The 144,179-nt window shown below is 43.5% G+C and overlaps 6 protein-coding genes and 1 long non-coding RNA gene across 20 annotated transcripts; 3 read left to right on the top strand and 4 right to left on the bottom strand.

Moving 5' to 3' along the window:
- Nucleotides 1-4,306: 4,306 nt before the first annotated feature.
- On the bottom strand, nucleotides 4,307-5,161 carry LOC116980112 (G-protein coupled receptor 35-like). The gene has a single exon (XM_033032222.1). The coding sequence runs from the start codon at nucleotides 5,159-5,161 to the stop codon at nucleotides 4,307-4,309; it is 855 nt and encodes a 284-aa protein (XP_032888113.1).
- A 32,398-nt stretch (nucleotides 5,162-37,559) lies between these two features.
- LOC116980111 (G-protein coupled receptor 55-like) lies at nucleotides 37,560-40,236 on the bottom strand. Its single transcript, XM_033032221.1, has 2 exons — nucleotides 40,209-40,236; nucleotides 37,560-38,476 (listed from the first exon to the last, which is right to left on the bottom strand). Exons 1-2 carry the CDS (start codon nucleotides 40,234-40,236, stop codon nucleotides 37,560-37,562), a joined length of 945 nt encoding a protein of 314 aa, XP_032888112.1.
- Nucleotides 40,237-61,071: 20,835 nt separating this feature from the next.
- LOC116980110 (ubiquitin carboxyl-terminal hydrolase 47-like) lies at nucleotides 61,072-68,927 on the top strand. Its single transcript, XM_033032220.1, has 6 exons — nucleotides 61,072-61,436; nucleotides 62,055-62,151; nucleotides 62,338-62,480; nucleotides 64,729-64,820; nucleotides 66,709-66,840; nucleotides 68,823-68,927. Exons 1-6 carry the CDS (start codon nucleotides 61,397-61,399, stop codon nucleotides 68,925-68,927), a joined length of 609 nt encoding a protein of 202 aa, XP_032888111.1. The 5' UTR covers nucleotides 61,072-61,396.
- A 3,380-nt stretch (nucleotides 68,928-72,307) lies between these two features.
- LOC116980155 lies at nucleotides 72,308-77,138 on the top strand. Its single transcript, XR_004413864.1, has 3 exons — nucleotides 72,308-72,439; nucleotides 76,145-76,186; nucleotides 77,101-77,138. It is a non-coding gene; the product is annotated as an uncharacterized LOC116980155 (long non-coding RNA).
- A 119-nt stretch (nucleotides 77,139-77,257) lies between these two features.
- Nucleotides 77,258-89,441, top strand: LOC116980109. Its single transcript, XM_033032218.1, has 6 exons — nucleotides 77,258-77,371; nucleotides 79,620-79,706; nucleotides 82,730-82,861; nucleotides 84,565-84,617; nucleotides 85,045-85,100; nucleotides 88,799-89,441. Exons 1-6 carry the CDS (start codon nucleotides 77,258-77,260, stop codon nucleotides 89,344-89,346), a joined length of 990 nt encoding a protein of 329 aa, XP_032888109.1. The 3' UTR covers nucleotides 89,347-89,441.
- Nucleotides 78,397-126,346, bottom strand: LOC116979533 (ABC transporter F family member 4-like). 14 transcript variants are annotated; one of them, XM_033031069.1, is made up of 25 exons: nucleotides 126,223-126,340; nucleotides 124,433-124,474; nucleotides 121,120-121,243; nucleotides 120,934-120,992; nucleotides 120,329-120,472; nucleotides 120,097-120,223; nucleotides 119,940-119,971; nucleotides 117,726-117,866; nucleotides 114,570-114,713; nucleotides 114,338-114,464; nucleotides 114,182-114,213; nucleotides 111,417-111,557; nucleotides 108,260-108,403; nucleotides 108,028-108,154; nucleotides 107,871-107,902; nucleotides 106,293-106,428; nucleotides 106,157-106,188; nucleotides 105,347-105,470; nucleotides 103,896-103,927; nucleotides 101,149-101,274; nucleotides 98,982-99,004; nucleotides 97,929-97,984; nucleotides 95,517-95,689; nucleotides 85,366-85,370; nucleotides 78,397-78,409 (listed from the first exon to the last, which is right to left on the bottom strand). In XM_033031069.1, the coding sequence occupies exons 1-23, from the start codon at nucleotides 126,286-126,288 to the stop codon at nucleotides 95,613-95,615; spliced, it is 2,088 nt and encodes a 695-aa protein (XP_032886960.1). In that variant the 5' UTR covers nucleotides 126,289-126,340; the 3' UTR covers nucleotides 78,397-78,409; nucleotides 85,366-85,370; nucleotides 95,517-95,612. The 14 variants fall into 14 exon arrangements, with proteins under 14 accessions (XP_032886960.1, XP_032886962.1, XP_032886961.1 ...); XM_033031071.1 differs by having other exon boundaries at nucleotides 108,260-108,400; XM_033031070.1 differs by having other exon boundaries at nucleotides 111,417-111,554.
- Nucleotides 126,347-127,668: 1,322 nt separating this feature from the next.
- On the bottom strand, nucleotides 127,669-141,200 carry LOC116980108 (ubiquitin carboxyl-terminal hydrolase 47-like). The gene is made up of 7 exons (XM_033032217.1): nucleotides 140,940-141,200; nucleotides 140,567-140,605; nucleotides 139,630-139,744; nucleotides 136,242-136,357; nucleotides 132,635-132,723; nucleotides 129,562-129,693; nucleotides 127,669-127,782 (listed from the first exon to the last, which is right to left on the bottom strand). The coding sequence occupies exons 1-7, from the start codon at nucleotides 141,052-141,054 to the stop codon at nucleotides 127,669-127,671; spliced, it is 720 nt and encodes a 239-aa protein (XP_032888108.1). The 5' UTR covers nucleotides 141,055-141,200.
- Nucleotides 141,201-144,179: the final 2,979 nt, after the last annotated feature.

Genomic DNA, 144,179 nt, shown 5'->3' with positions numbered 1-144,179 from the left:
AGAACCCAATTATTCACAATATAATAAGAATTTGGAAACAAATAAAAGCATCCTTGAAATTAAATAATTTATCAGTACTAACCCCACTATTGAACAACCCCGCATTCAAACCTTCTCTCATCGACAACACATATCAACAATGGGATAGACTGGGGATTAGGAAAATAGGGGATATGTATGAATTGGGTAAACTGTTATCATTTCAACAATTAAAATTTAAATTTAAATTGAAGGATAATCAATATTTTAAATATATACAGGTATGTGACTTTATGAAGAAATATACACATAGATTTCAAACTATATTTTTAGACCCTTTAGAAGAAGCAATGAATATTAAGGCTGATTCACAAAAATTAATATCATACTTTTATAATAATATATTATATAGAGAATCACCCTCAACAGAAGCACTAAGGGAAGATTGGGAACATGAGCTAATGATAAAGATTTCGAAGGATAGATGGGAAAAGTATTTGATGAATACACATAACTGTTCTATTAATATAAGACATAATTTAATTCAATTCAAATTATTACATAGACTATATTATTCAAAAATGAGGTTGAATAAATTTTATCCAAACGTCTCTCCCAGATGCGATAAATGTTTGTTTCAAAACGCTAATATAGCACATTCATTTGTAGGATGTACAAAGTTGAATACATTTTGGAGTGATATATTTGATATATTTACAAAGCTCTTCAAGTCAAGAATAGAACCCAAAATGGAATGGATTATATATGGAATAATAGGAGAAGATACCAATTTAAATAAAGACCAAAATGTTTTTTTTAATTATGGGTTAATAATTGGAAAGAAATTGATACTTAAATTTTGGAAAAATACAACCATACCAACTGTTAAAATGTGGATTAGGAATATGATGGACATAGCACGCCTTGAAGAAATGAGACTCCGACTAATAGATAAATATGACCAATTCTTAAGGAGTTGGTCTCCTTTCATCGACTTTTTGGAATCATGTGATGCAGCGGTACCATAAAGATTGCTGATTTCAGTTCATGACGTGGATAGATCTACATCTCCGAATAAAGATTTGAAAATTTCTCTTTTAAGGGGCCTTCTCTTCTATTTCTACTTTCCACCTTTTCTTTTTTCTTTTCTTTTTTATATACACACTTCACATTTTTCTACGCTCTACCATCTATTTTTCCACTCTTTCCCCTTTCTATTGTTTTCTTTTTCTTGTCTTGCTTACTTCCTTCTCATAACATAAAACTAGAGGTTGTACATGGAATGGATTACGGTATGACATAGTTGGCACCTAAAATTAGGTGCCACTGTATTGTTTTGTATTGTATTAACTTCTAATAAAATAAACAAATTAAAAAAAAAAAACTTACAGCGTGGAAACAGACCATTCGGCCCACCCACATCCATGCCGACCATCAATCAGCTGTTCACACTATAGACAATAGACAATAGGTGCAGGAGTAGGCCATTCGGCCCTTCGAGCCAGCACCACCATTCAATGTGATCATGGCTGATCATCCCCAATCAGTACCCCGTTCCTGCCTTCTCCCCATTTCCCCTGACTCCGCTATCTTTAAGAGCCCTATCTAGCTCTCTCTTGAAAGTATAGAGAGAACTGGCCTCCACCGCCCTCTGAGGCAGAGAATTCCACAGACTCACAACTCTCAGTGTGAAAAAGTGTTTCCTCGTCTTCGTTCTAAATGGCTTACCCCTTATGCTTAAACTGTGGCCCCTGGTTCTGGACTCCCCCAACATCGGGAACATGTTACCTGCCTCTAGCGTGTCCAAACCCTTAATCTATATTACTAAAACTCTGTTCTTGACCGGTTTTGGCTTTCTGTGCTGCGGTTTCCGAGAGAACGCCGCCACTTACGGCCGTCATTTTTGGCCACCTCGCTCAGAGCCCCCCTCCGCCGCATGTGTGCCGAGGATTTTTCCCGTCGATGAAAATTGACAGAGATATTAATGTTTTTACAACATTCCCCATTCTCTCTGCTGCCCCCGCTGGAGGGAGGGGGAGCGACTATAAAACCAGGAAGTGGCGTGCCTCAGTCAGTCTCTGCAAGTGGTGTGCCTCAATCAGAGCTTTGAATGACACTGACAAATGTCGACAGCACTGTGAGTACCCTTAATTTGGTTTGAAAATGAAAATATGGTTAGAGGTAAAAAAAGCACTGCCTGCAAATGGTTGTTTGGATTTGGGTTGAAGTAAAAAGGTACTCTCTCCCCCCCCCCCCCCCTCTCCTCTCCCCCCCCCCCCCCCCCTCTCCTCTCCTCTCCCCCCCCCCCCCCTCTCCTCTCCCACCCCCCCTCTCCTCCTCTCCTCCTCTCCTCCTCTCCTCCTCTCCCCCCCCTCTCCTCTCCCTCTTCTCCTCTCCCCACCCTCTTCTCCTCTCCCCCTCTCCCCCCTCTCCTCTCCCCTCCCTTTCCCCTCCCCACCCTCCTCTCCCCTCTCCTCTCCCCCCCCCCCTCCTCTCCCCCCCTCCTCTCCCCCCTCCCCCCCCCCCCCCTCCCCTCCCTCCCTCCTCCCCTCCCCCCCTCTCCCCCCCCTTCCCCCCCCCCCCCCCCCCCCCTCTCCCCCCCTCTCCCTCCCCCCCTCCCTCTCCCCTTCTCCCCCTCCCCCCCTCCTCTCCTCTCCCCCTCCTCTCCTCTCCCCCTCCTCTCCTCCCCCTCCTCTCCTCCCCCTCCTCCCCCTCCCTCTCCTCCTCTCCTCTCTCCCCCCTCCCCTCTCCCCCCTCCCCCTCTCTCTCTCCCCTCTTTTTCCTCACATCCATCCCCTCCTCCACCGTCCCTCCCTTAACCCCCCCCCCCTCCCCTCCACACACCCCTACCCCCTTCCCTCCACCCTCCCTCCCCCTCCCTGCTCCCCACCTCTCCCCTCCCCTCATCTCACCCCCTTCTCAGCACACCCTCTCTCTCCCCCTCTTCCCCTCTCTCTCTCTCTCTCTCTCTCCCCCCCCCCTCTTCCCCTCCATTAGCGTGAGTGCGGGAGGGGGGGGGGTAGTTAGTGTGTGACGCTGCATGCCGCCCCCCCCCCCCCCCCCCCAACCCCCCGTTGGGGGAACAGACCCAACGGGTCTGCACTTGGTCTAGTAATCTTATGTTTCAATAAGATCCCCTCTCACCATTTAGATAATAATCTGCCTTCCTGTTTTTGAGGCCAAAGTGGATAACCTCACATTTATCCACATTAATCTTCATCTGCCATGCATCTGCCCACTCACCCAACCTGTCCAAGTCACCCTGCATTCTCATAGCATCCTCCTCACAGTTCACACTGCCTTCCAGCTTTGTGTCATCTGCAAATTTGCTAATGTTACTTTGAATCCCTTCATCTAAATCATTGATGTATATTGTAAATAGCTGCGGTCCCAGCACCGAGCCTTGCGGTACCCCACTAGTCACTGCCTGCCATTCTGAAAGGGACCCGTTAATCCCTACTCTTTGTTTCCTGTCTGCCAACCAATTTAAAATCCATACCATGTGCCCTAATTTTGCCCACTAATCTCCTACGTGGGATCTTATCAAATGCTTTCTGAAAGTCCAGGTACACTACATCCACTGGCTCTCCCTTGTCCATTTTCCCAGTTACATCCTCAAAAAATTCTAGAAGATTAGTCAAGCATGATTTCCCCTTCGTAAATCCATGCTGACTCGGACCGATCCTGTTACTGCTATCCAAATGTGCCGCTATTTCATCTTTTATGATTGGCTCCAGCATCTTCCCCTCCACTGATGTCAGGCTAATTGATCTATAATTCCCTGTTTTCTCTCTCCTGCCTTTCTTAAAAAGTGGGATAACACTAGCTACCCTCCAATCCACAGGAACCGATCATGAATCTGTAAAACATTGGAAAATGATCACCAATGCGTTCTATGTTACCCCACTCCCTCCACTCTAGGGGTAACTTACAGAGGCCGATAAACCTACACAACCACACTTTTTTGGGGGGATGTGGAAGGAAACCCGAGTGCCCAGAGGAAACCGACGCGGTCACAGGGAGAACGTGCAAACTCCACACAGACAGCACCCGAGGTCAGGTTCGAACCCGGGTCTTTGGCGCCGTGAGTCAGCAGCGCTGAGCCACTGTGCTGCACCGGCACAGAATGCGAGCTATGATATGAAGAACTTAAACCCATTCCAGCGACTTGGACCAGAAATAGCGACCGTGACTTTTAAATGGCAATTAATAACTTTTAAAGAGTAATTAATGACAAAGACGTTTTAATAATCTTGTTAATTTAAACTAAAGCAGTAAAATCGGATATAGGAAAATGACAACACAGTCCTGGGGGGGAGAGGGGGGGTTAATGCGAAGAAGGGTCGCGCAACTCGTTGACGGTCGAGCCCATTGATGTGTCGGCAACTTCCATTGGGACGGCCGTGCCGGATACTCGCTCTGCCCGCCGCAGCTCCTTGATGGCATAGAAATAGTAGATGGAATCAAGGCAGCAGTTGACGTTGGCCAGGTACAGGGTGAAATGTAGAGCGTGGCGCAGACATTCATAATATTGTTCCGAGATGAAGCCGTTCACAGCGGAAGCGTACAGCAGCAGCGCGGCGTGATAGGGCGTGAAGCAGATGAGAAAGGTGAACAGATTTGAAAGGAGGACCTTGGTACATTTCTCGTTGCCCCTGTCCCGCGGATCACTGGCTCTGTCTCTCAGGCTGTGGACAATCCCAATGGAACATAAGACCATAATCAAGGCGCAGACCACAAACACAACGCCGAGAGGGGCAATGAATACAATATCCAAGACGCGAGGGGAGAGGTGGTAAAAGCAGGATTCCGACTGACTCGTAAAGTAGATGTGAAGGGTACACGAACACACGATAATCCAGATCGCAGCGCAGACCCCCGCGATCGTTCTTGGGGATGAGATGGTCCTGGCGTTGAAAGGATGCACGACGGCCACGTAGCGGTCCACACAGATCAGGGTGATCACCAGGATGCTGGTGTACGTGTTCACAAAACACAACGACTCAAGAACCCGGCAGAAATTCTTCCCCATCTTCCGAGACCAGTCATTGTTGACGAAGAAGGCGTAGACTTTGAAGGGCAAAGCGAAGAGCAGAAGGCTGTCTGAGACGACAAGGTTCATCACGTAGATGAAGGACTTGGTCGGTTTCTTGACCTCACAACAGATGGTGTACAACGCCATCCCATTCAACGCCGACCCAGCGAGACACGTCGGCACACTAAACAGAAGCAACACTACTTGATGAGCCAAGTCCGAGTGATTTCGCGAGCTATTTTCACAATTCATTGCTAGAAGAATCTAAAATTGGACAATAAACCATCAGAGAGAGTCAAGGCAGATAGGCAAACACCCCTCATCATATACCTGCTGCCCAAAGTCTCCCCCCCCGACCCCCCGACCCCCCGCCCGATTGTACACAGCCCTTCCTCATCTGCACTTTCCTGGGGCCGCATACATTCGCTTCCTTCCCCTTACTTTGTCACCCCCCCCCCCCCCCCCCCCGGACCCCTCCTCGCCTTCAACAATTCATCTTACAATACTCCCCCCCCACCTGAAGTCGGATCTGTCCTCGGTATTTTTTGTAGAAGACGCTATAAATGGCACGTTTTCTCCCAGAAATAAAAGCGCCCGAATTGGCCGAGTGGTTTCACGCAGCCTCGACGGCCCCGCTCTCAATACCTTCAATGTTGTCCAGTCTTCTCTCAATTTATAACGATGACTTCCGATCAGAGACGGCGCGCACACACCGTGGTCGGAGTTGTCACATTCAATGAGCTAGATACCTGATGCGAAATCAGATAACTGGAGCACAAACCGATGTTTGTGGTCAACCTGCTGGAAAGTGGAGACCATACAAGTTCTCTTCCTCTTGGCTAATTATAGGTCACAATGACAATACTAATTGTGTTGTGTTCTATAAAATTAGCAATTTTAATTGTCAATTTATAAACTCACGTCGTTTTTTTTTTAAATTTAAGGCAAGCAAACCCCCAGAAAATTGTTGTGAGAATATAGGATATTCTGGTAGAAGATAAAAGTTTGAGAGAGTTTGTGGCAAATCCATGTAAACAGTTTTAACTTTGCACCTTGCTAAAGGACAACAATAATGACAACTGAAAGGAAATATTAATGATGGGCAGCCAATTTGAATTTATTTTTCACCCACCTTAGAATTAATCCCAGAGTAGGGTAAATAGATTGGAGGAACAACACCTCATGTTCCACTTGGGTAGTTTACAACCCAACTGTATAACCATTGAAGATAGATACATAGAAACATAGAAATTAGGTGCAGGAGTAGGCCATTCGGCCCTTCGAGCCTGCACCGCCATTCAATATGATCATGGCTGATCATCCAACTCAGTATCCTGTACCTGCCTTCTCTCCATGCCCCCTGATCCCTTTAGCCACAAGGGCCACGTCTAACTCCCTCTTAAATATAGCCAATGAACTGGCCTCAACTACCTTCTGTGACAGAGAGTTCCAGATGTACAAAATACAGAGATACAAAATGCTGGAGTAACTCAGAGGATCAGGCAGCATCTCTGGAGAAAAGGAGTAGGTAACGTTTTGGGTCAGAACCCTCCTTCAGACTGCTGAACATTGAATTCTCCAATTTAAGGTAACTATAACAGCCCCTCCTCACCCCCATTCTCTCCCCTCCCTTCTGTTCCTCCTCCACTGCACCCCACCTCGACTCATTCCTATTGCTCCCCTTCCCTTCCACCTACATTCCTTCCTCTAGCTTCACAATTGGCAACTCTTTAGTCCTTTTGTCTTGCACCTCCGTCTTTGCATCTCTGGACTTTGTCCAACCATTTGCCTATCAATAGCCCTCTCATCTGTTTCCACCTATTTCCTGCCACACTTTACCTTGCCCCTCCTCTCTTCCAGCTTTCTCCCCTCCCCACTATCAGTCTGAAGAAGGGTTCTGACCTGAAACATCACCTATCCATGTTCTCCAGAGATGCTGTCTAACCTGCTGAGTTACTCCAGCACTTAGTGTCTTTTTATGTAAACCAGTATCTGCAGTTCCTTGTTTCCACCGGGCAATATTATCCTTTAGTGTGAAAGTGGAGTGGCTGGGCTTAAATGTTAATGCATTTCCAATCACACAGTTTCCATTAATAACTATGCGGGCCAGGAAGCAAGTAATAATAATAATAATAATAAATTTTATTTAATGGGCGCCTTTCAGACATCTCAAGGACACCTTACATAGTAATCGGAATAACATATAATCGGAATATAACAAGTAATAAAGACATCACAGAGACACAAATTAAAACAGAATTCAATCCAAAAACAGAAAATCAAAAACAGTGTGAAGAGAGAGCAGCGGCAGCCAAAGCGCGCCAGCGTCCACTCTCTCTTCACGGCAGCCATCTTGGACACAGACCTACAGGACTACAATTAGACAAAAAAATCATCCCCCACAGTGGGTAGCACTGTGGAGGAAGGCACAATGTCCAGTCCCCACCCCATGTTCACCCCAAAGTCAGGCCTATTGAGGCCACCGCAATTGCCTCTACGGAGGCCCGATGTCCCTGGCCGTTCTCACCGGGTGGTCTTGCCCCGGCGTCGGGATAGTCCTTTCGGCGGCTGGGCCACCTGGAACGGCCGCTTCCTGGTTGGAGCCCGCGGCTGCCGAAGCCGACAAGGCCGCGCCGGTTTGGAGCTCCCAGGCTCCCGATGAAAAAGTCGGCGCCGCCTCGCCGCACTGCCGCCTCTCCGCACGCCGCCTCTCTGCGCTCCGCAGCCCCGCAGCCCAGAGATGTTGCTCTCGGTGGTCCAGCTCGCCAGGTAGACATGGCCTGCAAAACAGCCGGGTCTCATCTGTCCAACAACATCTCCTGTGAGAAGTGATTCCATCCATCAATGATATCTTTGCAACACATGTGTTGATCAGTGAGAAACAAAGAAACAGGTTGATGCGTCAAACACCAACCATCGTTGTCATCATTGGCAATCATCGATATAAACTAGAAGTCAGGGGGTGCCACCTGGAACAAGTGTGCAACACAGGAACCAATATATCACCCAAAATAGATGAATCATGATCTGTTCCAGCGTCCCTTGCTTTCAACTGGACAATCAATTGAGTTGCAATGGCATAGAAGGCTACAGACTAGCTGTCTGGAAAATGGGATTGGTATAGTTGGGTACTTGAAGGTCGACATGGAAGTTGGTGGACCAATGGGCCTGCTTCTGTGCTGTTTAAGTTTATGTCATAGCAGAATTAGGCCATTTAGCCCTTCAAGTCTAATCGATCATTCAGTCATGGATGATGTACCTTCCCCTCTCAACCCCATTCTCCTGCCTTCTCCCCATAACATTTGACACCATTACCAGTGAAGACTCCGTCAATCTCCATCATAAATTTCACAGATTTACCACCCTCTGACTAAAGAAATTCCTCCTCATCTCCTTTCTAAAGATACATCCTTTTATTCTATTCTCTATGATTCCATGACTCTAAAACAATGAAAGCAGTTGTACAGTGATCCCACCGTAAGTTGATGGGGAGTGCTACATCCAACATAGTCGGGCTGTGATCTCCACTATACAGACAGGCAGTAAACTTTGTAAAGTAATTGGGCAGTAATGTGACTAGACAGGTGAACTGGACCCCATCAAATGGGCAGCAATCATCTGAATGATTTTGCCAGTGGTCCACTCGAAACAGATAAGCATAACCCACATCCAAAAAACCCAATCGACGATCATCCTGAAGAGATGGCAGTAATCCACTCAGAATGGCCAGTGCCCACTGGAAAAAAAAGCAGATATTGATCACCCAAAACAAAGGACATTACTATTAGTAGAAAAATAGTGATGGAGAAATTAATGGAACTGGAAGATGGTAAATCCCAAAGGCCTGATATTCTGCAACACTCATGTATAGTGTGGAATTTTGATCAGCGCACCAAGGAAATAATATATTTACCACTGAAAGAGTGAAATAAAGATTCACCAGACAAATCACTGTAATGGAGGAAGTGTCATTTGAAGAGAGGTTGGATCGACTAGGGTTTAGAAGGATGAGAAATCTTATTGAAATGCTCAGGAGTGAGAAATGTATTCGCTGAGAATGTGTAATTCTCTGCTGCTGAAACTGGCATCAAGTCGCTGAATTTATTTAAGGATACAAAAGGCATTAAGAAATACAGAGAATGAAACGTAGTATGGTATGCAGAAAGACGATCAGCCAATGTCGTAACAAATGGTGGAAAATACACCAAGAGCAAAATAGTGGAGCACACTCAAAGAGTTGGTCTTTTCTCAATGTTTCCAAATGGGACAATTTCCCATTAAAAATGGGCAGGCAATGATCTCCCCAAAGGTGTAGATAATGGTCCATTCAAAGAAGGTGGATGTTACCTCAACAAAATGTTGTGGCCCATTATAATGGGAGAGGCAGCAAGCTATGCAAGGCAAGAGCTTGAAGTCAATGTTCTACCTACAACTAATAGGTGTGCTGCATCCAATAGTTTGAGTTTAGTTTATTGTCACGTGTACCCACAAGAGACAAGAGACATTTATTGTCACATGCACCAATTGGTACAGTGAGATTTGGAGTCACCATACAGCCATACGAATAACATAGCACACAACACGATAGTCTTTAACATAAACATCCCCACACAGCAGAATCAAAGTTTCCCATTGTGATGGAAGGCACCAAAGTTCAGTCAACTTCCTCTTTGATGTTCGCCCATGGTCGGGGCATCCCGAGCCCCCCGCAGTCGCCGCAATGGCGTCCCGATGTTCAGGCTCCTTCGCCGGGATAATGGAACTCCGACGTCGGAACGATGGAACATCCTCAGCGGCTTGGAGTTCCGAATCGGCCACTTCTTATCGGAGACCGTGGCTCCCGAAGTCCACAGGCCAAGCTGGGCGGAGATTCACGCTGGCGGCTCTCGGCAAAGGGATCCCAGGACTCCGTGATGTTGAATTCAGCGCCGCCCGTGGCTGGGAGCTCCACAAACCGCAGCTTCACGATGTTGAAGCAGCAGGCCCAACACCCCGGATCTTCAAACAGCGATCCAGGTAAGGCATCGCCCGCTCCGCGGTGAATCTAGTGCTGCGCTGCCGCTGAAGCTCTGGTCCGGTCTCCGGCAGGAAAGGCCGCGCCAATCCAGTTGGTAGAGCGCGGGGGGGGGCGAGGGCGCGACTCGGAGAAATAGTCGCATCCTCGCCAGGAAGTGACTGGGAAACAGTTTCCCCCTTACCCTACCCGCCTCCCCCCACATAAAAATACTAGGAAACTCCAACACATACTTTTTAAACAGACTAAAACATTTTAAAAGATGGAAAAACAGAGGGACTGCAGGCAGAGGCTGCCATTATGTGGCGCCCCCTAGTGGCCAGTGTACAGTGAAAAGAGTTTGGCATTGATCCCTCCCAAACAGAGGGTTGTTGACCAGGCTTTAAAGGTACCACAACACCATGGGCAAAGAAAACAGGGAATTAAACTTAAATTAAAATTAAAATGAGGAGTTTCCCTCATTGCTGATCATAAAGTTGAACCAAAGCATTTGATGAATTTGGAGCTCCGGCCCCCAGTTCCTGAGTGATGTGGAAGGATGCTTACAATCAAATTTATAATCGAGTTCGGTATTCCGAAAAACGCAAGGAATCATGGGATTTGTCAAAGGTCATTCGTGATAAAGAAAAAGCAAATGAAGCGCTGGCTGTATAAACTGTGTATTAATTGGTAAATATTCTACCAATGAATTAATCTAGAATTCTGTCGACTCAATAGGGGAGTTGTGTAGCGGAACGTAATTGAGCATCGCGTCACAATCTTTGATTATGGCTCATTGTTGACCCCTTAAACCTGAATCTAAATGCACGTCAATTGTAAAAGGAGCACGTTGCCTCATAATGATTCAATTTAGTTACTATGCAAATAGAAATTAATATTTCAGTGGTTGACCCCTTTTCCATCAACTGTAGAAGGCTAAGAACAATTTCCATTGATCCCTACAATTAAGGAACGTGTTTGTTTTTTATCCAGATGTTACTAATTATCATTTATACAAATGATTTCCATGCAATCATAATTGGTTACACTTTTTTTATGAATTATGCAGCCAACAGCGAAATGATGGTATTTATTGCTGAATCTGAAGCAAGTCGCCCACAAGGTTCCAGCAACCCTCTGATATGAACATCCCTTTCATGACACCCCCACTAGTGGTATTGGTTTGTTATTGTCAAATTTACCAAGATAACAGTGAAAGCTTTTATTTGTGTGCTATCCGGTCACATACTATGAATAACTACAATCAAACCATACACAAGAACAACAAGCATTGCAAAGAGAAAAGTACCAGAATGTAGAATACAGTTTTACAGCAACGTGGCATTACAGCTACAGAGAAAACGTCCAATGTCCCCAATGAGGTAGGTTGGAAGATTGGGACCACACCGTAACTTATTGGAGGAACGTTCAGTCGGCTGATAGCAGAAGCTGTTCGTGAATGGTGGTACGTGCTCTCAAACTTTTGTATCTTCTGTCCAAATGGGAGTAGAGAGAAGAAGAACAAGGGTGTCCGCATGGTTATCTTGGGACTTTAGGTTGGTCCGGAATTCCCTCTTGACATCCTTGATGGTTTTACAAAGATCATAAATAGATTTCTTGTATGGCTCTGGATTATTTGACTTGAACCCTGCAGACTTGGACCACACCTCAGAGTGGACCTCACGGTTCATCCATAATTTATATTTGGACATCACTCATATTGTCTTTTTTGGAATGTCAGAAAGGCTGAAGTGAATTCTTGCAGCAGGTAGTAGGGACAGCATTACACCATAGAATATTCTAGATCTCCTGAACTCTCCAGGACTGACTATCTGAGCACCATCCAGAGTTGATTGAGAAGTAGACTTCTCCAATCCTAATCTTGCCTGTGCTCGCCTTATGGTGAATGGAGAAACCCTTAGGTTATATAATTGCAGGCCCATAGCTTTAGCCAGCATATTGTCAAAAGTCCAAGAAAGAATTCTGCTGGATAGAGTAAATGAGTTTGTTAACTCCACAGATAACTAGTTTGGTTTTAAAGCTAAACTTGTACATATATGCCCTCAATTAGATTGTAAACTAATATAGAGGTAAAAACTCGTCAATTCTTGTGCTTTTTTGATGCTTCCAAAGCCTTTGATCGTTTTAATCATAGAAAGCTGTTTGTTAAATTGAGTTAAAGAGGGGTGCCTAAATACATTGTGAGAATTCTGGCCCACCAGACTATGCAAATAAAATGGGGCAATAGGGCCTCAGCCCCATTTGGGGTTAGCAATGGTGTTAGACAAGGGGGAATTTTGTCCCCAGTCCTTTTTAATCTTTATATTGATGATCTGTCCAAGCAATTGAAAGCCTGTAATACTGGGTGCATGATTGGTAATATTTTAGTGAACCATATTATGTATGCAGATGATCTTGTGGTCTTTAGTCCATCTAGCGCTGGTCTCCAGCAGCTCCTTACTATATGTTCTGTGTATGGTGTGGAACATGATATTAAATATAATGCTTGTAAGAGTGCTGTTACGATCTGTAGAACCAAAGAGGATAAAAGTCTAACATTTCCTGATTTTAAATTGTCTGAATAATCTTAGCGTATAAGGTAAAATATCTTGGACATTTTATTACATAACAAATGACAGATGATGAGGATATTTATAGGCAACGACGCATGCTGTATGTACAGGTGAATACTCTCTTGCGTAAGTTTGGTGCGTGTGCAGATGTGGTGAAGATGTCGCTATTTAGAGCATACTGCACACCACTCTATACTGCGCACCTGTAGTCAAACTATGGAAAGACAAGTTTGCAGAGACTAAAGGCGGCCTATAATGATGCCATGAGAACACTGCTAAGGAAACCTAGATGGTGTAGTGCCAGTAATATGTTTGTGGCTGCAGGAGTCAGTACTTTAGAAGCTAGCCTAAGAAATGATATGTATGAATTCATTTGCAGGATAAATGACTCTAAAAATGTAATTATCATGGCGTTGTCAAACATAAGGTTTAGCACTACACGCTACGAATCCCAGTTGTGGAGACACTGGTATCATTGTCTCGTTGTAGGACACTGATCTTTCTATTTTATTCTGGATTTTAAATTATGTATTGTGTTTTTGTATATAATTTATGATGCTTTTATAAATAATATACTAGGCTTTTATATGTATTTTATGGACTTTTTATATGCAATGTATTTTATGAAATGTCATCTCTTGTCTGGACCTTGAGGCTGAAATAAAGATTAATAATAATAAATAATAATATGACAGGGTCAGGTGAAGCAGGGATGAGCTATGTCTCTGTAACAGAGAGCAAATAGCAGTTTCTCACTTCTCGGAGGTAGGTGAGCCTAGCTTTAAGTTCATCCAGCTTGTGTTCAAAGCTTGGATGTTTACCAGGATTATGGTGGGGATGAGGCATTAGAAATCATGTTGATTCAGTCTCCCCTCAGTCCAGCTCATCACCCATGTTTTCTATACAAGCGGCTAAACCTGATTGGGACCAGGAGTTGGTGCATGGAGTCAGACGTTCTGTGAGTCAAGTCAGGTCAAGTCACATTTATTTATATAGCACATTTAAAAAACAACTCTCCTTTACATTTACATTTGTTATGAGAATAGTATAAACAAACAAACTACATACATATAGACATATAGCCCTCGCTCAGTGGAAGTCAGGAAAGGCTTGGAAGTATAGATAAGTTTTAGTCTTGACTTAAAGGAGTCGATGGAGGGGGCAGTTCTGATGGGGAAGGGGGATGCTGTTCCACAGTCGAGGAGCTGCAACCGCAAAGGCGCGGTCGCCCCTAAGCTTAGGCCGAGACCGCGGGATATTCAGCAGCTGTAAGGTAGGTGAGTGCACGTGATGTAGTTCGGGAGTTAAGTTGTGATTTATGTGCTCTGGAAAGTTGTGTCCTCATACTGCCCGAGTCTCGAAATCTGTTCACAGTGTTGGGCGTCTATGAGATTGCCAATTGCCATTGTTGGTCCAAGCGGTCTGGTCACGGAAATAACTGTTTTGGGTTGATGTTGGTTCCATCAGGTTAGTTGATAGTTCGAAGGCTTCTCTGACTTCGGGGAACATTGACGTGGAACAACCAGAAATAAACCTAAAATAAAACAGAGAATGCTGGAGTTACTAAACAGGCCAAGCAGTATCTGTGGAGGGGGAAATAGGGTTACTGTTTCAGGCTGATCATGTTTGTGATGTAAAGAAATGGATGAAATGTAGGTTGATTAGTACATTTTCAAATAATACAAAAAATAGTGGAGTTATAGAGAGTGAGGAAGATACTTGTGTAGCCACTTTCAGGGAGCCATGGACTTGCACTCCAAGATCCCTCTGTATATAAATCCGATTAAAGGTGTTGCCATATTTTCCTCTTATATTTGGACTCCAAAAGTCCAACACTTCACACTTACCCGGATTAAACTCCACCTGCCATTTCTCTGCACATATTTCCAACTGGGTTCAGCAAGATGTAGACTGGGGATGATGTGGAGCTTTCCTGCTTCTCTTTCATTCTTTGTTCTTTCATCGTCGCCTATATCTCTCGTTTCTCTCATCCCTAACCAGTCTGAAGAATGGTCTCGACCCAAAACGTCACCCATTCCTTCTCTCCAGAGATGCTGCCTGTCCCACTGAGTTACTCTAGCTTTTTGTCTCTATCTTCGGTTTAAACCAGCATCTGCAGTTTCTTCCTACACATTAGCTATGTGAAATTTGGATTGCTTTCTTTGGAGTTTCAGAGGCTGAGGGGATGATCTAAAGCAGTAAGAAAAGATGATATTATTGTAGACAAAAATATGCCAGTACACATGGTTACACATGTACACATGTGCGACATGACAAAAATAAAACAATGAGGTTTAAGTTCGTGGAGATACACTCTACTGGCTCATATCATCTAAAAAAAAAACGCCGGATAAAAATATATAAAATTATGAGCGGCGTAGATGGAGTAGATAGTTAAACATAGAAACATAGAAAATAGGTGCAGGAGGAGGCCATTTGGCCCTTCGAGCCAGCACAGCCATTCATTGTGATCATGGCTGATCGTCCACTATCAATAACCCGTGCCTGCCTTCTCCCCATATCCCTTGACTCCACTTTGCAGTTTGGTTCATTATTAAAGGTTTAACTGCTACTTTACTGTTATGAAGTATAATTTTCTTTGTATTTTATATAGTTTAGATCTTAAGTTATCAATAGAAACAAAAATAAAGCAGCAGATGTTGGTTAATACACAATAAGACACAAAGTGCTGGAGTAACTCAGCAGGTCAGGCATCATCTCCGGAGAACATAGATACTATTGGGCCACATCATGCTCCTATGATCAGTATTCATCAAAATGTCTGCAGCCTTGTTTTAATGTTGCATTGGGAACTACTTTAAGGAGTGTTTTACACTTTGGGATTATTCAATGATGTATTTTTGCATACAACATAGGTGATGTTTGGGGTCCAGATAGTACACAGTCTGAACAAAGGTCTCGACCCAAAGACATCACCAATCCATGTTCTCCAGAGAAGCTGTCTGACCTGCTGAGCAGCTACAGCACTTTGTGTCCTTTTAAAATCTTAACAATTGATTGAAACGGCAAAGGTGGCCAAACAGCACCTCCTGTGGAGGATCAATGGCAACAACTTCTGGAGTTCTTCAATTCAGGTATACATGCATTACTCCAAATGTTGCTGTCATCATAAAATGAACATGATGTCAACATTGCACCAGGCACAGGGGGGCGCTGTCACCTTGAGGGAATGGTAATATATTAGCTAGAGAACTTATACCTCAGTGACCAATTAAGTCTGGAATTGTTAGCTCACATCCATAGTAGTGACTGTAAATGCCAGGTCGTTCAAAATGTCCGTGGGTTCAGTCATGTCCTTTAAGGAAAGAAACTTGCCGTCCTTATGGAACTAACCTTTATTTCACACCTATGTTGACTCTACCTATCAGCTCAGGCAGTTTGGGATGGGTAATAGCAAAGTCTGCCCCCCATGAATGCAAAGTGCAACCCATTTGCTCTCTAAACCTATACAAATGATCCCTCTTTTGACAGGTGTGTATGGAAGTCGGCACTGACTGTAATCAGTCCTTAGATGCATCTAAAACATGTTGTGGAATTGATATTAAGAAAATAGTAAACATAGAAACATAGAAAATAGGTGCAGGAGTAGGCCATTCGGCCCTTCGAGCCTGCGCCGCCATTCAATATGATCATGGCTGATCATCCAACTCAGTATCCTGTACCTGCCTTCTCTCCATACCCCCTGATACCTTTAGCCACAAGGGCCACATCTAACTCCCTCTTAAATATAGCCAATGAACTGGCCTCAACTATCTTCTGTGGCAGACAGTTCCAGATAATATTCCTATATAATAATGTAATAAAAGAACCTGCTTACTTTTGCAGGTGATGAATTGTTTATCGGGTGAGACTGTCCGCCACAAACCCTCTGTTCAAGGTGAGCTTTAAGGTGAGAGGGGCAACTATTTAAAGGAGATGTGCTGGGGCAAGTCTTGTACACAGACGGTGATGGGTGCCTCTCATCTTAAACCTATGCCATCTAGTTCTGGACTCCTCCACCCTGGAACAAAAGACTGTGGCCTTTCTTTCATTTTATCTACACCCCTCATGATTTTACATATCTTTATAAAGTTATCCCTCAGCTCCTACAGGCCAAGGAAATAAGTCACAGCCGATTCAGCCTCTCCTTACAACTTCAGCTCTCCTGCCCCAGTAACATCCTCGTGAATCATGTCTACGCCCTTTCCAGATCAATGGTATCCCTCCCAGTCTGAAGAAGGGTCACAACCAGAAACAGGGTCTCCTCCTCCTCCTCCTCCTCCACTAACTCTGCCTGACCTGCCGAGTTCCTCCAGCACTTTGTGCTTTGTTCAAGGTTCCAGCATCTGCTACTCCTTGTGTTTCTTTCCATTAGCTGGGTGACCAGAACTCCAAGTGTGGTCTTACTTTAGGAAGAAGAAACTTTGGCAGAGTGCGGTGCAGCAGCTTACTTCACTGATATTGCGTTGTGTGTATCCACATGGAGACATGGGGTCTCCCAGTATTAATGAGGAGTCTGGAATTAAGGAACGAGAGTTGGAAATGTAGTGCTCTGGGCCTGAGTAAAAGGATTGCAGATTGGGTGGGAGGTTGGGGAGCATGTTCCATGAAAGATAAAGTCTGGGTGCAAAGATAAATGGAGGAACTTGGCTTATATACGAGATCAGCCATGATCATATTGAATGGCGGTGCAGGCTCAAAGGGCCGAATGGCCTACTCCTGTACCTAATTTCTATGTTTCTATGTTTCTATACTTTCTGCATAGTGTCACTTAAATATTTCACGCTGCCTCGGGAAAGCAGCCAACATAATCAGATACGTCACAATGCTGAGGACTATATTCTGCACTCTGTATCTTCCCCTTTGCTCTATTTATTGTACTTGAGTTTGAATCGATTATGTGTGGTATTTCTGATCTGTTCGGATAGCATGCAAAATTAAGCTTATTGTAGTATCTCAGTACATGTGACATTAATAAACCTGAACTTAAATCTATACGTATATCCTGGAGTCTTTGATACTTTCACCCTTGGAATAAAGGTCGCGAATGTCTACTCTATTTATGCCTTTCATAATTGTATACACTTCAATCATGTCTTACTTCAACCTGATCATGAGAAGTATGCCAGTCACAATGAATGCTCTCTACAACAGCCAGAGCCACTGTACAGGTTACTGCCATGGAGAGTCTGGAATGTGTGGGTGAGGGACATGTGGTTTTCATCGTATCTAACCACCTCCCCGTCTCCCACCATAATGCAGTCACAGCTACATATCTCCTGCTGAGCTCTAAGTGGCCACACACTTTGATAAAGGGCCGGGTCATGAAACAAGGGGAGCTCAGAACAGTGGTTATTGAAGAGAAGAACGTCTGCAGGAAATGGCACCCGCAGAGTTCTGCAGTTGCACATGTACCTGCCTCAACTGCCCCATCTGGTAACTTGTTCCTCTACCCACTTCCCTCAGTGTGAACAAAGTTTCCCCTCAGGTTCTTATTCTTCTCCTCCTCCCCCTCCCCCACCTCCTCCTCCACCCCCCCTCCCCCCCCCTCTCCCCCCCTCCCCCTCCACCTCCCCCCTCCTCCTCCTCCCCCCTCCCCCTCCTCCTCCCCCTCCTCCTCCCCCTCCTCCTCCCCCTCCTCCTCCTCCCCCCTCCTCCCCCCCCCTCCTCCACCTCCTCCTCCTCCTCCTCCTCCTCCTCCTCCTCCTCCTCCTCCTCCTCCTCCTCCTCCTCCTCCTCCTCCTCCTCCTCCTCCTCCTCCTCCTCCTCCTCCTCCTCCTCCTCCCCCTCCTCCTCCTCCTCCTCCTCCTCCTCCTCCTCCTCCTCCCCCTCCTCCTCCCCCTCCTCCTCCCCCTCCTCCTCCTCCTCCTCCCCTCCCTCCCCCCCTCCTCCTCCTCCTCCTCCTCCTCCTCCTCCTCCTCCTCCTCCTCCTCCTCCTCCTCCTCCTCCTCCTCCTCCTCCTCCTCCTCCTCCTCCCTCCTCCTCTCTCCCCTCCCCCTCCCCCTCCCCCTCCCCCCTTCCCCCTTCCTCCTTCCCCCTTCCCCTCCCCCTTCCCCTCCCCCTTCCCCTCCCCCTCCCCTCCTCCTCCTCCTCCTCCTCCTCCTCCTCCTCCTCCTCCCCCTCCCCTCCTCCTCCTCCCCCTCCTCCTCCCCCTCCCCCTCCTCCTCCTCCCCCCCTCCTCCTCCTCCTCCTCCTCCTCATCATCTGCCGTGTACGACAGTGATCGTAACTTTTATTGAAGTGTGGATGGCTGTTGACTCGCTAGGAGCTCATCCGCCCTTTGATAGGTCTTGTTTTTGGTCCTGCTGGCAAACCAGGTGGTTTGGTCACCGACTATCCGATCATGGAGCAAGTAGCACAGGATTACATGGTGCGCGTGGCGGGGGAACTTCCCCCGACCGGCTGATATTTGTGTTGTGTCTTGGTTCTTTTTCTTGTTTGTATGACTGCAGAAACCAAATTTCGTTTGAACCTCAATGAGGTTCAAATGACAACAAATAATTGTATCATAAATCCCCAGGGCCTGATGGTCTGCATCCCAGGGTACTTAAGGAAGTGGCTCTAGAAATTGTGGACGCATTGGTGATAATTTTCCAATGTTCTATTGACTCGGGATCAGTTCCTGTGGATTGGAGGGTAGCGAAAGTTTTCCAACTTTTTTAAAAAAGGCGGGAGAGAGAAAACAGGGAATTATAGACCAGTTGGTGGGGAAGATGCTGGAGTCAATTGTAAAAGATGAAATAGCCGCACATTTGGATAGCAGTAACAGGATTGGTCCGAGTCAGCATGGATTTACAAAGGGGAAATCATGGGGAAATCATGTTTGACTAATCGAAAATGGACAAGGGAGAGCCAGTGGATGTAGTGTACCTGGACTTTCAGAAAGCATTTGATACGGTCCCACATAGGAGATTAGTGGGCAAAATTAGGGCACATGGTATTGGGGGTGGGGTACTGACATGGAAAGAGAACTGGTTGGCAGACAGGAAACAGAGAGCGGGGATTAATGGGTCCCTTTCAGAATGGCAGGCAGTGATTAGTGGGGTACCGCAAGGTTCGGTGCTGGGACCGCAGCTATTTACAATATACATCAATTATTTAAATGAAGGGATTCAAAGTAGCATTAGCTAATTTGCAGATGACACAAAGCTGGGTGGCAGTGTGAACTGGGAGGAGGATGATATGAGAATGCAGGGTGACTTGGACAGGTTGGGTGAGTGGGCAGATGCATGGCAGATGAAGTTTAATGTGGATAAATGTGAGGTTATTCACTTTGGTAGCAAAAACAGGAAGGCAGATTACTATCTAAATGGCGTCAAGTTGGGAAAAGGGGAAGTACAGCGGGATCTGGGGGTAGATCAGGCAGTGAAGAAAGCGAATGGCATGTTGGCCTTTATAACAAGAGGAATCGAGTACAGGAGCAAAGAGGTCCTTCTGCAGTTGTACAGAGCCCTAGTGAGACCACACCTGGAGTATTGTGTGCAGTTTTGGTCCCCTAATTTGAGGAAGGACATTCTTGCTATTGAGGGAGTGCAGCGTAGGTTTAAGTTAATTCCCGGGATGGCGGGACTGTCATATGTTGAGAGAATGAAGCAGCTGGTGAAAATCTTTCTGCCATGGATACAAATAATGTCATACACAAGAAAGGGCAGATGCTGGTTGACAAAAAGTGAACACACAGTGCTGGAGTAACACAAAGACGTAGCAGAATTTTGGAAACGTCATCCCGTCACCCATTCCTTCTCTCCAGAGACGCTGCCTGTCTCGCTGAGTTAAAGTGCCCACGGTAGACTCACGAGTCACTACGGTAAACTCACGGGCCACTACGTTCTTACAACGAGTTTAAAAGTTTTAAATTTTTACTTCAAGAGTAAATTTGACTCGTGGAAACCTTTCATCATGTTGAAAGATTTTCACGAGTTAACAAGTTTCCCGAGTACCTGCCGTTAGCGTTACGAGTTCTGACGTTCCCGCTACGTTAATTCTACGTGATTACCACGAGTTTGATTAGTTTTAAACTCGGTTGAAAACTTGAACAACTTGAACCGCCTGTTCAACCTGTTTTATAACTAATAATCTATAATCCAGGCAGAATTCTGGTAAATCCTTTCTGCAACCTCCCCTAAACCTTCAGATGTGGCCCTTGTGGCTAAAGGGATCAAGGGGTATGGAGAGAAGGCAGGTACAGGATACTGAGTTGGATGATCGGCCATGATCATATTGAATGGTGGTGCAGGTTCGAAGGGCCGAATGGCCTACTCCTGCACCTATTTTCCATGTCTATGTTTCTATGTTTCACATCCTTCCTGTAATGGGGTGACCAGAACTACAAGCAATACTCCACATGCAGCCTGACCAAATTCCTATAAAACTGCTGGTTGGCTTCCTGACTCTTATACTTGATGCCCCGACCAATGAAGGCAAGCATATCGCATACTTTCTTACCACTCTTTCTGCTTCATTTTTAGGGAGTTGTGGACTTGGACCCCAAGATCGCTCTGTATATCAATGTTGTTAAAGGTCTTACCATTAATTGTATACGTTCCTCTTAAATTCGATCTCCCAAAATGTAACACCTCAATGAATGTATACTACAGCAACTAAAGCAGGATTTTAACCCACAGATTTGAGATAGTAGAGAGTTCTAAACTTATACTGCAGTCCACACCGACCAGCGATCCTTGTATACTAGCACTATCCTACACACTAGGGACAATGTACAATTGTTACCAAAGTCAATTAACCTACGAACCTGTACGTCGGAGAAAACTAACGCGTTCATATAGAAAACGTACAAACTCCATGCAGACAGCACCCGTGGTCAGGATTGAACCTGGGTCTCTGGGGCTGTAATGCAGCAACTCTGCCACTGCACCAGTGTGGTGCTCTCAAACTGAATGTTGTGTGTTTACTTCTTGTTGCTGTGGGACACAGACAAGTGTGGAACTCTGGAAATCACACAGCAAGCGACAGGTTGCAGTATGAACTAGGTTTTGAAAGTAAGCTGTCAGGCACGGTGAGATATATGTTTAACTTGGCATGAAGAATTGCAACTTCAGTGGAGGGGCAACTAAAAATGCCCCCATAATTCCACCCTTCTGTGGCGTATATTTATGCCAATACATCTTGTGGGCATTGAAAGTATTACATAGAAACATAGAAACATAGAAAATAGGTGCAGGAGGAGGCCATTCGGCCCTTCGAGCTAGCACCGCCATTCATTGTGATCATGGCTGATCTTCCCCTATCAATAACCCGTGCCTGCCTTCTCCCCATATCCCTTGATTCCACTAGCTCCTAGAGCTCTATCTAACTCTCTCTTAAATCCATCCAGTGACTTGGCCTCCACTGCCCTCTGTGGCAGAGAATTCCATAAATTCACAACTCTCTGGGTGAAAACGTTTTTTCTCACCTCAGTCTTAAATGGCCTCCCCTTTATTCTAAGACTGTGGCCCCTGGTTCTGGACTCGCCCAACATTGGGAATATTTTTCCTGCATCTAACTTGTCCAGTCCTTTTATAATTTTATATGTTTCTATAAGATACCCCCTCATCCTTCTGAACCCTTGTCATCATGTGACACAAGCACTATATGTTTTATAGTCGCTGATGTTATTACCAGTGTTAGCGATAGGTACCACTCTAATTATACTTCAAGATTTATCCACAATACTTTACACTCATAGTAAGTTCAAGTGTTCTAAAGTAATATGCACTTTATTCCAGAGGCATATTCTGTTATAAATTGGCAGAAACAAACAAAATAAAATAAAGGATAAATTTTCCTTTCGTCCATTGAAATGCTTTTAGCTGCTTTCCAGTTTGTAACCTACTGTAATAGAGTCAGACTTTACAGGCACTCCCTGACTTACATAATAGGTGACTTACATAAACTCGCACTTACATAAGCAATTCTTTAAGGCTACTGATGCCCATGTGGTATCTGTGTTGGAACTCCCACATGGTCTCCATGTCAGAGTTCCTCATGGTCTCCACCTTGGAGCTTCCTGGTGGTCTCCACGATGGAGCTTTCACATGGTCTCTGCATCAGAGCTCCTACGTGGTCTCCACCTCGGAGCTCCCAGGCGGTCCATGCATCGGAGCTCCCTCCTGGTCTCCCTGTCAGAGCTTCCTGGTGGGCTCCATGACGGAGCTCCACCATGGTCTCCCCTTCGGAGCTCCACCATGGTCTCTAACACTAACAGTAAATTTGTAGCACTTCCATTTCCGACACGTAACATTCGACTTGCACAAGGATCTGCAGGACATCAACCATGAGTAAGTTGGGGAGTGACTCTGTATTCTATTTATAACCTCTTTCCCCATCTGAACTGTGCCAATTGTTTAGGCTTCTAAACCCCTCTCCTTGCGTGCACATTTCTGCTTCATAACTCTGGTTAACTTTCCTCACTTCCCCATCCAGCAGTGAGTGCTCCCCAAATGTAGCTGTGACCGCAAGCTCGATATCCATTTGCAGAAATTACTGTAAAATAACCTCTCAGGCCGCACTCAGTTTGTACAACTTTAAAATGTCCAATCGCAACCCTCCCCAGTCACCAGTGAAGTTCCCCAGGGCTCAGTCCCCGGGGCTCAGTCACCAGTGGAGTTCCCCAGGGCTCAGTCCCCAGGGCTCAGTCCCCAGGGCTCAGTCCCCAGGGCTCAGTCCCCAGGGCTCAGTCCCCAGGGCTCAGTCCCCAGGGCCCCTCCTTTTTATAATTTATTTACTTCCCCTTGGTTTTATTTGCAGGAAATACAACATTCAATTTCACTGCCATGTGGGTGACACCCACTACCAGCTCTACCTGTCCACCAAACCCACTCCCATGCTTCCTCCCTCATCCCTGTCGACTGTTTAGTGGAAATTAAAACCTGGTGGATTGCTCACAACTTCCTCAAACTCAACAGCGACAAAACTGAAATTCTCCTTGTTGGCTCCAAATCCACCCTATCGAAATGTCCCGATTTCTCACTCACCATTGACAATTCCATAGTCCCTCCTTCCCCTCAGGTCAAGAGTCTGGGGGTCATCCTTGATTGCACACTTTCTTTTGAACAACACATCAATAATCTCACTGGGTCTGCTTACTTCCACCTACGCACTATCCACCATCTTCGCCCATCACTCACCCCTAACAGCGCTGCTACTCTCACCCCCGCCCTCGTCACATCCCGTGTAGATTAGTGTAACTCTCTCCTCACAAGTCCATCCACAAAGTCCAATGGGTCCAGAACTCAGTTGCCCGCATTATCACCAGCACCCCATCCCCCGAACACATCACTCCCATCCTCAAACAACTGCACTGGCTCCCTGTCCAATACCGCATTGGTTTTAAGATTCTCCTCCTCACTTTCAAAGCCCTCCACAATCTCGCTCCTCCATACCTCTCTGAACCCCTCCAGCCTTATGCCCCTGTCCCACTTAGGAAACCTGAACGGAAACCTCTGGAGACTTTGCGCCCCACCCAAGGTTTCCGTGCAGTTCCTGGAGGTTGCAGGTGGTTGCAGGAGGTTGCAGGTAGTGGAAGCAGGTAGGGAGACTGACAAAAACCTCCGGGAACCACAGGGAAACCTTGGGTGGGGCGCAAAGTCTCCAGAGTTTCTGTTCAGGTTTCCTAAGCGGGACAGGGGCATTACACTCCATCCCGAACTCTCTGATCCTCTTCTACCTCCCTGCTCTCCACTCCATCTGCCCGCCTGTCCACGATGGGGTTCAGAGCCTCCAGCCGTTCTGGCCCTCACCTCTGGAACACTCTCCCACTATCCATCCGTACCATAGAGTCTCTCCCCACCTTTAAAACCTCCCTCAAAACTCACCTCTTCACACTGGCCTAACCCAATAACTCCACTTTCTATCAAATTCATGGATATGTTGCTTTTGTTTCAGTTTATTTATGTATTTGTAATTTGCTTGTTTTAACTGTAAGGTGTCCTTGAGTGTTCTGGAAGGCACCCATAGATAAAATGCATTATTATTATTGTTATTGTTGCTGGTCAGGGTTGCATTTCACACCTGCCCATGGCAGCTTTTGAGAAGTGATGTTGACTCACCTTCTTGAGACACTGGTCCTTCTAGTGAAGATCTTCCTCAGCTGCTCTTGGGAAAGAAGATCCAGAACTTAAATGAAAGGCCGAGACACAGAAGAAAGGGTGTTTCCAGGAATGGGAGAGTCTAGGACCAGAGGGCACAGCATCAAAATAAAAGGATGCACCTTTAGAATGGAAATGATGAGGAATTTCTGTAGCCAGGGGGTGGTGAATCTGTGGAATTTATTGTGGAGGCCAAGACATTGGGTATTTTTAAAGCGGAGATTGAAAGATTCTTGATTAGGAAGGGAATCAAAGTTTAAGAGGACATGACAGGAGAATGGTATTGAGAGGGAAAAGCAGATCAGCCACGATTGAACGACGGAGTAGACTCCATAGGCTGAATAATCTGATTCTGCTCCTAGGTCTTTTGGTCTTATGGTCTAAATCCAGTGATGATGAGGGAAAACTTCTCAATTTTAAATACAGAGATGGTGATGTGGCAGGGAACTGGATGTGCACAAGTACTTCCTGGCTTTTTTATTTCTCAGTGGTGGAGGTCCCAGGTTTGGAAGGGGCTATTGCAACAGGCCAGGCAAATAACAGCCGTGCATTATGTAGCCGGCACACACAGCAGCTATGCTGTGCAAATGCTATAGAACACAGATATGCAAGAAAATACAAGGGGTACCAGTCCACTGTACTGGATGGAATTGAATTATCTCAGTTCTGCCTCAGACCTCACAGCGATCTCAGCCACCCATTCCTTTTTTCCAATGATGCTTACTGACCCGCTGAGTTACTACAGCATTTTGTGTTTATCTTCGGTGTAAGCCAGCATCTGCAGTTCCTTGCTACACGCAATGTTCATCCTGTTGGGTTGTAAGGTAGCCAAGCAGTATATGAGGTGCTGTTTATCCAAGCAGAGTATGAGGTGGCTATAAAAATGTATGTGGCCAATTCAGTTAACTTTCACCACTATGTTGAACCCACTTTGTTGATGGGGAGAAATTCAGTGATGGAGAAACCACTAAATTCAATAGGGAGGTGATAGATCCTTATGGGTATGGCAGCTAAATGGAGCAAATGTTACTACCATCAAAGGCCAAACCTAGAATGTTCAGACTTTGTTTCATAATCCGAAGAGTATTGAAGGGAAGTAAACATTGTGCAATCATCAGCAAATATCCTCCCTTCTACTGAGAAGGCCATTAATAACACATTTAAAAGTAAATGGATCTTGGATGCAGTTGACGAACTGCAATAAAAAACCTAGAACAGAGAGGAAAGATACAAACCCAACCTAGTAAACAATTAAAACGGCAGATGCTGGAATCTGCAACAAAAAAAACAGAAATGCTGGAAGAACTCAGCCAGTCAAGCAGCATTTGTGGAAAGGAACTCTAGGTCAGGAACTCTACCTCAGAGACCTGGCTTCCATTCAGGGGAAGAGACCCCGACCTACACTATTTTCCACAGATGCTGCTTGGCTAACTGGTTCTTCCAGCATTTCTCTTTTTGTTACATTCCCAAGCTATTGGAAGAGGAATAAGTTGTTAAAAAACATCCTTAAATAACAGAAATAGAACTGTATATGGGAGATCTTACAAAAAAAATGGAACATAATTGTGCTGAGTTTAGATGATGTGATGCTGGTAACTATAAGGTAAATATAATACCCAAGTTATCACACTAATCCAATCACTCCCACACTAACATTGTCTATTCTTCCTGTCTGCATATGTTTCCTGGTTCACCTCAGGTTTAAGGGCACAGACAAAATGTTATTAACAGGACCATTTTAACTTTGCAGCAATTTGAAAGCTCTGCATTTGTTGCAGTTTGATTACGTGGAGAGCAGTAAAGAGTGGGAGAAGAATACGTGTTCCGTGTTTGACCCCCTCAGTCCAACTACTGCAGATGGTTTCAGCGGTTCAGGGTTTGAGAGGTCAAACCAACCACTTTTGCTTTTTGTCAAGGGCACCGTGTGGGAATATCCACTATGTTCACCCAGTGGTACAGCACGTGACTCTAGCGTTCAGTGTGGTGCTGATCCATGCGGTCAGATGCCTTCAGCAAGAATGTATGACTCAAGGAGAATCCAAAAACTGTCCAAAAGAACTGGCTGTCATTTCCATCTCAGTGTATTTTGGGGAATTCATAGTAACATAGAAACTAGGTGCAGGAGGAGGCCATTCGGCCCTTCGAGCCAGCACTGCCATTCATTGTGATCATGGCTGATCGTCCCCTATCAATAACCCGTGCCTGCTTTCTCCCCATATCCCTTGACTCCACTAGCTCCTAGAGCTCTACCTAACTCTCTCTTAAATCCATCCAGTGACGGCCTCCACTGCCCTCTGTGGCAGGGAATTCCATAAATTCACAACTCTCTGGGTGAAAAAGTTTTTTCTCATGTCAGTCTTAAATGACCTCCCCTTTATTCTAAGACTGTGGCCCCTGGTTCTGGACTCGCCCAACATTGGGAACATTTTTCCTGCATCTAGCTTGTCCAGTCTTTTATGATTTTATATGTTTCTGTAAGATCCCCCTCATCCTTCTAAACTCCAGTGAATACAAGACTAGTCTTTTCATTCTTTCCTCATATGACAGTTCCGCCATCCCAGGGATCAATTATAAAATTATCAATCACGTATTCAATTCAATCAAACTCAATGTCATGGATGAATTTCCAAACAGGCTGAAAACTATGAAGGAAATTCTAAACTAATTTCTTAAACTAATACGGGCTTTTCTTCTGGACCCCTAACAGTGACAATGTTATCCAAATCGCAAGATAATTGCATAAATAATATGCTGAACTCCAAAAATTGCTGCACGAGAAATAATCACACCCACATACATGAAATTCTCACGGGCACATACAGACCCCAATCAAGCTGGTGATGGGTTTATAGTCATGGTAGTCCAAGCAGAGAATTGTTGACACCACTGGAGGTTTGGTGAAGGTAGAGGTGGGGGTGGGGGGGGTGGGGAGACTTTTGCTGGGAAGTTCGAGTAAGTGAATCAGTGATTTGGAGAGAATCACTGCCTTCCATCAGCCTACCCGGACTCGATACTCGACCCCACAAAGGAAGAATATTTGTACGTTACATTACAGTAGTATCCAACATATCAACATCTTCCGGAATGTCGGCTGTACAAGAACGGGATCAAATTTGGCTAAAGGGCCTGTCCCACTTTACAAGCTAATTCAAGAGTTCTCCCGAGTTTCCCCTGATTCGAACTCGGAGATTTATGGTAATAGCCGCTCGTAGGTACTCGGGGCCCCAGTGGACATTTTTCAACATGGTGAAAAATCTTCACGAGTCTTCACGAGCTTACCACGTTTCCCGAGTACCTGCCATTAGCGTTACGAGCCGCTAAGAGATGTCCCCGAGCTCCGACGTACCCGCAACGTACATTCTACATACTTACCACGAGTTTGATTTTTTTTTTTAACTCGGCAGAGCTCTTGAATTACCTCGTACAGTGGGACAGGGCCTTAAGACGGGCAACTTTGCCCAGATGGCCATTTTTAACCAAAGATCTGTTGGCATCCTAGAATCTCTCATTGTAGGAAGAACTAGAGCTTCCAGGAAAGGTTGGAAAAGAAGAGGGGAAACAAACAGCAAAATAAAACTAGTACCCGTAGTTGGCACTGAAATTCAAAGTTCATTTCATTCCACTCCTTGGGGAACAGTTTGTTGGGATATCTATTAGTTGTGTTAATCCTGGCTAAATTGGACCAGTTAGGACTTCAAAATGGGGTTAGGTTTCAGAGTTGTTGGGAGATTTGGTCAAATTGGAATTACCCTCTGCAGAGCTGGGACAGGCTGCGAAAAGGTGCCAGAGTGTTTGGAGCTTAGATACAATTTGCAAGCAAAGAATGGGAAGCCCTGCAAACCCTGTCGATCTGGTGCAAAATGCATAGAATGGATTGGATGGCTGCACACCAGACATACACCTTGTAAATAGTTGTAAATAATGTTGGAGAGTCTGGCTTTGCTATGTGATGATTGGATGAGGTGTTGAGCCTTGTCTGAGTTTTCTGTCAATCAGGGTAAATGTTTCCAAGTTGACTTCGTCTCGAAGTCCGTTGTGAAAACAATGTATTGAACTGTTGTATCATTGGGTTAGGGAAATGCCTGCTATGTATGGGGTTAATCAATATCTGTAATTGGGTGATTAAGAGACCACCCCCATGTGGTTCGGCCGTCGAGGTCCCGGGACCTATAAAAGTCCACGACCACGAGGCTCAGCGTCGATCTTCTGGAAGAGCGCTCGGGACCGCGTACCCTTCTGGAATGCCGCTGTCTGAGCGAGGCCTAGAGGGCTTGAACAGGCAGACACAAGGATCGAACCTGCGGTGGGATAGATACAGTGTGTGATCTGTGACACGCTTTTGGTAAAATAAAATGTAGTTGATTCAAGTGCTTGATTCAGTGTTTTTACTGAAACTAGACTGGGGGGGAAGCTTATAAACGAGCAATTATCAGTTGAACATAGAGCAATCATCAATTAATTCAATTTTTACATTAATGTAAATTGAGGTGGTGCAGACATATAAATACCTTGGAGTACACCTTAATAACAAACTGGACTGGTCTGTCAACTCTGACTCCCTCTACAAAAAAGGACAGAGCAGACTCTTTTTCCTCAGAAGGCTCAAATCCTTCAATGTGTGTAAGGATATGCTGCACATGTTTTACAACACTGTGGTTGCAAGTGTTATTTTCTACGCTGTTGTCTGCTGGGGCAACAGCATTAGTGCAAAAAACAACAAGAAGCTGGACAAACTGGTTAAACGAACTAGCTCAGTGCTGGAGGGGAGAGTAGACTCTGGGATGGATGTGCTTGAGAGGCGTATGAGGCACAAGGTGCAGGTCATCCTGAAAAACCCCGGGCATCCGCTCCATTTAATTCTGGAGAGTCAAAAGAGCACTCGGAACAACAACCGTCTCCTCTCCCTGCCCTGTAGAACGGAGCGGTTCAGGAGATCCTTCACCCCTGCAGCCATTAGATTTTATAATTCGGACCGCTAGGCTGTAGGGGGATGCATTTTGCAATTTTTAATTTTTAACTGTTAATTATTGGTCTTTTTAAGTATTTATTGCTCTCAGGTAGTGTCCACATTGTATTCTAGGTATTTTCTGTCTGCGTTCGTTTTGAATCTGTGGGTTTGTTGGTTGGGGGCTTCTGGACATCTGAATTTCCCTGAGGGGATCAATAAAGTATTTATTATTATTATTATTATTATTAGGGTAATGCAGTGGATGTTGTATATATGGACTTCAGTAAGGCCTTTGACAAGGTTCCTCATGGAAGGTTGGTTAAGAAGGTTCAATTGTTGGGTATTAATGGTGGAGTAGCAAGATGGATTCAACAGTAGCTGAATGGGAGATGCCAGATAGTAATGGTGGATGGTTGTTTGTCAGGTTGGAGGCCAGTGACTAGTGGGGTGCCACAGGGATCTGTGTTGGGTCCACTGTTGTTTGTCATGTACATCAACGATCTGGATGATGGTGTGGTAAATTGGATTAGTAAGTATGCGGATAGGTGGTGTTGTGGATAATGAAGTAGATTTTCAAAGTCTACAGAGGGATGTAGGCCATTTGGAAGAGTGGGCTGAAAGATGGCAGATGGAGTTTAATGCTGATAAGTGTGAGGTGCTACATCTTGGCAGGACAAATCAAAATAGGACGTACATGGTAAATGGTAGCGAATTGAGGAATGCAGTTGAACAGAGGGATCTAGGAATAACTGTGCACAGTTCCCTGAAGGTGGAATCTCATGTAGATAGGGTGATAAAGAAAGTTTTTGGTGTGCTGGCCTTTATAAATCAGAGCATTGAGTATAGAAGTTGGGATGTAATGTTAAAATTGTACAAGGCATTGGTGAGGCCAATTCTGGAGTATGGTGTACAATTTTGGTCGCCTAATTATAGGAAGGATGTCAACAAAATAGAGAGAGTACAGAGGCGAGTTACTAGAATGTTGCCTGAGTTTCAGCAACTAAGTTACAGAGAAAGGTTGAACAAGTTAGGTCTTTATTCTTTGGAGCGCAGAAGGTTAAGGGGGGACTTAATAGAGGTCTTTAAAATGATGAGAGGGATAGACAGAGTTGACGTGGATAGGCTTTTCCCGCTGAGAGTAGGGAAGACTCAAACAAGAGGACATGACGAGAGTTAAGGGACAGAAGTTTAGGGGTAACATGAGGGGGAACTTCTTTACTCAGAGAGTGGTAGCTGTGTGGAATGAGCTTCCAGTGGAGGTGGTGGAGGCAGGTTCGATTTTATCATTAAAAAAAAAATTGGATAGTTATATGGACAGGAAAGGATTGGAGGGTTACTGTCTGAGTGCAGGTAGATGGGACTAGGGGAGAATAAGTGTTCGGCACGGGCTAGAAGGGCCGAGATGGCCTGTTTCCGTGCTGTAATTGTTATATGGTTATATGGTTAAACAATGTGAGAAATAGATTTTAATTTAAAATTGCCTTCTCGGGTCAAATTGTTTCATAGAGAATTTGTAGAATCGTGGAATTTTAAAGCTTAGAATGAGCCCATTCAACCATTGAGCTGAATACTTGAGCTTTTAAGGCATTACCTACCTATCCTTCAACTACCAAATTATACATCAAAAGGATACAGGAACATGTCTAGCAGAAGCTAAATGCCACATAATGCCCAACATGAGCAAGATATGTCTCTATCTTGCTTTCATATAATGGTTAATTTTAGCTTAGTTTAGTTTAGTTTAGAGAAACAGCGTGGAAACAGGCCCTTCAGCCCACTGAGTCCACATTGACCTGTGATCCCCGCACAACAACATTATCCTACACACACTAGGGACAATTTACATTTATACCAAGCCAACTAACCTACGAACCTGTATGTCTTTGGAGTGTGGGGGGAAACTGGAGATCGCGGACAAAACCTACGCAGGTCACGGGAAGAACGTACAAACTCCGTACAAACAAGGCTAATGTGATGGCAATGGACATAAAACAGCACTTCACTGGCCTCATCTTGAAGGTCAATGATCTGGACAATGTTAGCATGAAATGCAAATGATGTCTTGAAATGTTGAAATGTCAAGCTTCTTTCTCTCAAAATAATCCACCGCAGACATACAAATTACATCAGGGTTGCCAGAAAGCAGAAGAGGTGACTAACTGCTCCAATGCTTTCAATGGCAGAAACTGCAACAGGGCAGTTTTAAACCAAAAGAACTTACTACAAGACTGAGCAACCAGCCACAACACTTACTTTTCCAAGCAGCCATGGTAGTCTTTCGGTAAGAAAAATTAGGAAATGATACCAATACAGGGTGCACTGATTTAGGGAAGTACTGAGACAAGACTCAACAACACGCTGAAATGCACACACACCCCAAGTCAATCATTTGCATTTCATGCTAACTTTGTCCAGATCATTAGTTTCTGGAGGAGCAGAATTTAAATATAAATATAGAAAAATGCAGTGGGCAATTTGCTACAGGATACTGGGACAATAGATAATATATGGAAGGAGAGTGGGGAGAGAACGCAGGCGATTTGCTGAATTCTGCTTAATGAGCACGTGCAACCTGAAATGTGTGACCTAAGGCAATCTTTTATATTACTTATAGTTGTGTGGAAGTTCCTCAAACATACTAGCCATACCCACCCTCTCCCCACTCACGCCTCCCCAATCAACGCCATCTACACTTCCCTCTGCCTTGGGAAACCACCCAGCATAACAAATGGCCACTTACACCCAGTCATTCTCTCACCTCCCCTCTCCTGTCTGAAGATACAAAACCCTGAAAGCATTTACCACCAGACTCAGAAACAGCTTCGTGCCAACTGTTATTAGATTAGGAAACAGTCCTCTCATAAGCTAAGGATGTAATCCCGATCTCCCAACCTACCTCATTGCTGCCCTTGCACCTTTTAAAACATCTGCACTTTCTATGTAGCTGTAACATTGTATCTCGATATTCTGCACTGTAGTATTTGGATCTTTGCACAAACTGTCGTGCTGGGGTGTGGTTTAATTGTACTCGTGTCTGGTTATGATTCAACTGGATGGCAGACTAACAAAGTTTCTCACTATATCTCAGTATGTGGCAAAAATAAACCAATACCAATACCAGGAAATGGCTGCCCTTGATTGTGACAGAGGAGTGTTAGACTCTAATCATAACTGACAATTGAATGGGAGATGTAGTTAGTTCAGCAGTCATGGCTCCTGTCACTGTAGAAGTAGCTGAGTGTGTAAAGGTGAACTATTACTAGAAATGCTTATGAACAAGAATGACTCCATCTCTTCTTAGAAAATCTGGTATTACGACTGGATAAAAAGCAGAACTAGGATCCATGATACTGCATATTGCTCAAATACAAGTGGTTACAGAAAGAATACTGTTAATGGAATTGAATGGGCAAGAGTAGAAGCAAGAGAGAACTGTCTCAAGGAGCTGAAGATGCTACATTCAGCTAGGTTGCAGGCAGTGGAGAGGTTAAAGAGAAATAATGCAACATGATCGTGTCTGAAGGGAAAGTCTTTTTTCTTTTTTGGCTGTTTTGGGATCCATATACTTTTAAATGTAGGGTATTGGCACTGAGATGAAAGATGATGCAAGTGATAACTGGCTTGGCTTCAGTGTTGTTCAACAAGACTAAGCTGTGAACTATTCTGCCACCTAATTCACTGCTCAATTCCACACTCAGATTGGGATGTGCTATCTCTCGTCCCGAGCATTTGGCAGGGGTGGTCTGTCAGGTCTTCCATTTTGGTTGTGAGCAAACGATACTCTTGGACAAGTAACCATGGGTAACGACATATGAAAACGTAAACCAGGTGATTTGGACTGCCTCACAAAAATCATTCATAATTTTCTGAAAGTCGAATAGAAATGCTATCTTAAGATGGATATAGTTTGTTACTTTATATCAATGTACAGGGACACATCATATATTTTTCTGGTCTGTGATGGAATATGAACGGGAAGGCCAGCATTAATTGTCCATGTGTTATTGCCCTTGACAAGGAGGTTGGCGAAACAGACTTCACTGTGATAATCCATGGCTTTAAGATGAGAGGAGCAGGATTTAAAGAAGTTAGCTGGGCAAGTGCTTGGAATGAAGCTGTGGGTGATAGTGGTGGAGGCAGATATGATGGTGGCATTTAAGGGGCTTTTAGATAGGCACATGGATATGAAGGGAATGGAGGGATATGGATGAGATACAGGCAGCTGTTTAACCATGATGCTCGGTCACAGTTCGATGCACTGCCTGTGCACTCTTTGGCAACTGATTAGAGTGACACTGATCACTACTGCAGCTGTGTGTGTGTTCATTTACTATGTTATTTTTAATTAGTTTCATCATTACGAACCTGATTGAATGTCTTACAAATCTGATTGAGCTTTTTGAAAAAGTAACCAAAAAGGTAGATGAGGGTAAAGCCATAGACATTGTCTATATGGACTTCAGCAAGGCATTCCCCTAGAGATGAGGAGAAATGTCCTCACTCAGAGATTGGGAAATCTCTGCCTTGGAAGGCTGTGGAGATTCAGTCACTGAATTCATTGAAAACAGAGATCAATAGATTCCCATCAATTAAGGGAAAGAAGGGATAAAGGAATGGTGCTGATGTTGACAAATGGTGGAGCCGGCTTGAAGGACCCAATGGCTCACTTTTGTTCCAGCTTCTTATGTTTTTATTTACCCAGTATCAGTATGTACAACATGCATCTCACTTTTGTGTTCGAGTGAAAACTAACAGCCACATTGTTTTTTAACCAAACATGTATTTATTGAACAGAAAGAACCCTGGCACAAATGGTACTTGCACTATTACAATTGGCCTATTCGTACAATACAACTCTCAGTCAAGTGATTGATTTGATGTGGGCAATGCCTTATTGATCAATACATGATCAGCCCATCAAATAATCTTCTGCAGTAAGTGTGGCAATGTTCACGAGGCGTTTAAGTGTATAACTACCTTGGCTATTTGACCAAAATGTCCATTAGTCTTTGTGTGGATAGATGATTCTGGTATTTCAATGGATTAACATCACTACAATTCAATTGTCCTTGATACATGCCATAGATATCCAGACAGTTATGTTGTCCAGCCCCAAGACTCCATCCACACTTCAGTGACATACAGCTGTGCTTCATGTCATCCAGCGGTTTAGTTAGCAGCTTTATCTTTCTCAGTGTTGCCAATTACCTGACTGGATGCAGCATGAATGGTAAAATGAGGAGAGGACACAGAGCAGAACAAACTGCCTGACAAAGAAGGAACAGGAATGGCTCATGGGCTGTAAGCTAGGCTGTTCTTATTTATTTTACACAACCTAATTGGCAGCGTTAATAGAACAGCCGCCTCAGCGCTCTGACGACCTTGCTGCAGTCCTAACCTCCTGTGCTGTCGATGTGGAGTCCGCACGTTCTCCCTGTGACTATATAGGATTTTTCAAGTCTCCTCCCACATCACAAAAACATGTGAGTAGGTAGGCCAGGCGGACTGAGTCTGAAGAAGGGCCCAGACCCCAAATGTCACCTATCCCTTGTCTCCAGTGATGCTTCCTAACCCGTTAATCTATTCCCACACTTTGTGTCCATCATTGGTAGAAACCTGAATCTGCAGTTCTTTGTTTCTACATTAGTCCCTAAATATGAACCATGTTCCTTTCTCTGTAGATGCTGCCCGATCTGCTGACTATTTACAACTTTTCCATTTTATTCCTCCAAAATCCATAGTATTTTTTATGTTAATTTACATCAAAGAGCATGATTAAAATCAAAATATACAGCAAATTCACAATCATATAAAAGAAAGTCACACTATCCAAGCCTTCCCAAAGGCACTCATAGAGTCATAGAGCATGGAAACAGGCCCAATGTCCCAACTTGCCCACACCGGCCAACATGTCCCATCTACTCTAGTCCCACCTGCCTGCATTTGGCCCATATCCTTCCAACCCTAACCTGTCCATCTATCTGTCTGAATGTTTCTTAAATGTTTTGATAGCACCTGCCTCAGCTACCTCCTCTGGATAGCACCTGCCTCAGCTACCTCCTCTGGCAGCTCATCCCATATACCCATGACCATTTGAGTAAAAATGGTAACCCTCAGGTTCCTATTAAATCTTTCCCTCCTCATCTTAAACCCATGTCCTCCTATTCTTGATTCCCATTCTCTGGGCAAGAGGCTCTGTCCATTTACCCGATCTATTCCTCTCATGATGTTGTACACTTTTTATAAGATCACTGCGCTTCATGGAACAGAGTCCTAATCAATCTCTGGGTAAAATAACTTGCCTTTTAAATCTCCTTTAAGTTTTTTTCCCCCTCTAACCTTATAGCCGTGCCCTCTACTTGACAGTTTCAGCCTTGGGAACAAAACTTCAGAATAAGGCTAAATTATTGGATTTGTTTTTCGCTCGATTGCCGGAGCTTGAGAGGAGACTAGATAGAAGCTTATAAAATAATGGGTAGAGCTAGGGTAGAGATTCAGAGTCTTTTCCCCTAGGGTGGAACTGACAAATACCAGAGGGCATAGCTTTAAGGTGAGAAGGAGAAAGTTTAAAGGCGATACAGGAGGCAAGTGGTGAATGCCTGGAACCCATTGTCCAGGGTGTAAGGGGAGCAGATACAATAGCAGTGTTTAAGATGCATTAGGACAGTCACACAAACAGGTAGGGAATTGAGAGCTATAGACCAGGACAAGGCAGATATGCAGTTTCAATCGCCATTAAGGTCAGCACAGATGTGATGGGCTGAAGGGCCTGTTCCTGCGCTGTACTGCTCTCGGTAGAGACACGGAACTGCAGATGCTGGTTTACCAAGGAAAGGCACACGATGCTGGAGTAACTCAGCAGGTTGGGCAGCATCTCTAAGGAATAGGTGATGTTTCGAGTCGAGACCCTTCAGACTGAGAGTCGGGGGAGTGGGAAACTAGTGGTTTGAAAATGTACAAACAGATCACAACCGGCACTGTTGACACTAGAAATGCGGAGGATAGCTGATGTTTTGGGTCAGGACCTTTCTTCACACCTTCTGAAGAAATGTCACCTATCCGTGTACTCCAGAGATGCTGCCAGACCCGCTGAGTTACTCCAGCACTCTGTGTCTGTACGGCTCTTATATGGTCAGAAGTGATAGGAGCAGAATTAAGCCATTCGGCCCATCAAGTCTACTCGCCCTTCAATCATGACTGATTATAGGCACAAACTGCTGGAGTAAAGCCCCTGTCCCACTTAGGAGAGCTAAACAGCAACCTCTGGTGACCTTGCCCACCACCCAAGGTTTCCATGAGGTCACCGGAGGTTTTGGTCACTCTTCCTAATGGTCGAAAGTGGTTTCCGCGTGGTTGAGGCTTCATCTAGGTTGCTGCTATTTTTTCATCATGATTAAAACCAGCCTCGACTAAAAATAGGTTGCCCGTTATAAAAATCAATCATTTTTTAGTTGAAGCCAGTTGCAACGCTAGTTGAAGGTAGTCAAGGGAGGTTGAAGGAGGTTTTCTTCATAGTTGAGGAAGGTTTTCAACATATGCGTGGGAGGTGGTAGGAGGTTGCAGGTCACCTTGACCTTGATTTTTTTTTTGGGTTGCGGGCAAGGTCACCACAGGTTGCTGTTTAGGTCTCCCAAGTGGGACAGGCCCTTAACTCAGCGGGACAGGCAACATCTCCGGAGAGAAGGAATGGGTAACGTTTTGGGTCGAGCCCCATTCTTCAGACAGAAGAATTCAGTCTGAAGAAGGGTCTCGACCCGAAACTCCAGAGATGCTGCCTGTCCCGCTGTTACTCCAGCATTTTGTGTCTATCTTCAGTTTAAGCCACTACTGCAGTTCCTTCAATCATGGCTGATCCCTCTCTCCTTCCTAACCCCATTCTCCTGCCTTCTCCCCGTAACCCCTGACGCCCGACATATCATGTACACTGCTCTCTGTTGTTGCTCCTTCATCGGTCAGTCGGAGAATGTTTATGGGACTTCCGAAACTCTTTGAATACAAAATAGTAATATATGGCATCCAGGACGCAGTTAATGTTTGCCAAACATAGACAGATCTGCAGTGCGTTGCGCACAGTCGTCAGGTATTTTGCATGTATCAGCGATTTCTGCGCCAGGAAATACAGCAGCATTGCCAGGTGGTAGGGTGTGAAACAGACCAGGAAAGTGGACAGGTTTGAGAGGACAATGTTGACGGACTTGCTGTTGTCCCTGCACCCCTCTTTTGCCCCGTTTATTCTCCGCAGAGCCCTGACGATCTGCACGGAGCAGAAGACCATGACGAGAGCCGAGAGCACAAACAGGGTCTGGATGAACACAACCACCGGCAATTTCCAGAGGGACGGGCTGTGGTTAAAAAAGCAAACAGACTTTGCGGTTTTGGTGAAGTAAATGCAGGCGCTGCAAGACCAGACCACGATCCAAACCGTGGCGCAGGCAGCGGCTGTTTTCTGGGGTGACCTGAAACTCCTGGCCAAAAATGGGTGTTTGATGGAGATGTAGCGATCGAGGCAAATCAGCACAGTCATCAGGATGCTGGCATAGGTATTCACATAGTACAGGCACTCCAGAAACATGCAGAACGCCGGCCCCAGGGACCACTCGACTGTCTGGTACGCATAGATTTTGAAAGGCAGCGAGGAAAGCAGTAGGATGTCCGCCATAATCAGATTCATCATGTAGATCACAGACACGTTGCTTCTTCTGAACCGAAAGCACAGGCTCCACAGGGCAAAGACGTTGAAAACCAGGCCCAAAATAAATGTGGGTACGCTGACGAACAGCTGGAAACGCCTCACAAACTCATCCACTGTTCTGTTCCCTGTAGGCACCAGTAGTGGGGAGAGAAAGGCAATGACAAAGTGATCTGTTAACAAGACAAACACACGCCCAAGCCCACAGTAAAACAACAACAAAAATCACACCATCAGTCACAGGAGCAGAATTGGCCTATTCGGCCCATCGATGCTACTCCATCATTCAATCATGACTGATTTATCTTTCCCTCAACTACATTCTCCTGCCTTCTCCCCATAACTCTTGGCACCCAATCTTCACCTGAATAACAGCCTCCACAGCTGCCTGTGGCAGTGAATGGAACAGATTCACCATCTGACACAATTATTTCCTCCTCATCTCCTCTGTAAATGTATGTCCTTTTATTCTGAGGCTGTGCCCCGTGTGTATGGGGTGACTCTCCCACTAGTGGAAACATCCTCTCCACATCCAACATTTCCCTATTTGGTAAGTTTCTATGAGGACCCTCTCATCCTTCTAAACTCCAGCGAGTATAGGCCCAACGCTGTCAATGCCAATCTAATGTTAACTTAATCATCCCCTGGATTGCTCTAGTAAACCTCCTTGGGACCCTCCAACCCCAGCTCATCCTTCCACAGATCACTGCGTCACAATCTGCAAAACACACCCAAAGAAGTTAAACATAGAAACATAGAAAATAGGTGCAGGAGGAGGCCTTCGAGCCAGCACCACCATTCATTGTGATCATGGCTCATCGTCCCCTATCAATAACCCGTGCCTACCTTCTCCCCATATCCCTTGACTCCACTAGCCCCTAGAGTTCTATCTAACTCTCTCTTAAATCCATCCAGTGACTTGGCCTCCACTGCCCGATGTGGCAGGGAATTCCATAAATTCACAACTCTCTGGGTGAAAAAGTTTTTTCTCACCTCAGTCTTAAATGACCTCCTCTTTATTCTAAGACTGTGGCCCCTGGTTCTGGACTCGCCCAACATTGGGAACATTTTTCCTGCATCTAGCTTGTCCCGTCCTTTTATAATTTTATATGTTTCTATAAGATCTCCCCTCATCCTTCTAAACTCCAGTGAATACGAGCCTAGTCTTTTCAATCTTTCCTCATATGACAGTCCTGCCATCCCAGGGATCAATCTCGTGAACCTACGCTGCACTGCCTCAATCGCAAGGATGTCCTTCCTCAAATTAGGAGACCAAAACTGTACACAATACTCCAGATGTGGTCTTAAAGAGCCCTATACAACTGCAGAAGAACCTCTCTACTCCTATTGTTATGAAGGCCAACATTCCATTAGCTTAAGCTCCAAGCATATAAAAGCCTGGTATATTGCTGCTCCGTGTGAGATCCTTTCACTCAAGGGAACATCAATAAGATCCAGGCAGTGCAAAACAGAGCAGCAAGGTTCATATCTAACAAGTACACGTGGCAGAGCTCAGTCTCCAGCATGAAAAAGGACCTTCAACTTCATCCACCTACTACTTGTCGCAAGTTCATCAGACTGACAACATTCCACAAGATCAAGAATACCACTACTGATTTAAAGATGAAGGACCACATCCAGTTAATCCAGCACCCATCGGCACGTCAACCAGAAGCGACCAACTTGGACATTATTTCATTCCACACGGCATTTCATTAGCACTTTCTAACTCGTTTTTCTTCAAGACAGCAAGGAATTGGAATACCCTACCGGCCAGCATCAGAGATCTCCAAAACATCAACACATATAAAGATGCATCTCCAAAAGCATCTCCATCTTGACTAGTGCGTCCACCGCCATCATGGTGCTGAGTGATGTTCTACCTAGAGCGTTTCAGCGTATTACATTCAGATCCAGATCCAGATCCAGACATGTGGCCCCAAACTGCTCACAATACTCAAAATGCGGTCTGACCAGTGCTCTATAAGGCCTCAGCATTACATACTTGTTTTTATACTAGAGTCCTCTTGAAATAAATTCTAACATTTAATTTTCCCTCCTTACTACTAATTCATCTTGCAAATTATTTTGTATTTGCGTTTGGGCAAGTACGATTCTCCTCTCTGTCAATAGACTGAAAATGCCTAACATTGGTGACGAAAATTTCAGGTAGATAAAAAATTTTTTTTAAATGGAAGATTTCTGAAATCCCCATCAATTCTAAAGGAATGACGTGCCAAAGTTATAAATCTGACTTAGATAAACTGATAACTAGATATTAATCTGTATGATCGGTTATTACAAAAAGGTATACTTGTTGTCATTACCAGATATTGTGAGGTTTGATAGCCATTGTGCAGATTTTTGGAATTACTTGTGTACGAGTTCTTGTTCCTAATTCTCTCTTCTGTAAAACCCCTGTCCCACGGTACGAGTTCATTCCAAGAGTTCTCCCCAGTTTGCCCTGATTCGAACTCGGAGATTTACGGTAATGGCCACTCGTCGGTACTCGGGGCTCTCGTGGACATATTTCATCATGTTGAAAAATCTTCACGAGTCTTCCCGTGCTTACCTGCTGTTAGCGAGTCTTCCCGAGTACCTGCCGTTAGCGCTAAGAGACGTCCCCGAGCTCCGACGTACCCGCTACGTTCATTCTCCATGCTTACCACAAGTTTTTTTTAACTCGGGAGAGCTCTTGGAATGAACTCGCACCATGGGACAGGGCTATAAGCAAGCCTGTTTTACACTGGAAACCTCCTTTGTTCTACCCAGTCACGCTGTATACAGTAACAGTTCTGGAGTAAACAAATCTGCCCATTGTACTTAGTAAGGGGGGTCCATAAATTAGCCAAAAAACCCACTCCCCTTATAACTAACTCACCCCTCGCAACTGCAAAATCTGTCTCTTAAAACAGTGCAGAATAAAAAACCTACCACTTGCGCCGGTTTGGTTCATTTTCCCTCCGTGGTGACAACCTCAGACGGCTTCCTGCTCGATGTGCTCTGTAAGTGAAATGCACGCAGGCTTTAAATTAGCAGAAGCTTGCTTTTCCTTTTTGGCAAACTGTAACCCCACCACAGAAATGAGCTGACACCCAACTGAAAACCGAGTTTATACTTAAAGCAAAACCGACACTATTCAGCAAAACGGTCGTTCCGACGTCCGTCTCATTCAAAATGTTTTGTCCTCGATTAACATTAATAGACGATAGCTGAAAAGTAAGTGCTTGAAAAACACACATCATTATTAACTGTATATTAATCAGCAACTTATAGAGAGGAAGTGACACTGCATAATTTATATACATTAATTAACATATATTTGTATGTTTTTTTTTGGTTTAAAAAAAATATATTTTTATTAGAAGTACAGTAAATTACAATAATACACATCAGATATATCTTATTACATTTGTTGTACCACTTCATTTTTCGAGCTTTAAAAAAGAAAGAAATAAAAGAAGTAAGGAAAGTGAACAAGAATCGTGAAGGTGCAGGCAAGTGTTGGGAAAAGAAAGCCCCTTAGGGAAGAAGTTAGAGAAGGAAGTAAAGAAAGGAAATAAGACCCTAGAAAGAAAAGAAAAAAAAGGAAAAACAATCGCTCTATTGTAACACAAAACTCGCAAAAAAGGATATACCAACCGTGTTTTTTTTAAAAAGTTTATTTTATACCCCCCGTTACCAGATCCTGGTACCATTTATATTTTAAATTACTATTGCACCTTATGCTTGTAATAGTTCCATAAATGCAGACCACGTCTTTTGGATGTGGTCTGCTTTGCCTGCTAGGAGGAGTCTCATCTCTTCCAAGTGTAGTGTTTCGAACATGTTTGAAATCCACATTTTTATTGTTGGCATTGGAGCATTTTTCCAAAATTTGAGTATAAGCTTTTTTCCCCATTATTAGCCCGTAATTAAGTAAGTTCTTTTGAAACACGTTTAGTTCGGGGTTACCTTCTGATATTCCAAAAATGTTCAATTCTGCTTTTGGTACAAGTTTTATTTTAAATAATTTTGTGAAGATTTCAAATATTTCGTTCCAAAATCGTTTGGATTTTTATACAAAAAACAAAAGAGTGCGCTATGGTAGCTTCTTGTGACTGACATTTATCACAAATGGGTGAGACATTGGGGAAAAGTTTATTTATTTTAGTTTTTGAATAATATAGTCTATATTGAATTAGAGTATGTCGTACGTTGATCGAGCATTTATGCACATATAGTAAGTGTTTATCCCAGCTCTCTTTTGAAATTTTTATAGCTAATTCTTGTTCCCAGTCTCTTCTAATACCATCGGTTGTAGGTATTTCTATATTTAAAATAATGTTGTATAAGTATGATATTAGATTTGCTGATTCAGCCTTTATCTTCATGGCTTCATCCAATAAGTCTGGGGACATGTTATGATAGTCTTTTGTGTATTTTTTCAGATAGTCACGGATTTGAAGATATTTAAAATATTGATTATTTTTCAAATTATATTTCAGTTGTAATTGTTGAAATGATAATAATTTTCCTAATTCATACAAGTCTCCGAGCGTTTTAATTCCCATTCTTTCCCATTGTGTAAATGATTTATCTATAATTGAAGGTTTAAACGACGGGTTATTGACTATTGGCATTAAAAGAGATAGATTTCTTAATTTTAGATTCTGTTTTATTTGTTTCCAAGTTCTAATTGTGCTATGTATCATTGGATTTTTATTATAATTTTTGTTATTCAGATTCATTGGTGAGAGGAGAGTCACTCCTGTATTACACGGAGAGCAGTCCTCTTTCTCCATTACAATCCAGTCCACCTGCTGGGCAGAATTGTCCAGCAGGTGAATCATATTTTTAATATTTACTGCCCAATTATAGTACATACAATTAGGGAGCGCTAGACCACCCATCTCTTTTGATTTACTAAGGTGTGCTCTTTGTATTCTGTGGGATTTATAGTCCCATATAAAATTTGTAATGTCTGAGTCTAGTTTTTTGAAGAACTTTTTTGGAAGATATATTGGAATTGATTGAAATAAATATAGGATTTGTGGTAAAAAGATCATTTTTATAGCATTTATTCGAACTATTAAAGACATCGGGAGCGTTTTCCAGAATTTGATTAGATTATTTAGTTTCTTAAGTAAGGGGCTATAATTGGCATTAAACATAGCATGATAGTTTCTAGTGATTTCAATTCCTAAATATTTAAATTTTTCTGTGGCTATTTTAAAGGGGAATTTCAAAAGATGTGTTGAGTCTTTCAGTTTTATCGACATAATTTCACTTTTGTTCCACCTTATTCTGTATCCTGAGAAAGATCCAAAGTCCTCAATTAGATTTAATATGTTTGGTATACTGATTTGGGGTTTTGTGATATACAGTAATACATCGTCTGCATATAAGGATATTTTGTTATTTGAATATTTAGTATTATAACCGTAAATATCCGGGTGTGTTCTAATTTTTTCAGCTAAAGGTTCAATTACCAGAGCGAATAACAGCGGTGATAATGAACATCCTTGTCTATTGCCCCTTGTTAATTGGAATTTCGTAGATAGTATATTATTAGTTAATATTCTAGCCGTGGGTTTGTTATATAATAATTTTATCCATGCAATGAAGTTCTCTCCCTTTTGAAATTTTTGCAATACTTTAATCATATAATCCCATTCTACTTGATCAAACGCTTTTTCTGCGTCCAATGAAATGATAGCTAACTCTTGTTCTTGAGGTTTGTGAGAGTGCATTATGTTAAGCAGACGTCTCAGGTCATTAAATGAATGTCTCTTAGGTATAAATCCCGTTTGATCCTCATTTATTAATTGACTAACATATTGACTTAGTCTTCTAGCTAGTGTTTTCGCTAATATTCTTTGGTCCGTATTTAACAAAGCAATAGCTCCAAATGAGCCTGGTTCTTCTATATCTTTATCTTTTTTAAGTATTAATGTGATCGCTGATTCTGCTAGTGTTTCAGGTAAGATTTGTTCTTTAAAAGCATATGTATACATTTTCTGTAGGCGTGGTGTAACTATGTCGTAAAAACATTTATAAAATTCATTACTGAATCCGTCTGGTCCTGGTGTTTTTCCAATCTTAAGTGAGTTTATTGTGTCTTCTATTTCCTTAGCTGTAATTTGTGCTCCCAGTTCCTCTTGTTCCTTCAGTTCTAGTTTTGGAAGGTTACAATTGTCTAAAAATTCTGAAACTTTATTATTGTCTATTAGCATTTTTGATGTGTATAAATTCTTGTAAAATTGAGCAAATCTTTTATTGATATCATTAGGTAGTGTTAATAATTCCCCTCTATCTGATTTAATCTTTAAAATTGCATGATCTTTTTCCCGTTTTTTCAGTTGGCGTGCCAAAAGTTTATGGGGTTTATCCCCAAATTCGAAATGTTCTTGTTTTGTAATTTGGAATAATCTTATAACCTTCTCTGATAATAATTTATTTAGCTTAAATTTCAGTATTAAAATTTTATTATGTTTATCCATAGTTGGATCTTTAGCATTATCTATATCTAGTTTTCTGATTTGTTCTTCTAATTGTCTTTGTTCATTCTTATTCTTTTTGTTTTGAAAAGCTTGATACGAGATAATAACTCCTCTAATAAATGCTTTGAAGGATTCCCATAATAAAGTGGGCGATATATCTGGTGTATCGTTTGTCTCAAAAAATAGGTCCATCTGTTTTTTTAGATATATACTCCCTTGTGGGTCTTTCAAAATTTGCGAGTTAAACCTCCAGAACGATTTGTTCGTAGACATTCCTTCTAATTTTAGAACGAAAGTTAGCGGGGAGTGATCTGAAATCGTATTGATGTGATATTTAGGGTTCATAGTATAAGGGATTAGTTTTGTATCCACTAGGAAGTAGTCTAAACGTGAGTATGTTTTGTGTACCATTGAATAAAACGAGTATTCCCTTCCAGTCGGATTCGCGATCCTCCAGACGTCTGCTATATTTGTATTTTTTATATATGTATTTAAGAGTTCACTAGTTTTAGATTTCATATTACCTCTTTGTTTTTGCATCAATTTATTTAAGTACGGATCTAAAACACAGTTGAAGTCTCCTCCAATTATAACATTTTGGTAGTTAAATTCTGCGATTGTATTCAGGATTTTATTAAAAAATTGAGGATTATCAAAATTGGGCGCATATATATTTACCAAAGTGATTGACGTAGCATGGATTTCTCCTGTAACTATAAGGTATCTCCCTTCCTTATCTGATATAATGTTCTTTGATTTGAATGGTATTCCTTTGCGAATAATAATTGCGGTGCCTCTGGATTTCTAAGTATATGAGGAGTGAAATGTTTGGCCTATCCAATTCGCCCTCAATCTGATCTGATCTTGATATTTAAGGTGCGTTTCTTGTAGAAAAGAAATGTCCGTGTTATATGATTTCAACTGAGCTAGTATTTTGCCCCTTTTAATTGGTTCATTAATACCCCATATTCCAGCTACACAATGTGATTCCTCCCATTTTCTTTTGTTTATCATCTAGCATTTTCTCTGATTTTAATACCCTTATTTATTACGGTGCATCCATACCTCAGGACTCTGGATATTTGGGGGGCGTTTATATTACTAACTTCCTTGGTAGATCCTTTTTGCGATTTTCCTTGAAAAAAAAACACATAGTAGTGACATATTGTGATTAAAAAAAAATTTGAACAAGTAAAATAGTAAGATTAAACGAGAACTTACCAGTTTGAAGTTTGATCTGTATTTTATGAGGAGTTACGATGAGGGATTACGTGAAGAACCCGCTCAGTGCGCAGGCGCGGCATACTTCCAAGCAGCGGTGTGGAATCACAGATAGACACAGTTATTTTGAAGTAAACATAGTAAAGATAAGGAGACATCAATTTACTAGTTTGATCCATATAATGAGGGTGGGAGCGGAGGGCACGTAATCCCTCATCGTAACCCCTCATAAAATACAGATCAAACTTCAAACTGGTAAGTTCTCGTTTAATCTTACTATTTTACTTCGGAGTCACGTGAGTGACTACGTGAAGATTTCAAAGCTCTGTGATTTCAAACCGTGTAACAGTTTCATTTCACTCACTGCCGAAGTTCTTGAGGGAGGAAGTGTTATCGTAATGAACCAATGAGTCTATTTGTAGAAAAACACAATGGTATTTTTTAAACAATAACAACAAAGAATTAAGTTGCTCCCCTGGGCTTAAATTAAATATTTGCAGTTCGTAAATCTTTACTGCAAATAAACCAGGTTTTGCCAACGGCTTATTATAAAATTTCTGAACGGTCTTTTCCCTTCCCACCATCCTGCTGTAGCCAGGATGTGGTCTATAGGCATGTCCATTCTTTAGCCGTCGACATGGATGCTGCCCTGGTGGAATAAAATTTGTACATGTTAGTGTTTATCCCAGCAGTTTCTAGCACCTGCTTGAGCCATCTCGCAATGGTTTGGCTCGTACCCCACCATAAGGTTTTTGTGACTGACCCACAAGGCTTTTCATCTCCCTCGAATATTCTGGTTGTGTCTATGTAGGATAGTAGGTGGGTCATGGCACATAACCGTGGTTCTGGTGGGTAAGCCACGACTGGATTAGGTGTTCCTGGTCTGCTCTGTTTGACCAGTCGCTGGATAACGACAGATCTGGTCTGGAGCTGTGATCATGTTGTCCAGTCGCAATAGGTGTAGTGACTGGACCCTCTGAGCGGATACAAGTGCCATCAACATGAGCGTCTTTAGTGTAGCTTGCTTGAGGCCGGGGGATCTGGCTGGTGGCCATTCCCTGAGATATGTCAGGACCACACTGATATCCCAAATATGGGTATACCTGGGCTTAGGGCTTGATATTGTAAATGCCCTTCATCAGTTTTACCACCAGTGGATGGGATCCCATCGCCTGTTGTCCTGCCGCTGGTTTGAGATAAGCAGAAAGAGCACTCTGCGCTGTGTTGATGGCACTGTAGCTGATCCCTACATCGTGGTGTAGATGGCCAGGAACTCCAGTATGTTGGTGGCTGTAGCTGTTGCGTATGTTGTCCATGTTTCCTGGCAGTACTTCTCCCTTTTTTGATGCTGGTTAAGTACTGCCTCTTGGTGGATGTTCGAAGGGATGCCGACATGGTGGTGATGGTTTGTTTGGACAATCCCAGTTCCAGGTAAGGTCTGTTCAAACTTGCAAACCAGGCGTTTAATTTTCTCATGGCATGGGTGTTTAGCTTACCTGGTAGGTAAGTAGCTGATAGCCAAATATGTCTTTCGACATACCATTGCCAAATCATGTTGACCAATTTGTCGCATGATAATGATTTTATGCCACCCATATGGTTAATATAAGCCATCACCGTAGTATTTATCAATTTGTAACCGAACATGCAAGTGCTGCATATTAGATAAATATGCTTTTAAACCATAAAAGGCGCCCAACATCTCTAGATAGTTAATGCCCAGTGTAAGTAGTAATGATGACTCTAGTTTAGTCCATCTACCACTTGTGCTGGATATGGAGTTAGTCGCTCCCCAGCCTTGAGCACTGGCATCTGTTTGAATAACTAAAGTAGGGTTAGTGATAAAGATAGGGCTGAAACTATGCCAAACGTTTTCTGCCCACCACTGTAGCTCTGATATTGCTTCAGTGGGTAAGTTCATGACATGATCATAGTGACCTGTATGTCGTTTTATTGCCCGTACCTTTGCTCTCTGTAAATTTTTTGATAGTGCAAAGGTCCGAATTGTGTAGCTGGAAATGCTGCTACCATTTCCCCAATTACTCTTGCTACTTGTCGAATAGTTGGTCGCTCGTTGACCATTCATTTGTTGCATGATTGTGCTAATTCAACCATTTTTGCCTTTAGCAAGGTAACAGTCATATGGACTGAGTTAATTGTGAAGCCCAGGTAGTCCATGATAGTGGATGGCTTCAACTTAGATTTATCTGGATGTAGGACGAACCCCAGAGTTTCGAGGAGCTGTTTTGTAGCTGATACTGCTGCCACAGCCAATTCCATCGTTTTCCCTACTATGAGAATATCCTCCAGATATGCCATGACAATATGTTTTTGTTTTCTTAGTATTGCCATGGCTGGGTTCAATATTTTGGTGAATAATCTTGGGCTGAAGTTCGCCCATAGGGCAATGCTTTGTACCATCCAGATAAATTTTAGGTATCTGCGATGATCCTTGTATATGGGTACTAGATAGTAAGCATCTTTAAGATAAATCCTTGCCATGAAGTGTCCTTTGGAATTCAGTTGTTTGGCAGTAACATATGTCTCCATTTTGAAATGTATATACTTAACAAATTTGTTTAGTGATGTTAAGTCAATGATGATGCGACAGACACCATCTTTTTTGGTTTTAGTGAATATATTTGATACAAATTCCAAAGGTTCATGTTTGGTCTTTTCGATGACCCCCTTTGTGATAAGTCTCACCAGTTCAGCTTGTCCCTCACGTTTCTCTTTGACGGAGGGAGAAATACCCTTTGGGGCCATTGTTGAACTGGCGGCGTTTTTTCTGACATGAATTGTATTTTATATCCTGTAATGTTGTTGAGTATATACTTGTCACTCGGGACCATACCCCATGCTTCTTTAAACAAGTGTAATCTCCCCCCTGTTAATAAAGCATCCTTATTCTCTATATGCTGGTAGGGACCAGACCCACCTACCTCCATGGTTATTGGCGATTCTGTTTCTTCATTTTCCTGAAGATTTTGTTCTGACGTGCTGGCGATGTTGGGGGGAGGCGCATTTTCCAGAGGGTCCGCTGCGGGCCCTGATCTGAAAGATCTTTGGGGATAATGTGCGGACCCCAAGCGTTCACCAGTCCCATATTGCGGACGTCGACTGGTGGATGCCGTGGGGTGCTGCCGCTTGGGTATCGGAGGTCTTGGTTTGCTCGTCCCGGGGCCTGCCCTCATTAGGCCGAAGGTTTTTGATGCTTCCTGCATCTCCTTCAGTTTTTTATTGAAATCTTTCCCAAATAGCAGCGCGTCCGTCTCCGCAGCTGGGGCTTTACACAAGCCAGCAAATTTGGGATTGAGGGCAGGTCTTATGTTTCCCTCCGGAGATTGTTGATCTCAAATTGTGTGGTACACATTAATGCCAGCACATCCTGCTGGCAGGTATCCATCTCCGTGGTCTCCACGGAACGAGCAAAGGCTGTGATGGCTGACGTCAGGAGCCTTAGGATCCGCTGTAGCTTGAGTTCTTGGGTCTGGATGTGTTACCCACATGCCCCCAGATTTGGCTGTTGACACTTTTTACTTTGAGGGCCTCACCGTTTTCTGGTGCTGTGTTGTTTCAGCACCTCAGCGAGCACCTTTTCCAGTAATGGTTGATGCTGGCCGCCATTCTTGGTTCCAGCGGTGCTCCAGCCCGTGGGGTTGCTACAAGCGGTCCATCACACCCAACAGCTCTTCATGTTCCTGCACCCCTGGCATACTCCCGAATTCGTCCGCCTGCCCCTGTTCCAGACCAGCCCAGCCCTGGTCACCAATGCTAGCCTCCAGTAATGAGGGAGCAGAGGGCAGTGTACAGAACACTGTGGAGGGGGTACCTGACCTCCCTCCGCGAGAGCGCTCTTTCTGCGCATCTCGCTGGAGCTGCTCCAATTGCTGTTGGATGCAGCTCAGGCGGCTGTCTCTCCTCCATTTAGGTGGAGACATGTCCCCGTCCGACGAATCGGACGCCACCGGCCAGATGCCTGTTCGGATGGCTAGACATCCAGCCCGCAGTTCAGTCACTAGCGGGACTGGGCTCGGCGCGGTGATGGGGATAGCGGGGCGACCGGTAATTGTTCCTACCGCCTGTTGCTGCCCCCCCTGCAATGGAACGTTCCTCCGCTGGAGTCGAGCGGGGGACAGGTTCTTCTGGAGCTTTTGTGCCTTGTAGTAGCGAGAGCGCCCCTCAAGCAGCGCGTCTCGCAGGCACCTGCTCCGTGAGCCGCTCCAGCGACTCAGGCGGCTCTCTCTCCCCCCGTGCGGGTGGAGAGACGTCCCGTCCGACATCGGGAACACCTGCCGGATGCCTCTCGAGTGGCTATGCGTCCAGCCCGCTGCTTCAGGTACTAGCGGGCTGGCCTCGGCACGGTGTCGGGGAATTACGGAACACCGGGTAACGCTCCTACCGCCTGTTGCTGCCCCCCTCCCCAACGGGAAAACGGGGGACAGTTTTGTTCCAGAGCCTTTTTCTCTGCCTGTAAAAAACACAAGCAGAAAAAGGCTCACCTGTAAAAGAAAACCCGACCTCAGGGTACTCACCTGACGGTCCGGTTCATCCTGTAACGGGACAGCCTAACTCCCGTGGCAGCCGCTGTTGCACTGCTGGCGTAATGCCGCGCCTGCACACTGAGCGGGTTCTTCACGTAGTCACTCACGTGACTCCGAAGTAAAATTACAGTGTCTGAAGTATTCAACACTGTAGTGCGTGTCCCACCCGTCTGTGGGATTCGACATCTATTCGACTTCCGAAGTTGATGTTGTACAATTAGCTCCGCTCCTTTTATTACTCTAAACCTAGGAGGGCGGTACCATTTCAAAATCAATTATATTTCATCCAATTACACCATATATATTTCATTCAGACTTATCAGATCTGTGTTCAACTACTGTGAACTTTATTTATCTAACACTTTCATCTACTAATTATTTATAATTAGTTATACTTTTGATAATAGTAAGCTGTTAACTGTAAGGGTTAACCTGAAACAGGCTCCTGGAATTATGCCAGGTGCCTGAGTCTTCTCCCTTCCCCACACAAACTACACCACTTACACATTCAGTATTATCTACTTTAATTCTAAAATTTGTTATCTCTATATACGCGCTAGTCAGTCTTTTTAGCACATTATTACATTTTGCCCATTATATAGTTCAGGTTAGTTTCCATTTATATTTCTATATTAGTATTGTTAATTATTGTTAATTCTCTATATTTTGTAAAGCTGTTTTAAGATCTTAAACCGCCATTTGTCCTTGTGATGTTTTTCACATTCGGCTCTGCTGTTCGTCTCTGCGTTGCTTATCAGTCTTTCCTTCATTTTGAACAAAGAATTCCTTGAGTTGAATTACAAAGCGTCCAAAGGAGATAAGGTGTCTAGACCGGCGCACGTGGAAATGATCTTCCATTTTAAACTTTTAGAGAATAGTATTTCTTCCCTTATCTTCAGGTATTCTCTGTGAGGTAATAAAAGGAAATAAATTGTCCATATCGTCCCGCTGCCTTGATTAATCTTCTGTTTCTGCCACAATCTCTTGGGCATATTTATAAGATGCGTCCGAATTAGTGAAAGTTTTCTCTTTTCCCTTGAAAGTAATGCGCATCCTGGCCGGATAAAAAACGCCACATCTGACATCTTTAACTCCATGGAGAATCTGTCTTGTCTGTGCAAACTTTCTTCTCTTTTGCACGATCTCATAGGGATAATCCCGGAGGAGTTTGATAGTGTCGTTTCCAAAGGTCATCTTCACTCCATATTTGATTTTTTTCATCAGCTCTTCAAGTGCTGAAATGTCCCGAAGTTTGACTATGATCTGTCGTGGGTGGGCTGGATCTGCTTGTGATCTTGGCTTAAATCTAGGTATTCGATGTGCCACTTCAATTTCCGGTTCCACAGGTAAATTGAGTACCTTTTTGATTAAGTTTGCAGTGAACTCACGGGCGTTATTTCCCTCTGCTCCTTCAGTTACTCCCAGTATTCGTAAATTTTGGCGCCTTGAGTGAGGTTCGAGATCAAGACATTTATCTGAGACTTTTGCCAGTTGACTCTTGAGGCTGTCTAGTTCTAGCTTCATTCCCTGCATATCTTCAGCCATTTGTTCAACATTTGTTTCCATGCCTTTCATTTCAGTTACATGTGAAGAAACAATTACATGCACAGCCTCAAACTTCTTCTTAGTTTCTTCTTCCCCTTTATTAATTCTCCCCATTAGCTCTTCATGCACATCCTCAATTCGTTTTTGTATAATGCCAATGCAGTCAATAACTTTTTGATTACCAGCATTAATGTTCGACATATTTTCCATCAATTTAACATTAATATTTTCCATCATTTTTGAGTTTCCAGCCTCAATATCTTTTCTCAGTTCTCTTACCGAGTTCTTTATCTCATCCATTTCATTTTTCTCCTTAGTAGCTGTAAAGAAGCGTGTGACAACGCACTGTGTCTTTACTTCACTTTATTCATACTGTAACATACATTACTGCACTAGCTGTACGTGGTCTGTCACGGGAACTAGAGAGAGATCAGTGGGTGGGGAGGTTGTAATTATACGTGATATGGGGAGTGGTTAGTAGTGGTGAGGTCACTATGTTAAAGGTACATGCACATATCATCTACATCCTTCCCCTTAGAAACAAAAGGCAACAAGGTAGTGACAGGGCGACCACGTCACGTGCGCTATGAGCAGCTACGCAAAGTTGCCATAACGGACAGGCGGCTTGACAACACGTCCCGACCGGGTACGCATCTCGCCATCTCCCCTCCCTGCAGGAAGAAAAGGAGCAGGTGCAGGTGCAGGTGACCGAACCGGAACGGGGGATCCGGGAGGGGATGGACAAGACGGAGAAGAAGGAGGGGACGCGGGCGCAGCAGCGGGCAGGCGGGCAGGCGAGGGAGGGTGAGCCGGGGGAGAAGTCGGCCGATAGAGCTGAGAAGGCAGGGACCGAGGCATGCGAGGAGCGGCGGGAGGAGTGGAAGACTGCAGCGGCGGAGCAAAAGGGTCCGCTGGCGGTGGTGGTGGCTCGTTGACAAGCCGCAGGTGCTGTCGTGACCGGCGGTAAACGGTGCCGTCATGGTCGACCAGATAGGACCGAGGTGAACCTGCGGAGCCGATGACGGTGGCGAGCCTGGAGTGACCGGAGGGGGACTGCATTCGGACAACTTGACCGGGGAAGAGACTCGGGAGGGGACGGCAGGACTTATCGTGGGAGCGCTTTTGGATTTCGTGCTTAAGGGCAATGCGCTCCTGGACAGCAGCCGGCTTGAGGACGGAGGGCACGAGGGAGAGCTGGGCCACCGGGATCGGGGGCCTTGTGGTGCGAGACATGAGTCGCTGCGCAGGGGAGCCCATGGCAGGGTCGCGGGTGATGTTGCGAAGGTTAAGGAGGGCAAGGTAAAAGTCAGAGCGAGACAAACGGCAATGTTCCAGCAAGTCTTTAGCCATCTCAGTCTTGGCTCTTGTAGCCATTCCAGAATCCACTTCAGAGGTCTGTTCTTCAGTTTTCTGTGTTTTCAGCAGTTTTGTTATTGTTCTCTGTGGGCTCTGAGCTGAAGACGTTTTTTTCATTTTAAAGCCTTTATCCTCCGTTTTAAATCGCAGCGCTTACTGATGGCGTCGTCAGCGCGACGTCCCGGGGCTCCGGTGAGTTTTTGAATCGGTCCCGACCTCCAGACCCGATTTTAACGCGAAAAATCGCGATTTTGCAGGAGCGGAGCTAAAAGTTGCGGCTGCTAGTCCAGCATGGCGCCACCGGAAGTCCTATATGTATGTTTTAAAAAACATATATTTGCATGATGGGTGTGGATGATTTCAAAGGGTGTAGAGGTGGTTTATCAGAATGAAGCCCAGATTAGGCGATGTCATTTACAGGGAGAGTTAGGCAGGCTTGCATTTTTTTATCTGGAATGCCGGGGGCCACGAGGAGACCTGATAGAAGTATACAAAGTTACATGAGGAATAGATAAGGTAGACAGTCAGAATCATTATAGACACAAAAACTGGAGTAACTCAGCGGGACAGGCAGCATCTCTGGAACGAAGGAATGGGTGACGTTTCAGGTCGAGACCCTTCTTCAGGCTGTTTAGGGATAAGGGAAACAAGAGATATAATAATAATAATAAACTTTATTTCGGACTCAAGGTCCAGACAAGGGGCAACATTACATTAAAAATGCATTGCATATTAAATATCATAAATATATATAAAATCATGGTATATCACATAAAAACATCATAATTTATATTTAACAAAAACCCACAATACTTAAGTTAAAAATCCAGATTAAAAGATGATCAATGTCCTACAACGAGACAACGATACCAGTGTCTCTACAACTGGGATTCGTAGCGTGTAGTGCTAACCCTTATGTTTGTCAAGGCCACAATAAGCGCATTTTTAGAGTCATTTATCCTGCAAATGAATTTATACATGTGGTGTCTTAGGATAGCTTCTAAAGCACTGACTCCTGCAGCCACAAACATATTACTGGCACTACACCATCTAGGTTGCCTTAGCAGTGTTCTCATGGCATCGTTATATGCCACCTTTCGTCTCTGCATACTTGTCTTTAAATAGTTCGACCACAGGTGCTCAGTGTAGAGTGGTGTGCAGTATGCTCTAAATAGCGACATCTTCACCACATTTGCACACGCACCAAATTTACGCAAGAGGATATTTGCCTGTACATACAGCATGCGTCGTTGCCTATAAATATAGAAGATGATGCGGAGAGATAAAGAACAATGAATAAAAGATATGCAAAAAAGTAACAATGATAAAGGAAACAGGCCATTGTTAGCTGTTTGTTGGGTGAAAACGAGAAGCTGGTGCGACTTGGGAGGGGAAGGGATAGAGAGAAGGAATGCCGTGGCTACCTGAAGTGAGAGAAATTAATATTCATACCACTGGGCTGTAAGCTACAAATGCTAAATATGAGATGCGGTTCCTCCATTTTGTTTTTAGCCTCACACTGACAATGGAGAGACTGACCTAGGACCATTATCCCAGGATGCAAAACTCAAATACTAGGGGGAATAGCTTTAAGGTGGGAGGGACAAAGTTTAATGGAGATGCCTGGAGCAACCTTTACTTTTACACAGAAGATGGTGCGTGCCTGCAATGTGCTGTGGGGGTTGGTGAATGAAGCAGTAAACCTTCCCCGCACTCTTTCCAGCTTAATGGTGTATTTTCCGAGTTGACAGCAAGGTGACCAAAAGTGAACACAACACTCCAAATGGAGACTCACCAACATGCACAACTGTGCTTAAATGTTCCAACTTAAGGGCCTGTCCCACGAGCATGCGGCTTGCATGCGGCAAGCGCGACCAAACCGGAAGCGGGGGCCGCGTGGAGGTCGAGTGAGTGACAATAAGTTCAAGCGAAGTCCGCGGGAGGTTCGCGCGTGACGTACGGCATCGAGACGCTGCGCACGCTCGTCAAGGCAGCTGCGCACGCCCATCGAGGTGGTGCGTACGGCGTTGAGGCGGCTGCGGGGCGGCAGGCCATTGCTGCGCGGAATTTTTGTACACGGTCAGTTTTTCGGAGCCCCGCGCGATGTCGGGACCAGCTCCGCACAACTCCATACGGGTCCGGCGATCGAAGTGGGACCGGCCCCGCGAGGCCGTATGGCTCAAGCGACCACGTTAGGTCACGCTCGCCGCATGGAGTCGCACGCTCGTGCGACAGGCCCTTAAGAGTCATAGAGAGATACAGTGTGGAAACAGGCCCTTCAGTCCAACTTGCCCACACAGGCCAACAACTTCTATAATCAATGGAACACAAAGCGCTGGAGTAACTCAACAGGTCAGGCACCATCTCTGGAGGACATGGACAGTGAACATTTGAGTTTGGAGCCACTCTTCAGACTGTTTGCAGGGGACAAAGCTGGCAAAGAGGTGAGGGGCGGTACAAAGCCAGGCAATTGATATGTGGATACAGGTGAGGGGGGTTTGTCTGTTAGTTGGGTGAGAAAAGGCCAGAGCTGAAGGGGAGATGAAAGGGTGACAAAAGGTGACAAAAAGGAATCATGATGGTGTCAAATAAGGAGAGAAGACGAGTCCAATTGTAGAGGAGGATGGGGTTTAAAGAGTTAATGTGTACATGACAGATTGCATGTTGCGTGTGGTGAACCTGCTTTACTTTACTTAGTATTGCTAGCTAATGAGTAACAGGTGCTTTTGTAGATTGTGACTAAAAAGGGAAGAGGCCCGATACCAAGTAGTATCTGAGAGAAATAAGTCTGTTCTAGACAATAAGTACTGGTGCAGAAATGTGTTGCTTGTGTGATTAGCTGGACCCATGACCACTCATGTATAAATATACTGCCTGTGCACAGAATAATTCAGTGGGACCGCGAGGAGCTGGCAGGTACGTGACCATAAATGCAGCGACTCTCCCACTCCCGCTAACGTAATAAAGTTGTGTCTTTACTATGAGCATCAGTGTCTGATGGTGGTGTTATTCCAGAGCGCGGGCGAGCTTTAACACAATGCAAAGTCAGAGGGAGGGATATAGGTACAGGTGGATGGAAGGGGGGAAGGGGGGCAGTGTAGTGCGAGAAAAGGCTGGTGAATCTGTGGAACTCGTTGCCACAGAAGGCTGTAGCCTCCCTTTGATCTGGTATTTTGTTGGTTCACATGCTTGATCAATGGTGTTTTATCATTAATGTTTTATTATTATTAATGTTTAGTGTTTTCTGAGTCATTCGTCACTGTCACTGTATGTCATGTTGTTACTTGCGTGCGGAGCACCAAGGCAAATTCCTTGTATGTGAATACTTGGCCAATAAACGTACTTACTTACTTATTTACTTAAGGCAGTAACTCTACCGCTGCACCACCGTGCCATCCCAGTGCATGAAGTGTATCAAGTGCATCAAGCTTGCTGTAATTCTGACCAGGTTCCTTCTGCTATTGTCAATGAGATATGATGCATGTATTTTGTATTGTAGCTTTTGTTCTCAAACTGCTTTTGAATGGCATTTTTTTCTAATTTATAGTGATGGATGATCACTCGAGATTGGAGTTTTCATTTCTCTACAGCAAACACTTCAGAAGTTGCAAGACTCTTCAGCAGGACCGGCCTTGGGAGGTGCGAGGCACAATTGGGAACAATTTAGGTGAGGCCCAGGTTCCCAGCCAAGGTCTGTAGAATCATAGAAATACAAATGAAGTCTATTATCTATATAATTAAAAGTTTCATCTTTACCACTTCCTGTTGCACTGTGCTTTGATTTTAGAAAAAACGCTACCACATATGGCTGTGATTTTTTGGCCATCTTACTCAGAGCCCTCCTCCACTGTGCAGGCCCCGAGGATTTTTCCCATTGATGAAAAATAAAAGACTTATTAGTGTTTAAATATTCTTGAGATTTCATCTCCTGTCATCACCGCCATGAAAGCCACTTAGAGGGACTATAAAACCCAGAAGTGTGGGCGTGGCTCAGTCTGTCTGCAAGATGGTGAGGGAGAGGTCACGACTCTCTGTCTGAGCTGGGAAACCACAGAACACTGTGAGTATGCAATGTACTTGAATAAATGATTTGTTAGCCCTTCATGAAAATGAAATGAGTTGTTTGGCCTGCCCTGTGCTTGAAACTGCAATGCAATAGAAATGTAGTGAAAATGCAATGAGCTGTTTGGCTTGAGCCTGCCCTGTGCTTGAAAATGCAATGAAGTGAAAATGCAATGAGCTGTTTGGCTTGAGCCTGCCCTGTGCTTGAAACTGCAATGGCAATGGAAGTGAAATGAACATGCAATGAGCTATTCGGCCTGCCCTGTGCTTGAAACTGCAATGCAATTGGAAATGAAATGAAATGAGTTGTTTGGCCTGCCTGAAACAACTAATTTCAGCCCACAACTCCCTTATTAGCCAAGAAACCAGTCTCTTTTGCCCAAAATGCCCGTATTATCCCAGGAGGAGCATTTTGGCCGAAAAGGCCCGCGCCATGCCAGGAAAAATCCAGAAAATGTACCTTTCACTGAGATTTCACTCAGATTTGTTTTAAAAGAGCCCCTTCAGCCCATCAGGATAGACTTTCCTCCTCAGCTTCGGCCAGCTGCTGTCAACCTTCTACCGCTGCACCACAGAGAGCATATTAACGTATGGCATCTCTGTGTGGTATCTCAGCTGCACGGAGGCGGAGAGGAGAGCTCTTCAGCGTATCATCCACAGAGTGCAGAAGATCATTGGGACACAGCTACCAGCCTTGGAGGGCATCTACCACACACGATGCCTCAGGATGGCCATCAACATCCATAAAGACTCCTCACACCCTTGTAATGGACTGTTTGAACTACTTCCCTCCGGCAGACGTTACAAGGCCTTCTTCGCCAGAACCCCCACCCCCTTGGACTGTCTCCCTCGGATGGTCACGTCGCAGACACATCTGCACTTTAGTCTGTTTGAACTGTTTTGACTGTTTTACTGTTTTAATGTTCTTTTTACAAACCATGTTCTCGGGGTATAAGTTATGACATCAGATGGAAGCTGCATACCAAATCTCATTGCGCTTATGTGCAATGACAATAAAATATATTATTATTATTATTATTATTATTATTATTATTATTATTATTATTATTCATTGCTGTGATCTGCAGAAAAAGATGAAAAATATCTAAAATTGATTCTCCACACTCTCTCCCTTCTCTCTCACACAGTCTCTCACCTGTTGTGGGCAGAATTTCTGGCAGTTTCTGAGCTGCCAGTCCACCAGGCCTGAGTGACTGAGCTGTGTGTGTGTGTGTCTTAGTTGCATGTGTGTTAGTTGTCTGTGTGTGATGTGTGTGTGGGAAGGAGAGAAGGGAGGGAGAGAAGGGAGAAAGGAGAGAAGGGAGGGAGGGAGGTAGAGAAAGAAGGGAGGGAGGGAAGCAGCGAAGGGAAAAGAGAGAGAGGAAGGAGAGAAAGAAGGGAGGGAAGGAAGGAGAGACGGGAAAAAGAGAAAGGAAGGAGGGAGAGAAGGAGAGACGGGAGGGAGGGAAGAAGGGAGGGAGGGAGGGAAGGAGAGAAGGGAGGGAGGGAGGGAAGGGAAGGAGAGAAGGGAGGGAGCAGATGCCGGGGTCCGGGCGGACGGGTGTGAGCTGAGGCCGAGGTTTGTAAACGTTGCACCAATCCCTGGCCCGGCCCCTCCTGTATTGTTCACTGCGTCTCCCGGGGAGAGAGAGGGGTGGAGCTGGGGCTGTGTGCGTGAAGCACGGCGACTGGAGGGGCGGGAGCGCTGCCGTGATGATGCACCACCCCCTCTCCCCCTTCTCCATTCCCCCTCACACCCCCTCCCCCTCCACCCCTCTACTCTCTCTCCCCCCCTCCACCCGGGGTAGATCTACCTGAGCTGAGAGTAGATTACTCTAGCGCGGGGCCCCCTTAGGTGCGGGACCCATTTGGGAGCAAATTGTCCAATCAGCTTAAGGCCGGCCCTGCTCTTCAGGGATATCTTGGTGAGAATCTGCATTCATTGTGATAGTTTTTTTTTAAATGTTTTCTGGAATATACAAAAGCACCAGATTTGTTTTCCATTTGGAGTAAGTAGGCACACTGCAGTGGTGATTTGTTGTGCTAACAATCCAAAACTCTTGCCAATCCATAACGAAGGAGATTACTTTAGTCAGAGAGGATGGTGAATCTGTGGAATTCATTGCTGTGGAAGCCAAGTCAATGGATATTTTCAAGGCAGAGATAGATAGATTTGTGATGAATGATTATGGGTGTCAGGGGTTATGAGGAAAAGGCAGGAGAATGGGGTTGAGAGGGAGAGGTTGATCAGCCATGATTAAATGGCGGAGTGGATTGAAGGGCGGCAAGGTGGTGTGGCAGTACAGTTGCTACCTTACAGGTTCGATCCTGACTATGGGTGCTGTCGGTACGAAGTTTGTACATTCTCCCCGTGACCGCCTGGGTTTTCTCCGACATCTTCAGTCTCCTCCCATACTGCAAAGGCATACTGGTTTGTAGGTTAATCGGCTTGGTATAATGGTAAATTGCCTCTAGCGTTCGTAGAGATTGCTTGCCAGTGCAAACTCGGTGGGCCGAAGGGCCTGTTTCTGTGCTGTATCGCTAAACTAACTTAAAAAAAGTAGGTAGACAAAAATGCTGGAGAAACTCAGCGGGTGCAGCAACATCTATGGAGCGAAGGAAATAGGCGACGTTTCGGGCCGAAACGCTTCTTCAGACTTAAAAAAAAGTAGACTTGATGGGCCAAAAGGCCTAATTCTGCTTCCATCACCTATGAACCTATGAAAGATCGGCAGAAGCGGGGTGAAGAATGACAGCTGATGCCCGCTGATGCAAACACCAGGAGATCATTGGAGCATCTATCAGAATCTGAAACGCCTTTTCTTTTTGCACGGACTTTAATTGACCTGCTGATAGACACAAAATGCTGGAGTAACTCAGGCAGCATCTCTGGATAGAAGCAATGTGTGACGTTTCGGGACGAGACCCTTCTTCAGACCGACTGCTGAGCTTTTCCTACATTTTCTGCTGTTATATCTAATTTCCAGCATCCTCAGGTTTTTCTAGAACCAAAAACGGCAGATGCTGGTTCACATTGTGTCTTTTTTTTTAATCCACCAATTACCACCAGCAGTTATCGCTTGCCCTGTGTTTCACCACTCTCAGGCCTCCACTAGAGAGCAGCTTAAGCCCACTGTGCTGCAAAACTTTGCAAGTACTTTTCGTTTATTCCACTGGGCAATTAATTTAACCCTCGGGATGAAACATGAAAAGGTTATATTATTAATTGAAGCAACATATGCATTCTGATTAAAGAAAGAACAGATGCGAAAGGAATCTTATATATTATGGAGCCAAGAAACAAGGAACTGCAGATGCGGGCTTGCAAAGGAAAAGAGACAAAGTGCTGGAGTAACCCAGCAGGTCAGGCGGCATTTTTGGAGAACAGGGATAGGTGACGTTTTCGGTCGGAATCCTTCTTGGTTTCTTGGTCCTCCAAAATATTCCAAATGGAATTTAAACTGGAGGTGGTGGAGGGAGGACTTCAGACTGTATCTGCGAAATTCTCCAGAGATGCTGCCTGACCCGTTGAGTTACTCCAGAGCTTTCTAACCACATTGGCTCGCTAAGTAGCACAGATTCCCAGCAATAACAATGAGGCATATTTGGAAACGAAACGGAAACTAACTCCTGATAGCTGTGTGCCACTGATTAGGTTGCAGAGTTGGACGCGTTTACAATCGGGATGTATTTCCTGCAGAAGTGACAGAGCGCTGCGGTTGTGCCTGGTCTCAGACACTGCGAATCTCAGCAGAGGAAGTGTGTGAGTTGAACTCCCAACACCCGGAGCGTGGCTAAAACCACTGCCCATTCACTCGCTTTGTTTAATTTCAGACTGACAACAAGTGTCGGACTAAGAGGGGAAAATCGTAAAAGGAAAGAAATGAGGAACAGCGGAATGCGAAACAATGCAAATCCCACAGGTAAGCGACAGGACTGCAACGCTATAGTGTACTATCCAGTACTTAATCGAGGGGCAATGATGATTCTACTATTGACCTATCCCCATATGCACTTGCACCGAATGGCAAATAATATAAACGGGCCGGAGTTAATGAAAAGCCTCTTCTACCATAAAGCCCACCTACCTGCACCATGAATGCACTAATCTGGAGAAATTCAGTTTAGGGTGGAAACAGCCCCCAGCTGGTCAGCTACTTATTTGATAAAATAATAATTCTCACAATTATTCTCATAATCCTCCATTCAATTTACAACAAACATCTTGACCATCTGTTTAATTGTGGTTTGGAAACAGGCTCTTCGTCCCACCGAGTCCACGCCGACCTGTGCACCCTGGTTCTATGTTGTCCCGCGTTCTCATCCGCTCCATACACATTAGGACCAACTTCCAGAGGCGAATTATCCTGCAAAGCCTGGGGTGTGGGAGGAAAGCCTGGGCCTGGGGTGTGGGAGGAAACTGGAGCACCATATTATTTCTAGTGACTACCCCCGACACACATAAACGCACACACACAGCTTATTGTTTCTGCTGCATCCTATATATGATCGGTGTTAACAATGCTCTTATCGTTGATTAGGATTTGTCGGGATATATAACCAGGGGGCCACATGCTACCTGAACACGTTGCTTCAGACTTTCTACATGTCTCCTGAAGTGAAGGATACTATCATCAGGTTTGTACACTCAGTAATAAATAAGAATCAATATGCCAGCCACATTTCATTCAATTACTTTGATGTCTCATGTGCGTGAGTGTTAGCTGGTTATGTACAAAATGTAGGTGCTATATAATGTCAAATCCACACTAACAGCTACAGGGGGTGTCGTGGAAATTGACAATTTTATGTCCCTTCCCTTAGATTAAATGAACAACGATTTAAAAAGATCAATAAGGAAGCCAGCATCACTTATCAACTTAAGGAACTGTTTGCGAAGCTAGATGCAAGAGAAACACCAAGGACAGATTTGATTACAAGAAATCTGGGCATGAGCAGAGATGATGGTAAGTAAGAATGCGAGAATAATTCTGCAAATTTCTGACTGGAATACAGTGTGTAAATTATATAACAATGACATGTTCAGCATCAACATTGGTCATAAACAAGAATGGGTATTCAGCCCCTCGTGTCTTCTCTGGCATTCAGTAATATTATGCCCTCAATTATACCTCAGGCTGCCTCGGCAAGGCCAGCAGCATCATCAAGGATGAGTCGCACCCTGGCCACTCCCTCTTCTCCCCCATCTCCCATTTGGCAAAAGGTATAGAAGTGTGAAAACGCACACCTCTAGATTCAGGGACAGTTTCTTCCCAGCTGTTATCAGGCAACTGAACCAGAGAGCAGTCCTGAACTACAATCTGTCTCATTGGGAACCCTTGGACTATCCTTGATCAGACTTTATCGCTTTACCTTGCACTAAAAGTTATTCTATTATCATGTATCTATACACTGCGAATGGCCCAATTGTAATCATGTATTGTTTTTCCACTGGCTGGTTAGCACGCAACAAAAGCTTTTCACTGTACCTCGGTACATGTGACAAAATAATAAACTGACTGAACTGACCACACAACCAATCTTTCTGTACCAACTCCATTTCGTTGATTATTTTACAATATAAAAATCCATTAATCTGTCATGAATAAACCTAGGAACTCTGCTTCAGGAGTCCTCTTGGGCACGGTGGCACAGTGGTAGAGTTGCTGCCTTACAGTGCTAGAGACAGGGGTTTAATCCTGACTACGGGTACTCTCTATATTGCATTTGTATGTTCTCCCCATGACCTGTGTGAGTTTTCCACAGAAGCTCTGGTTTCCTCCCACACTCCAGGGATGAACAGGTTTGTGGGTTGATTGGTTGAGTAAAATTGTAAATTGTCCCTCGTGTGTGTGTATGACAGTGTTAGTGTGCGGGAATCACTGGCCGTCGCGGACTCGGTGGGTCAAAGGGCCTGTTTCCGCACTGTATCTTGAAACTAAACTTAAAATACTTCCAAATACTTGCTACCCTTTGTCTGAAGAAATTTCTTCTCATCTCAGCCCTAATTTGCTGACCCGCTTACTTCATGACTGGTTCTTGGTTTTGGACACCAGAGTGAAGAGAACAAAAAAGCAACAGGGTCAAATCTTCAGATCCAGTCTGAAGAAGGGTTTTGACCCAAAATGTCACCTACTCCTTTTCTCCAGAGATGTTACCTGACCCGCTGAGTTACTCTGGCATTTTGTGACTATCTTAGGTTCAGATTTATCCTGTTGTGCCCAACAAGAATGTTATACATTCCAATAGATCACTTCTTAATCTCAAAATGTTACAGGCACTGAAAATCTGAAACAGAAAATGTCTGAAATATTTAGAAGGACAGGCAGATTTTATGGTAAAATTGAACTAATCTGAAACACTTTTTTTCTTCCTGCACAGAGGCTGCATAATTTTCTGAATATTTTCTATTTTAATTTAATTGAAAACCTTATTTATGAGTTGCCAGAAAGGTGTCGTGTGTTAGTACATGTGAATACATGAAACCTTTTAAAATGTTAATCTGAACTTGCATTTGTACTATTTTGGCAGTATCATTATGCATCTCAGGCCATTGCAGTAAACATTGTTATGCCAATGTTCGATAAGATAAATTGAAGGCCATAGAAGGCTAATTGAAAGTCTGCTAATCGTAACAGAGATTCTGCAGCTCATTATTCAGAGAAAAACATTTAAAACATTAATCATAACATTTAATCATTGTGAGCAGAATGCAAGATACACTATACATGCAAGATTGAGAACTTACTGCTAGAAATTCGTCAATAGTCCAACGGTGCTTTATTGTCACACGTATGAAACACAGTGAAATTATTTTTTGAGTCGCCAGATTTGGGGCCATTTCCAGTGTCCGGACTGTGCACTAGGTCTTATGGAGCGGAGCCCGATCCAGGCGAGTCTCAGGCTGCTGCCGGGCCTCCAGCCTTCACCTGGATCGTTCAGCGAACCGACATCCCTCTCCTCTTCAGAGTTGAGAGTAGGATTTTCTTTTCTTTTACAAACATGGTTTTCGTTATTTCTTCTCCCTGTCCCCCTTGAGTGTTCCTTCGCTGAACTCTGATGGGATCTCAGGCTGGTGTTTAGCGTTCCAACGGCATTTCCAATGCTCCATCCACTGTTTCCAACATTGTTGTCACTTCCTATAGTTTTTAACAATGAATAACTTTTTATTATTCAGAATTAAGCAACAAAAGATAATTTTGTTTTATCTTTAAGTTTACAAACAACAAGACGCAGAAGAATATTTCAGACGGTTAGTGAACAAGGTCAGCAAAGAAACTGAAGGGGAGACCTGTAACATATTGCAGGTAAGATGTAATAGATTTCAAACACTTATTCAGGCATGCAATAAAATCAATCTGTGTGGGATCTGATACTGATTTATCTCTTTGGTTCATATGCAAATAGTTTATGATGCCTGACCAAATTTGAGGAAGGCTGGCATAGAATTTGGAATATGAATGTACCTTTACCATATCAGGTTTTTACTGTACATGTTACAATAAAGTAGAGCTTGAAAATTGTTGTCATTGATCTTATCATCTGAGGCAAAAGATGAGGCATTAGTCAATAAGTTAATAAATTCCAATTCCCTTCCCTACCATCCAGTCCCTTCATATTGTGAAGATGACAACATTTACACAGTGATTCTGTATTGAAGGGAATGACTTGTAACAGGGCTGCACATTATCATTGCTGGTAGATAAAACAATATATCATAAAACAAATTCAATAATCCCACACTGGCTGGGGTGAGCCTGCATTTAAAGGGACAACTGCCCGGAAGCCTAGTATCCCACTTGACACAGAGAGATTCCATTTGTAACATCCCTGTAAGAGGAGTTGAGAAATTTCTCCTGTAATATAAATGGGGTGAGCAATAGGAAAATAAAATTAATTGAAGGATCCCAGTTTTGTTGATTGATAAAGGATCAGTGTGAATTTTATGTGGAGGAAAGAACTGCAGATGCTGGTTTAAATCAAAGATAGACACAACATGCTGGAGTAACTCAGCGGGACAGGCAGCATCTCTGGCGAGAAGGAATGGTCTCGACCTGAAACGTCACCCATTCCTTCTCTCCAGAGATGCTGCCTGCCTCGCTGAGTTACTCCAGCATGAGTGTGAATTTTATGGTGAGAAAACAACAGGTAGGATTTAGCTAACTTTGTTCCTGAATAAGTTTATTGGCCAAGTATATATTCACATACAAGGAATTTGCCTTGGTGCTCTGCTCGCAAGTAACACGACATACAGTAACAATTAAGAATAACACATAAAACATTAAACATTAATAATAAAATATTATAGTTTAAACATGTGAATGAAATAAAATACCAGAGTAAAAGGAGGCTACAGATTATTGGTTATTGAGAAGAGCTACTACTCATGGAAAAAAAGCCGTTTTTATGTCTAGCTGTGGCGGCTTTGACAGTCCGGAGTCGCCTTCCAGAAGGAAGTGATTCACAGAGTTTGTGGCCGGGGTGAGAGGGGTCAGAGATGATCTTGCCCGCTCGCTTCCTGGCCCTTGCAGTGTACAGGTCATCAGTGGGGGGAAGGTTGCAGCCAACAACCTTCTCAGCTGATCGAACTGCAGCCTCCAGGTGTCGTGCTTGGTGGCTGAGCCAAACCAGACCATGATGGACACGGTGAGGACAGACTCTACGATGGCCGTGTAGAATTGGACCATCATTGCCTGTGGCAGATTGTGCTTCCTCAGCTGCCGCAGGAAGTACATCCTCTGTTGTGCATTTTTGACTGTGGAGTCGATGGTGCCCCCCATTAAAGGTCCTTGGAGATGATGGTTCCCAGGAACTTAAAAGACTCCACAGATGTGACTGTGGCGTTGTTGATGGTGAGTGGGGTGAGGGGAGGGGGAGCTCTCCTAAAGTCTACTATCAATCCACTGTCCTAAGAGTATTGAGCTCCAGGTTATTACGAAGGCACCAGGACGCCAGCTGTGTCACTTCCTGTCTGTAAGAATCTGTGTTCACTGTACCACAAGGCAATTGTTTGCGTGAAAAAAAAGACTTTTGGCGTATCAGAGAAGAGTGAGAAAATGTTCATAAACTAAGAATAATTTTACTTGTAGATATATCGGGCTAAAGACATGAGAAGGTTAGTGGGATCTGTAATGGGACAATGATTGTGAAGAAATAAATAATGTAAAAATGAAAATTATAACATTTTCCACCCAGATCTACCAAAGTAAAATGATTAATAGCCAGAGGTGTTTGGAATGCAAAGTTGAAGACACAACACAATGCGATCTTTTGGATATTCCTTTGCCAGTTCGCTCAAATGATAGAGGTATCCACATCCAAAATGTGGTAAGTGGCACGTAAATATTTTTACATGGTTCCGACAAAACATGCGTTAGAATAGGATTGCAAGGAAGGTCAAAGCAGAGCCTAGAAATAAAAAAACACAGTACCTTAATTGGTCACAGAAAACCATGGAGTCCTTCTGTTGGCAGATAAGGATTTCATGCAAAGGTCTTCAATAAGGATTCTTTCCAGTGGTATCCAATGGAAAGAACCACTGATCCTAGTTGTGAAGGGCTCATTTGTTTTGGAAGATGAGCATCAGATGGTTTACCTTGCCAGTAATGAACCAGATACCAAGCGACATGTTAAGCTGCAGGGAATATACTGAAGCAGTGAGAGACTGTTGCTGCTGCACTTTCCCTTCCAATGGGTTGATCTGCCAATGAGACAGGATGTACTTGGTGACTTTCAACAAGAGGATAAAGGTGTATGGGAAAACGACATCCCATGGTTTGCCCTCCTATTTCCTTGGTGTTGCACGGTGGTGCAGCGGTAGAGACGCTGCCTTACAGCACGAGAGACCCGGGTTCGATCCTGACTACAGGCTCTTTCTGTACGAAGTTTGGACGTTCTCCCAGCGACTGCGTGGGTTTTCTCTGGGTGCTCCGGTTTCCTTTCACATTCCAAAGACATCCTGGTTTGTAGGTTAATTGGCTTCAGTAAAAATTGTAAATTGTCCCGAGTGTGTATAGGATAGTGCTAGTGTACGGGGACTGCTGGTTGGAGCTGGGCCGAAGGGCCTGCTTCCGCGCTGTATCTCTAAACTGAACTAAACTAAATTTGAACATTATCCCCACTTAGAAATATATCCCTGGTCCTTGGTTTCTAAGTCTAATCCCCAATCTAGAACTCACATCCCAACAGCACAATGGAAGAACCTTCATCCGAAAGACTGCAGCGATTCACGGTGGCAGGTTACAAGGGCCATCTGAAGGGCAATAAGAAATGGGCAATAAACAATGACTTTGCCAGCAGCTTGCAGATACCAAGAATGTTTTTTTTTTAATGGGTAACAAGAGAACATGGGTTGTTACAGAACAAGTTCTGCAGGTATGATTTGTGGTAGGCCATCTTCTTGCGAATGAAACACAAACCAAAGGAATAGTTAGATCTCAAGCCGTGTGTTGAGCAGCCAGGTTGTTGTCTCTGTGCCAATGTGCCAGGCCCTGAGCACCATTTGGTGGGTGGTAGAGCGGGCACCCAGAGATGACATGGTTGGTTATTAATCAGTGGAACAGTATACCCAGTTTTAGCGCAAGGAATCACATCTTACTGAGAGGTTTGTGGGGTTAACTGAGCTCACTCTGCCTTTGATGACCCAGTGGATACCAAGTGATCCATTCATTGTTATTATTGCAACTCGTATTGACTAATGCTACAGAGGACTTTTCACAATGGGGACCCAGCGTGGAGGGAGCTGCCAAGAGAACAAATGGGGACCTGGTGTATGTGGGGGGATGGGACCGCCACGAATAAAGAGGGATTATTGGAGACTGTAATGAATAATCTTTGCAGGCCTTGCGTACGGTCTGCAAAACAAAGAATTTAACTGGGATCTGTCACATGTGATAATAGCGTAGGGAATATTAATAAATCAATTATTGCATTACTATGAATTTGAAACCTTCACCAAATTTGAGTTTATCTTTTTGACAATCCACCAGTTACTTGGTCACCTTTGATTTCTGATTTCTTTGGCCAATCAAATTTAAATTCCCCCGCTCTTTTTGGGAATTGAACTCATGATTCCAGCATTACTCGACAGATAATGAAACCAGCCATCCCAGGTTCCCTCTCTCTGCAGTCTTGTCAAATATTCTGGGCAACTGAAATAATTGTTGTTACTTAAGTGGAAATGTTAATAATGTTACATTGCTGCTGATGAACTTGCTGAAGAACTGTTTTGTAGTCTTAGCAACCAGTTTCATTATGAATTTATTGAATTAAATCACATTTATAATGCAACTTTTAATCTTTCTTTACAGAATGCCACCTTTCAAGACTTCTTGAAAACTTCCATTTTGGATGGAGATAACTTGTGCTATTGTGACAGGTGTGATAAGAAAACAGAATTTGAGATTGTGAGTTAATTCTTTGTTCCTTTGATTCAGCCATCCAATTCCTGCTCTTGGTGATAGACATAAAATGCTGGAGTGGGTGATGTTTTGGGTCAAGGCCCTTCTTCAGTCTGAAGAAAGGTCTCAACCCAAAACATAACCCATTAACTTCTATCCAGAAATACTGCCTGTCCTGCTGAGTTACTCCAGCATTTTGTGTTATCTTCAATGCAAGCCAGCATCTGTAGTTCCTTCCTACACATTTTGTCCTGCTCTTGGTGGCCAGTTTTTCATGTTGGTCAGAAGATAAAGGCCAGAATCATTACCTACACCCAATGGCCTGTTTTTCTTTTATGTCTTTTCTCCTCTCTCTTCCCCCCTCGGGCTCCCCCGACCCCTTCTCTTCCTTCCTCTCCCTGTTACTCCTCATGTAGCTAATTTGTCAGTAATGCCAAATTCAGCCTTTATTATTGGCGTTGCTTGAGATGGGCAGTGTTGTCAAATGTAATTCAATGTGTGTTTAAAGTCACATGAGCATAATTCTCCTGGGCATCTTCCTCGAGGTACAGTGAAAAGCTTTTGTCTCCTCTGACTGGTTAGCAAACAACAAAAGCTTTCAACTGTACCTCGGAACACGTGACAATAAACTAAACTCTGCATCAGTCCCATGGGAGTGAGGATAACTTGGCCCCCTCTGGTTTTGTGGATTCTGAGATAACTAATGAGGCCAATGTGGGAACTGCATATTGTTCTAGATGGAGTCAAGTTTGGTGGTATTTTCCAGATACCTGCTGTTCTAAGGAGGATTTGCAAGGGCAGATGTTACTGCTGCTGGGTGTGTACTTTTGCAAGAACACTGAAGCTGGACTTTGGGCCAGCTTCAGAATTGGTTAAAAGGTCCACCTTATGTAAGATGTTGTTGAGGATTCTCAGGCAACTTCCAACCAGTCACCTTCGTAACATCTGTCCATCGCTGCTTGCCCCCAATTCCACCTCACTGCCCCCTCTCCCACTATTGTTCTCACTATCTGCCGAATCACAAATATGACCATTTGTCTGACTCTCATTAGCAATCTTACAAAATTTTGATATTTTAAAAATCAAGTCTTTAATTTATCCCATCAGATAAAGCATAAAAATAAGTTTAATTTGACACCTAATTCACTTTCATCTTCAGTATTAAAAAAGTTATGGCCATTTTCATACTCGGAAATTGGCATCTTGTTCCCTATTGCTTTTTCATTGACTTAACACAAAAGCTGTGATCGAGAACATTTAAAGGCCGATAACTTTCTTAACATTTAAGAGAACTGAAATAAATTTTCAGTTATTATAGATTGAAGCATTCTGAAACAAATATGAAACAATCTTACTTAGATTACTTGAAATTAAAGCATATAATTAGTTAGTTACCTAATTGTAGCTAATTACAAACTTCAATTACTAGATCTAAACATCTATCCATTTCTTAAGAATAGATTAACATTTTTAAATAGCCTAAGTGTCCAAATAACATTCACACAAGAATTCAGAATATAACATAATTTTTAAATCTCATTGTCATGGGTTTATAGGCCAAATGGAAGGAATTTAATGTTTAATACCTGTAAATTAATGGCCATTTAAATCAGCTTGTGAGTGGGTTTTACTGGAACGGGACCATTTAGAACGTTCAGATGCGGTGAATTTATACCCCCATATCTGAAGCAAATACACTGCCGGTTCTTCGGGGGGAAAAATCACCGTTTCGCAACGTAAAATGTGAATTAAATACATCTTAAGCAACACTTTTATACATAAAAATAAACTACTTTATTTTACCTGGGCCTGCATAAAATCCGTCCCAGTTGTCGACATTGACGGCTTCAGAAGCTGCTTTTAAAATCATTCCAGCGATTAACTTGTCGGATGAATTTTTTTTTAAAACACACAGAACGGCTGTAGGAACGATTCTTTAGCAACATCTTGCACTCCAACAAAATATAATTCAGGACCAGGTTGGGGAAAAAAACTCGTTTTAACCCCCCCCCCCCCCCCTCAAACGCGCCAAAATCGCGCACACGGCCAGTGGCAGAATTACAGCGCCGCTGAAGGTAAGTTTGTAACATACCTACTCTCATCTCTACTTCTCCATACTTTGATATTTTTCTAAAGTGGTGCCAATAACAGTTTGGCTGTTGAGGTCCATCAAGAGTTGCTGATTAGTTTAGAGATTTAGTTTAGAGGTACAGCACGGAAACAGGCCCTTCGACCCACTGGGTCCGTGCCGACCAGTGATTAACACTATCCTACACCCACTTGGGGCAATTATTTTTACATTTACCAAACTAATTAACCTACAACCCTGTATGTCTTTGGAGTGTGGGAGGAAACCAAAAATCTTGGCGAAAACCCATGCAGGTCATGGGGAGAACGTACATACTCCGTACAGACAGCACCCATAGTCGGGATCGAATCTGAGTCTCCGGCGCTGCATTTGCTGGAAGGCAGCAGTTCTACCGCTGCGCCACCGTGACTGCCCTGGCCATCTGATGTGTGTTTTAGTTATGCAGTATCACCCAACACATAATTCCGTGAAACAATGCATCAGAAAAGTCACCAGTGTAATGGTGGGCCAGAACTTCGCACCTACTGATACCTCTAGCCCTAATTAAATACCAGATCATCCATGTACACAAATTGCCTGCCCCCTCATGTCCATTGATGCAAGTGGGCCTTTACTGAAGTATTGAACTTGTCTTCTTAGTTTCTTCAACCACTCTTTCATTTACATCAGAGAATCTTGAAAATGGGATATTTGTCCAGATGGACAAAGAAATGAATGCAGATAACATTGTTATCTGAGTGTTAGAATAAGACCCACTTCTTTTAGATATTAATTAATTAATTAATACATACTTTATTGATCCCCTCAGGGAAATTCAGATATCCAGAAGCCCCCAACCAACAAACCCACAGATTCAAAACGAACGCAGACAGAAAATACATAGAATACAATGTGGACACTACCTGAGAGCAATAAATACTTAAAAAGACCAATAATTAACAGTTAAAAATTAAAAATTGCAAAATGCATCCCCCTACAGCCGAATTATAAAATCTAATGGCTGCAGGGGTGAAGGATCTCCTGAACCGCTCCATTCTACAGGGCAGGGATAGGAACCGGTTGTTGTTCCGAGTGCTCTTTTAACTCTCCAGAATTACATGGACAGGATGCCCGGGGTTTTTCAGGATGACCTGCACCTTGTGACCTGCAGATATGTAGTTTCTCTGTCCAAATGATACATATGAAGGCAGTAGAGATCAGACCAAACTTTAGAGTCACTGCAGACACACATTGGTCCTTGATGGAACTAATTTAGTGTTGACATTTACATTAATGATAGTTTGCCTTTCTTTTATTTCAGAGATACTATTTTGAAAAGCTGCCACAGATATTGGTTCTACAGTTGAAAAGATTTGAAATTGATCATTTCACAATGTCCATGAAGAAGATGCACGACAATGTAGAGATTCCACTGAAGATGACATTTCAGAAGAAGCGGGTATATATTTACAGTACATTACACTTTAAGCTATTTTCGAATGTTGTCTTCCCATGGATTTTTTTATTTGAGTGGAATCAGAATAGATTTTCTCCTGTAATAATCCCCCAAATAAAGATTTGCTTCCTGCAGTATAGAAAGGAAACCCACAAATGGGCCATTCTTTGGAAAGTGAACCCAAAATGTCACACACGTTACCAAAAGGCATCACATGAAGTAATACATCAAAAAATATAGTAAGAGATTAATCTTATTCATTGCTATTTTCCTACCTACATGACTGCTAAAGATATGAACATTATAGCTTTTTAAAATTCACGAGTTTGTAAGATAAAACCGAGTTATGAAGAAAATGTGTCCGTGTGAGATCACACACGTGACCAGTTTGACCTCTGACCCTAAACAAACATTGTCGGCATAACATAAATATTTCACTTGATAAACCAAAAAAAAAATGAATCGTACATACAGTACAAAACAATATACCTGTAATGCCTTCAGAATGCCACAGCTTTTCATAGTTTTGGTCACACACGTGACTAAGAATGGGCCAAATGTGCCATATTTTACTGCTTGCTAAAATTGCCCTCTCTGAGAGGAATATGTTAGTTACACCCTGTCTAAATCATCGACCCCTTTGGCTAGAAAGAAAAATTATACATCTGATGCATTTAGTTTTTATGGGTTTTGGGAGAGAGGGCAGAAACAAGTCCTACGGCTGCACTCTAACTATCCTACACACTAGGGACAAATTACAATTTTACCAAGCCAGTTAGCCAACAAACCTGTACGTCTTTGGAGTGTGGGAGGAAACCGGAGCACCCGGAGTAAACCCATGCGAGTCACGGGGAGAACGTACAAACTCCGTACAGCCAGCTCCCGTAGTCAGGATGGAACCTGGGTCTCTGCCGCTCTATCTCTAAACTAGTACTCTACCTCTGTGCCACTGTGCAGCCCTTTACAAGTGATGTGTCGTTTGCCAAATATTTCGGGTTAGGGAATATTTCTTCATGCAGAGAGTGGTGAACCTTTAAAACTCTCTAAGACCAGAGGGACTTGTGGGTCAGTCATTGGATTCACTCTTCAGAGTGATGCATAGAAATTGGAATATTCAGGGAATCAAATTATATGGGAGTGAATGCAGGAAAAAGATATAGAGGAAGGAAATCAACCTTGACTTGGTCCTGAAGAATGTCAGAAAAGGTTTGAAGGCCAAATGACCACTACCTATTCCTATTTCTATTATGTTTTCATACAACAGAATATTGATGCATACTTGTTCAGTTGTGAATTGATAAATCGATGGTTACAATCGACAGGCCAATGTGTCTGTCCACTCTTGGCAACAGCGTCGTTCAGTGAAGAATGGCTCCTCTTTGTCCTTCTGCTGTCCTTTTGATCAACAGTAACACAGGGCTTGCATCACTATTCTCCTTGGTTTGAATTTCAGCACAAAACCAAAAGAACCAGTGCCAGTCAGCCAGGATGTTCAGGTAGAAATAGATCACGAATTACAAGTCTCTGAATCTTGCTACTCAATTTAAAACCCCACTGGCTTCTGATTAGAAAACATAACAACACAGGGACAGGCAGTTCCGTCAACAATGTCCGTGCCGAACGTAGTGTTAAGACCGACCCTTGTCTGTCTACACATAATCCATATCCCTCCAATCCCTGCGTGTCCATGTGACTATGCAAAATTCTCTAAGGCCACTATCGTGTCGGCCTCCACCACCACCCCTGGCAGCTTGTTTCAGGCACCCACGATTCTCCTTGTCAAAACATCTGCCCCGTAATTCTCCATTTAAAAACGTTATCCCTCTCACCCCATGGCCATGCCCTCTAGTATTTGATATTTCCATCCTGGGAAAAATGTTCTGACTGTCTACCCTATCTATGATAGGTGCAGAATATGGCACAGATCCCATAAATATATACATTTCTATCAGGTCTCCCCTTGCCTTCCTCTGTATTCTAGAGAAACCAATCCAAGTGTCCAACCTCTTCCCAGTGGCTAATACCGTCCGTCTAATCCAGGCATTATTCTGGTAAACCTCCTCTGCACCCTATCCAAAGCCTCCACATACTTCCTGTTATAATGTGACCAGAACTATATACAATATCCCAAATCTGGCCAAACCCAAGTCCTATGAAACTACATAATGACTTCCTGACTCTTACGCTCAATATCCCGACCAATGAAAGAACAAATCTCCTCTTTGATAAATCTATCCTCTTTAGCCTGCAAGGTTTATTAGGAGCTTGATGCTTTGGACTTTAAATTATCCATTAAACTGGTTGAGAAAATTTGCAACTGGCAAGGAAAGTATAAAAATGATCTTAACCAAGGTATAATTGTTAATTGAATGCCAAATAATTGCTAAGGTACTCGTGCTATGAAATGCCATGCTTCCAGGCAGTGAATTTTTGTATGATATTTTTTAAACGACCCTTTATTTATTTCCATATCTTTTCTCCTCTTTCTCTATCCTCCCCCACCCGCCTTCTCATGCCTCTTCTCCCTGTTATTATAGGTCTTGCAACCGCAAGAAATGCAACACCTGTCCCTTCACCTCCCCCCTCGACTCCATTCAAGGTCCCAAGCAGTCGTTCCAGGTGCGACAAAGGTTCACCTGTATCTCCTCCAACCTCATCTACTGCATCCGCTGCTCTAGATGTCAGCTGATTTACATCGGTGAGACCAAGCGTAGGTTGGGCGATCGTTTCGCCGAACACCTCCGCTCAGTCCGCAATAACCTACCTGACCTCCCGGTGGCTCAGCACTTCAACTCCCCCTCCCATTCCCAATCCGACCTCTCTGTCCTGGGTCTCCTCCATTGCCAGAGTGAGCAACAGCGGAAATTGGAGGAACAGCACCTCATATTCCGTCTGGGATCCCTGCGTCCTTATGGCATTAACATTGAATTCTCCCAATTTGGCTAGCCCGTGCTGTCTCCTCCCCTTCCTTAACCCTCTAGCTGTCTCCTCCCACCCTCCCATCCGCCCACCCTCGGGCTCCTCCTCCTCCTCGCTTTTTCCTTATTTCTTTCCCCACCCCCCATCAGTCTGAAGAAGGGTTTCGGCCCGAAACATCGCCTATTTCCTTCGCTCCATAGATGCTGCTGCACCCGCTGAGTTTCCCCAGCAATTTTGTGTACCTTCGATATTCCAGCATCTGCAGTTCCCTTTTGAACCATTTGCAGGCAGTGCTTTTTTACTTCAAACTAACTATATTTTCATTTTCAGACCAAATTAAGGGTACTCACAGTGCTGTAGACATTTGTTCAGTGTCATTCAGAGCTCAGAGTGACAGAGACTAATTGACAGAGCTCCAGCTTGCAGAGACTGATTGAGGCACACCACATCCTGGTTTTATAGTCCCTTCCCCTGCCTCCAGCGGGGGCAGCAGAGAGAATGGGGAATTTTGTAAAAACATTAATATCTCTGTCACATTTCATCGACGGGAAAAATCCTTGGCACACATATGGCGGAGGGGGGTTCTGTGCGAGGTGGCCAAAAATGACGGCCGTAGGTGGCGTCGTTCTCTCGGAAATCGCAGCACAGATCGCCGAAACCGGTCAAGAACAGAGTTTTAGTAATATAGATATATAAATAAATAGTTCACTGTAAAACATGTGATTGTATTGAAATTCTAAGAGGAAAAACAAGTTGTATAAGATTCAATCTTTGTATTTTAATTTGCAGAATAAAAACAATGACAAAACAGAGTGGTGCCTGAGTTCCTCGGTAAGATATTTTATTATTTTCTAATTGTTTCTGTGAACATGAGACAATATTTCTGTTGCTTTGATATTAGGAGACTATATTGCTACATGCAGAGCCATTGTATAATCCTAGGCAGATTGAACCAATAATAAGGATAGTTTCAAAGTAAGTGTGTAATGGTTTTGTACACCATAGAACAAGAATAAATGTTGTTAGGCTGTGAAACTCTCATCCTTCTATGTTATTGAGTCCTTGATCTCACAAGCTGACTGACTCTTTAGGTACATTTCCATTTATTTAGCATTTACTTACTTTTACATTTGTTACATTTATTTATATTTATATGTAAGTACTATCATTCATGCCCGTATCATAGCCCCTAGTGTGTAGGATAGTGTTAGGTTATGGGGATCGCTGGTCGGCACGAACTTAGTGGGCCAAAGGGCCCGTTTCTGGGCTATATCTCTAAATTAAACCAAACTACATTCACCACATTCACTGGGTGGTTCTCAACCCAAACCTGGAGCCCACAATTTGCTAAGTGAGACATCTCACACTTGCTCCCCAGACTTTTTCCAACAACCTTTGGACCAAAGCTGATTTGCCAAACAAGTTGATGAATTAGCAATATGCTTATTATTATTTTTTTTTTAAATTTCAAGTGATTTTCAGAATATTTGTGCCATGACACAACAATGATTAGGTCTGAAGGAGGGTTTCAACCCGAAACGTTGCCTATTTCCTTCGCTCCATAGATGCTGCTGCACCCGCTGAGTTTCTCCAGCACTTTTGTCTCCCTTTCCAGAATCTGCAGTTCCTTCTTAAAGCCCAACAAAGATTAAATGATAAATGATTTGATGAATATTATTCACGCAAGCGGACAATGTAAAATGCTGTTACAATCCTCAACACAACTTTGGATATTTTAAAAATAGGGATCCAACGAAGCATCGGAGAAACGACAATCTAGTTCATCACGATCTGGAAGATCTCGAAGATCTAGAAGTTATGAATCTGAAGAAAGCCTGAAATTACAGAGGAATAAGAATTTGCAGGTAGGGTTGCTGAGCTTGGCTTGCGGACGCTTTGCTCATGAGGAAATCTGCAAAGTCGTCTCTTGATGTTCCCTTCGGCAGTCCATTAGGATTGAGGATCATTTCTTCTGCTCCAGTTCTGTCGATTATGAAATTGCCTGCTGACGTCAATGTGAGGTATTTAAATTCATTCTCATTGGGGCAGACAGCGATTGATGGGTAGATTTTGAAGGCAGTGCACTCCTTTCAATATTTCCCATCGGTTTCATGAGTTGGACCTAGAATGTCAAGGAACATAGAAACATAGAAAATAGGTGCAGGAGTAGGCCATTCGGCCCTTCGAGCCTGCACCGCCATTCAATATGATCATGGCTGATCATCCAACTCAGTATCCTGTACCTGCCTTCTCTCCATACCCCCAGATCCCTTTAGCCACAAGGGCCACATCTAACACCGTCCTAAATATAGTCAACAAAATGGCCTCAACTACCTTCTGCGGGAGAGAATTCCAGAGATTCACCACTCTCTGTGTGAAAAATGTTTTCCTCATCTCGGTCCTAAAAGATTTCCCCCTTATCCTTAAACTGTGACCCCTTGTTCTGGACTTCCCCAACATCGGGAACAATCTTCCTGCATCTAGCCTGTCCAACCCCTTAAGAATTTTGTACGTTTCTATAAGATCCCCCCTCAACCTTCTAAATTCTAGCGAGTACAAACCGAGTCTATCCAGTCTTTCTTCATATGAAAGTCCTGACATCCCAGGAATCAGTCTGGTGAACCTTCTCTGTACTCCCTCTATGGCAAGAATGTCTTTCCTCAGATTAGGAGACCAAAACTGTACACAATACTCCAAGTGTGGTCTCACCAAGACCCTGTACAACTGCAGTAGAACCTCCCTGCTCCTATACTCAAATCCTTTTGCTATGAATGCTAACATACCATTCGCCTTCTTCACTGCCTTAATGACTGGTGTACCATGACACCCAGGTCTCGTTGCATCGGCCACCATTCAGATAATAATCTACTTTCTTGTTTTTGCCACCAAAGTGGATAACCTCACATTTATCCACATTATACTGAATCTGCCATGCATTTGCCCACTCACCCAGCCTATCCAAGTCACCTTGCAGCCTCCTAGCATCCTCCTCACAGCTAACACTGCCCCCAGCTTCGTGTCATCCGCTAAGTTGGAGATGTTGCATTCAATTCCCTCGTCCAAATCATTAATATATATCGTAAATAGCTGGGGTCCCAGAACTGAGCCTTGCGGTACCCCACTAGTCACTGCCTGCCATTGTGAAAAGGACCCGTTTACTCCTACTCTTTGCTTCCTGTCTGCCAGCCAGTTCTCTATCCACATCAATACTGAACCCCCAATACCGTGTGCTTTAAGTTTGTATACTAATCTCTTATGTGGGACCTTGTCGAAAGCCTTCTGAAAGTCCAGATATAACACATCTCCCTTATCCACTCTACTAGTTACATCCTCGAAAAATTCTACAAGATTCGTCAGACATGATTTACCCTTCATAAATCCATGCTGACTTTGTCCAATGATTTCACCACTTTCCAAATGTGCTGCTATCCCATCTTTAATAACTGATTCTAGCAGTTTCCCCACTACCGACGTTAGACTAACTGGTCTGTAATTGCCCGTTTTCTCTCTCCCTCCCTTTTTAAAAAGTGGTGTTACATTAGCTACCCTCCAATCCTCAGGAACTACTCCAGAATCTAAAGAGTTTTGAAAAATTATCACTAATGCATCCACTATTTCTGGGGCTACTTCCTTGAGTACTCTGAGATGCAGCCTATCTGGCCCTGGGGATTTATCGGTCTTTAATCCATTCAATTAACCTGACACCACTTCCCGGCTAACCTGGATTTCACTCAGTTCCTCCATCTCATTTGACCCCCGGTCCCCTGCTATTTCCGGCAGATTATTTATGTCTTCCTTAGTGAAGACAGAACCAAAGTAGTTATTCAATTGGTCTGCCATGTCCTTGTTCCCCATGATCAATTCACCCGTTTCTGACTGCAAGGGACCTACATTTGTTTTAACTAATCTTTTTCTCTTCACATATCTATAAAAGCTTTTGCAGTCAGTTTTTATGTTCCCTGCCAGTATAGGCAGGGAACATACAGGATAGGATAAGACAAATAATGTAAGCCAGCCACCAATACTTTGAGCTGAATGTAATGGGAAGCCTAGAGAGGAGGACGGAAAATGCAGACGAATGAAAATAGAAAGTAAGAAAATACAGAGTTGGTAGAAAAAATATATTTTCTCGAGCGGTCAGTTTGACATTTTGTAATGTTGCACAATATTCAGAGATATTTCATAGGATTTTTCATCCTAACAAATAGAATGTAAAATGTTATTACTATTTAATGAACTGATCTGTATAACATTTTCTTTATAGGAACCCGAAGAGGCAAATTTATCAAGGCAACAGTCTTTGGGGGGATCGAAACGAGGCAGAAGCTCAGAACCCAGAGTAAACCCTGAGGTAAGGTGATCGAAACACGATGAATCGAGAACGTCCTAAGATGAGTTCAGATATTTAAAAGGAAGGAGGATTCAAAGGGAAAAAGAATGATCTATAAGAGGCCGATAAGGTAACCTAGAGTCTTGCATACAATTCTAAATGAGAACCTTATGGTTGCCTCCAACAGAGATGGATGACACTGCATCAACATTATGGAGAAAGAGAATGAGGTAGTGGATATGATAAACATAAAGAGAAACAATATTAACAGGTCCATCATCTTATAAATGGAAATGCCAAGAATACAAAGAAAGACAGAATGTGCTGGAGTAACTCAACGGGTGAGGCAGCATCTCTGGAGAACATGGATAGTTGGCATTTCAGGTCGGCACGCTTCTTCAAACTGAATGTGATGGTGGGGGGTGGGGGGGGGGAGAATTTTGGGAGGAAGGAGAGGCAGATAATGGGGGAGTTTAGGCAAGGGTTTTCTTGTAATAGGCAGATGGTTGGAACAATGGCCAGAGATTAACACAGAAGGTTTGAGACAAAAGGGTTGTAGGGGAAGGGGAGCAGTAAGTGTAACACCAGGTGGGACAGTAAAGAGCAAAGATCTTAGAGCAGAGCTTGGTAAAGAGTGTATGAGGTCTAACCATTATTTTCTGATCATCTTTGGTTACATATCTGTAATTGGAGAACTAGAGGAGTGCCAACATGGCATTGTTCTTTAGAAAGAGGGATGTAGCCCAAATAATTACAGGGTGGTCAGGTGGGCAAATTATTACAAAACAAATTGACGACGTTTCGGGTCGTGACCCTTCTTCAGACTGATGTCAGGGAGGGGGTAGGACAAAGCAAGAATGTAGGCAGAGACATTGGGACTAGTGGGAGGACTGGGAAAGGGGGGTGGGGGGGGGGGATGAAGTGAGAGAGCAAAGGCTATCTGAAGTTAGACAAGTCAATGTTCATACCACTGGGGTGTAAACTACCAAAGCAAAATATGAGGTGCTGTTCCTCCAATTTGCGCTGGGCCTCATTCTGACAATGGAGGAGGCCCAGGGCAGAAAGGTCAGATTGGGAATGGGAGGGGGATTTGAAGTTCTGGGCAACCGGGAGATCAGCTTGGTCAAGACAGACTTAGCGGAGGTGTTCAGCGAAACGATCATCAAGCCTGCGCTCGGTCTCGCCGATGTAGAGAAGTTGACACCTGGAGCAGCGGATACAGTAGATGAGGTTAGAGGAGGTGCAGGTGAACCTCTGCCTCATTTGGAAAGACTGTTTGGGTCCCTGGATGGAGTCGAGGGGGAGGTAAAGGGACAGGTGTTGCATCTCTTGCAGTTGCAGGGGAAAGTACCTGGGGAGGGGGTGGTTTGGGTGGGAAGGGACAAGTTGACCAGGGAGTTACAGAGGGAACAGTCTCTGTGGAAAGCGGAAAGGGGTGAAGATGGTCCAGAAGATGGTCCAGAAGGCTTTCGACAAGGTCCCACATAAGAGATTAGTTTACAAACTTAAAACACACGGCATTGGGGGTTCAGTATTGATGTGGATAGAGAACTGGCTGGCAAACAGGAAGCAAAGAGTAGGAGTAAACGGGTCCTTTTCACAATGGCAGGCAGTGACTAGTGGGGTACCGCAAGGCTCAGTGCTGGGACCCCAGCTATTTACAATATATATTAATGATCTGGATGAGGGAATTGAAGGCAATATCTCCAAGTTTGCGGATGACACGAAGCTGGGGGGCAGTGTTAGCTGTGAGGAGGATGCTAGGAGACTGCAAGGTGACTTGGATAGGCTGGGTGAGTGGGCAAATGTTTGGCAGATGCAGTATAATGTGGATAAATGTGAGGTTATCCATTTTGGTGGCAAAAACAGGAAAGCAGACTATTATCTAAATGGTGGCCGACTAGGAAAAGGGGAGATGCAGCGAGACCTGGGTGTCATGGTACACCAGTCATTGAAAGTGGGCATGCAGGTGCAGCAGGCAGTGAAGAAAGCGAATGGTATGTTAGCTTTCATAGCAAAAGGATTTGAGTATAGGAGCAGGGAGGTTCTACTGCAGTTGTACAGGGTCTTGGTGAGACCACACCTGGAGTATTGCGTACAGTTTTGGTCTCCAAATCTGAGGAAGGACATTATTGCCATAGAGGGAGTGCAGAGAAGGTTCACCAGACTGATTCCTGGGATGTCAGGACTGTCTTATGAAGAAAGACTGGATAGACTTGGTTTATACTCTCTAGAATTTAGGAGATTGAGAGGGGATCTTATAGAAACTTACAAAATTCTTAAGGGGTTGGACAGGCTAGATGCAGGAAGATTGCTCCCGATGTTGGGGAAGTCCAGGACAAGGGGTCACAGCTTAAGGATAAGGGGGAAATCCTTTAAAACCGAGATGAGAAGAACTTTTTTCACACAGAGAGTGGTGAATCTCTGGAACTCTCTGCCACAGAGGGTAGTCGAGGCCAGTTCATTGGCTATATTTAAGAGGGAGTTAGATGTGGCCCTTGTGGCTAAGGGGATCAGAGGGTATGGAGAGAAGGCAGGTACGGGATACTGAGTTGGATGATCAGCCATGATCATATTGAATGGCGGTGCAGGCTCGAAGGGCTGAATGGCCTACTCCTGCACCTAATTTCTATGTTTCTATGTTTCTATATGGTTAGTAGTGGGATTTATTTACAGGTGGCGAAAATATTGGAGGATTACACGTTATATACGACAGGTGATAGGATGGAAGGTGAGGACAAGGGGGACTGTCCTTGTTATGAGAGAGGGGAGGGGGAGTAAGAACGGAGCTGTGGGATATCGAGGAGACCCTAGTGAGAGCCTCATCTATAATGGATGAGAGCCTCATCTATAATCCTGCCCCCCCCCCCCCCCACAAAGGCGCTAAAGTTGCGCACACGACCAGTGGCAGAACTGCAGCGCCGCTGAAGGCAGGTATTGTAACATCGCTACTAATTGCACAGGAATACATTGGTGAAAAAATGTTTTTAATTTTAAAGTGTGACATATTTTGCTTTCTTAAATTGTTGCCAATCTCCCTTCAGAATGACACAACGTACAACCTGTTTGCAATCTGCAATCACGCTGGAGAATTTGGTGGTGGCCATTATGTTGCTCACATTAGACCAGAATCCTCCAGTAAATGGTACTGCTTTGATGATTCACATGTCGCTGAGGTAAGTCTTATTTTGCCTTTGTTGAGAAAAGTGTCGTGATTTTTAGAACAAATTATCAGTCCATTTAGATATTCCAAAATGCATCCAAAAATTAATAGTTGACAATCATTTCGGGCAAAATTAGACACAAAGTGCTGGAGTAACTCAGCGGGTCAGGCAATATCTCGGGAGGAGAAGGATAGGTGATGGTTTGGGTCAGGGCCCTTCTTCAGTCTGAGGAAGGGTCCTGACCTAAAACACCACCTTATCCTTTTCCCCTTTGGCATAAGCCAGCATTTGCAGCTATTTGTTTCTACATTGTTTTGCACATATTGCATAGGATGAAGTTACAGAATTCATTTTGATTATATTGCACCAATTCTAAGAAGCATGATGGGAAGGTTAAAAGTTAACTTCAGTTGTCATTCTGTAATATCTATATGCTACTTGGCACCTATTTGACTCTAAATGAATATAGTGGGCTGCAGATGCAGTGTAGATACTTCCGCACTGGAGATGCAGTGGAATCTCGTAGTGCCATTATTCCACTGTAAGAGGCAGTGAGTTGGGCCACAGATATCAAATGTTGTATTTATCTGAGATTCTCTGTGTAGTTCATGTTATAGGAACAGAATTAAGCCTACTGGCCCATCAAGTCAACTCCGCAATTCAATCATGTCTGATTTATCTATCCCTATCAACCCCATTCTCCTAGCTTTGCTCCAAGTCCCCTGACACCCTTACTAATCGAGAACCTGTCAATCTCCCCCTTAAAAATATCCATTGACTTGGCCTCCACAGCTGTCTGTGACAATCCCACAGATTCACCACCCTCTGACAAAAGAAACTTTTCCTTATTTCCTTTCTAAAAGTACATCCTTTAATTCTGAGGCTATGGCCTCTAGTCCTGGACTTGCCCATTAGCGGAAACATCCTCTCCACATCCACTCTATCCAAGCCTTTCACTATTGTTTTCGTAAATGTGAAATTGTGGGACCATTTTCCCACAACATCCAATAACGTTGCAGTCTCCACATATTATGGTTCTACCAACTCTCTCAATTGGACACAATGAACTACAGATGTAGCAATCTTGCATTGAATACAAAGTGCTGGGGTAAATCAACAAATCTCCACGTATTTATATTTCTCTCCTCTTCTATGCTTATCTGACACCCTTTTGTCGCCTTTTCATATCTAGCCTTTTGTTCACGTATCTGCCAATCAAACTTCCTTCACCTGCATCTACCTATCTATTGTGTAGGAAGGAACTGCAGATGCTGGTTTAAACCGAAGAGACACACAAAAAACTGGAGTAACTCAGTGGGACAGGCAGCATCTCTGGAGACAAGGAATGGGTGATGTTTTGGATTGAGACCCTTCTTCAGACTACAATCAATCGCCAGGCTTTGTCCTACCCCCACCTTCCAGCTTCTTCCTGCTTCAATTAGTTTGAAGAAGGTTCCCGACCCTTCCACAGGTGTTGCTAGACCCATTGAGTTCCTTCTGCATTTAGTGTTTTGATCCAAATCTATGTCTCTGATTGAGTCACATTTTGTGTCAGTTTCCTCTGACTTTTTCTCAGTCTACACCAAAGATTTCTGGTACTTTTGTGCAGTTTAACATTTTTTGAAAATTTCAACAATGTTCTGTCTTTGGATTGTTTAAACCAAAATACTTTATCTGACATTATCTGTGAAATTAATGGACTAACACTTTTACAGGTGGAAGACTTTGTTTATGAAGCGTGCCGTGGCAATGGGGTGCCCTGCATAAGGTACAGATGCAGTTTTGATGTTGTTTAATTTAGAGTTACAGGGATAGGCCATTTGGCCCACACAGTCCTTGCCAGCCATCAGTCACCCATTCACACTAGTTCCATGCTATCCCACTTTTGTAGCCACTCACCACGTGCGGAAGGCAATTAACAGATGTCAATTAACATACAAAACTGCATGGCTTTGGGATGTGGGAGGAAACTGGAACACCTACAGGAAACCCACAGGATCATGTGGAGAATGTGCAAACTTGGCACAGACTGCACCCAAAGTCAGGATCGAACCCCGGGCCTTTAGTGCTGTGAGGCAGTATCTCTACCACTGTGCACTCAGTTGCTCGCTGAGTTTCTTGTGATCTATGCCAGATCTCTGCAGAATAGAATATACCAAGATCTAACTTGAACCATTTATGTATTTTAACTACAGATCATCTACAGCATATTTGTTAATGTACAGAAAGGAGAAAGCCAACATCATGGAAGGTAAGTGTTTTTTCACAATGCCATTGAGGTTTTTATTCAGCAATAATGAAGCTGTTCACATTCTAAATGCAGCAACACCTAGACACTATCTAGGCAGGTAACATTACCACAAAACTAGTGACGGGCAATGATGATATTCAACAAGAGAATGTTCAGCTATCATCCTGACATTCAGAGTCATTCCCATCACCAAATCCCTCGCTATCAATATGCTGGAGAGTACCATTGAGCAGGCAACTGAGCTGGAGTAGTTTACGGCATACACTATGTCTAGGAATACTGTGGTGAATAATCCACCTCCAAACTCAACAAAACCTGTTCACCATCGACAAGGCTCAAGTCAGAAATGTGATGGAATACTCTCCATTTGCCTGGAAGAGTGCAGCTTCAACAACACTCAAGAAGCAATGACACCAGATAGGAAATAGCCCAATTGCCAGGCACCCCATGCAAACCATTCACTCACTCCACCACCAGTGTCCAGTCACAGCACTTTGTACCATCTATGGGTTGCATTGCAGCAACTTGCCGAGAGTCTGTTGGTCAGCACCTTCCTAATCCATGACCTCTACCAACTAGAAGGGCAAGGGCAGCAAAAGGGTGGGAATCCCATCAATTGGAATTCCTTGCAAGCCACACACCATTCTGATTTGGAAATATATCGCTGTTCCTTCACAGCTGTTGGATCAAAATCCTGGAACTCCCTCACTAACAGATTTGTAGGTATGAGATCACAAGCGTGAGGTACAGTGAAAATCTTTTGTTATGTGCTAACCAGTCAGCAGAAATACATGATTACAATCAAGCCATCCATAGTGTACACATACATGACAAAGGGAATAACATTTGGTGCTAGATGAAGTCCAGGAAAGTTCAATTAAAGAGTCCTAGGGTCTTTAATGAGGTAGATAGTAGCTCAGGACCACTCTCTAGCTGTTGATAGAATGGTTCCGTTGCCTGATAGCAGCTGGGAAGAAGCTGTTCCTGAATCTTGAGGTTTGTGTTTTTTCTCCTGTTCCTCTTGCCTGATGGAAGGGAGAAGAGGGAGTGACCAGGGTGAGACTAATCCATGATAATGCTGGTAGCCTTGCCGAGGCAGCGTGAGGTGTAAATAGGGTTGATGGAAGGGAGGTTGCTTTGTGTGATGGTCTGGGCTGCGTCCACAATTCTCTGCAATTACTTGCGAACTTGGATGGAGCTGTTCCCAAACCATGCTGTGACCAAACCAATGTTTCACCTTATTGGCCTTTTCGCCCATTCTCTTACATACTGTAGTTATCTGAAGAAGGGTCTCGACCCAGAAAGTCACCTATCTATGTTCAACAGGGATGCTGCCTGATCTGCTGAGTTACTCCATTTAGTGTATTAACCAGCACCTGCAGTTCTTTGTTTCTGCATATCTAAACTGTTGTATCTGTGTTAAATCCTGGGGGCTGCAGAGTGCCGCATCGGAAGATGAGAGACTGTTCTCTGACTTTATGTTTTGTGGTATTGGAACGGTGTGTTATTGAAGTCAGACACTAAATGGGACGAATCATTGCGGTGACAGACAATGGGAAACTCAGTGCCACTGTCGGGGGCTGCACTGTTCAACACCTGCTGGTTCCACCCAGTCTGCACATGGCTTCTCAAACATAGACAAGATCATATCATGAGAAGTGACTGCAATTCGACAGAGTGGAAACGATACGTGAATTGCTGGTTCAGCAGCGTGGAGGGTTTGAATCTGGGGATGGTTGGAAGGGATGGCGTTGAAGGGCAGGTGTTGCATCCCCTTGAGATTGCATTGGAAGATTTCACAGGGAGAGTGCGTGTTGGTGTAAACAGAAAACTAATCCAGGGAGAGTAGACTGCTTGAAGAAGGCACGGTTTGTATGTTGTTGACGTCATGTCCAATGTGGTGAAGGGGTACGGAGGGTGATTCCTTGAATGTGGAGGCAAGTGGGGCAGCATTTGAGGACCACACCAATTCTACCCTGGCTGGAGTAGATGGAATAAAGAGTTAGGAAAGCAATAGGGGACCCATTGAAATTTGGAGAAAATGCAGAATCCATTCATTCTATGACTTCCTCGACATGTGTTCATCATTATAGCAGAATTAGGCCATTCGGCCCATCAGGTCTACTCTGCCATTCAACGATGGCTGATCTATCTTTCCCTTTTAACCCCATTCTCCTGCCTTGTGTGCATAACCCCTGACACCCATGCAGCTGCTCAGTTGCCCCATCCATAACACAAAGAGGAAAATGACTGGAGAGGGGTTTGGGGGGTGGATAGATTCTGCTAGATACTACTGAAGGAAGTTCAACACCAAGTAGTTTAATTTTTATGTCTTGTCTTCTCAGCCCAAAGCTTTTTCTTTACTCGCATTAAGGATGCCTCTTTGCCCTTCCTCCCAGATACAAGTATGCAAATTTTTAAAACTGCTGGTACAGGAAATCTGAAAATAAAAACAGAGCCAGTTGGAAAATTCAGCAGATTAGGCGGCATTTGTGCGAGGTGAACCATTCAATATGTCAAGTCTGGGACCCTTCATTTAGTTGTTCCAGCATAAGTTTACAAGTGCTAGGAGTAGAATTAGGCCATTTGGCCCATCAGGTCTACTCTGCCATTCAACTATAGCTGATCTATCTTTCCCTCTGCTTCCTGCTCCCCATAACCCCTGACATCCTACTTTAATATCCACAGTCTTCTGTGGCAATGAATTCCACAGATACACCACAGATTCATTTGGTTTTGATAAAAAAGCTAGATGGGATAGCAGTTCTTCACTCAAGTTAAATGCGGTCACATCCCCATTGAGTTAATTTGAGTTCACATTCGCACAGTTTTATGAAATCTTCCCTTCTCTCCAGAGATGGTGCCTGTCCCACTGTGTAACTCCAGACAGTTTGTGTCTATCTCAGGTTTGTAGGCTAATTGACTTGGTATAAATGTAAAATGTCACTAGTGTGTGTAGGATAGTGTTATTGTGCGGAGATCACTGGACGGCACAGACTCGATGGGCCGAAGGGCCAGTTACCATGCTGTGGAACTAAACTAATGTGTGTGAGGTAATATTAAAATTAATCTCCTATTAATCTCTTCCACCTTGCAAGGTAAGATAATTAACAATTTTTTAAAAAGACACACAGTGGAGGCGTAACTCAGTAGGTCACTGGGGAATATGGATAGGTGATGTTTCAGACCGGGAACCTTATTCAGACTATTTGTAGTAGTGGGGAGAGGTGGGGGCAGGACAAAGTCTGGCAAGTGACTGGTGGATGCAGATGAGGTGGGGGTTTTGAAAGGGAGTCGGTCAGACAAAGACCAGAGATGAAATGACAAAAAGTGTGAGATAAAGAGATAAGTATAGAAAAGGCTAGAAATGTGAATCTAGTGGAAGAAATGTATAAAAATATAGACACAAAGCTGGAGTAACTCAGCGGGACAGACAACATCTCTGGAGTGACAGTTCAGTTCGAGACTCAAAATATAGATGGAAGGGGGCGGGGAGAAGGGGAAAGGAAGAAATGGGTGTGTATCCAGGTGGGACACAGGGAAGAGAGGGATGAATAGTGGGGCAGGGGTGCAGTGCCTAGTTTAGAATTACCAGCCTTTGCCCATCTTGAATATTCGTGTTATGCAGTTTAATTACTGTTTAGCCATGTAATTATTATGTAAAGGTGTATTTATGCCATTCACTATTATATTTCTAGAATCTGTTGGGGACACTGATACAGATGCAAAAGCTCAAAGGATCAAGACGCAACGAATATGTGATGGAGGTAACAGAGGTCAACAGAGCGATGAAACTTTCTATCCAAATTTACAAGGTCCTCCAGGCAAGAATCGTACACCAGCAAAAAACAGAGATGAAATGATAAGAACAAGAGATGGCAGAAACCAGACTGAAACTGTGGTAGATAATAGGGACAAACCAACTGTAGGTGACAAGTCAGGTGAAATAAATATTAAAAGCAGCAAAGAAACAAGAGCAGAGAACACAATAAGTCAGAGTAGCAACAAAGTGAAATTAGAACAAGCAGAACTGACCGATGTAATAAGTGAAAGGAATGATAATGAAAAGATTCAATTGATAACAAATACAGCAATGGAAACCTGCACTGAGGCAGAATCTGAGAAATCGGTAGAAGGATTATCAGTTACCAACAGCACAGAAGCAGATGACTCCATGTGTAACTGTGGATGTTTCCAGCTTAACTTTGCACCTATGTTCCAAACTATCTCAAATTTACTGAACTGACTTTTTTGCTGTCGGGCAAAAAATATCTGAAGGGAAGATGAAATTAGTAACAATCAATTAAGCAAAATAAAACCCTTTCATTCAGTTTTCTAAAATTAGTTTGGTTATAAATTAGTTTTTGTGAATTCAGAAGCACATTATTTGCATATCTGCAATGTGGATTGTCAAGTCAGATCTGTGTATTTTATTCGGGTTTATTCATAATTTTAGTTTCAGTTTTTAGTTTTTGAGATACAGCGCGGAAACAGGCCCTTTGGCCCACCAAGTCCGCACCGACCAGCGATCCCTGCACACTAACACTATCCTACACACGCGCGCACACACACACGAACACACACACGAACACACACGCGCACACACACACGAACACACACGCATATGCACGCACACACGCACACAAACACACACACCAAACATACACACTACACACACACACACACTATACACACACACATACCCACACACGCGCATTCACACATGCACACGCACACACGCACGCACGCACACACACTAGGGACAATTTTACGTTTACACCAAGCCAATTAACCTACAGACCTAATTAACGTAATCTTTAAAATGTGGGAGGAAACCGAGGATATTGGAGAAACCTCATGCAGGTTACGGGGAGAACATGCAAACTCCATACAGACAGCACCCATAGTCAGGATCAAACCCGGGTCGCTGACGCTGTAAGGAAGCATCTCTCCCGCAACGTCACTGCGCCACCATAATTAATTTATGCTGCTCCTTGTCTTTCACATACAAGTTACTGGTTTGGCAGAATATCATTTTCATGGGCTATTTTTAAGGTGCAGCCTTTATTATCAATGACAAAGCTGCTGAACCTTTGGCCAGATATCTCCTTGGATGGTACAGTGTGAATATATTGTTTGAGGGTATCCTGTGAGATGTTATCATGTTTTGCACATTATGGAATTAGTGGTGTATTTATTGGTTGTGGGGAATTGACTCATACCCCTCCCACCCCCCTCCTTTATGAAAATATACTTGTAAAATATGCTTGAATAAGTCACGTTATTTAACAATGTGTTTCTTCCATATTCTCTTGCATAATGCACAAAACCTTCGAGATTTGGGGGGAAAGATTAAATCGGAACCCGAGGGGTAACCTTTTCACATAGTGGGTGTATAAGCTGCCTGAAGAGATAGACAATAGGTGCAGGAGTATGTGATCAAGGCTGATCATCCACAATCAGTACCCCGTTCCTGCCATCTCCCCATATCCCTTGACTCCGCTATCTTTAAGAGCTCTATATGACTTTCACTTGAAAGTATCCAGAGAATTGGCCTCCACTGCCTTTTCACCCAGAGAGTTGTGAATTTATGGAATTCCCTGCCACAGAGGGCAGTGGAGGCCAAATCACTGGATGGATTTAAGAGAGAGTTAGATAGAACTTTAGGGGCTAGTGGAGTTAAGGGATATGGGGAGAAGGCAGGCACGGGTTATTGACAGGGGATGATCAGCCATGATCACAATGAATGACGGTGCTGGCTCGAAGGGCCGAATGGTCTCCTCCTGAACCTATTTTCTATGTTTCTAAGGCAGAGAATTCCACAGATTCACAACTCTCTGGGTGAATAAGTTTTTCCTCGTCTCAGTTCTAAATGGCCTACCCCTTATTCTTTAACTGTGGCTCCTGGTTCTGCACTCCCCAACATCAGGAACATGTTTCCTGCGTGTCCAATACCTTAATAATCTTATATGTTTCAATAAGATTCCCTCTGATCAATCTAAAATTCCAGTGTATACAAGCCCAGCTGCTCCATTCTTTCAACATGTGACAGTCCAGCCATCTTGGGAATTAACCTTATGAACCTAAGCTGCACTCCCTCAATAGCAAGAATGTCCTTCCTCAAAGTTGCAGACCAGAACTGCACACAATACTCCAGGTGTGGTCTCATCAGGGCCCTGTACAACTGCAGAAGGCCTTCTTTGCACCTATACTCAACTCCTCTTGTTATGAAGGCCAACATACCATTATCTTTCTTCACTGCCTGCTGTACCTGCATGTTTACTTTCAGTTACTGATGTACAAGGGCACCCAGATCTCATTGTACTTCCACTTTTCCGAACTTGACACCATTCAGATAATAATCGGCCTTCCTGTTTTTGCTACCAAAGTGGATAACCTCACATTTATATATCAGCCATGCATCTGCCCACTCACCCAACCAAGCCAAGTCACTCTGCATCCTCATAGCATCCTCCTCACAGTTCACACTGCCACCCAGATTTGTGTCATCTGCAAATTTGCTAATGTTACTCTTAATCCCTTCATCTAAATCATTAATGTACATTGTAAATAGCTGCGGTCCCAGCACCCAGCCTTGCGGTACCCCACTAGTCACTGCCTGCCATTCTGAAAGGGACCGTTAATCCCTACTCTTTGTTTCCCGTCACCCAACCAATTTTCTATCCATGTCTGTACCCTACCACTAATACCATGTTCTCTAATTTTGCCCACTAATCTCCCATGTGGGACTTTATCAAAAGCTTTCTGAAAGTCCAGGTACACTACATCCACTGGCTCTCCCTTGTCCATTTTCCTAGTTACAACCTTAAAAAATTCCAGAAGATTAGTCAAGCATGATTTTCCCATGCTGACTCGGACAGATCTTGTTGCTGCTATCCAAATGAGCCTCAATTTCATCTTTTATAATTGACTCCAGCATCTTTGCCACCACCAATGTCTGGCTACCTGATCTATAATTCCCTGTTTTCCCTCTCCCTCCTGTCTTAAAAAGTGGGATAACATTAGCTACACTCCAATTCACAGGAACTGATCCTGAATCTATAAAACATTGGAAAATGACCACCAATGCATCCACGATTTATAACCCCCTCCTTCAGTACCCTGGGATGCAGACCATCAGGTCCTGGGGATTCATCAGTCTTCAGTCCCATCAGTCCACCCAACAACATTTCCTGCCCAATGTGAATTTCCTTCAATTCCTCCGGCATCCTAGGTCTTCTGGCCACTAGTACATCTGTAAGATTGTGTGTGAGTTCCTTAGTGAATACAGATCAAAAGTACCAGTTCAACTCGTCTACCATTTTCTTGTCCCCATAGTTGGGGAACAAGGAAATAGTTGGGACTGGTACTACAACAATTTCTAAAAGCCATTTGGATGAGGAAAGGTCTAGAGTGATATGGGTCAAACATGTGCAGGTGGGACTAGTGCAGATGGGGCATCTTGGTCAGCATAGGCAAGTCGGGCCGAAGGGCCTGTTTCATTGTTGTATGAATCTGTGACTCTAAAATCATATTCCTGACACTACATCATCCTGTGAATCATGAACAGATGTTAAAATAGCTGCTCAAATAACTTTTGCTATCTCATGAAGGAGATCATGTCGATCTGTGTCCTTTCTTGTAATACTCCAAACTGCACATTTTTTACAAATTGAACTGTTGAGCTGCATGTAAATCTTTCATTTTATTGATTTAAAATATATTTACAAATAAATGAATGCGTGGTCATTTTGTCTTAAGCTTGTATGTGTCATTATCAAGGTAGACATTGTAGTTTAGTTTAGAGATATAGCATGGAAACAGGCCCTTCAGCCCACCGAGTCTGTACCGACCAGCGATCCCCGCACACTAACACTAACCTAGTTCACTGCATTCAGTGCTCACAAATGGCTTGCTCCGGTGAGGAATCCAACCATAGACTAGGCGACCATTTTGTGAGGCACCTGTTATGTCCATTACAACTGTCTCAAGCATCTAGCTGCATACATTTTTAACTGCTATTTTAATTCCTCTCCGCTCCCATTTCTGACTATCCTTGGCCTTCTTTATTGTTACAAAGAGAGCAAATGCAAACTGGAAGAATAGCATTTCATATTCCGCCTGGATAACTTAGAACACAATGATATAAACACAGAAAAATTCCAATTTCTGATAACTTATACCCCAGATTCTACTCCCGCACATACTCAGCTGCCCATCCAGTTTTCTTTTCCCTTTGTTAATTTCACCCACTTCCTCCCCCTCCCCCACCTGGTTCCATCTACTCCTCATCCACTCCCCATGTAGCTCCACTTATCACCTAGCAGCCTCTGTCCACATTCCCTCCACACTGCTCTAGCCTGGCCATCCTTCCCCTTCCCTGTCAGTCCTGATACGGCAGAGTCTCGTCCAGAAGTGTCGACATGTCTTTTGCCTCCACAGCTGCCACTTGACCTGCTGATTTAAAAAAAAAATCCAGATACCAGCATCTGCAGTCTCTTGTCCCCATTAACTTAAAGATGGTCATAGTGTAGGCCTGGTTCTCATTTTAATATCAACAGAGACCTTAGTGATGTGGATTATCTAGTTCATTTTCAGATTGTTTCTGGGGAGAGAAATGGCTGGAAAACAGTAATTGCAGCTGAAACTGGGGTCCAATGGTTTCAACCTTCCCTCTATATATTTGGAGAGAATTCCTTATCGTTCATTATTGAATGTTGGACAAGCAAATTTGGTTAGCCCACAACAAAAGCTTTTCACTGTACCTCACTACACGTGACAATAAACTAAACTTAACCAGGCATTTGAGGATGTCACTAGCTGAGTGGATAATGGGAGCAGGAGGAAATAGTACATGCGTATTTGTAAAAGGCATGTGATGGGGTACCTCAAATTTATGTTACATTTGAGGCTGCAACATAAAGTTGCATAACTTTAAGAGATGAGAGGAAGATTGTCACTTCAAATCAGTTGTGAGACATGCTTAACATAACATTGGAACATTTTTTAACTGGGTGTGGATATTTTTAGTTGCACTTTTGCAGATACACATACATGAGCTATTAACAAACTAGTTTCTGTGCAGATTGTTATCAAGCAGCAGTAAGTCAATAGTATTTCCTTATCTGAAACTCAGTGAATTTTGGCTTGTGGTTTTGCATAATTTGATTGAATGAATGTACAATATTTATCGGTGGGGACCTGTGCTGGACTACATTCATGAGTTGGGGAATGGGACGGACCACGATGGAGGTGGAAGTGTGGGGTTGCATGCACTAGCGAGGGCTGGGTAGGTAAATTACTTAAAGGAGACCTATCAGAGGTAAGTTCTCAACATAGGCTGATTTTCATCAACAGGTATGGTGAATGGATGGTGCAAGGTATTCATGCTCGGAGCTACTTAAAGAAGATGTATCCAAGTATAAGCTTCTACTCTTTCTATTCAAATGTCCTCATACATTATGAGATACAATGCATGGAGGATCTAGAGGATAATTTTCACTTTGCCATCCATATCTTGAATCTCACATCTTCCATTATATTTCATTCGAGACATACAGCTATGCAGCAGAGAAACAGACCCTCCGGTCCATCTCGTTTATACAATCAAGTTGTCAATCTGAGCTAGTCCCATTTGTCTGCATTTGACCAATGTCCCTCTGAACCTTTTCTGTCCATGCATCTGCCAAATGTCTTTGAAGCGTTGTAATTGAACCCAACTCTGCCACTTCCTTTGGCATTGTGTTCCACAAACCAACCAACCGGTGAAAAAAAATTCTCCATCTGGACCCATTTCAATCTTTCATTTCCCAATTTAATCTATGCCTTTAGTTTAAGCGACTGCTACCCTGGGAAAAACAATTCACCCTATCTATGCCCCTCATCATTTTCTATATATATAGTACCTCGATAAGGTCACTCCCCAGTTCACTTCACTGGGGAGAAAATTACCAGAACTTACACTGTCTCTCATTATAAATCCCACCCTCCACTCCCAGTAACATCCTTGTGAATCTTTCCTGCACCCTTTCCAACTTAATTAAATTAGATTTGAAAACATTTCTGAGCACAAATATTTTTATTTTTAAAAATACATTTTAGAATAAGCATATAAAAAGCATTGTGGAAACACCATATAGAAACATTATCCATAAGGAACAGGAAATTAAAAAAAAATTGTGACATATCCTCCTTACAAAAGGAGTGCACCGCATTTGATTTATGTTTCGCTTGAAGATAATTTTTAATCTGCGAGGCCTAATACTCATCTCCCATGGATGTCCGTAAGTAATGCTAAACATTTTATAATAGATACAATTCTTGCATTAATATAGCTACATTAACATTATCGCAGGTAGTAGAGCCATACTTCATCTTAAATGCAACAAGAATTTTCAGCCAGTTCATTACAACTACCTATTATTCCTATGAGTTTTAAGATAATATCAAAATAAATTCAGAACATGAACAATTAACCACATCTGTCACACTATTTGTGACTTGTAGCTGTGTTCAACAATTCTTTGACTCCTGTATCCTGTATCCTGGGTCTTGTGTTTGACACTGCTCGGGTGTTGTGGCATCAGACCCTGGCAGTTAAAAAACATCAATATTAATTAAAATAAATGACATAGACCATGGAAGTGTACAGAATAGTATCAGGTCCTCAGCCCACAAAGTTCATGCTGAACATGATGCCATGTTAAACTAAACTCTACGGCCTTGATGTGATCCATGTCTCTCCATTTCCTTGTCTCCTAAACGCCCCTGTTGTCATATGATCATAAGATGCAGGAGGAGAATTAGGCCCATCAACTCTGCTCAGCCATTCGATCATGGCTGATCTATTTTTTCCTCTCAACCGCATTCTCCTGCCTTCTCCCTGTAACCTTCGATGCCATGGAGGCACAGTGGCGCAGCGCTAGAGTCGCTGCCTTACAGTGCCAGGGACTGCGGTTCGATCCTGACTACGGTGCTGTCTGTATGGAGTTTGTACGTTCCCCCTGTGACCACGTGGGTTTTCTCCAGGTGCTTTGATTTTCGCCCACACGCCAAAGACATACAGGTTTGTAGGTCAATTGTCTTCTGTAAATTGTCTATAGTGTGTAGGATAGCGCTAGTGTACGGGATGATTGCTGGTTGGCAGGGACTCGGTGGGGTAAATGCCTGTTTCCACGCTAAAGCCCTTACTAATCAAAACCTACCAATCTCCACTTTAAAAATACCCAATGATATCCTCCATCCCTGTCTGTGGCAATGAATTCCACAGATTCACCGCCCTCTGGCTAAAGAAATTCTTCCTGGTTCCATTTTAATGGCATGTCCTTATAATTCCGAGCTGTCGCTTCTGGTCCCGAACTCTAACATGAATGGAAACCTTCTCCTGGTCAACTCTGTCTCGGCCTTTCATTATTCGCTAGGTTTCAATAAGATCGCCCATCTAAACTCCAGCGAGCGCAGTCCTGGAGCCATCAAACGTTCCTCATACATTAACCCAATCATCCCCAGGATCATTCTCATAAATCTCCTTGGGACCCTCTCTGTCACTAATGCAGCCCTCTTTAGTAATGGGGCACAAAACTGCTCAATATTCCAAATGTGGTCTGACCAATGCCTTAAAAACCTCAGCATTATATCCTTGCTATTATATTCTAGTCCTCTATCATTGCATTTGTTTTCCTGACTACAGACGCAACCTGTAAATTAACCTTCTGGGAATTCTGCACCAGTCCTTTAGCCATCTTAATTTCTGAATCCTCTCCCCATATAGAAAATACTCTACGCCTTTATTCCTTCTATTGAAGTGCATGATCATATAATTTGCAACACTGTAGTCCCTCTGCCACTTCTTTGCCCACTCTGCCAACCTGTCCAAGTCCTTCTGCAGACTCCCTGCTTTCTTCACACTACCTGCCCCTCCAGCTATCTTCGTATCATCCGCAAACTTGGCCACAAAACCATCAAATTTCATCATCATTATATTAACATACAATATGAAAAGTAGCAGACCCAACACCGATCCCTGTACAACACCATGAGTCACAAGCAGAGGAAGCCCCCTTTATTCCCACTCTTTGCTTTTTACCAGTCAGCTAATGTTCTATCTATGCTAGTACCTCGCTTCTAATGAAATGACCTCAAAATATTCCAAATGCAGTCTGGCCACATTGAAGGCTGCAAAGCCTCAGCATTACATCCTTAGTTTTAATTTCTAGTCGAAATGAATGCTTCAGCCCAACTTGCACCTGCCGACCAAGATGCCCCATCTACACTAATCCCACCTGCCTGCGTTTGGCCCATATCCCTCTAAACCTTTCCTACACATGTCCCTGTTCAAATATTTTTTAAATGTCATTATAGTACAAGTACTACATTTTCTGTTCTTGTGAAGAAGATCCAAAAATGACTTATGGTCTCAGATAGGAAGCAGTCCTCTTTATTCCCCATCTCTCTCACTCAGCTGCTGAAACTAGTGCTGATCTGCATGGATCCATCTACTCCTCCTGTTGACTGAAACTATGAGCGTGATGCCCATTAACAGACATCTTCTTTCTCTAGTTGAGCTCTGCAGTGTGTCCAATAAGATAAACACTGGACTCTCTTTTTATGGAAGCCCTCAAGAGAATTTTACAACATAAATGCTCAAAGAGTATTCAAAGATTGATGATATGCATAAGGTAGTCAGCTGTGTCTCAAAAGTATTTTTCATGCATCCAGCAAAAAGATATTTGTAATTAACGTAGCCTAATAAAGCCATTGCATCGTGTATGTACGTCAATGATTTGGTGAAATAAAGGGATTACTGTTGGATTGCACAAATCATCATACCTGCTTCCTTGTTTGTGTCTACCAGTCTGTACATAACCATGTAGGCACTTGTGGACCTAGAAAATATCAAACAATTACGTTTTTTTTAAAAGAGCAGAATATATGTCATGTCTAATCCCAATATATATCAATATGCACATTGTTCCCATCAGAAGGTACACAAAATTGCTGGAGGAACTCAGCGGGTGCAGCAGCATCTATGGAGCGAAGGAAATAGGCGACGTTTCGGGCCGAAACCCTTCTTCAGACCCATGTTCCCATCAGGTTCGTTAATCACCCTTTTTCCTGCCCTTCGATTTGGTTTGCAAGTGAATTTAAAGATTTTGCAATTTCTCCAACACTAAGTAACTGATTACATTATTGGAGTAACAACACCTTATATTTTGCTTGGGCACCTTACTACCCAGCGGTATGAATATTGACTTCTCCAATTTCAACTAACCCTTGCATTCCCTCTCTCTCCATCGCTCCCCACCCTAGTCGCACTGTTAGTTTCACTGTTCGTACCCCTTCATTATCACCTCTTCCACAACCAACAATGAACCATTGTTGGCTCCACCTATCCTTGGTCATCGGTGCTGGCACTTATTTTGTTCTGTACGTTTTCATGCCTCTAGTTTCCCTCTCCCCTGACTCTCAGTCTGAAGAAAGGTCTCAACCCAAAACATCACACATTCATTTTCTCCAGAGTTGCTACCTGACCCGCTGAGTTACTCCAGAACATTGTGTCAATGTCAAAAGTCAAAGTATCCTTTATTGTCATTCAGACCGCTCGGTTTGAACTAAATTTCGTTGCTTTGCAGTCATACATATAATAAAAATAACAAAACATACAATAAACACAAATTTAACAACCACCACAGTGAGTTCACCAGGCACCTCCTCACTGTGATGGAAGGTGATCTTTGATTACATTATGAATCTATCCAATGGACAAGGCTACAAGTTCATTGGGTGATTTCTAACAAGTCTCTTGCAAAAATAATTTGTACCAATACATGTTAACGCAAACATTTCTTAGAAAAGGGATTATGTGTTAAATTTGCTCATTACCTTGGATTGGTATTTTTTCCGATCTTCATGATGATGAATAAATATTCATTGAAGACGTGAAAAGGAGAACATAAAAATGTCATTAGCTGGCAGGAGGTTGTTATGTGAAGCAATTCAGAAACCATAAACATAATGTAAACAATACTAAAACATAATTGTTAACCAATTCAGTGGTGGTGGGAGATTGCAACATTCACGGGGTCCGCCCTGTTTTGACGAATGCAATCAACCCGGCGTGCACAATCAAATAGTTGTCCGACAACTTTAGGCTGCCCAAGAAGAAGAAGAACAACAACAATTTCAGTGCAGTAGTTAGTGAGCCATCTTAGCTCAGGGTACGTTTATTTGTATATTCTTTACAAGTGGAAAGTACAGCAAGCACACGGGGATGTCCGCACTTACATTTGCTTGCAGTCCACAGTAGGAGTGCTAAACACAAGGCTGGAGCAATATCAGACTCAGGAACAGTTTCTCCCCCTCTGTTATCAGACTTCTCAATGGTCCTTCCATGAACTAGAGTGCGTTTATTCTCCTCCACCTCACAGTTCGTTGTTGGGAATAAACTATTCTTTAAGCCAAGTGATCTCCCAACCATTAGATTGGTTCAAAGATTTATGGTCGTGAAACATCTAGTGATGAATGGTGGTGGACAGTAAAACAGCTAACAAGGAGAAGAGACTACAAGAACATCAGGGAAAGTGCAGCCCAGCATGAGGGATCTCTGGTTTCCTCCCACAATCCAAAGACGTACAGGTTTGTTGGTTAATTGGCTTGGTAGAATTGTAAAAATGATCACTAGTTTGTATAGGATAGTGTTAGTGTGCGGGGATCACTGGTCGATGCAGACTTGGTGGGCTGAAGGGCCTGTTTCTGTGGTGTATCTACAAACTAAACTGCACCGGGTTCTCTCATGGTGGACATTTCAGGAGGCAATCAAAATGTATCTTCTGGCACAGGATTACAAGTGCTTCAACTATATCTTTAGTGCCCCCAGCTGGGTTGCCCTATCACTGTTGGTCTTGGAGTGACCTCTTGGTTGGGAGTTCACTTAGCTTCAAGAATAGTGCAAAGCCTGGAAATAGTGGATGTATAGAGGATGTTTCCACTAGTGGGACAGTCTAGGACCAGTGGCCACAGCGTCAGAATAAAAGGACACAGCTATCGGAAGGAGATGAGGTGGAATTTCTTTAGTCAGAAGGTGCTGATTCCATGGAATTCATTGCCACAGAAGGCTGTGGAGCCAGTCTATGGATATTTTTAAGGCAAAGATTGATAGATTCTTGATTAACACGGGAGTCAGGTGTTGTGGAGAGAAGGTCGGAGAATGGGGTTGAGAGGGAAAGATAGATCAGCTATGATTGAATGGTTGAGTAGACTTGATGGGCCGAATGGCCTTATTCTGCTCCCAACACATATGAATAGCTTATTCCTAACAACCACAGGTTCTTGAAGACTACACCATACTCACCGATGAACTATGGACCGTAATAAATAGGAACTGAGATGTTGGTTTATTCCAAATGTAGAGACAAAATGTTGGAGTAACTCAGCGGGTCAGGTAGCATCTACGGAGAAAGTGAATAGGTGACGTTTTGGGTCAGGACTGAAGAAGGTTCTTCATGTGACTGAAGAAGGTCCCGACCTGTAACGTCACCTATCCAATATCTCCAGAGATGCCCCCTGACCCGCTGAGTTACTCCAGCGTTTTGTGTGGAACTGTGAACTGTCTTGGGTTGCTTCAGTCTTTAGTTGTGTACTGGTATGGGGTTATTAATTAATAGATATTTTTTATTTATTATATATTATTGATCTGTATTGTGATACAGGGCTGTTATAATGCTGAATGTAAGAATTTCATTGTTCCGTGGTTGGGTAATATGACTATTAAACATTCTTGCCTCTTGACTGTAACTTGTACCTGAAAAATGGGTGGGGGTCAGCTTTGAAAACCGTGACAAATATTCCACCTCAGCTAACCCACTTACTGCACTGAATCACATTCATATTTAGCTGTTACTTTGATCCTTTTTCAAGGAACAGTTTTATTGCAGACATAAACTAAGAAAATGGCCTGACTCTTGGATTCTATGCTGTCCTTTCCAGGAATCGACAAACGGACTTCCCATTCGTGCTTTGGAGAATTTATCATTCCATGAACAATTTTTACCTTTTTAACAAAACTATCATCAAAGGAGTACCAGTCACCAGAGCCTGATTTTATTTCAGCAATATAATGTCCGCTTCCATAACTTCCAAAGTGGTGCCAGATTGCAAATAGTTCATATTTTTTCAGCTAAAGTAGAGAAATGAGACAGCGTTATATTTTTCATGCTATATACATTTCTTATCAATAGTTTAGAAGGTTGAGGGGGGACCTCATTGATACTTACAGAATAATGAAAGACAGAGTGGATGTGGAAAGCATGTGTCCACTGGTGGGAGAGTCTAGGACCAGAGGTCACAGCCTCAGAATTATAGGGCATTTGTTTAGAAAGGAGGTGAGGAGGAACTTCTTTAGTCAGGGTAGTTGATCTGTGGAACTCATTGCCACAGAGGGCTGTAGAGGTCAAGTCAGTGGATATTTTTAAGGCAGAGATGAACAAATTCTTGATTAGAACGGGTGTGAAGGGTGATGAGGAGAAGGCAGGAAAATGGGAATAGGAGGCAGAGATCAGCCATGATTGAGTAGACACTCAAATGGCCTAATTCTCCTCCTATAACTTGTGAATGTACGACGTTTGTGCCAAACATGATGTCAAGATAAAATAAACTCATCTGCCTGCACACGGCCCATTTTCTGCTATCTAAAAGCCTCTTAAAAGCTTCATCATATCTGCCCCCACCAACAAACCCGGCAGCATGTTCCAGGCACCCACCAACTTCTGAGTAAAAAATCTGCCCCGCACATCTCCTTTAAAATTTCCCCTCTAATCTGTGACATTTCCACCCTGGGTAAAAGTGTGAAACTTACATTAAAAATCTGGGAAGGTAGAAGTGCTGAGAGGGGCGGCACGGTGGCGCAGCGGGAGAGTCACTTCCCCCAGGTTGTTTGACGAGTCAAATAGGTGCTGACCTCAGGAGCTGTCTGTGTGGAATCTGCACATTCTCCCTGTGACCGCATTAGTCCCCTCTAGGTGGTCCCATTTCCTTCCACTTCCCACAGATATGTAGTTTGTAGATTAATTGGGATCTGTGAATTGTTCACAGCCACAGAGAGGACTACTTCGTTTCTTCAGTGAACTATCCCCATTGCAAAGGCAGCCCACTCCAAAGCCACATAGCTTGCACCAATAAAGTGTTAGTGAACTGAAGGCTCAGTTTCCCCATCCTTACAGGGAACATAATTAGGTACATTTATGCAATGTGTTGAGATTAGTTTAGTTTAGGTACAGTGAAAAGCTTGCCTGCTATCCAGTCCGTGAAAACACTGCAAGATGAATAGAACCAAGCCTTCCCCAGTGTACAAATACAAGGTAAAGGGAATGACATTTAGTGCACGATAATGTCCAATTAAAGATAGTCTGAGGATCTCCAAAGGTGATAGGATGGTTCAGTTGCCTGATAACAGCTGGGAAAGATACTGTCCTTGACAGTTGGTTAGCCCCAAAATGTGTTTCCGCGGCCCCTTCAGCCTGTCTGTCTTTTTTTTTTTTTAAATGTTGTCTAGTTAAATGTAGTTGTTCATGTTTTTAATAGTGTTTTTAACTGTGTATATGTGGGGGGCGGACGGGGAAACTTAAAAAAATCTCTTCCCAGCACGGGAGACCCGACCTTTTTCCTGTTGGGTCTCCGTTGTCGTTGGGGCCTAGCACCGTGGAGCGGCCTGCAGCCGGAACGACCTGGGAGCTCCAGTCGCAGAGCCTGCAGACTTACTCACCATCGTGGGGCTGGCCGGCCTTGGAGCGTGAGGAGCATTGGAGGCTCCAGCTGCAGGTCCGGTGGACTGGGATATCGGGAGCTCGCGGGTCTGGGTGGAGAGACCGCTTCCCAGAGCTCCCGCAACGCAACTTCTCCAGCCCGTGTCGCGGGGTTGGAATGACCCGGAGCGGGGCCATACATCGCCCGGCGCGGCTTCAATGGCCGCGGGACATTCCAGCGCCCGCTGGGGGCTCCAACTTTGTGACTTTTAGACCTGGAGCGAAGCCGTACATCGCCCGGCGCGGCCTTAAATGGCCGTGGGACTTACAATCGCCCGCCTGGGGCTTCAACATCGGGAGAGAAATGGTGCAGGGGAGAGGAAAGACTTTGCCTTCCATCACAGTGAGGAGGAGATTCACTGTGACGGATGTTTGTGTGAATTGAATTGTGTGTATGTCTTGTAGGAATTGTCTCTGGTTGTATGGCTGTGGAAACAAAGATTTGTTTGAGCCTCACTGAGGTTTAAATAACATGTAATAAATATTCAATTCAATTTTCAATTCAATTACTAGATTGCAATGATGTAAACGACGCATTGATGAAATTCAGCTCAATATATCTTGGAGCAGTTGTGTACGCTAACCTCTAATGCAGGAAAGTAACTTTACCAATCGCACGCCATTCAGCTTTTAGAATTTTGAACGTCACCTTAATGCCTCAAAACCTTTTTTGTTGCCTTCACTGTTGAAATTGTAATCATGACAAGAAGACTGTGTGTGGTGTCAAGGGGCGAGTTACTTGCTGCGGGCTAACTGAACGCTGTCAACATTTAAATGCGTCAAAGCCATTCTTTTCATTTGGTATCTGCAATGATCTCCTTGTAGTACCACTTCCAGGGTGTATTTCTACAAAGCACATTGAATTAATTGGGCACAGGTGGATTCCATTGACCTGGTTACTGTGGGAGAAAGGATGAATTATACTAGGGACTATGTGCGAATGTAAAGAAAAGGTAAAAGGGCACTGGGCCATGTTCAGTATTTGTTGCTTCCTTACCTTGTCCTCTGTGGAAACTTGCTCTGACTGATCTAATGGAGAGAATAAAATAAACACATCAGAAGAGGGGCACAGAGGGGCACAGGGGGAGCACAGCACAGTGGTGCAGCAGTACAGTTGCTGCCGTACAGCGCCAGAGACCCGGGTTCGATCCTGATACGTGTGCTGTCTGTACTACGGAGTTTGTACATTCTCCCCGTGACCGCGTGGGTTTTCACTATGTGCTCTAGTTTCCTCCCACACTCCAGATGTACAGGTTTGTGGGTTAATTGGCTTTCGGTAAAGATTATAAATTGTACCTGGTGTGTTGGATAAGCAAGTGTACGGGGATCGCTGGTTGGCACAGATTCAGTGGGCCACATTGTATCTCTAAACTAAACTAAGAAGAGATTTGTAAACTAAGAATTTAGGCAAAGGAATTAAATGTATAATCTCCAAGTTTGCAGATGACACAAAGCTGGGTGGCATTGTGAGCTGCGAGGAGGATGCTATTAGACTGCAGGGGGACTTGGTTGGGTGAGTGGGCAGATGCATGGCAGATGCAGTACAATGTTAATAAACGTGAGGTTATCCACTTTGGCGGCAAGAACAAGAAGGCAGATTATCTGAATGGTGTCAGGTTAGGAAAAGGGGAGGTTCAACGAGACCTGGGAGTTCTTGTACATCAGTCACTGAAAGTAAGCATGCTGGTACAACAGGCAGTGAAGAACGCAAATGGCATGTTGGCCTTCATAGCAAGAAGATTAGAGTACAAGAGCAAGGAGGTCCTACTGCAGTTGTACAGGGCCCTGGTGAGACCACACCTAGAATATTGTGTGCAGGTTTGGTCTCCTAATTTGTGGAAGAACATTCTTGCCGTTGAGGGAGTGCAGCGTAGGTTCACCAGGTTAATTCCTGGGATGGCGGGACTGACATATGATGAAAGAATAGATCGACTGGGCTTATATCCACTGGAATTTAGAAGAATGAGAGGGGATCTTATAGAAATGTATACAATTCTTAAGGGATTAGACAGGCTAGATGCAGGAAAAATGTTACCTATGTTGTGGGAGTCCAGAACCAGAGATCACAGTTTAAGAATAAAGGGCAAGCCATTTAAGACTGAGATGAGGAAAAACTTTTTGACCCAGAGTTTGTGAATCTGTGGAATTCTCTGCCACAGAAGGCAGTGGAAGCCAATTCACTGGATGTTTTCAAGTGGGAATTAGATTTAGCTTTTAGGGCTAACGGAATCAGGGGATATGGGGAGAAAGCATGAATGGGGTATTGATCAGGGATGATCAGCCATGATCATATTGAATGGTGGTGCTAGCTCGAAGGGCTAAATGGCCTACTCCTGCTCCCATTGTCTATGTTTCTATGTAAAAGATAGTCGTATAATTGTAATCACATGAGATCAGTCAGGTGTCTCGCTCCGATGTGGATGATTATCCCTGATGGTTCCAACAAACCTTGAACTGTCCACGATGTTCCCCCTTCACAATTCTCAGAATTTCCATTCTGCCGTTGCAGAGTTGGAGTGGGACTTTGTTCTCCCGGCACCTCAACACAGCATTTACTTGGGGAATGATTCTCCTGAAAGAGAACAGAATGTGCAAAGGTCATTAATTTACTTAATCTTTCACATTGCCAGATCATGGAGTCATGTTTAGCTGAAGGAAATTTGTAGTTCAAGTTGCCATTGTGTGTCAGACATGTGATCTATCAGATGAAATTGAGGAGTTTTCAATCTGAGAGGAGGTGGAAATATTGCATTAGTGCACTTGCTGTAACAACAGGCATGTCAACACACATTCACACTGATGGATAATAAACAAGATCATACAGATCAGAGCAGAGCAAACTGATCCAGTGCTGGAGATATTCTCAGTACAGATGCATTTGAAATGATGGAACCAGGCAAGACAGAATTTGGTTGCATTTGTTTAAATACATATTGCAATGTCATTGACAGGGAAAGCTGACGGAGGCTGGAGGCAGATCAGCAATTTACATGAGTGGGCTAATAGAAATCTAATCCACTTCAGTGCCATTAACTATGAGACAAACATGGGATTGATTGATTGCTTGTTGGATTCAAACATACATCATAGAAACAGCCCCTTTGGCACACAGAGTCCATGCTGACTGTTGATCAGCCATTTGCACCAGTTCCATGTTATCCCACACTAATATTTACTCCTGACAGTTTAAGAACAATTTACACAGGAACGCCAAACCCGAATGTCTTTGGGATTTAACCCACAGGTCTGCTTCCTTACCTTGTCCTCTGTAGAATCTTGTTCTGACTGACCTAAAAGATAATGAAATAAACACATCAGAGAGTTTTTGATACCCCCATAATTACATTCACATGAGATCAAGCAAGCCCCTTGCACCGAGGTGATTCGAACAAACCTTCAGCCTCAGTTGGTCTCTCTTCATCATTCACAGAATATTCTTCCTTAAGAATAACTCTCGCTTGCAGAGTTGAAAGATCACCTTGCCCACGTTCCACGGCAGTAAAAATGTGGTTATTCCCGGAATTATTCTCCTGTAAAAGAGCAGGATATCAAAGGAATAGTGTTGCTGTTGGCAGGGGCTAGAGAAGATGCAAAGATCAATGTTCCCGCAATCTCCTCTCTTCCCTCTCGTAATAGCCTGGGATGGATCCCATCAGGACCTGGGGATTTCTCCACCTTAATGCTCGCCAACACCTCCTCCTTCTTAATCTCAAACTGCTCTTGCACATCAGAATTGTCAACACTGATATCCCTGTCATCTGTGTCCTTCTCCTTGGTGAAAACAAATGCAAAATACTTGTACCATGCCTACATCCCCAGACTCCAAACACTAATTACTTCCTTTATCATTGAGTGGTCCTATCTTCTCCCTGGCTTCCCAGGACATTGAACAAGAGGATTATAGGCACATTATGCACATTGCTGTAGCATAAGTGAACCCTGTCAACATTGAAATGTGTCAAAGCCATTCATTTAATTTACCATTCATATCACCAGATCGGGCCCTAATGCTTAGCTGAAGGAAATTGTGGTTCATTTTGCCATTGTATTTCACACATGTGGTCCATCAGAGGCACTCGAGGAGAGGTAGAAATTGAGCATTAACATGCATGCAGAAACAACAGGCATGATCATGTCTATAGACAAGGAAGAAGATTAATAATACATCTTTGAAATTCTAGAGGAAGCTGATCCAGTGATGGAGATGCTCCCGATAGAACTGGATTAGTAAAACGGAACCAGGCAAGACAAAGTTTGGTTGCAAGGATTCAAATACAAGATGCAATAAGTCATTGTTTGGGAAAGAACGTTAACAAAAACTGAAGGAGCCCGGCAGCAGATCAGCAATATACATGAGAGTGGGCTGAGAGAAGTCTTAATCCACTTTAGTGCCATTGACTATGAAGCAAGCATGGGATTGATTGATTGTGGAATTGAAATATGCAGCACAGACACGGGCCTTTGGTACACCGAGTCCATGCTGATTGTTGGTCACCCATTTACGCCAGTCCTGTGTTATCTTGTATAAACATTCACTCCTTACAGTTTGGGGGCAATTTACAGATGCTAATTAACCTACAGACCCACATGTCTTTGGGATGTGGGACAAAGCCAGAGCACCCGCAGGAACCCTTAAGGTCACAGGGGGAATGTACAAACTGTATACAGACAGCAATCAAGGACTGATCAACCCTGGGTCTGATGCTGTGAGGCAGCAGCTCTACCACCTGTGCCACTACGATGCCCAGGATGTCAGCAGTCAAAATTCCTTTCATTGTGTATCTGCAATGATTTTTGATGGTATCACTTCTCAGGTGGGAATTTCCACAAGGGTTATTGAATTAGTTAGACACAGGTGGATTTCATTCAACAGGTTACTGTGGGAGACAGAATGAATTAGACCAGGAACTATAAAGGATTTCAAAAAGGTAAAAGGGCCCTGAATCTTGGTCAGCATTTTCTGCCTCCATACCTTGTCCACTGTTGAGTCTTGCTCTGACTGACCTGAAAAATAAAATGAAATAAACACATCAAAAGAGTTTATGAAAGTCCCATAATTGCATTCACATGAAATCAAGCAAGTCTCTTGCATTGATGCAGATGATTTGTCCCCGATTATTCTAACAAACCTGGAGCTGCCTCAGTCATTTTCCCTTCACCATTCACAGAAGATTCTTCCTGCCCTTGCAGAGGTGAAGTCTCACTTTGCCCTCGTTCCATGGCCTCTAAACTGTGGTTATTCTGGGCATTACTCTCCTGTAAGAAAGCAGGATATCAGTTGTTTAACAAGGGAATAGTGTTGCTGTTGCCTGTGGCTGGAGAAGATGCAAAGATCAATGCTCCCGCAATCTCCTCTCTTACCTCGCTCGGTAGCCTGGGATAGATCCCTGGGTGTCCTGGGGATTCATCCACCTGAATGCTCGTCAACAACTTCTCCTCAATCTTCAACTGCTCTTGCACATCAATATTGTACACACTGATCTCTCTGTTCTCCATGTCCTTCTTCTTGGTGAAAAACAGATACAAAAAACGTGTTTAGTACCTCGATACATCCCCAGACTCCAAGCACTAATTCTGTCCTTTACCCTTGAGTGGTCCTACCTTCTCCCTGGTTTCTCTGGACAATGATGAAGAGAATAATAAGGACATTGTGCACATTGCTGAAGCATAATTGAAGCCCAAGTAAAAAATGTAATTGCCAAAACTATTCACTTAATTTACCATTTACATTGTCAGCTATGTGCTTGCTCACATTGTCAGTAATGCTTAGCTGAGGGAAATTGTGGTTCAGTTTGCCACTGTGTGTGTCAGATATAAGGTCCGTCAGAGGCAACTGAAGAATTGTCATTCAGAAAGGAATTGGAAATTGAGCATTAGAGCACACGCAGAGACTTGGACATGTTAAACATGATCATGCCTATAGACAATGAACAAGATCAAAAATACATGTTTGAGATTCTAGAGGAAGCTGATCCAGTGATGGAGATGCTCCCGATAGAACTGGATTAGTAAAACGGAACCAGGCAAGACAAAATTTGGTTGCAAGGATTCAAATACAAGATGCAATAAGTCATTGTTTGGGAAAGAACGTTAACAAAAACTGAAGGAGCCCGGCAGAAGATCAGCAATATCTGATCAGGGAAACTTCTAGTCAGTTATTAAAGATGGGATAGCAGCACATTTGGAAAGTGGTGAAATCATTGGACAAAGTCAGCATGGATTTATGAAAGGTAAATCATGTCTGACGAATCTTATAGAATATTTCGAGGATGTAACTAGTAGAGTGGATAAGGGAGAACCAGTGGATGTGTTATATCTGGACTTTGAGAAGGCTTTCAACAAGGTCCCACATAAGAGATTAGTATACAAACTTAAAGCACACAGTATTGGGGGTTCAGTATTGATGTGGATAGAGAACTGGCTGACAGACAGGAAGCAAAGAGTAGGAGTAAACGGGTCCTTTTCAGAATGGCAGGCAGTGACTAGTGGGGTACCGCAAGGCTTAGTGCTTGGACCCCAGGTATTTACAATATATATTATTGATTTGGACGGGTGAATTGAATGCAACATCTCCAAGTTTGCGGATGACACTAAGCTGGGGGGCAGTGTTAGCTGTGAGGAGGATGCTAGGAGGATGCAAGGTGACTTGGATAGGCTGGGTGAGTGGGCAAATGCATGGCAGATGCAGTATAATGTGGATAAATGTGAGGTTATCCACTTTGGTGGCAAAAACAGGAGAGTAGACTATTATCTGAATGGTGGCCAATTAGGAAAAGGGGAGATGCAGCGAGACCTGGGTGTCATGGTACACCAGTCATTAAAAGTAGGCCTGCAGGTGCAGCAGGCAGTGAAGAAAGCGAATGGTATGTTAGCATTCATATCAAAAGGATTTGAGTATAGGAGCAGGGAGGTTCTACTGCAGTTGTACAGGGTCTTGGTGAGACCACACCTGGAGTATTGCGTACAGTTCTGGTCTCCAAATCTGAGGAAAGACATTCTTGCCATAGAGGGAGTACAGAGAAGGTTCACCAGACTGATTCCTGTGATGTCAGGACTTTCATATAAAGAAAGACTGGATAGACTCGGCTTGTACTCGCTAGAATTTAGAAGATTGAGGGGGGATCTTATAGAAACATACAAAATTCTTAAGGGGTTGGACAGACTAGATGCAGGAAGTTTGTTCCCGATGTTGGGGAGGTCCAGAACAAGGGGTCACAGTTTAAGGATAAGGGGGAATTCCTTTAGGATCGAGATGAGGAAAACATTTTTCACACAGAGAGTGGTGAATCTCTGGAATTCTCTGCCACAGAATGTAGTTGAATGCAGTTCATTGGCTATATTTAAGAGGGAGTTAGATGTGGCCCTTGTGGCGAAAGGGATCAGGGGGTATGGAGAGAAGGCAGGTACAGGATACTGAGTTGGATGATCAGCCATGATCATATTGAATGGCGGTGCAGGCTCGAAGGGCCGAATGGCCTACTCCTGCACCTATTTTCTATGTTTCTAATATACATGAGTGGGCTGAGAGAAGTCTTAATCCACTTTAGTGCCATTGACTATGAAGCAAGCATGGGATTGATTGATTGTGGAATTGGAATATGCAGCACAGACACGGGCCTTTGGTACACCGAGTCCATGCTGATTGTTGGTCACCCATTTACGCCAGTCTTGTGTTATCCTGCATAAACATTCACTCCTTACAGTTTAGGGGCAATTTACAGATGCTAATTAACCTACAGACCCACATGTCTTTGGGATGTGGGACAAAGCCAGAGCACCCGCAGGAACCCACAAGGTCACAGGGGGAATGTACAAACTGTATACAGACAGCAACCAAGGACTGATCGACCCTGGGTCTGATGCTGTGAGGCAGCAGCTCTACCACCTGTGCCACTATGATGCCCAGGATGTCAGCAGTCAAGATTCCTTTCATTGTGTATCTGCAATCATTTTTGATGGTATCACTTCTCAGGTGGGAATTTCCACAAGGCTTATTGAATTAGTTAGACACAGGTGGATTTCATTCAACAGGTTACTGTGGGAGACAGAATGAATTAGACCAGGAACTATAAAGGATTTCAAAAAGGTAAAAGGGCCCTGAATCTTGGTCAGCATTTTCTGCCTCCATACCTTGTCCACTGTTGAATCTTGCTCTGACTGACCTGAAAAATAAATGAAATAAACACATCAAAAGAGTTTATGAAAGCCCCATAATTGCATTCACATGAAATCAAGCAAGTCTCTTGCATTGATGCAGATGATTTGTCCCCGATTATTCTAACAAACCTGGAGCTGCCTCAGTCATTTTCCCTTCATCATTCACAGAAGATTTTTCCTGCCCTTGCCGAGGTGAAGTCTCACTTTGCCCTCGTTCCATGGCCTCTAAACTGTGGTTATTCTGGGCGTTACTCTCCTGTAAGAAAGCAGGATATCAGTTGTTTAACAAGGGAATAGTGTTGCTGTTGCCTGTGGCTGGAGAAGATGCAAAGATCAATGCTCCCGCAATCTCCTCTCTTACCTCGCTCGGTAGCCTGGGATAGATCCCTGGGTGTCCTGGGGATTCATCCCCCTGAATGCTCGTCAACAACTCCTCAATCTTCAACTGCTCTTGCACATCAATATTGTCCACACTGATCTCTCTGTTCTCCATGTCCTTCTTCTTGGTGAAAACAGATACAAAAAACTTGTTTAGTACCTCGATACATCCCCAGACTCCAAGCACTAATTCTGTCCTTTACCCTTGAGTGGTCCTACCTTCTCCCTGGTTTCTCTGGACAATGATGAAGAGAATAATAAGGACATTATGCACATTGCTGAAGCATAATTGAAGCCCAAGTAAAAAATGTAATTGCCAAAACTATTCACTTAATTTACCATTTACATTGTCAGCTATGTGCTTGCTCACATTGTCAGTAATGCTTAGCTGAGGGAAATTGTGGTTCAGTTTGCCACTGTGTGTGTCAGATATAAGGTCCGTCAGAGGCAATTGAAGAATTGTCATTCAGAAAGGAAGTAGAAATTGAGCATTAGAGCACACGCAGAGACTTGGACATGTTAAACATGATCATGCCTATAGACAATGAACAAGATCAAGAATACATGTTTGAGATTCTAGAGGAAGCTGATCCAGTGATGGAGATGCTCCCGATAGAACTGGATTAGTAAAACGGAACCAGGCAAGACAAAGTTTGGTTGCAAGGATTCAAATACAAGATGCAATAAGTCATTGTCTGGGAAAGAACGTTAACAAAAACTGAAGGAGCCCGGCAGAAGATCAGCAATATCTGATCAGGGAAACTGCTAGTCAGTTATTAAAGATGGGATAGCAGCACATTTGGAAAGTGGTGAAATCATTGGACAAAGTCAGCATGGATTTATGAAAGGTAAATCATGTCTGACGAATCTTATAGAATTTTTCGAGGATGTAACTAGTAGAGTGGATAAGGGAGAACCAGTGGATGTGTTATATCTGGACTTTGAGAAGGCTTTCAACAAGGTCCCACATAAGAGATTAGTATATAAACTTAAAGCACACAGTATTGGGGGTTCAGTATTGATGTGGATAGAGAACTGGCTGACAGACAGGAAGCAAAGAGTAGGAGTAAACGGGTCCTTTTCAGAATGGCAGGCAGTGACTAGTGGGGTACCGCAAGGCTTAGTGCTGGGACCCCAGCTATTTACAATATATATTATTGATTTGGACGGGTGAATTGAATGCAACATCTCCAAGTTTGCGGATGACACTAAGCTGGGGGGCAGTGTTAGCTGTGAGGAGGATGCTAGGAGGCTGCAAGGTGACTTGGATAGGCTGGGTGAGTGGGCAAATGCATGGCAGATGCAGTATAATGTGGATAAATGTGAGGTTATCCACTTTGGTGGCAAAAACAGGAGAGTAGACTATTATCTGAATGGTGGCCAATTAGGAAAAGGGGAGATGCAACGAGACCTGGGTGTCACGGTACACCAGTCATTAAAAGTAGGCATGCAGGTGCAGCAGGCAGTGAAGAAAGCGAATGGTATGTTAGCATTCATATCAAAAGGATTTGAGTATAGGAGCAGGGAGGTTCTACTGCAGTTGTACAGGGTCTTGGTGAGACCACACCTGGAGTATTGCGTACAGTTCTGGTCTCCAAATCTGAGGAAAGACATTCTTGCCATAGAGGGAGTACAGAGAAGGTTCACCAGACTGATTCCTGTGATGTCAGGACTTTCATATAAAGAAAGACTGGATAGACTCGGCTTGTACTCGCTAGAATTTAGAAGATTGAGGGGGGATCTTATAGAAACATACAAAATTCTTAAGGGGTTGGACAGACTAGATGCAGGAAGTTTGTTCCCGATGTTGGGGAGGTCCAGAACAAGGGGTCACAGTTTAAGGATAAGGGGGAATTCCTTTAGGATCGAGATGAGGAAAACATTTTTCACACAGAGAGTGGTGAATCTCTGGAATTCTCTGCCACAGAATGTAGTTGAATGCAGTTCATTGGCTATATTTAAGAGGGAGTTAGATGTGGCCCTTGTGGCGAAAGGGATCAGGGGGTATGGAGAGAAGGCAGGTACAGGATACTGAGTTGGATGATCAGCCATGATCATATTGAATGGCGGTGCAGGCTCGAAGGGCCGAATGGCCTACTCCTGCACCTATTTTCTATGTTTCTAATATACATGAGTGGGCTGAGAGAAGTCTTAATCCACTTTAGTGCCATTGACTATGAAGCAAGCATGGGATTGATTGATTGTGGAATTGGAATATGCAGCACAGACACGGGCCTTTGGTACACCGAGTCCATGCTGATTGTTGGTCACCCATTTACGCCAGTCTTGTGTTATCCTGCATAAACATTCACTCCTTACAGTTTAGGGGCAATTTACAGATGCTAATTAACCTACAGACCCACATGTCTTTGGGATGTGGGACAAAGCCAGAGCACCCGCAGGAACCCACAAGGTCACAGGGGGAATGTACAAACTGTATACAGACAGCAACCAAGGACTGATCGACCCTGGGTCTGATGCTGTGAGGCAGCAGCTCTACCACCTGTGCCACTATGATGCCCAGGATGTCAGCAGTCAAGATTCCTTTCATTGTGTATCTGCAATCATTTTTGATGGTATCACTTCTCAGGTGGGAATTTCCACAAGGCTTATTGAATTAGTTAGACACAGGTGGATTTCATTCAACAGGTTACTGTGGGAGACAGAATGAATTAGACCAGGAACTATAAAGGATTTCAAAAAGGTAAAAGGGCCCTGAATCTTGGTCAGCATTTTCTGCCTCCATACCTTGTCCACTGTTGAATCTTGCTCTGACTGACCTGAAAAATAAATGAAATAAACACATCAAAAGAGTTTATGAAAGCCCCATAATTGCATTCACATGAAATCAAGCAAGTCTCTTGCATTGATGCAGATGATTTGTCCCCGATTATTCTAACAAACCTGGAGCTGCCTCAGTCATTTTCCCTTCATCATTCACAGAAGATTTTTCCTGCCCTTGCCGAGGTGAAGTCTCACTTTGCCCTCGTTCCATGGCCTCTAAACTGTGGTTATTCTGGGCGTTACTCTCCTGTAAGAAAGCAGGATATCAGTTGTTTAACAAGAATATAGTGTTGCTGTTGCCTGTGGCTGGAGAAGATGCAAAGATCAATGCTCCCGCAATCTCCTCTCTTACCTCGCTCGGTAGCCTGGGATAGATCCCTGGGTGTCCTGGGGATTCATCCCCCTGAATGCTCGTCAACAACTTCTCCTCAATCTTCAACTGCTCTTGCACATCAATATTGTCCACACTGATCTCTCTGTTCTCCATGTCCTTCTTCTAGGTGAAAACAGATACAAAAAACTTGTTTAGTACCTCGATACATCCCCAGACTCCAAGCACTAATTCTGTCCTTTACCCTTGAGTGGTCCTACCTTCTCCCTGGTTTCTCTGGACAATGATGAAGAGAATAATAACGACATTATGCACATTGCTGAAGCATAATTGAAGCCCAAGTAAAAAATGTAATTGCCAAAACTATTCACTTAATTCACCATTTACATTGTCAGCTATGTGCTTGCTCACATTGTCAGTAATGCTTAGCTGAGGGAAATTGTGGTTCAGTTTGCCACTGTGTGTGTCAGATATAAGGTCCGTCAGAGGCAATTGAAGAATTGTCATTCAGAAAGGAAGTAGAAATTGAGCATTAGAGCACACGCAGAGACTTGGACATGTTAAACATGATCATGCCTATAGACAATGAACAAGATCAAGAATACATCTTTGAAATTCTAGAGGAAGCTGATCCAGTGATGGAGATGCTCCCGATAGAACTGGATTAGTAAAACGGAACCAGGCAAGACAAAGTTTGGTTGCAAGGATTCAAATACAAGATGCAATAAGTCATTGTCTGGGAAAGAACGTTAACAAAAACTGAAGGAGCCCGGCAGAAGATCAGCAATATCTGATCAGGGAAACTGCTAGTCAGTTATTAAAGATGGGATAGCAGCACATTTGGAAAGTGGTGAAATCATTGGACAAAGTCAGCATGGATTTATGAAAGGTAAATCATGTCTGACGAATCTTATAGAATTTTTCGAGGATGTAACTAGTAGAGTGGATAAGGGAGAACCAGTGGATGTGTTATATCTGGACTTTGAGAAGGCTTTCAACAAGGTCCCACATAAGAGATTAGTATATAAACTTAAAGCACACAGTATTGGGGGTTCAGTATTGATGTGGATAGAGAACTGGCTGACAGACAGGAAGCAAAGAGTAGGAGTAAACGGGTCCTTTTCAGAATGGCAGGCAGTGACTAGTGGGGTACCGCAAGGCTTAGTGCTGGGACCCCAGCTATTTACAATATATATTATTGATTTGGACGGGTGAATTGAATGCAACATCTCCAAGTTTGCGGATGACACTAAGCTGGGGGGCAGTGTTAGCTGTGAGGAGGATGCTAGGAGGCTGCAAGGTGACTTGGATAGGCTGGGTGAGTGGGCAAATGCATGGCAGATGCAGTATAATGTGGATAAATGTGAGGTTATCCACTTTGGTGGCAAAAACAGGAGAGTAGACTATTATCTGAATGGTGGCCAATTAGGAAAAGGGGAGATGCAACGAGACCTGGGTGTCACGGTACACCAGTCATTAAAAGTAGGCATGCAGGTGCAGCAGGCAGTGAAGAAAGCGAATGGTATGTTAGCATTCATATCAAAAGGATTTGAGTATAGGAGCAGGGAGGTTCTACTGCAGTTGTACAGGGTCTTGGTGAGACCACACCTGGAGTATTGCGTACAGTTCTGGTCTCCAAATCTGAGGAAAGACATTCTTGCCATAGAGGGAGTACAGAGAAGGTTCACCAGACTGATTCCTGTGATGTCAGGACTTTCATATAAAGAAAGACTGGATAGACTCGGCTTGTACTCGCTAGAATTTAGAAGATTGAGGGGGGATCTTATAGAAACATACAAAATTCTTAAGGGGTTGGACAGACTAGATGCAGGAAGTTTGTTCCCGATGTTGGGGAGGTCCAGAACAAGGGGTCACAGTTTAAGGATAAGGGGGAATTCCTTTAGGATCGAGATGAGGAAAACATTTTTCACACAGAGAGTGGTGAATCTCTGGAATTCTCTGCCACAGAATGTAGTTGAATGCAGTTCATTGGCTATATTTAAGAGGGAGTTAGATGTGGCCCTTGTGGCGAAAGGGATCAGGGGGTATGGAGAGAAGGCAGGTACAGGATACTGAGTTGGATGATCAGCCATGATCATATTGAATGGCGGTGCAGGCTCGAAGGGCCGAATGGCCTACTCCTGCACCTATTTTCTATGTTTCTAATATACATGAGTGGGCTGAGAGAAGTCTTAATCCACTTTAGTGCCATTGACTATGAAGCAAGCATGGGATTGATTGATTGTGGAATTGGAATATGCAGCACAGACACGGGCCTTTGGTACACCGAGTCCATGCTGATTGTTGGTCACCCATTTACGCCAGTCTTGTGTTATCCTGTATAAACATTCACTCCTTACAGTTTAGGGGCAATTTACAGATGCTAATTAACCTACAGACCCACATGTCTTTGGGATGTGGGACAAAGCCAGAGCACCCGCAGGAACCCACAAGGTCACAGGGGGAATGTACAAACTGTATACAGACAGCAACCAAGGACTGATCGACCCTGGGTCTGATGCTGTGAGGCAGCAGCTCTACCACCTGTGCCACTATGATGCCCAGGATGTCAGCAGTCAAGATTCCTTTCATTGTGTATCTGCAATCATTTTTGATGGTATCACTTCTCAGGTGGGAATTTCCACAAGGCTTATTGAATTAGTTAGACACAGGTGGATTTCATTCAACAGGTTACTGTGGGAGACAGAATGAATTAGACCAGGAACTATAAAGGATTTCAAAAAGGTAAAAGGGCCCTGAATCTTGGTCAGCATTTTCTGCCTCCATACCTTGTCCACTGTTGAATCTTGCTCTGACTGACCTGAAAAATAAATGAAATAAACACATCAAAAGAGTTTATGAAAGCCCCATAATTGCATTCACATGAAATCAAGCAAGTCTCTTGCATTGATGCAGATGATTTGTCCCCGATTATTCTAACAAACCTGGAGCTGCCTCAGTCATTTTCCCTTCATCATTCACAGAAGATTTTTCCTGCCCTTGCCGAGGTGAAGTCTCACTTTGCCCTCGTTCCATGGCCTCTAAACTGTGGTTATTCTGGGCGTTACTCTCCTGTAAGAAAGCAGGATATCAGTTGTTTAACAAGAATATAGTGTTGCTGTTGCCTGTGGCTGGAGAAGATGCAAAGATCAATGCTCCCGCAATCTCCTCTCTTACCTCGCTCGGTAGCCTGGGATAGATCCCTGGGTGTCCTGGGGATTCATCCCCCTGAATGCTCGTCAACAACTTCTCCTCAATCTTCAACTGCTCTTGCACATCAATATTGTCCACACTGATCTCTCTGTTCTCCATGTCCTTCTTCTTGGTGAAAACAGATACAAAAAACTTGTTTAGTACCTCGATACATCCCCAGACTCCAAGCACTAATTCTGTCCTTTACCCTTGAGTGGTCCTACCTTCTCCCTGGTTTCTCTGGACAATGATGAAGAGAATAATAACGACATTATGCACATTGCTGAAGCATAATTGAAGCCCAAGTAAAAAATGTAATTGCCAAAACTATTCACTTAATTCACCATTTACATTGTCAGCTATGTGCTTGCTCACATTGTCAGTAATGCTTAGCTGAGGGAAATTGTGGTTCAGTTTGCCACTGTGTGTGTCAGATATAAGGTCCGTCAGAGGCAATTGAAGAATTGTCATTCAGAAAGGAAGTAGAAATTGAGCATTAGAGCACACGCAGAGACTTGGACATGTTAAACATGATCATGCCTATAGACAATGAACAAGATCAAGAATACATGTTTGAGATTCTAGAGGAAGCTGATCCAGTGATGGAGATGCTCCCGATAGAACTGGATTAGTAAAACGGAACCAGGCAAGACAAAGTTTGGTTGCAAGGATTCAAATACAAGATGCAATAAGTCATTGTTTGGGAAAGAACGTTAACAAAAACTGAAGGAGCCCGGCAGAAGATCAGCAATATCAGATCAGAGAAGCTGCTAGTCAGTTATTAAAGATGGGATAGCAGCACATTTGGAAAGTGGTGAAATCATTGGACAAAGTCAGCATGGATTTATGAAAGGTAAATCACGTCTGATGAATCTTATAGAATTTTTCGAGGATGTAACTAGTAGAGTGGATAAGGGAGAACCAGTGGATGTGTTATATCTGGACTTTCAGAAGGCTTTCAACAAGGCCCCACATAAGAGATTAGTATACAAACTTAAAGCACACGGTATTGGGGGTTCAGTATTGATGTGGATAGAGAACTGGCTAACAGACAGGAAGCAAAGAGTAGGAGTAAACGGGTCCTTTTCACAATGGCAGGCAGTGACTAGTGGGGTACCGCAAGGCTCAGTTCTGGGACCCCAGCTATTTACGATATATATTAATGATTTGGACGAGGGAATTGAATGCAACATCTCCAAGTTTGCGGATGACACGAAGCTGGGGGGCAGTGTTAGCTGTGAGGAGGATGCTAGGAGGCTGCAAGGTGACTTGGATAGGCTGGGTGAGTGGGCAAATGCATGGCAGATGCAGTATAATGTGGATAAATGTGAGGTTATCCACTTTGGTGGCAAAAACAGAAAAGTAGATTATTATCTGAATGGTGGCCGATTAGGAAAGGGGGAGATGCAACGAGACCTGGGTGTCATGGTACACCAGTTATTAAAAGTAGGCATGCAGGTGCAGCAGGCAGTGAAGATGGCGAATGGTATGTTAGCATTCATAGCAAAAGGATTTGAGTATAGGAGCTGGGAGGTTCTACTGCAGTTGTACAGGGTCTTGGTGAGACCACACCTGGAGTATTGCGTACAGTTTTGGTCTGCTAATCTGAGGAAAGACAATCTTGCCATAGAGGGAGTACAGAGAAGGTTCACCAGACTGATTCCTGGGATATCAGGACTTTCATATGAAGAAAGACTGGATAGACTCGGTTTGTACTCGCTAGAATTTAGAAGATTGAGGGGGGATCTTATAGAAACTTACAAAATTCTTAAGGGGTTGGACAGGCTAGATGCAGGAAGATTGTTCCCGATGTTGGGGAAGTCCAGAACAAGGGGTCACAGTTTAAGGATGAGGGGGCAATCTTTTAGGACCGAGATGAGGAAAACTTTTTTCACACAGGTGAATCTCTGGAATTCTCTCCCGCAGAAGGTAGTTGAGGCCAGTTCATTGGCTATATTTAAGAGGGAGTTAGATGTGGCCCTTGTGGCTAAAGGGATCAGGGGGTATGGAGAGAAGGCAGGTACAGGATACTGAGTTGGATGATCAGCTATGATCATATTGAATGGCGGTGCAGGCTCGAAGAGCCGAATGGCCTACTCCTGCACCTATTTTCTATGTTTCTATTAGGCCAGGAACTATAAAGGATGTCAAAAAGGTAAAAGGGCCCTGAATCTTGGTCAGCATTTTCTGCCTCCATACCTTGTCCACGGTTGAGTCTTGCTCTGACTGACCTGAAAAATAAAATGAAATAAACACATCAAAAGGGTTTATGAGAGCCCCATAATTGCATTCTCATGAAATCAAGCAAGTCTCTTGCATTGATGCAGATGATTTGTCCCCGATTATTCTAACAAACCTGGAGCTGCCTCAGTCATTTTCCCTTCACCATTCACAGAAAATTCTTCCTGCCCTTGCGGAGGTGAAGTCTCACTTTGCTCTCGTTCCATGGCCTCTAAACTGTGGTTATTCTGGGCGTTAATCTCCTGTAAGAAAGCAGGATATCAGTTGTTTAACAAGGGAATAGTCTTGCTGTTGCCTGTGGCTGGAGAAGATGCAAAGATCAATGCTCCCGCAATCTCCTCTCTTACCTCGCTCGGTAGCCTGGGATAGATCCCTGGGTGTCCTGGGGATTCATCCCCCTGAATGCTCGTCAACAACTTCTCCTCAAACTTCAACTGCTCTTGCACATCAATATTGTCCACACTGATCTCTCTGTTCTCCATGTCCTTCTTCTTGGTGAAAACAGATACAAAAAACTTGTTTAGTACCTCGATACATCCCCAGACTCCCAGCACTAATTCTGTCCTTTACCCTTGAGTGGTCCTACCTTCTCCCTGGTTTCTCTGGACAATTATAAAGAGGATAATAGGGACATTATCCCATATTATCCCAGATATGCAATTTGCTTGAGACTGGGCTGATACAAGTCTTAATCCACTTTAGTGTATATTAGCTTTGAGATAATCGTGGGATATTGTCAGGGAAGAATCTTTACATTTTGTATCTGCACTGATTTATTGGTATTATTATTTCTAGGGTATATTTCCTTAAAGCTTATTGAATTAAACCAGCAAAGATGGTTTTTATTGATCTGGTTACTGTGGGGAAAAGGACGAGGTATTACTAGTGATTTCAGTTGGGGAGGACAAGGCATTACATGTGATTTCAAAGAAAAGATAATAGAACTCGAGACCGTGTTCAGCATTTTCGGCTTCTTCAACTTTTGCTGTGTAGAATCTTGTTCTGACTGATCTAAGGGAGAGAATGAAAGAAAAAACCCATCAGAAGTGATTTTGAAAGTCGCAGAATTGTAATCACAAGAGATCAACCACGTTCCTTGTCCCGTGTGGGTGAATTGTCCCTCGTGGTTTCAACAAACCTTGAGCTTCCTCTGATCTCCCTCCACAATCCTTAGATGTTCCTCCCTGGAACTGCTGGGTTGGAACGGAACCTTGTCCTTCTTCCATAGCATCATGACTCCGTTTATGCGAACCAAGTTGCTCCTGAAAGAGAGCAGGATATCACTGAGGAAGGATCCCGACACAAAACATCGCCTACCCATGTCCTCCAGAGATGCTGCCTAATCCACAATTACTCCAGCAACGTGCTCTATGTAAGCTTCCAGCATCTGATGTGTCTGAAGAAGATCAGTTGTTTAACTGGGGCATAATGTTTCTGAACAGTATCTGCTGTTCACTTCATTGTTCAAGATTGCAAGCCCAGATAACATCCTGGTGAATCCCTTCTTCTTCCTTTCCAGATTAATCATATTCTTTTTATAGTTTGATGTCATCTGCAAATTAACTAATGATGTCTCAAAACCAAAACTCAAATTGCCTTGTTACATTCATTGACATGCTGTTAAACCATTTCCCTGACACCATGTACACTCACCAATAAACCAGCCTTGCGCAGTCACACATAGTTTTTATGATTATGATATTGCCGTTTGTGGAAGAAATCTGTGCTGCACTTCAAGATTAATGCAAGTTGTTTTTCCTAAAAACATCTGACTATCTTCAACCTGTACTGGATTAGCTTCTGTTGTATTCAGAAAACATATGTAGAAGATGCTGGAGTGGCCGTGGTGTCCTTGGCCACCATTGAGTCCATGCTGACCATTGTTAACCTGTCCACACCAGTTCTACATTACCCCACATACGTATTCACTCCCTACACTTTAGGGGCCATTTACAGAGGCAAATTCACCTTTTACTCATTCCCTAATCATTGTCAATCTTCCGAGTGGTTCAGCAGAATGATGACATCAATGTTGGACAATTGGTCCCCTGGATAGACAACTTGATAGAGCCACCATTGTTGTACTTGGAGCAAAGGACAACTTGTTGCCAATTCAGGTGGCACCCTTCCTCCACGTGCCATCTACCAACTGACTGCCCCTTGGGATCAGAGGGGCACCAGAAAGGGAGATGAGGGCCACAGGCAAATAACCAGTTACTAAGGCTGGTCTCCACTAGTCAGCTTCACTAAAACTCAGCTGGTAGTCAGCCTTTGCCCAATTAACCAACCAGCTCATGGGCCCAGCACCAGCAACAAATAGGAAGTAATTCCCTGGGCTGGATGCCAACTAGCTGGCTGCCCTAGTTAACTATCGCAGATGTGCACCACGACAGAACCACAGCTTTCTTATTAAACGTTTCCAATTCCCACACTTCTTGAAGCCCGTCAGTCAACACCTCACCTCTTTTCAAACTTGTTTTCCGTGTCCTTATTTTATGTCCCTTTATGATTATGCTTTGACCTTTTTCTACATAAACTGTTCCTATGCCAACTTGTAGCTACAAGATCTGAATAGGCTATGTAAAGATTCAATCTCAAAGACACTGTGCTAAATAGGATGTTATACGTTTCATTCCATGTATTTAGTATGAATGTAGAGTAATAGATTGTGGTTCCGAATAATGGCTAAATTTATACAAGTATACAGTAGGAGGCTGGAGGCAGATCTCAGTAATTTGAAGAGAGTGTGCTGATAGAAGTCTTAATCCACTTCAGAGCTATTGGCTTCGAGGCAATCATGAGATGTGAGCAGGGAAGATTCCTTTCATTGTGTATCTGCAATGATTTCCTGACTATCGCTTCTCGGTTGTATTTCAACACCCAAGGCTTATTGAATTTTTTTTCTGCCCTTGCATGGTTAAAATGGGACATGGTCTTCCATCTGTAGCTTTTACACAATAGTTATTCTGGGAATTATTCTCCTGTAAGAGAGCAGGATATCAGTTATTTAACTGGGGAATCGTGTTGCTGAATGAGATCTACTTTCACTTCACTGTTAGATTAGATTAGACTTTATTAATCCCCTTATTCAGGGGAAATTAAGATGTCCTTGCAGCACACTAATAAAAATACAACATAGTATTCATGAAGAAATTCAACACCAAAACATAAAAACATCCCCCCACAGTGATTCCCACTGTGGGGGAAGGCACAAAGTCCAGACCCCATCCCCTTGTCCACCCAAAGTCGGGCCTATTGAGGCCTCCACAGTCGCCGCCACGGCGCCCGATGTTCTCGCCGGGTGATGGTGCTCCGGCGTCGGGAGAACCCCCAGCGGCTTGGGGTGCCAGGAACGGCCGCCTTCCCACCGGAGACCGCGGCTTCCAAGCCAACAGACCGCGCCAGACGGAGCTCCGCACACTGGCGATCTCGGTGAGAGATCCCAGGCTCCGGGATGTAAAGTTCAGCGCCGCAGCTGGCCGCTCCACAGAACCGCGGCTCCACGATATTTTCATCGGCGGTCCCAGCATACTGGAGTCCCAGCGCGGCGACCCAGGATAGGCATCGCCCGCTCCACGACAGTGCTCCAGCGCTGCGCCGCCGCCAAAGCCGATGTTCTGCGCCGCCGCCAAAGCCGATGTTCTGGCCAGGTCCCCTCAGGGAAACGTCGCTCCAGGACCCGCTGGTAGGCCGCAAGGACAGGTCGAAGTCGCTGCTCGGAGGAAGGCAACCCCTCCGACCAGGTAGGGACTCGAAAAGCAGTTTCCCCCTTCCCCCCCACCACCCCCCACACATAAAAAGATTTAGTCCCCCTGACTGTACACTTAACGAACTAAAAATAATAAAAATGAAGGGAAAAAAACGGACAGCTGCAGGACAGGCAGCCGTTCAAGACAGCGCCTCCTCCGGACAGTTCAAGGACAGTTTCCTCCCAGCTTTTCACTGTATCTCGGTGGGGTCAAGGAAAGAGCGTTCAGTTCACAGCCCTGTTTCCACCAATCTTTCCACCACCACGCACAAGAAGACAGACACCATTGTGCAGATGCCGAGACATGTGCTCAGCTCTGGCTGAATAATTTCTAATCTTGCGTGTGGACTCTATAAGAAGACTGTATCTTGGTACACGTGACAACAAATGAAACGCAACTCAACTCAAGCCTGCAAGCCTAGGTAACATCCGGGTGAATCTTTTCTGCACTTGTGGCCAAGTTAAGACTAACATTTTTAAACAACTCACAACTTGAAGGGTACAAGAAGGCACCAGAAATGGGCAGCTTTGCGATCTGCTATTCTTACATTCTTGTACTCCAGTATGATTATTACTGAACTGTATGTTTAACTGTACCCAGGTACATGTGACAATAATGTGCCATTGAACCACATAACAGAAAAAAGATACACCAGAGCTGAGACAAACTCCAGCAAAATTAATGCTTTTATGCATTACCTACCTTGTTCTCTGGTAATGTTGGGCACCATTCATTGTAGTCATCCTAAGCAAAAACAAACCTGCTGTTAAACAGCGAAACTACCGGTAATATGATTGCACTGACCAGGGGAGACCTTCATCTCTGATGACTAAAGATAACAGCAGCTGATCATGTCATCATGTCGCAGAGAGTGGTGAATCTGTGGAACTCTCTGCCACAGAAGGTAGTTGAGGCCAGTTCATTGGCTATATTTAAGAGGGAGTTAGATGTGGCCCTTGTGGCTAAAGGGATCAGGGGGTATGGAGAGAAGGCAGGTACAGGATACCGAGTTGGATAATCAGCCATGATCATATTGAATGGCGGTGCAGGCTCGAAGGGCCGAATGGCCTACTCCTGCACCTACTTTCTATGTTTCTATGAAGAAGGGTTTCGGCCCGAAACGTCGCCTATTTCCTTCGCTGCATAGATGCTGCTGCACCCGCTGAGTTTCTCCAGCATTTTTGTGTACCTTCTATGTTTCTATGTTGTCTTCAATGTTTAGATGGATGCAGTCAGCAGTCACTGATCTTGCATGAGTTTAATATGAGCAACTCAACACAGTTTTGTCTTTGATAGAATATGATTTTGAAAGCAGTTTTGTTTGGTTTAGTTTAGAGAAACAATGCAGAAACAGGCCCTTCGGCCCACCGAATCAGCGCCGACCAGCGATTCCCCGCACACTAACACTATCCTACACACACTAGGGACAAGTTACAATTTTACCAAACCAATTAACCTATAAACCTGTACGTTTTTGGAGTGTGGGAGGAAATCGGAACTCCTGGAGAAAACCCACACAGGTCACGGGGAGAACGTACAAACTACAGACAGACAGCACCTGTAGTTAGGGTCACACCTAGGACCCTGGCACTATAAGACAGCAACTCCACTCCACCCCTGTGCCACCATGCTGTCAGTTTGATCCTTTTCCTTTTAGAAAGGAAAACCGATGCACATTGTATAACAGATTCCAACACTATGCCAATAGTATTACACCAGAAATATATGTTAACCGTGGAATTAAGCTGTCTAATGCTGGGAAGTGCCTACTTGAAGTCACAGTTCCATATATTTGCTGTTTTAACACTCCTTGACACAGGCACAGACTGCAGAGCCCAAAACCTGTAACCACACAATCCATTGGTGACGCTAGTCGGTTCTTTATCACCTCTCCCAGAGTTTGCGGTGCTGGCTCGAAGGGCCAAATGGCCTACTCCTGCACCTATTGCCTATTGTCGATTGGCATGGCTTTAGTGAAAGTGAAGAATATAATGACTGTATTGTCTAGGTATCATCATTGTGGGAGCCAGACTGGATTGATCAGAGTATCTAGAGCTATCTACCACTCGATGCATCAGAGCCACAGACATGACCCCAGATCAAACATCGTGCCAAACATGCCGAAACTAAAAACCCAGTGAAAACCCAAAAGACCTGCAAGCTGTAACTTTTTGGCATAATATTGAAGCTTGTTTCTGCATAATATATTACATGCTAAAATCTCAAATAAAGCAAAAACAAGGAATGGAAGGGCAACAGAAATTGAGTGAGAGTTAGCGACCTCAGTGAGATAATGTGGAAAATTTAAAGTTTGTGTTTTAAACAAATGAATGTTGCTAATAGTTACTACAGGGAATGTTTTTAATCTCCTTCGGTTTTGTAAATCACAGCAAAAATGTCTAGTGTAAATGGCAATATTGCAGAATGCACCATAAATTAAAACTCATTGCTAATTGTAACTAAAATATAAGCACTAATGACAAGCATCTTACCTTGGATTTCTTAAATACCAAATCTGATGGAAGACTAATGTAATCTTCAATTTTCCTATATCGCATACAGTAGTAGTCAAATTCAAATCGTTTTAGTTGAAATGTAAGAATTTGTGGCAAATTCGTAAAATAATATCTCTGCAAAATGCAAGGTGGAGATTCATCTTTATTTATTTCTTAATTTGCATAAATATTTGCATTTCAAATGACCCAACCACCCACTGCTTTGTATTATACATCCTTGGCCTAGATAGAGTGGGTGTGGAGAGGATATTTCCACTAGTGGGAGAGTCTAGGACCAGAGGCCATCGCCTCAGTATAAAAGGACAGACCTTTAGGAAGGAAATGAAGAGAAATGGAGAGCTAGATAGGGCTTAAAGATAGCGGAGTCAGGGGATATGGGGAGAAGGCAGGAGCGGGGTACTGATTGGGGATGATCAGCCATGATCACATTGAATGGCAGTGCTGGCTAGAAGGGCCGACTGGCCTACTCCTGCACCTATTGTCTAGTGAATTCCTTTAGTCAGAAGGTGGTGAATCCGAGGAATTAATTGCCACAGAAGGCCGTGGAGGTCAAGTCAATGGATATTTATAACCATATATAACCATATAACAATTACAGCACGGAAACAGGCCATCTCGACCCTTCTAGTCCGTGCCGAACACGTATTCTCCCCTAGTCCCATATACCTGCGCTCAGACCATAACCCTCCATTCCTTTCCCGTCCATATAACTATCCAATTTATTTTTAAATGATAAAAACGAACCTGCCTCCACCACCTTCACTGGAAGCTCATTCCACACAGCCACCACTCTCTGAGTAAAGAAGTTCCCCCTCATGTTACCCCTAAACTTATGTCCCTTAATTCTCAAGTCATGTCCCCTTGTTTGAATCTTCCCTACTCTCAGTGGGAAAAGCTTATCCACGTCAACTCTGTCTATCCCTCTCATCATTTTAAAGACCTCTATCAAGTCCCCCCCTTAACCTTCTGCGCTCCAAAGAATAAAGCCCTAACTTGTTCAACCTTTCTCTGTAACTTAGTTGCTGAAACCCAGGCAACATTCTAGTAAATCTCCTCTGTACTCTCTCTATTTTGTTGATTTATAAGGCAGAGATTGATAGATTCTTGATTAGAGTGGGTGTCAAAAAGGCAGGAGAATGGAATTGAGAGATAGATTAGTCAAGATTGAATGGTGGAGTAGACTTGATGGGCCGAATGGCCTAATGCTGCTCCTATAACTTATGAACTTATGTGAATATATTATGAATGAACCTACATGCTGTAGTTACACAGACCCTGCCAGTGAAGACATTTGTTCACAACCAACAATAAATGAGGGCTAAGAACTGATTTCACCTTGAACTAATATAATTTTCTGCCAGTCACCTGCTTCTATTACTTCTCCCTTTAACAGCTAATGAAGAATTAGAAATACCAGGATGATCAATTTGAAAAACGTACGGATGTTGATTCAGTTTTTTCCTCACAGGCGTCACAATAACATTTGTTGTCGCCTTCCATCTTTTCCACGTCCAAAAACGCTCGAAGAGAATCTTCCTTTACCAAGAAAGAAACAGATTAGAATAGAAATGTTCCTGTACATGTGTAAAACATGAGGCGTGGATAACAAGAATTGGACATTATGCCTCAGGTGTACAAGTTGCTGAGACTACAGCTACAGTATTGTGTGGAGTTTTGGTTGCCATAATATGGGAAGATTGTGATTAAGCCAGAGGTGGTGCAGTAAAGGGCGTTGCAGGGACTGGAGGGCTGGAATTATAAGGTAAGACAAGAGGGGATGGGATTCTAGATAGACACAAAAAGCTGGAGTAACTCAGCGGGTCAGACAGCATCTCTGGAGAAAAGGAATAGGTGACATTTCGGGCCCTGACCCTTTTCTTCAGACTGAGAGTCAGGGGAAAAGGATGGGATTGTCTTCCCTGGAGTAAAGGAGGCTAAGGGCTGACCTTAGAGAGATTTAGACAATTATGATGGGCATGGAAAGGTAGAGAGTCACAGTCTTCTTCCCAGGGTAGGGGAGTCTAAAACTAGAGTATATAGGTTTTAGACAGGAGGGATTAGATTTAAATAGAACCTGAGGGGCATGTGGTGGAATACAGCACGAGCTGTTGGGGAAAGTTGGAGAAATGGGAACTATTGCAATGTTTAAATGGCATTTGTTCAGGTATGTGTATTGGAAATGTTTTGAAGGATATGAGCTAACCACAAACAAATGCAACCATCTCAGGCAGGCACATTGGTCCACGTTGATGAGTTACAATAGGTTGAAGGATCTTCCTGTAAAACATACTGTATAACCCTATGCCTTAGATATTTGTATTGTCTAAAACATGCTATAGCTGGTGTCTAAAACATGCTATAGCTGGTGTCTAAAACATGCTATAGCTGGTGTCTAAAACATGCTATCGCTGGTGTCTAAAACATGCTATAGCTGGTGTCTAAAACATGCTATAGCTGGTGTCTAAAACATGCTATAGCTGGTGTCTAAAACATGCTATAGCTGGTGTCTAAAACATGCTATAGCTGGTGTCTAAAACATGCCATAGCTGGTGTCTAAAACATGCTATAGCTGGTGTCTAAAACATGCTATAGCTGGTATCTAAAACATGCTATAGCTGGTGTTTAAAGACACATTAAGCTGTGAGAGATTGCAAATAGTTCTCATCTTTCATGGGCAACTGGGAGATCAGGTAGGTTAAGGCAGACTGAGCGAAGGTGTTCAGCAAAACGATCGCGAGACCAAGCGCAGGCTTGACGATCGCCTCCGCTCAGTCCACCTAAACCTACCTGATCTCCCAGTTGCTCAGCACTTTAACTCCCCCTCCCATTCCCACTGACCTTTCTGTCCTGGGCCTCCTCCATTGTCAGAGTGAGGCCCAGCAGAAATTGGAGGAACAGCACCTCATATTTCGCTTGGGTAGCTTACACCCCAGCGGTATGAACATTGACCTCTCTAACTTCAAATGGTCCTTGCTTTCCCTCTCTCTCCATCCCGTTCCCCTTCCCAGTTCTCCCACCAGTCTTACTGTCTTCAACTACATACTAATCCTGTCCCATCCCCTCACCTGACATCAGTCTGAAGAAGGGTCTCGACCCGAATCGTCTCTCCACAGATGCCTCCTGTCCAGCTGAGTTACTCCAGCATTTTGTGTCTATCTACTGATCTCTGATCCGTTACTTTGCATTACAATGGTACTCACTCTATTTGGATTTTTGCCAAGTCTAACCTCATGCAGGTCAGTGATTACATTTTCAAGCATAACTGCTGGGAAACTCCAAATATTTAACACATGTGTCTTGCACTGTTTAACTTACCATACACGTAAACTTCACAAGCGAATTAGCTGAACACATAGATAGAGGTATATCCAGGAAAAGATTCTCTTTGTCCAATGGCGTCTTGCATTTTGAACACTTCATTGAGTGAACCATTGTGACCTGATAAATCTGAAAGACACAAGACAATGAAGAAAATTGGACTTATGATCCATGAGTAGGAATTAAATAATACTGAAAAGAAAACCAATATTTAAAAACAAAAAATCACATTATAAAAAAAGCAATTGATCATTTTTATTTCTTCAAGGTGTACAATATAATTTATTAAGGAATAAAATTACTTGGGAACAAAACTCCTTGTCCGTGCTTGTGGCACAGTGGCGCAGCTCTAGAGCTGCTGCCTCACAGCACCAAAGACCCCCAGTTTGATCCTGATCCCGGGTGCTGTCTGTGTGGAGTTTGCGCGTTCTCCCTGTGACACCGTGGTTTCCTCCGGGTGCTCCCGTTTCCTCCCACATCCCAAAGACATGCGGGTTTGTAGGTTAATTGGCCCTCTGTAATTTAACCCAAGCGTGTAGGGGAGTGGCCGCGAAAGTAGGATAACATAGAACTAGCACGAACGGGTGATCAATGGTCATTGTGAACTCGGTGGGTCGAAGGGCCTGTTTCCCTGCTACACCTTTCAATGTTATTTATCCCCATATGGAATTTCACATGGAGTTTGGCACAAAGGTGGAAAGTGGTCTGTTATTGTTCTCCCTGGGACTCTGCAATCTCAGTTGCTCTCTTTGCAAGGCCAGTGATGTAGAGAGGCAGGCTTAGGTTAAGGACTCCACATATTAGTATATTGCTCACCAAGGAAGTCAGAACATTATTACACTAGGTGAGGGAGAATCGTCACCCTATTCTCTAGATCACTCTGAGCCTACCTACACTTCAAAGCTTCAACCATTGCCTAGTGATGAAAGTTCTTGTGGCAATTACAAAAGTGACTGATGGGATGGGATATACTGGAGGTGTTTTTCAGGGTTTGGGCACATGGAAATGATGTTTGATGCAGAAGCTAATTTTTCATCAGTTAAGTAATAAAAACGATCAGAGGAACTTTAACTGTACTGACCGAGACTTAGTGGTCAACTATCTATATGTCCTAGATAGACACAAAATGCTGGAGTAACTCAGCGGGTCAGGCAGCATCTCTGGAGGGGGGGGGGGGGGGGGGGAGTTTGCAAACTTCACAAGGTCCGCCCTGTTTCGACGAATGCAATCAACCTGGTGTGCCCGATCAAATAAGATCAAATAGAACACGTTATCCTACAACTTTAGGCTGTTCACACCATACACAAGAAGAAGAAGAAGCATCTGGAGAGAAGGAATGGGTGATGTTTCAGGTCATGGCCCTTCTGCTGCCTGACCCACTGCGTTACTCCAGCATTTTGTGTCCACCTTCGATTTAAACCAGCATCTGCAACTTGAGCGCCCTGGAGCGGAAAAGACTACAAAAAGTGGTAAACACTGCCCAGTCTGTCATTTGGCTCTGACCTCCCGTCCATCGAGGGGATCTATCGCAGTCGCTGCCACAAAAATGCTGGCAGCATCATCAACGACCCACACCATCCTGGCCACACACTCATCTCCCCGCTACCTTCAGGTAGAAGATGCAGGAGCCTGAAGACTGCAACAACCAGGTTCAGGAACAGCTACTTCCCCACAGCCATCAGGCTATTAAACTTGGCTCAGACAAAACTCTGAACATTACTAGCCAATAATCTGTTATTTGCACTTTATCAGTTTATTTATTCATGTGTGTATATATTTATGCAATGGTATATGGACACACTGATCTGTTTTGTAGTCATACCTACTATGTTCTGTTGTGCTGAAGCAAAGCAAGAATTTCATTGTCAGGGACACATGACAATAAACTCTCTCTTCAACTGGCTCTCTCTATATTTCCTTCCATATGTCCCTCAACATGCATTTCAGTACCAAACCATTCAGTGGAGCATGGGTGGGGTACGTTAACCCAGAGGAAGATCAGATATTCTACATCCATGGTGTGAACTGGACATGGAGATTTGTGCTAAATGAAGGAGAGGTGATTGTAGAGGATGCTCTCATTTCAACCCTGCCACCAGGAGGATGGTATTGGAGTCTGAAACTGTCATTTTCACGTTCAAGAACAGCTTCCTTCCAGGAACCATCAGTCTTGAGAACTACAAACACCACAAACTGTCCTGGTTGCATGATGATTTTTAGCAATAATAAGTGTTTTTAATGTATTTGGGGTTTTTTTGTTTATTGTGTTATCGATGAATACTGTGCTTACAGGACTGTTGTGCTGCTGCAAGTTAAAATTTCATTGTTCCGTTTTGGTGCATATGAGAATTAAGCAGGTCAGGCAGCAACTCTGAAGAAAAAGAATAGGTGACGTGTAACTGTCACTTGTGGAGAAATAATCCAAAAGGGAGACTCTAGGAGGCTGCAGATGCTGGGATTTGAGCAAAAAAATAAACAATAAAAAATTGTTGGAGGAACGCAGTGGGAAAGCATCATCTGTGGAAGGAAAATAATTGGTGAAATTTCAGGCTGAAGCCCTGCATCAAGACTGGTGCAGGTTCTTGATCCAAAACATCGACAAGTTAATTCTCCTCCGCACATGATACTCAACTCATGAAGTTCCTGGGGCAATTTGCTTTGATGCAAGAGAACGGAACAGGATAATTAAGAAGTTGAAAATGACAGTCAGTTGCAGAGTCTCTTGCCCAGAGTTGGTGAATCGAAGACCAGAGGACATAGGTTTAAGGCGAAGGGGAAAAGATTTAATAGGAATCTGATGGGTAACTTTTTCACACAGAGGGTGGTGGGTGTATGGAACAAGCTACCAGAGGAGGTAGTTGAGGCAGGGACTATCTCAGTGTTTAAGAAACAGTTGGACAGGTACATGGTTTGGAGGGATATGGACCAACTCAGTGTAGCTGGGACATGTTGGTAGGTGTGGGCAAGTTGGGCCGAAGGGCCTGTTTCCACACTGTATCACTCTATGACATTTAACAGAGGCACCATTTAAAAGCTAATTATTTCGAGTACAACCAGTGATCAATCTTACCTTCAGAATATTGTTCTCTTTGTCCATTTTGGTGCTCAGTTTGCTCATCAGATTGCGGAAACATACTTCAATATCGCACTGTTTGTAAACTTAACAAAATTGTTCAAAAATGTTTAAGTGAGCATGCAAGTTTAAATAATACCTTAAAAACATTAGCATCAATTTCCTGGTAAGTGCAGATATCAGTAGTTTATATTTTCTTGAAGATTAATTGTAAAATATGAATTGCATAAATAAACAAAACAATGCTGGGAATACTCAACAGGTCAAACAACTTCTGTGGAGATAGAAAAATAGAGGTGACATTTCACGTTGATGATCTTTCGTCAAATGTTGATGGAAGATTGTCAACCTCAAATGTTTACTGATGCAATTATCAAGAAAGCTCATCAGCGCCTCTACTTCCTGAGAAGATTATGGAGAGTCGGTTTGTCAAGGAGGACTCTAACTTCTACAGGTGCAGAGTAGAGAGCATGCTAACCGTTGCATCGTGGTTTGGTTCGGCAACTTGAGCGCCCTAGAGAGGAAAAGACTACAAAAAGTAGTAAACACTGCCCAGTCCATCATCGGCTCTGACTTTCCTTCCATCGAGGGGATTTATCGCAGTCGCTGCCACAAAAAGGCTGGCAGTATCATCAAAGACCCAAACCATCCTGGCCACACACTCATCTCCCTGCTACCTTCAGGTAGAAGGTACAGGAGCCTGAAGACTGCAACGACCAGGTTCAGGAATAGCTACTTCCCCACAGCCATCAGGCTATTAAACCTGGCTCGGCCAAAACTCTGAACATTAATAACCCATTATTTGTTATTTGCACTTTATCAGTTTATTTATTCATGTGTTTTGTAGTCAATGCCTACTATGTTCTGTTGTGCTGAAGCAAAGCAAGAATTTCATTGTCCTATCAGGGACACATGACAATAAACTTGAACTTGAAATACTGTATTTTTGCAGAAATCTCTCCGGCCCCATTGTGCCTGCAATAACCATCAACTTGCACCGCAGTAAATGTTCATAACCATCATTGCTATCTATAATACACCTAGGTGAGCATCAAATCAGCTTTGCAGAGCAATGGTATTACCTAAAGGTTTTTTTTGGTAATACCATTCCTGGGATGTCAGGACTTTCATATGAAGAAAGACTGGATAGACTCGGCTTGTACTATCTAGAATTTAGACGATTGAGGGGGGATCTTATCGAAACTTACAAAATTCTTAAGGGGTTGAACAGGCTAGATCCAGGAAGATTGTTCCCAATGTTGGGGAAGTCCAGAACAAGGGGTCACAGTTTAAGGATAAGGGGGAAATCTTTTAGGACCGAGATGAGAAAAACATTTTTCACACAGAGAGTGGTGAATCTCTAGAATTCTCTGCCACAGAAGGTAGTTGAGACCAGTTCATTGGCTATATTTAAGAGGGAGTTAGATGTGGCCCTTGTGGCTAAAGGTATCAGGGGCTATGACAGAAATATTTCAAATGTCATTAGAAACGGGAATAGTGCCGGAGGATTGGCGTACTGCGCATGTTGTTCCATTGTTTAAAAAGGGGTCTAAGAGTAAACCTAGCAATTATAGACCTGTTAGTTTGACGTCAGTGGTGGGCAAATTAATGGAAAGGATACTTAGAGAGATAATATATATAAGCATCTGGATAAACAGGGTCTGATTAGGAACAGTCAACATGTATTTGTGCCTGGAAGGTCATGTTTGACTAATCTTCTTGAATTTTTTGAGGAGGTTACTCGGGAAATTGATGAGGGTAAAGCAGTGGATGTTGTATATATGGACTTCAGTAAGGCCTTTGACAAGGTTCCTCACAGAAGGTTGGTTAAGAAGGTTCAATTGTTGGGTATTAATGGTGGAGTAGCAAGATGGATTCAACAGTGGCTGAATGGGAGATGCCAGAGAGTAATGGTGGATGGTTGTTTGTCAGGTTGGAGGCCAGTGACTAGTGGGGTGCCACAGGGATCTGTGTTGGGTCCACTGTTGTTTGTCATGTACATCAATGATCTGGATGATGGTGTGGTAAATTGGATTAGTAAGTATGCAGATGATACTAAGATAGGTGGGGTTGTGGATAATGAAGTAGATTTTCAAAGTCTAGAGAGAGATTTATGCCAGTTGGAAGAGTGGGCTCAAAGATGGCAGATGGAGTTTAATGCTGATAAGTGTGAGGTGCTACATCTTGGCAGGACAAATCAAAATAGGACGTACATGGTAAATGGTAGGGAATTGAAGAATGCAGGTGAACAGAGGGATCTGGGAATAACTGTGCACAGTTCCCTGAAAGTGGAATCTCATGTAGATAGGGTGGTAAAGAAAGCTTTTGGTGTGCTGGCCTTTATAAATCAGAGCATTGAGTATAGAAGTTGGGATGTAATGTTAAAATTGTACAAGGCATTGGTGAGGCCAATTCTGGAGTATGGTGTACAATTTTGGTCGCCTAATTATAGGAAGGATGTCAACAAAATAGAGAGAGTACAGAGGAGATTTACTAGAATGTTGCCCGGGTTTCAGCAACTAAGTTACAGAGAAAGGTTGAACAAGTTAGGGCTTTATTCTTTGGATCGCAGAAGGTTAAGGGGGGACTTGATAGAGGTCTTTAAAATGATGAGAGGGATAGACAGAGTTGACGTGGATAAGCTTTTCCCACTGAGAGTAGGGAAGATTCAAACAAGGGGACATGACTTGAGAATTAAGGGACATAAGTTTAGGGGTAACATGAGAGGGAACTTCTTTACTCAGAGAGTGGTGGCTGTGTGGAATGAGCTTCCAGTGAAGGTGGTGGAGGCAGGTTCGTTTTTATCATTTAAAAATAAATTGGATAGTTATATGGACGGGAAAGGAATGGAGGGTTATGGTCTGAGCGCAGGTATATGGGACTAGGGGAGAATACGTGTTCGGCACGGACTAGAAGGGTCGAGATGGCCTGTTTCCGTGCTGTAATTGTTATATGGTTATATATGGTATGGAGAGAAGGCAGGTACAGGATACTGAGTTGGATGATCAGCCATGATCATATTGAATGGCGGTGCAGGCTCGAAGGGCCGAATGGCCTACTCCTGCACCTATTTTCTATGTTTCTATGTTTCAACAAGGGACCAAACCCAAAGGTACACAAAAAAGCTGGAGAAACTCATCACATAAGATGGTTCTGGGGTCATATGTAAGCCAGAATGGCATATTCTTCCTCTAAACAACATTAGTAATCTGGGTGGATTTTTAAGACAACCAGTAGCTGTTGTGGATATTAATCATGAAACTGGCTGGGTTTTTCTTCCAAATGAAACAATTTAAATTCTGCATTTTGGAATTTGAACGCAGGTGTCTGAATTACATGTCCAATGTTTTAACTACTGTGCTACCATGGCAGTTGTAAAAAAAATCCACACCCATAAACATGTACACCCATAAAATATTGATAATATATATAACTTTTAACCTTTGGATTTGCCCTTCCTTTGTGACTCTGTAATACTGGCTCCACTCATGGACCAACTTAATCGTAAATAGATCAATAGACAGAATTCTAACAATTGGAGAAACAGTTTTTTTATATAACAAAGCTGCTAACTGATGAAAGCATTGACATCTCTCTTGCTTACCATTGAATTCCAAGTAGGAAGTCAAGCTTTTTGTACACACGGAGTGATAATTTTCCCTTGCTAATTGTTCAAACAGGTTTTTCAGCTCATCTTTTAAACGATCTTGAGTTTGTGATCTGGGGGGGGAAACGGTAAATTCTAAATTGCTTTTAGCCTCCGAATAAATAGCAATCATCTTTAAAACAGGAATAACTAGTTGGGCACATAAAACTTGAAGGAATTAAAACAACACCCGTTATATGAGCGTCCAGACTAAAGATGGTTAAGATACTGCTATGTAGGTAGAAAAACATCTTTAATAAAGACACAAGGAACTGCAAATGCTGGAATTTGGAGCAAAACCCAAGTGCTGGAGGAACTCAAGGGTATATATACTCAGGCACCTACTGTGATGGGAATGGATAGGCGATGTTTAGTCTCCAGACCCTTCTTCAGACTTTAATGGAACTGGTTAATGTTTTTGGATGGTTTCCACTTTGTGTGATAGAAGACTTTGTGCATCCTCATGGATATTGATTCTCTTTTGTTACAGTTTGAAAGTGGCATTCTAATTTTCTAACGCATGATTCCATAAAGTGAGAACCACATTTTACGTTTAAATGTGAACACTTTAACAGTGCAGCTTGGACCCATGACACTGAGTTGCAATGGACCCTTGGTTTCAAAGCCACAGGCATTGATTTGTTTTTAATTATTTCCAACACCTGTACGTGCACATTTTTGACATGACTCGCTTTGCCTGCTAGTTCAGAAGGTTGTAAGTGTGTTTCAGGCATATGCAGAGTAGTTTGCACATCAAGTCCCACACTGGTTTAGAGTCATAGAGCTTAGAAACATGCCCCTCAGCCCAGCTTGCCCACACTGGCCAACATGTCCCATCTATACGTTCCACCTGTCTGTGTTTGGCCCATACCCCTCCAAACCTTTCCTATCCATTTACCTGTCTAATTGTTTCTTAAATGTTGCTATAATACCTGCCTCACTACCTCCCCAGGCAGCTCGTTCCATACACCCACCACTCTTACTGTGAAAAAGTTACCCTCAGATTCCTATTAAATCTTTTCCCCTGAAACCAAAAATCTGAAAAACCCGATTCAGCTAACACTAAATATTAACCTCACATAGAAAACCTGAAGTGTGTAGGAAGGAACTGCAGATGCTGGTTTACACTGAAGGTAGACACAAAATGCTGGAGTAACTCAGCGGAACAGGCAACATCTCTGGACAGAAGGAATGGGTGATGTTTTGGGTCGAGATCCTTCCTCAGACACGGAAACCTGGAGTTCAGTAACAAGTAGAAATCCCCACCCTTAACTTTTGAATAAATTATTCCTTCTGCGAAAAGAACTAAACTCAGAATATCTATCCAATAGGGGGGTTGCATGTAAGGTCACCGGGTCATAGGGCTTGACGGATGGAGTAGCTCAATCCATCTGGAGGACATCGCAGCTTCCGGTATATGTTGTTAATACACGAAACGCGTACTTTCCTACCTGTTAAAAACCGCCAAAATGTTGAATTTTTGCGCTGTAAATAATTGTGGAAGTCAGGGTTACCGTGAGAGACATGTACCCAACTTCAGAATTCCAAAAGTGAAGCGAAATGAAGGTAAAGAGAAGCGAGAGCTGAAGAGACAACAACGACTAAAGTGCTTGGCGAACATTGGCCGTGCAGATATCGAAATTGAAAATATTGGGAATTACCGCGTTTGCTCACTGCATTTCATCAGCAGTAAGGCATTATTTGTGTTTTTTCTTGATTCCTATGGTATCCAAAAAGTTTTAGAAATGATAAATCTGGCTGTAAATTTTTAAATCGCCCATGGTTCTGAAGTGGGTTTTTACATTTAAAAAAAAGCTTCTGAAGCAAAATTTATCATAAAAAAAATCTCCAGACTTACGAGTGGTGTGTGGAAAAGTACGTTTTCTATCATGCTATTGAGGTGTATATTTTGGCAAATAATAAAATGTCCTGACAGCTTAAACACCCACTCCCTTTCAATAGGATATTGTCAATTTGCTGAGGTTGATTATGTCCAATTAACAGCTAACAATGATGCCATTCCTTGGCTTGCATCTGAGTAATTCAAAACACACGTATGGTTTGTGATTTTTTTATGATAAATTTTGCTTCAGAGGCGTTTTCTTTTTGTATGTAAAAACCCACTTGGGAACCATGGGCGAATTAAAAATGTTACAGACAGATTTATCACTTCTGAAACTTTTGAGATGCCAAACGGAATCAAGAAAAAACACAAATAATGTCTTACTGTTGATGAAATGCAGTGAGTAAACGGCCAATGTTCACCAAGCACTTTGGCTGTTGTTGTCCCTTCAGCTCTCGCTTTTATCTACCGTCATTTCTCCTCACTTTTGGAATCCTGAAGTGGGCTAAATGTCTCACACGCTTATCCCGATTTCCATAATTATTTACAGCGCAGAAATTGACCATTTTGGCGGGTTTTAACGGGCCCGCTACGCTGGAAACAATGGTAAGTGTTTACCTACAGTTCATTGCATGTACTCCAGTTGGAGTAGCGTAGCAACAGTACGGGTCATGGGTCGTGACCCGACTGCCGTGCAACCTCCCTATACATATTTTAATTTCAAAATAATCGTGTAGCTATCAAATAATTTTCATCTTTCTAATTTCTACATCTTTTGTTTTAAATTTAGTTTGCCAATCAGGATTGAATAATGAACAAGCAAAAAAACGCAGCTATTGTAAATGATCAATTCTTTAGACTTTAGAGTAACAGGTCCTTCAGTCCGCCAAGTCTATGCCAACCAGCAATCACCCCATACACTGGCACCATCCTACACACTAGGGACAATTTACAATTTTCCAGAAGATAATTAACCTACAAACCTGTATGTTTGGAGTGTGGGAGGAAACCAAAACATCTGGAGAAAACCCACGTGGCCACAGGGAGAGCGTACAACCTCTGTACAAACAGCACCTGTAGTCAATATCGAACATGGGTCTCTGGCGCTGTGAGGCAGCAACTCTACCGCTGCGCACTGTACTCACCCTTTTTTTCCATTTCTCACCTCACAGTTTCTGCCCAGCTTTCTGAGTATTTCCAATACGTTCTGTTTATAAATGAGTATTGAATAATACACAGCGGGAATCTCCATCACATTCCCTCCCCCTAACAATATCTCACTTGCAATTTTCTGGGTTGCATTCTCTTTTCCAAATACGAGTTCACCATCAATTTATACGTTTTGACTTTTTTGTCAAACAGGATATTCAGTTTTCAGAAAGATTTCTATAATTACCACAAATATAGTAGTCAACAGAAACATTAATTCTATATACAAATAGAGTAGTGAACTGAAACAATATTTATTACATAAAAATGTTACACATAGAGTGACCATCATACCTGCTAATGCAATCTTTAAATTCTGGAGTCATGAACCATGTTTGAAGTAATGTGTTCAGATAACATGTGGATCCCTGATTATTCAATCCAACAAAATTCATTTCTGATTTTGATCCTGAGTAATTTGAATTGAAAGGAAAAGTTGTTTAAAATCCCAATAGTATCTATTCTGTTCAAGGTTTTTCATTGCTATAACCAACATAATTGTCACAATGCAGGAGAGCAAAAAAGATTTGCTTGGGCCAAAGGGGATGAGGTTAATTGAGATGCAGCTTTGCCCAGTAGTTGAAAGCAGACTTGAGGGGGAAAAAAGGTTTTTGAAAAAAAACAAACAAATATAGAGCATTAGAGAGAATTATTCAGGGAATGCTAAGGACCAGGGGTGTAATGGTTGACTGAATTGTCACCTCAGAGAGCATTGTGAAATGAGGGTAGGAAGAGACTGGTGTCAGGGGTTATGGGGAGAAGGCAGGAGAGTGGGGCTGAGAGGGAAAGATAGATCATCCATGATTGAGTGGCGGAGTAGACTTGGTGGGCCGCATGGCCTAATTCTGCTCCTATAACTTACGAACTTGTGACTGCAGACAGCTGCAAGCACAGAAGGCTGGGTCTAACGCTAAGCCTCGGGTAGTGATATCTCATTTTAAATTGAATTGAATCTTAGACTAATTACCCTTTCCCAAAACATTGAGGAAAAATAAACATTTCAGACACATGGAACCGTGGAGGATTGGAGGTGGAGATGGTCGCCTTGGTCGGGGGTCACTTTTAGCATTGTCCCATGAGGGTGAGTATATCCATCCACAGCTTTGCTCTTCCTATGAAAGCCTGTAGGTTTCAAACACATTCTCTCCCCCCGCCCCACAGATGCGAACTGGATTTCTGCGCGTTTCTGACTGTATTTTATGAGCATTTGCCAGCGATGAGGTTACTTTAACTCGGTTCTTGCCAGTCGCGGCCATTATTCTCTTACATCCTGCAAAACATTATCAAAAATGTTATGAAGTGAGAACATAGAACAAAGAGGGAGAGAGAGAGTCACACATTGCTGGAGTGACGGCGGATTAGGCAGCATCTCGAGAGCATCATGAACAGGCGAGTTTTTCTAGAGTCGGGACCCTTCTTCACACATTCGGAAGTGTGAAGTTCACCACATACAACGGTGGGTAATGGAGAGAGAGAATTGGCCTCCACAGCATTAGTGAAATGCCGCACACGTTTGCAAAAGTGCCTCAATTCGTCTCATCGTTGGTTGAATGTTAAAATATTTGTCTTTACCGTAGCGCGGCTATAACCAAGGGACAACTTACGATTCCACCACTTATTGATGGCAGGCCATCGGTACATGATCTGGCCAACCGCACAGCGATAAAGCCATGAAAGCGTCCACGCGATAATTCTGAAAATTGTTTCCAAAGGCAGCATCAGTAAAACTACGGTCGTTTTTATTTCTACGAAAGACGACCGCTCTCAACTTTCGGTTTCGTTTGTTCTCCGAATCAGAAGACTGGCCACACGGAGCAGGAGAAGGCAGTTCCAGTTTCAATTTACTGTAATTGGCCCCGTGTTACAAGCAAGGGGAACAGCAGAGTTCTGTTTGGAGATTTAAAACCAACCTGCTTCCATTAAAATGTAGATTTCAGATGCTGGTTCCCTGGGGTCTGTTGTCATCGATTATGTCATTGGATCCTCTAGGTTTGATTTGAGTTTATTATTGTTATAAATTCATTTGTTCATAAGTGATATGAGCAGATTTAGGCCATTCAACCCATCGAGTTTACTCTGCCATTCAATCTTAACTGATCTATCTTTCCATCTCAACCCCATTCTCCTGCCTTTCCCCCGATACCCTACTAATCAAGAACCTGTCAGAACATCCAGGTTCAGGAACAACTTCTTCCCTACAGCCATCAGGATATTAAACACTACAACCTTCAATAAGGTTTTCACCCAACAAACAGCTAACTATGGCCTGTTTCCTTAATTATCATTATTTTTTTCGATATCTTTCATTCTTTGTTCTCTATCTCTCTCTCTCCATCATCATCTATATCTCTCGTTTCCCTTATCCCTAACTTGTATGAAGAAGGGTCTTGACCCAAAACATCACCCATTCCTTCTCTCCAGAGATGCTGCCTGTCCCACTGAGTTACTCCAGTTTTTTGTGTCTATCTTCGGTTTAAACCAGCATCTGCAGTTCCTTCCGTCACAACTTCCAATAAGGTCTGAACTGCACAGACTTGGGGGCATTGGTTTTGTCTTTTTGCACTCTAATTGGTTGTTTTTTATGTTATACTAGACTAAGTGGGACCCGTTGGGTCCCAGCATCACACGGGAGGGCTTGCTACCAATGCAATATTCCACATCTCCAACAATTCCAATATTGCTCGCCAGTGGTGGGGGGGGGCTTTCTGTTGCGCTAGTATGGGTGTTGCGGGCCGATGGTACTGGTTTCCAGAGGGCCAAATGGACCAAATGGACTCTTGGGCTGGCAGCCAACTGTTGCAATGATTTTAAAAGCCAAGCCAAGGCAAACAATTGGGCAGCTGCCACCTGACAACCAAAATTCATTTTGTGAACACAAACTTTTTTAAAAAGGCGAGGCTAACATTTGGGCAGCAGCCACCTGACAACCAAAATTTATATTATGAACACAAACTTTAAATAAAAAGGCAAACAATTTGGCAGCAGCCACATCGAGGGGACTCAGCGTGGAGTAGGTGTGCGTTCAGTGTTATTCACAGCTCAGAGAGCCGTGACCCTCTCGCTTCCTGGGTCTGGCAGAGACTGAGTGAGGCTTGACACTTCCGGGTTTATAGTCCCTCCCCCTGCCGCCAGCGGGGGTAGCAGCAAGAATGGGGAAATTTTTAAAAACATTAATATGACTCCGATTTTTCATCGATGGGTGAAATCCTCTGGTCCCGGAAGGCGGAGGGGGGCTCTGAGCAAGGTGGCCAAAAATGACGGCCGTAGGTGGCGGCGTTCTCTAGGAAATCGCAGCACAGTGGGCCAAAAGCGGTCAAGATCAGACTTTTAGTAATATAGATATATATAGGTGTGTGAGTGTGTGTGTGTATATCTATCTATCTATCTATCTATTATTAAAACTCTGTGTGTGTGGGTGTATGTCAGATTTGGCCTTTGATTCCTTGGTCCGCCAGCACCACATGCTGAAACTACGTCATTTTTTTCCATTTCACTAGCTAATTCACTTTTGCATTCACTCATGCACTCCTCAGTGTGACAGTGCCCGGCTCTGCCGACACTTTTCCCAACCGCTGGTGCCCGGCCCGGCTCTGTCACACTGCCTCAAGCCAAACATCGGATCTTTAACCGCTGCTCTTCGCCCTCGGCCAAAAAGCAGCGGGGGAACAGCCAGCGTGACAGAGCCGCCGTGTCAGAAGCACCGAGGATGCGAGGCCTCACAGTCCCTGATGGGGCCGCTTTCAAAGACTTTACTGTCAGCGGCATGGACAACTTCGGATCCAGCAGCAGAGTGGCTCTGTTAATGCATTCATTCCATAGTGAGTTCAGTTCGGTAACAACACCCCCCACCCCGATCCTCCCCCCCCCCCATCTCTCTCCCCCATCTTGCAGAGACTGTGCCACACCCACATTTACAGGTTTTATAATCCCTCCCTCTCCAACTGGAAGGGGCCTTCATGGCGTGATTGACAGGAGAGAGAACCTGAACATTTTTTAAAACACTAATAACACTTTTATTTTTCATTGATGGGAAGAATCCTCTGCACCTGATGAGTGGTGAGGAACTGAGTAAGATAGCCAAAAATCACAACCATAAGTGGTAGCGTTTTATCTAAAATTAATATTCAGTGCAAACAGGAAATTGTGAAGTTTCCACCAATAACAGTCATTTTTTTTTTTTGCCATGCAGCCTATCAAAGCAGTTACCACCACCAACAACAACCATATTTTACTTCACTAAGGAAGACACAAACAATCTCCCAGATGTGCTAGTGCCAGAGGACCTGGGGTGATGGAGTAACTGAAGGAAATTCACATTAGGCAGGAAATGGTGTTGGGTAGACTGATGGGACTGAAGGCTGATAAATCCCCAGGGCCTGATGGTCTGCATCCCAGGGTACTTAAGGAAGTTGCTCAAGAAATCATGGACACATTGGTGATTATTTTCCAATGTTCTATAAATTCAGAATCAGTTCCTGTGGATTGGAGGGCAGCTAATGTTATCCAACTTTTTAAGAAAGGGGGGAGCGAGAAAACAGGGAATTATAGACCAGTTAGCCTGACATCAGTGGAGGGGAAGATGCTGGAGTCAATTACAAAAGATGAAATAGCGGCACATTTGGATAGCAGTAACAGGATTGGTCCAAGTCAGCATGGATTTACGAAGGGGAAATCATGCTTGACGAATCTTCTAGAATTTTTTGAGAATATAACTGGGAAAATGGACAAGGGAGAGCCAGTGAATGTAGTGTACCTGGACTTTCAGTAAGCCTTTGATAAGGTCCCACTTGGAGATTAGTGGGCAAAATTAGAGCACATGGTATTGGAGGTAGGGTACCGACATG

This window comes from Amblyraja radiata, chromosome 13, assembly GCF_010909765.2.
Source record: "Amblyraja radiata isolate CabotCenter1 chromosome 13, sAmbRad1.1.pri, whole genome shotgun sequence".
Classification (NCBI taxonomy): Eukaryota; Metazoa; Chordata; class Chondrichthyes; order Rajiformes; family Rajidae; genus Amblyraja; species Amblyraja radiata.
This window is presented reverse-complemented; position numbering and strand designations above follow the sequence as displayed.

Bases quoted from the DNA above. Each gene is read 5' to 3' on its own strand.
- LOC116980112 (XM_033032222.1), bottom strand. From the start codon at position 5,161: ATGGCGTTGTACACCATCTGTTGTGAGGTCAAGAAACCGACCAAGTCC.
- LOC116980108 (XM_033032217.1), bottom strand. From the start codon at position 141,054: ATGCTGCCTTTGGAAACAATTTTCAGAATTATCGCGTGGACGCTTTCA. The intron at 140,606-140,939 runs GTAAGTTGTCCC...AATGTTTTGCAG, and splicing joins CATCAATAAGTGGTGGAATC to GATGTAAGAGAATAATGGCC. The intron at 136,358-139,629 runs GTATGATGGTCA...TTCCCCCCCCAG, and splicing joins TTTAAAGATTGCATTAGCAG to ATCACAAACTCAAGATCGTT.
- LOC116980110 (XM_033032220.1), top strand. From the start codon at position 61,397: ATGAGGAACAGCGGAATGCGAAACAATGCAAATCCCACAG. The intron at 61,437-62,054 runs GTAAGCGACAGG...ATCGTTGATTAG, and splicing joins AAACAATGCAAATCCCACAG to GATTTGTCGGGATATATAAC. The intron at 64,821-66,708 runs GTAAGATGTAAT...TTTTCCACCCAG, and splicing joins AGACCTGTAACATATTGCAG to ATCTACCAAAGTAAAATGAT.
- LOC116979533 (XM_033031069.1), bottom strand. From the start codon at position 126,288: ATGCGATATAGGAAAATTGAAGATTACATTAGTCTTCCATCAGATTTG. The intron at 111,558-114,181 runs GTATGGAGGCAG...GTTTTCACCAAG, and splicing joins AAGATTCAACAGTGGACAAG to AAGAAGGACATGGAGAACAG. The intron at 99,005-101,148 runs GTAAAAATTGTT...ATCATCATGAAG, and splicing joins ATGATAGTTTTGTTAAAAAG to ATCGGAAAAAATACCAATCC.
- LOC116980109 (XM_033032218.1), top strand. From the start codon at position 77,258: ATGAGGAAATCTGCAAAGTCGTCTCTTGATGTTCCCTTCGGCAGTCCA. The intron at 77,372-79,619 runs GTGAGGTATTTA...TTTTCTTTATAG, and splicing joins AATTGCCTGCTGACGTCAAT to GAACCCGAAGAGGCAAATTT. The intron at 79,707-82,729 runs GTAAGGTGATCG...ATCTCCCTTCAG, and splicing joins AACCCAGAGTAAACCCTGAG to AATGACACAACGTACAACCT.
- LOC116980111 (XM_033032221.1), bottom strand. From the start codon at position 40,236: ATGTCTGGATCTGGATCTGGATCTGAAT. The intron at 38,477-40,208 runs GTAATACGCTGA...TCTTGTTAACAG, and splicing joins ATCTGGATCTGGATCTGAAT to ATCACTTTGTCATTGCCTTT.